The sequence below is a fragment of the Papio anubis genome, chromosome 9 (assembly GCF_008728515.1).
Source record: "Papio anubis isolate 15944 chromosome 9, Panubis1.0, whole genome shotgun sequence".
In the NCBI taxonomy this organism is placed as follows: Eukaryota; Metazoa; Chordata; class Mammalia; order Primates; family Cercopithecidae; genus Papio; species Papio anubis.
In genome coordinates, this window is record NC_044984.1 from 72,733,826 (window position 1) to 72,858,045 (window position 124,220).

The 124,220-nt window shown below is 36.4% G+C and overlaps 2 long non-coding RNA genes and 1 pseudogene across 4 annotated transcripts; 2 read left to right on the plus strand and 1 right to left on the minus strand.

Annotated features, from left to right (window-relative positions):
- Positions 1 to 21,611: 21,611 nt before the first annotated feature.
- Positions 21,612 to 36,470, plus strand: LOC103875872. The gene is made up of 4 exons (XR_634861.4): positions 21,612 to 21,698; positions 22,407 to 22,589; positions 31,349 to 31,436; positions 35,172 to 36,470. It is a non-coding gene; the product is annotated as an uncharacterized LOC103875872 (long non-coding RNA).
- A 13,220-nt stretch (positions 36,471 to 49,690) lies between these two features.
- Positions 49,691 to 117,760, plus strand: LOC103875873. Of its 2 annotated transcripts, XR_634862.4 has the most exons (4): positions 92,743 to 98,111; positions 98,741 to 98,947; positions 107,448 to 107,628; positions 116,244 to 117,760. It is a non-coding gene; the product is annotated as an uncharacterized LOC103875873 (long non-coding RNA). The 2 variants fall into 2 exon arrangements; XR_002515720.2 differs by lacking the exons at positions 92,743 to 98,111; positions 98,741 to 98,947 and adding an exon at positions 49,691 to 51,200.
- LOC101018497 lies at positions 85,198 to 85,740 on the minus strand (annotated as a pseudogene). Its single transcript, XR_634863.3, has one exon. The product of XR_634863.3 is annotated as a 60S ribosomal protein L31 pseudogene (transcript).
- Positions 117,761 to 124,220: the final 6,460 nt, after the last annotated feature.

Here is a 124,220-nt window from a genome sequence, read left to right on the forward strand (position 1 = left end):
ACTTTTGGTCTGAGTTTCCTCCTCCATAATATGATGTGGATGATGCCTGCAGTCATTTCCAACCTGTGCCTTCTAATATATTTTTGCCTATGTTAATATCATCCGTGAAGACTCAGTCTAATTTTGCCACTTTTATTCTTATATTTTACAGTGAGTATTAAAATTGAGTAAGCAATCTGTGATAGTAACACTGCATCCATGAAAGAAATAATCACGTTGTTAACCATAATCTCTTTTTCTCTGGACAACAACAGATGGACTCTCAGGTAGGAGCACTATTCCACACCCATCCTGGATGTAAAAGATACCTTGCCAGCATCACTTCTCATCTGTGTTGAGAACTGAATGAAATTATGGATGTAAAACTGCTTAGTAAGGTCTAAAGCTCTAGTCACATCCAGAGGTTAGTTATTATTAGTTTTGTCACTGGATTGACAGTGTGATTATAAGGCCATGACATTTTTGTTTTAAACAAATTTACTAGCAATTAAACATCTGAATGCATTTTTGCTTCTTCAAATAATATTTGGGAAGTTATCCACTAAGTCCAGTGATGCTGCTTTTGCTCTAACATGGTTTCAAATCCATTCAAAAAATAGAGAAAGAAAACAATAGAACGAATAAGATCTATTTGATAGCACAACAGATGATAGTCAATGATAACTTAATTATATATTTTAAAATAGTATAATTGTATTGTTTGTAACTCAATGGGTAAATGCATGAGGAGATGGATACCTCCTTCTCCACAATGTGCTTATTTTACATTACATTGCCTATATAAAAACAGCTTATGTACTACATAAATATATCCACCTATTCTGTACCCACACAAATTAAAAATACAAATAAAAGTATGTTTTTTCAAAAAAGAGAAACATTGATAAAGGGTTCACTAAATATACTGTGATTTTAATGAAAACTAGTTGTCAATATGGTACACTCACACACGTAAAACCTAAACAGTGCTAAATACATAATTTGGGACAATTGGATAGTTAATAAATAATAGAGTAGATGGGGACACTTAGTTTAACTTCACAAAAAAGGGAATGTCTGGCATTTTTTAAACCTTCTGATGTGATGCAATAAGAACTATACAGTGCAACAGATGACATATTCTTGCCAAAAACTTGAACATGTATTAGCATCGAGATCTAAATCCCAAAGTAAAAGATACACGAAGGAGAGAGGAACATCAAATGGTAAGATAATACAGTCAGTCAAATCTATAATTTAGAAATATTTAGAGAATAACCTTATTTTAACAAACAAAGGGACTAGAAAAAAATGAGATAATTTTAATAGATTAAAACAGATTTAAGTGACACATCAACAAAACATTAAGTGTTGAACTTGTTTGTACTCTAAAACTATTAAAAGAAACTTATGAGACAGTCAAGGATAGTTGAACACTGATGGGGTAGTTGATAATCTTAATACATTATTTTTGTTTTGAATTTACATTTAATGATGGTTTTGTGATTATGTTACAAAAGGGCATGTATCTTTTAGCAGTACATACAGAAATATTTACTAATAAAATGTTATAGGCTGGGCGTGGTAGCTCATGCCTATAATCCCAGCATTTTGGGAGGCTGAGGCAGGTGGATCACGTGAGGTCAGGAGTTCGAGACCAGCCTGACCGACACAAAAAAATTAGCTGGGCATGGTGGCGTGGACCTGTAGTCCCAGCTCCTTGGGAGGTTGAGCAGGAGAATCCCTTGAACCCAGGAGGCAGAGGTTGCAGTGAGCTGAGATGGCACCACTGCACTCCAGCCTGGGCAACAAGAGCAAAACTCTGTTATTTAAAAAAAAAAAAAGTTACAATCTGGATTTTGCTTTTACTGCCTCCACAACATGAAGTAGAGTATAATATGGAAAGAAGTAAGAGGTGAAGCAAGAATGGCAGAATATTGTAATTGATGAGACTAAGTTATCTGTAAATTAGTGCTAATTATACTATTGCTTTCAATTTTGTGTATAATTGAAATTTTTCATAATAAAAAGTTTAAAATAAGAAAATAAGGCAAACATGTAAACAGAAATAAGAGACTATTTCTGGTCCTCACAATATCCTAGCTCATCAACATAGCCCAGCTGCAATCTTGCCCTTAGGTTACATGAGATATCCTCAAACTGCTTTTTCTTTAAATTAAACTTGCATGAAGATTGTCTTTGCAACCTAAATCTCTAATTAATACATATAATCAGCCAAAAAGAATACCAATAGCTTTTTAAGAAGAAATATTAAAGAACTGAAAATGTTTTAATCTACTTTAAAAATACCTTGTAAAAGACATGCTTTATATAGGCATCACTGCTTCCATTCAAGTGTCAATGATTATCTTAGACTAAGTTTTCTGTGCTATATGCTGGACATATGTATAATGTAAAATAAATAAAACAGACTATTGGAGAAGTGTCACTAAGAAAAAAAAATTAGCAAGAAACACTAAAATTATGTCAGTGATTCTCAACCAAGGGTGATTTTGCCCCAGAAGGGACATTTGGCAATGTCTATAGATATTTCTGATTATCACAATTTGAAGGATGTGGGGTTGGAAGAGGAGGTGTTTTTGGCATCTAGTAGATTATATTACTTCGTTTTCATGCTGCTGATAAAGACATACCCAAGACTGGGTAATTTGTAAAGAAAAAGAGGTTTAATAGATTCACAGTTCCACATGGCTGGGGAGGCCTCACAGTCATGGTGGAAGGTGAAAGTCACATTTTATATGGTGGCAAGGAAGAGAAAATGAGAGCCAAGTGAAAGAGGTTTCCCCTTATAAAACCATCAGACTCATGAGACTTATTCATTATCAGGAGAACAGTATGGAGGAATCGCCCCCATGATTCAATTGTCTCCCACCTGGTCCCTCCTGCAACATGTGGGAATTATGGAAGCTACAATTCAAGATGGTATTTGGGTTGGGACAGAGCCAAACCATATCACTGTGCTCTGGGACCTCCCAAATCTCATGTTCTCACGTTTCAAAACCAATCATGCCTTCTCAGCAGTCCCCTAAAGTCTTAACTCATTTCAGCATTATCTCAAAAGTCCACAGTCCGAAGTCTCCTTTAAGGCAAGGCAAGCCCTTTCCCACTAGGAGCCTGTAAAATCAAAAGCAAGTTAGTTACTTCCTCGATACAATGGGGGTACAGGCATTGGATAAATACCCCCATTCCAAATGGAAAAATTGGCCAAAACAAAGGGGCTAAAGGCACCATGCAAGTCCAAAATCCAGTGGGGCAGCCAAATCTTAAAACTCCAAAATGATCTCCTTTGACTCCATGTCTCACCTCCAGGTCACATTGATGCAAGAGGCGGGTTTCCATGATGACAGCTCTTCCCCTGTCACTTTGCAAGGTATAGCCCCTTTCCTGGCTGCTTTCGTGGGCTGTCATTGAATGTCTGTGGCTTTTTCAGGTGCATGGTGCAAGCTATCAGTGGATCTACCATTCTGGGATCTCAAGGACAGTGACCTTCTCACAGCTCCACTAGGCAGTGCCCCAATGGGGACTTTGTGTGGGAACTTCAACCCCACATTTCCCTTTAGCACTGCCCTAACAGAGGTTCTGTTAAGGCAGGTTCTAACTGAGGTTCTAACAGGGCACAACCCCTGCAGCGATCTTCTGCCTTTCAGACATTTCCATACATCTTCTGAAATCTAGGTGGAGGTTCCCAAACCTCAATTCTTCTATGCACTCACAGGCTCAACACCATGTGGAAACTGCCAAGGCTTAAGGCTTGCACCCTCTGACTTAGCTATACCTTGGCCACAGACTTGGCTATACCTTGGCCACTGTTAGCCATGGCTAGAGCATCTGGGATGCAGGGCACCAAATCCCTAGGCTGCGCATAGCAAGGAGGCCCAGGGTCCAGCCCACAAAACCATTTTTTCCTCCTAGGCCTCCAGGCCTGTGATGGGAGGGGCTGCCATAAAGGTCTCTGACATGCCCTGGAGACATTTGTCCAATTGTCTTGTTGATTAACATTTGGCTGCTTGTTACTTATGCAAATTTCTACAGCCAGCTTGAATTTCTCCTCAGAAAAATTAAGAAGTGGGTTTTTCTTTTCTATCACGTAGTCTGCCTGCAAATTTTCCAAACTTTTATGACTCTGTTTCCCTATTAAAACTGAATGCTTTTAACAGCACCCAAGTCACCTTTTGAAAGCTTTGCTGCTTAGAGATTTATTCTACCAGAAACCCTAAATCAGTTCCCTCAAGTTCAAAGTTCTACAAATCTCTAGGGCAGGGCCAAAATGCTGCCAGTCTCTTTGCTAAAACATAGCAAGAGTCACATTTACTCCTCTTCCCAGTAAGTTCCTCATCTCCATCTGAGACTACTTCAGCCTGGATTTCATTGTTCATATCAATATCAGCATTTTGGTCAAAGCCATTCAACAAGTCTCTAGGAAGTTCCAAACTTTCCCACATTTTCCTGTCTTTTTCTGACCCCTCCAAACCGTTCCAACCTCAGTGCCTGTTACCCAGTTCCAAAGTTGATTCCACATTTTTGGGTATCTTCACAGCATCACCCCACTCTACCGGTAAGAATTTACTGTATTTGTCCATTTTCATGCTGCTGATAAAGACATACCTGAGGCTGGGTAATTTATAAAGAAAAAGAGGTTTAGTGAACTCACAGTTCCATGTGACTAGGGAGGCCTCACAATCATGGCAGAAGGTGAAAGATTCATCTTACATGGGGGCATGGAAGAGAGAATGAGAGCCAAGTGAAAGGTGTTTCCTTTTATAAAACCATCAGATTTCATGAGGTTTATTCACTAACACAAGAACAGTATCAGGGAAACTGCCCCCATGATTCAGTTATCTCCCACTGGATCCCTGCCACAATATGGGGGAGTTATGAAAGCTCTAATTCAAGCTGAGGTTTGGGTGGGGGCACAGCCAAACCTCATCATAGATAAAGGTCAGAGATACTGCTAAACATCTTAAAATGAACAGAATAGCCTCACTTCCTCCTTTCCCAAACACAACCTAAAATTATGAGGTTTAAAGTGTCTATCTTGCAAAATCCTGAATTAAATCACACAAGTAAGAAAAATTGATGTTCTGTTGAGATATTGTTAATCTTTACCTTAATATTTTATTTTTAGTATAACATAATAGTGAAGTCTAATTTGAAAAAATATGAGACAGACATTCCCACAATTTCTTCATTTATTGTAGCACTTCTATTTACATTGTATACATTATATATAAAAATATAGAAAAAATATGTTTTTCTAGTTTTAATTAAATTTTTGGGATACACTATATCCCTAAAAATATCAGTCAATAGTGAATGCTTTTCTAGCAAATCTAAAAATGTTTTTTTCTGTTTTAAAAATTATCTTTTCACTCATTTGAAGTGACTGATTCTTTGCTAGTGAAACGAGTTATAAATAGTAATTTTTCTATCTGTCAAAGTTATAGGTATTTACTATATTAATTTTCAGCTGAACTAGAACATGGGTTATCAAAAATCTGAAAATATGTATATTAGATATTCCTAGTGGATTTTTTTATTATTTTTAAGTCTCTAGGCAAGTACCATAATAATAATTTGATTAATATCCAAGTCGCCTGAAAAGTGATCTCCTATTGTAACAACAGTATAGATTTTTGTCTCTATGAACCATCAGTTTTTATTAAGAAAAGTAAATGTCTTACTTAAAAATCCAATAGGTTTTCAGATATTAAAAGAAAAAAATAGGCCGGGCGCGGTGGCTCAAGCCTGTAATCCCAGCACTTTGGGAGGCTGAGGCGGGTGGATCACGAGGTCAGGAGATCGAGACCATCCTGGCTAACATGGTGAAACCCCGTCTCTACTAAAAATAAAAAAAAAAAAAAACTAGCCGGGCGTGGTGGCGGGCGCCTGTAGTCCCAGCTACTCGGAGGCTGAGGCGGGAGAATGGCGTGAGCCCGGGAGGTGGAGCTTGCAGTGAGCCGAGATCGCGCCACTGCACTCCAGCCTGGGCGACAGAGCGAGACTCTGTCTCAAAAAAAAATAAAAAAATAAAAAAAATAAAAGAAAAAAATAATATTTTTTTTCCTAATTATAAGTATCAGAATAAATATATTCTCCCTGTTATAAAAATACCATTTACTGGCACAGGGAGTGTGGAATCTTTTAAAATCTTAGAAGAGTTACAAAATAATTTATAAAAATATGCAATGCATTTGAAAGACATACCCAAAAGATATTTTACTCATACCTTCTCTTATAATTTTTTAAAGAGACTCTGTTGCCCAGGCTGCAGTGCAGTGACAGGACATGGCTTATTGTTACCTTGAACCCCTGGGCTCATGTGATCCTCCTGCCTCAGCCTCTGGAGTAGGAGGCACTACACATAGGGGCAGCCATGCTTGGCTAACTTATTAATTTTTTTGTGTGGGAACAGGGTTGTCACGATGTTGCCCAGGCTGGTCTTGAAGCTTCGGCCTCAAGCAATCCTCCCATCTTGGCCTCCCAAAGTGCTGGGATTACACAGATGAGCCAGCACACTTGGCCCTACTTCTTTAATTTTCTCAAAATTCTTTTTCCAAACTGCTTATCAGGCATTGTAGATCTCTGTTTTCTTGTGAATATGCCGTTAAATTTTAGATGTATCTTTTCTTTTCTTTTTTGTAAATGGTACTGCCAGATTGTATTTTATTATTCAATGTATCTTTTCCTTTCAACAGTTGAATTTAGTTCATTTACTTTTTTAAATAAATAGTATGTTATTATTTGCATTTATTTTTACCACTTCACTGTGTACTTTTTCTGTTTTTCTTTGGTGTTTCCTCCTCATTTTCTTTTTGCATTTTTTAAATTTATGTTTTAGTTAAAATATGATATTAATCAATTTATGTATTCTGGAACAACAAAAGGACCTTAGAAAATTTTATAACCTCCCAGTCCTACATGTCATTAATTTCAAAATTGTCATTCTAATGTTTTTTTTTTTTTTTAAACCTCATCTAGGTGGCCTAAATAACAGAAATGTATTGTCTTTTTAGAGTTTTGGAGTCCAGAATCAAGGTGTCAGCAGAATTGGTTTCTTCCAAGGAGACCCTCTGTTTCAGTCCTCTCTCCTTGGCTCGTAGATGGCTCTGTGTCTTTGCATCCTCTTCCCTTTGTGTGTATCTCTAGGTCTAAATTTTCCTTTTTTATAAAGATTCCAGTCATATTGGATCGGGGCCCACCCTGTTGACCTCATTTTAACTTGATTATTTCTGTAATGATCCTATCTCCAAATAAGGTACACAGAAGGATTGGGACTTCCACATACAAATCAGGGGAGACACAGTTCAACTAATAATACTCCCAAAGTTAGACATTATTATTGTAACAATTACATATTTTTATTCTCGATGTTTTACTTTACCCATATTTATCATAAAATAAAATGTTAGATTCTGAAATATTTCTTTTTGGATTTGATTACTTCTCAAAACAAGTTCTTTTAGTGAGGTTCTATTTGTGATAAACTATCCACCTTTATCTTAAAATGTCATTACTTTGCCCTAGTTCTTGAATGATAGTTTATCTATGTACCCAATTCTAGGTTGACAGTTACTTATTTTCAGAAGTTTGAAGATACTGTTCTACTGTCTTTTGGCTTCCTTTGTTGCTGTGGAAAGTCTCATCGGTCCCATCTTTATTTCTATGTGCATATTACAGCTTTTCCCATAATTGCTTTGAAAATCTTCCCCCCCATTCTTGTTTCTGAATTTTTATTGTTAAGAGTTTAGGTTGGGGTTAGTTTTCATTTATCCAGCTTTGCATTTGTTGAGCATCCCGGAACCTGAAGAATCAGATCTCTTATTAATTCTAGAAGTTCTCAGATATTATTTCTTTAAAAATTTTGCTTCTCTCCTTTAAAATTCTCCTCTTTGTACTGGAAGGCATATCTCACTGTATCCCTCATGACTCTTAATCTTTTTCATATTTTCCATCTGTTTTTCTGTGACTTTGGAATTATTCTTTACCTTCTTGGGAAATCAGCTCTGTATTTGTATTTATTGAATTTCATCTAATGTAAGAATTTTTGGTAAAGTTTTTCTTTTTTTTTTTATTATTATACTTTAAGTTCTAGGGTACATGTGCACAACGTGCAGGTTTGTTACATATGTATACATGTGCCATGTTGGTGTGCTGCACCCATCAACTCGTCAGCACCCATCAACTCGTCATTTACATCAGGTATAACTCCCAATGCAACCCCTCCCCCTTCCCCCCTCCCCATAATAGGCCCTGGTGTGTGATATTCCCCTTCCCGAGTCCAAGTGATCTCATTGTTCAGTTCCCACTTATGAGTGAGAAGATGCAGTGTTTGGTTTTCTAAGTTTTTCAAGAAAATTATTCTCCATAAATTTTCATTAATCTTTGCAGGGCTTTGCAGGGCTCAGGACAAGTCTATAAATAAAGGCCTAATTATCTTATGTCTACATATTTAAACATCATAAATTGAGTCATTAAATATCTTCTCTATTCCAGTCTTGACTATTAAACCTTCATAATGACATGGAAGGTAAGGTTCGAATTTAGAATTGTACTTTTCACATATTTGTGCTGGAATGTAGTAGCACAAAGAAAACCAGTCCCTATCCCCAAAGCCCTTGGATTATAGCCTGCAATCCACTTCCCCTTCTCTACCACCATTGTGTCCATCCCATACTATAGGGGATTTCCCCATTTGCATATAGCTACCACATTCATTTTCATTAATGTAGGCCCCATTCCTGCCCCGATAAACAGCTATTCCTTAGCTATCCTTCCAGCCAAGAGATGTGAACAGCAGTGGCTCAGGCTGCCCTTAGGATGACCAATGCAGGGAGGAGACCTAAATATGCTGTGGAACAGGCTGAGGTCACATGGGGCAGGGAATTTTGGTTCCTGTGTCCCAGGAACTTGCTCTAGAAGAGAGACAGAGACTCTGACAATCAGGTCTCCATGAACATGTGTTTTTTACCTTGTGAAGATGAATGAGAGAAGGGAAGGACCATTTCAGGCCCTCCAGTATGCAGGGATCATGTATGGGGACCCTCACGCTTAGGCCTAGTGCCATTATTGCTGTTACATTACTGGAAATAGAAGGATCCTCATTCATTCCTTAAACAATCAAGGGTTTTTCCTGAGCCCACTACTTTATTCAGAGTAATCTGTTTGTACACAATGAATTAAACAACAAATATAGCCAAAACATATCTAGCAATTTCTATTTGCCAGACAGAGATAGAGCTTATATGTGTTTTCTCGTTAACGTCTGTTGGTTTTACCATTTTCTATCCATTCTTACCGTCCCTGATTCATTCAGGTCTTTATCTTTCTCCTAGTCTGCTGGATTAGCTCCCTGACTAGTCTACCTGTCTTATCTGTTAGCATTATATGTTTAGGTTGTTTCTGCATTTCTCTATGTGTTGCATGTTATGGAGCCTTTACTGGCCAGATTGGTAGAATTTTGTGTCCTCCACTGTATGCTGAAATACTGCTATCTGAGTGCTTGAAAAACTGATTATATATGCAGTTGTCCCTCAATGTCCATGTAGGATTGGTCCCAGGACTTCTTTTGGATACCAAAATTCACAGATGCTCAAGCCTCTTATATAAAATGATGTAGCATTTGCATATAATCTATGCACATCCTCTTGTATACTTTAAATCACCTCTAGATTACTTACAATACTGAATATAATGTAAATGCTGTACAAATAGTGGTTATATTATTTAGGAAATAACTACCAATAAAGAGTCTTTACATATTTGGCACACACACAACCATCTTTTTTTTTTCCCAAATGTTTCTGATCTGCCATTGGTTGAATTCACAAAAGAAGAACTCATGGATACAGAGGGCCAATTGTACTGTATTACTTTACATGTTTGTCTCCTGTTACTGAACGTACTGAATGATGAGCAACTTGTCTTGACTGACTGTAGCCTCAGGGGCCCTTGTATATGAGCTATATACCAAGCACTCAGTGAGTTCAGTTTCTAAACAAGTGAATAAGCAATCATTCTATTTTGGTTTTGTCGCCTGTGGTTTTGAGGTTATATCCAAAAAACCATTGTGTGGACCAATGTCATGGAGTTTTTCCCTAATATTTTCTTCTAGCACTTTCATAGTTTCAGATCTTACATTTAAGTCTAAAACATTTTGAGTTTATTTTTCCATATGGTGAGAGAGGAGGGTCTAATTTTATTCTTCTGCATTTGGATAGCTAGTTTTCCCAAAGCCATTTATTCAAGTGATTGTCCTTTCCCCATTGTGTGTTCTTAGCACTTTTGTCAACAATGAGTTGGCTGTACACATGGATTTATTTCTGGGCTCTCTGTTTTCTTCCATTGGTCTGTGTGTCTGTTTTTATGCCAGGACCAAGCTGTTTTGGTTACTATGGCTTTGTAGTAAAATAGAACTAATACATAACCCAGCAATTCCACTACTGGTATATATTCAAAGGAAATGAAATAAACATGTCAAAGAGATATTTGCACTTCTATGTTTATTGCAACACTTGTCATAATAGTCTGTGAAATCAACCTAAGCGTCCATCAACGATAAATGAATAAAGAAAATGTATGTGTATACTCTATTTTAGTACACTTTTTAGGATGGTGTAGGTGTCCTGCAAGGTGTAAGACAAAGCAACGCGTTAGGAGGAGGGTTGAATTCCTTAGGAATTTTCATGCCATACAGAATTGGTAGTGGGTTTGTAGCGGGGACGGTTTCTGCAGGCACCCTTTGTGATGTTCAAGATCCATGTTCTTTATCTAGTAATTTTTTGTTTGCCGTTTTTTTCCCCCAAATAATCCCTCTCTGACATTAAGGGAAAGAAAAAAAAAATACTCCAGCATTTTAGAAAGAGCATAAAAGAGGAATGACACTTCTTAGCAGTCTGACTCAGAGAATGCCTCAGGCAGACCTTCCCAAGATGAAAACAGATTCTCTTGCCTTCATATCTTCTCTAGAGAAAGTGAGACCAAAGTGTAGCCTTTCCATTTTAGTTCCTTTTCACTTTTTTTTTTTTTTTGCAAATAATATAAGACCATGTAAGTGAATGCCGTTTAAGGTAGCCCATATTATTTCAATTCATGTCTTGGTTCTTGTGAATTAAAGTCTGCCTAAGAGAAAACTGTATAAATGATAGCTGTAACTTAAGATGCTACAGAAAGATATTAAAACAAAAACACACATGAAAGAGGTTTGGTTGCAAAAATTCATTTATCTATTGCTTTCCTTCATTATTATTTATTCTTAGTAAATTCAATATTCAGCCAAATATTCTATTGTTACATTTTTATCAGAATGCAAAGTCCATTCTACTAACTTCTCCACAGTGCTTAGACCAATTCTAGGCTCTTCTGAAGGTTCTTTGATGGCTTGAGAGATAAATACCAGTCACCAGAAAGTCTCCAGTGTGAGCTGTTTCTTAAGATGCCTATTACTTGGCTTGGACAAAATCTCAGTTTGCTAATTGAGAGAATAAATATGTTTACCCAATCCAGTACTTCTATATTGTATAAATATAGTTGTAATTGCATCCAAATAAACTTAAAGTTTGGAAAATGTCCATGAGTCAGAATACAAGATGTGAATGTTTAATTGAGACTTTCCTGTAATACAGTTGGTGAAGCATTCTCCCTCTGTAAAACCCTAGACTCTAACCATCCCTTCCACTCCCACTCATGGCACTGTGCGTTCTAGCTATCATGAGTGCTTTCATATTCTTGCCTTTATGACTTCATTTAAGAAGGCTTCATTAAGATGCTATTATGTATGGCACTGTCCTAGATGCTGGGATAAACAAGATTAAGTAGGTATAAAGAGATTCTTAATGTGTTCGTGATCTAAAGAAAAGGATGGTTACAAAACCCAGCAATTACAGTGCATGTGTTAAATATAAATTCCAGGTTAACATGACATTGTAAGGGAGGACACAGGAAAAAAGTGGATGTGATTACCGAAAGAAAACTAATTCCAGATAAAGCAGGTGCCATAAACATAAGTTTGAGCCATAGCCACATAATATTTAGGTTGATTGAGCATTGCTCAGCCTTCTAGTACACAATAAAGAGGGATGAGATTTGAAGCTAATATTCACATGTATTAATTGAACTAATGTAGGTCACTGTGCAGACTGTGTGAGCCAAACAACACAGCTTGGTCAGCTTGACATCACTCTATGGTGGCGAAAGGAAGGCATGGTAGGGATAAAGGAGGGGGTGAACATAAAAGAGAAACATGACTCTACAATATAATTATCTAAATGCCATCTGTTAGGAATTGCCCTTTGTCTTTAGTATGTTCTAATAGAAAATCTGTACTTTATGAAACAGCATCTTCTAATTGTCAATGGCAAATTTGTTTCTGGATATTATACTATTTTATGTGAAAATAATGGAGATATTAGACTGGTAGTCATCAATTACCAAGTTCAGTTGAACTAAAGAAGAATGAAAAGTGATAAATGTGAGATAGCTTCCTCATTGCAGAAGAGGCTGCTGGAGAAGGAGCAGAGATTCTTTGTTAGCTTGTCACAACAGACAACACATTATTCTGAAATGGAGTTGCCGTTTTATATTTGCTTTGGAAATACTTATGATATGCTTCATTTGTTCTCCTTTTTCTACAACCCAAAATCTTAGTGGCATATGCCATTTTACAAGCAATTTTATTTAAACAATAATTTTCTTTAAAACCCAGAAGCATCACAGTTCAGCACCAACATCTCCCCTGAAAATTCAATATATTGCCTTAAGCTAGATTTTTTAAATTAAATGTTGTCTAAGATTCATTTTTGTTTGGACAATTACAAAACCATATTCACTCTTGAAATTTTTATCCACTGAGAATTGGTGTTTATTTTCCTCAAGATTTCATACAATTCCAAATCTTAAATTTGAAAAAAATCAAAAAAGGCAAAATAATTAGTTCTTCAAAGATGGAAATTTGTGTTTTTTCTCTTGTGAAACCATATGGAGTACACCCTCAGACCTGTGCTAAGAAAAGACAGCCAATTTTCTAGGTCCTATTCATATGCTGGCAATAAATTCAGTCTGAAAAGGATGTGACTGTGAGCTCAGAGGGATGCTAAGAATTTGAGGTGTGATAATAGGTGCATTATTTATTTTGAATAGCAAAATTGGTAAATTATTGTTACCCTGTAGGATATAAAACCTAGTGAAACTAATTTGGAGTCATGGTTAACACCTTCAGGTCCTTGTATCTTCTTTAAGCTTTTTATCTCTAATTGTGAAGGACTTAGTCTTTAGTTAAAGGCTGATAAGAGAGATTTATTTTTCCATTCTTCTCTTTTTGTTTTAGTTATTTTGCCTTGTATCTGGGAGAAGGTTTTTTTTTTTTTTGGTCCCTGAGGGCTTCTACAAACTGAGATTATCCCTAAATGTTAATAAGAGTCCTTTTAATAATCAAAGATGCAGAATTAGAATGAAGGGTATGGTGCTTAAGCTTGCTGTCTAGACCCACATATTGATGGTGTTATGCATTAATAAGTAGAGAAATTATTTTTATGGGTTTGATCAGCATTTTTACTAGTAGATAGACTTGAGTAGAAATATCAGGTATTGTAAGTAGTTAGGGCAGATTTTGTGTTAAATTTTTGTTTCAGTGACATACACAAATAAAAAACACTGCTGGATTTTCCTCAAATACCTGTTCTTTTCTTCTTAAATGATAGACAGCTACATTTTGACTGCATTTCCCAGCCTCCCTGTAGTTAGGAAAGACCATATGACTTCCGGCTGAAAGAATATAAATAGAAGTGAAGTAAGCTGCTTTGGGGTTGTGCCTTTCAGAGAAGGAAATTTGGACTCTTTCTTCTCCTGATTTCTATTTAAGTTGAAATGCAGACATAGTGGTGACAGTTGAAGTAGCAACTTGTATCACTAACTAGAAATCATGTGTTGAAAATGGCAAGACAAGAAGATTGAATGACCCTGAAACCCTGGTGATTATGGCGCCTCCATATCACCTTTGGTCCACCTAGCTGACTTCTAATTAAGACATAAACAAGCATCTGTCTTGTTTAAGCTTTATTTCGGATTGTCTCTGACCATGGTTAAATTGAGTGGGCCATAGGAACAACACTTAAAAATATGATACTGACTTACTGACTAGGTGGCAGGAAGTGAGGACACAGATATTGGACTGTATAGCTTTTGACAATAAGTCTATTATGGCAACACATTTTAGAAGGTTGACTTGGAGAGATCTTGGACATAAGATCATTTGCCAACCAAGCTTTTAACTCTTATATTCTTGCTGCCTGCATTGGCTGTTTGTTTTTAATTTTTAAAATTTTTCCACATAGCAAAGTCTTACTAGAGAGACAACTCAAGTTAGAACTAGTCACTTGCAAGGTGCAAAGGAAAAAAATGTAGCTGTGGTAAGCTAGGCATTCTGGGTTTTTTAAAATTGTTCTTTGTTTTTGGCCTGTGATGTAAATTGACTGAGAGTCTTATAATTCAGGGCTTTAAAAATCAGTTCTGACAGAAAAACAAAGGCTTCTGTGCCCAAACTGAGGCAGTGATAAAATGAGTCTCTAAATCAAGAAACAGTCTTAGCAGAAGATAAGTAAGGCTGGACAAAACCATTAAGACTACCAGACAATAGGAGCCAGCCCAGTGGAAAACATTAGATTAAGAATGTTGCCTTCCTACTAAAGCCAATTGTTTATTTCTCCTTAAGTTGGTCACTATTAAATTGAGCAAGAAGGAAATTGACAGGACATGGAAGCAAGTAACTAAAGGCCAAAGTTTTCAGGCTGAAAAACAACATACAGATGAGAACTTTGGCTTTATTTACTTGCACCCAGAACTGGTGGAAATAGAGTCTGTGGACCTACCAAAGGTTTTTGCAGTATTGCATTTTCCAAGAAACCTCGGGCCAGGCTTATGAAAGTCTGCCCTAGCCTACCTGTTTAGGCAAACTGTATCGCCCTAAACCTGTACCAACTATCAGGAAGAAGCCTGCTGGCATTCTGAATCTTACCAAGTTGGTAAGACTCTCCAATGTCTACTTCATATGTGGCCTTGGAGATAATGGACATGCAAGAACCTCCCTGAAGGCAAAGCCATAAACTCATAGGATAATGACCAAGAAAATTGAGCAGCAGAGAGTGGTTCAAAGTGTTGCCAGATAGCTTAACACAGGAAATTACTCCACTGCCATGATATTGAGTCCAGTTACTGCTGTATTGTTTCTATTCTTCCTATTCCTTTTTAAAAATTGAGCTTTTTAAAAATTATGTCTATCCTGTTCCTATTCACTATGATTTAGGTTGGGGAGTGGGGGACAGATAACTTTAGCAAGATGCAGGACCTGAATAGAATTTTTCAGTTGTCTCTCTTGCAGGGTGGGAGGGGAAGAACATGTTTTAATTATGGTTGAAAAGCGTGACCTAAATGGGCAGTGATGGCAGAGACTGAAGTAGACTTTGATATTCGTTCTTCTTTACTGTTCCAGAGAAAACTACCTTTCCACCCAAATTTGTGCTCTCATTCATACTACAGAGTTGATATTGGGAAGTGGATGCTCATACAGGGACATTTTTTAGCTCCTTTTGCATCTAAATAGGATCACATAACTGCTTGCCAATGGATATATAAAAGCGACACATTAAATCTGTCATTTCTTGGTGAAGATGTTTAATAAACATGAATACTTTCTCCATCCTCTTTTCTTACTTCCTCAACCATGTAAAGAGAACACCTCTCTGACCTCCCCAGCAATGGAACCCATGTATTAAAGATGGCAGAGCCAACGTAAGCCTATTCCTGTAAACAAATGCCAGACACAGATGAGAAATAAACTTCGATTGTGTTTGACCTATTTTTCATTTGAGGATATCTCTCTTTTTTGTTATTAGATAGAAGCTAGCATTACCCTAGCTTACACATCTTTTTCCATGTAATAGAATATTAACTCAGTACATGGCCACCCAGCTAAAACTGGTATTTTCTACTCCCTTGTACCTCTAGATGTGACTGCTTAATAAAGCCCTGCCAGTAGGATATGAACTGAATTGAAATGTATAACTTCTATTGCATGAACTTTAAGGCAAGAGTATGACCTTGCTATGGTTTGAATGCCCCATCCAAAACTCATGTTGAAATTTAATTGCTATTGCAACAGTATTAAAGGGTGGGACATTTAAGAGGTAGTTAGGGCTTGAGGGCTCTGGCCTCATGAATAGATAAGTGCTGTTATTGCAGGAGTGGGTTAGTTATTGTGGAAGTTTGGCCCCTTTTTTCTCTGACTCACTCTCACTTGCCCTTCTACCCTTTTGCCACCTCAGGCCTTTGCCAGGTTGGTACAATGCTCTTGGACCTCTCAGTCTCCAGAATCATAAGCTAAATAAACTTCTTTTCTTTATAAATTACCCAGTCTGTGGTATTAATGTACCACATTAAAATGTATCACACAAAAATATTAAATGGCCCCTCCTTTTTTTTTTTTCCTTTTTGTCATTGAGTGTGGCGTGAGTGATGGGCAGTGAAGCACCTAGCTTCACTGCTAGGTGAGGACAAAAATGTGCTGTAATGAAGGCCAGACACCAAAAGAGAAGAAACCTAGCTCAATATCCCAGGCCTGATCCTTCTATCTGGAACTTAACATGAGATAAATGAACTTCTTTATATCTCTCTGTTATAGCATAGGAATACCCGTTCATATGCTTAACTTATGCATATATGTGTGTGTAGTTGCAGTAAAATGACTTTTGCTCTGGGTTACAATTTTTAAAAGTATATATTAACTGTTCTATATTATCTTAATATTATTTTAATCTGATGTTCATTCATTTATCCTAAGTGTTTTCTTCTTCATGCTATCTCAGTGGATGAAGAGCTCACAAACTCAATGTCTCTCCATGGTAATTATGCTGTCATTCTCCCCTAAAAATAAGATCTGTATTTAATCACTTCAAGTTTAAAGCACTTTGAACCCTCTGGTTTGCAGCCTACTAAAGGCATGACTAGAGACTAAGGTATTTTACCTATTATTCTTAAGGGTTGGACAGATGCTAGGAAGCCATGGAGGGAATCCCAGGAAGCTGCAGCTATTCCCTGTGCGTAAGAATAAGACCCTTGGAAATCCCATTTATTAGAAAGTATGATTTAGGAATTTTGAATTTTAGTGCAGGTAAAGATGACTTAATTTTAGTTATATCAATGGATTGCCCAATACTTTAAAAATAGGAATAATACAACATTAATAAATAAATTAGTAGAGCAATGATGTTATTACATATAACAAATATGCTAAAAATTAATGGAAAAATACTAAAACTACTTGACCACGTGAAGCTACCTTTTTTTTAGTTACTTATGGTTTATTTTTTACTTTCCATATAACCCAATGATTAGTTATCTTATTGAGCAAAAAACAAATTAATGTATTTTAGATTTTATTTATTATAATGGTAATTATGTACTAAAGTTTTTTATTTCCTTTTTAAAATCAGTGACATCTCTGGACTCTGGGAGATAAATATCAAAAGATTAATAATGAACAAACACATTAGTCTCTAAAATAAGCACAGAAATCATCATTGCCACTTCTTACTCTTCCACCTTAATATCTTTATTTGCCTTCCACTAGAGGAATGTATGTAATAGAATCTGAAAATCAACACAGTTGTTGACTTACTTGTACACGCGTTTTACTCTTGGGAGGCTGGGTAAGTGGCTGTTTACCAGGTGGGAAAGCATCTAAGTTCTGATATTGTTGGGAACAGGATCTTGCAGAAGAGAGGACATTCAATTGGGAAATCGGAGACGTTAGTTCTCTTGGATCATACTACCAAGTTATGTGACAAGGCAAAGTGTAGAAATACTTGCATCTCCATTTCATCATCTCTGCAATAAGGGAAATATGCTAAATAATTTCTAAAACTCCTTAGGTTCAAATTATGATTTAAAGAAAATAAATGTAATCAATAAAAGTAAGTAATACATCATCATGACAGAACACTACTTTAAAGGATAGGGATGGATTTAGATACATATTTTTTGCTTTGGGGAAATAACCGAAAATTTAATAGTGGACTTCACACTGTATTTTAGAAAAATTCTCATTGCTCCCGATTTCTTGTGATTGTTGTGGAATCTCGCCCCTCCATCTCAGCTCAACAGTAAATGTACTATGAAGATTTTTATCCCCCAGATGGCAGTGCAGCATTCCAAGTTTAGAATGTTCTAGTCTGGTGCTCTGGAAAAAGGCAATATGAGCTTTTCTTATATTGTCTCCATCGCGATTTTCTGTGCCATGTTTCTTCCTTTTGGAGGAAATATGCTACGAATCTAATGTAACAAGACTTGAATAATCAGAGACAGATAGCTCATTCTGAAGTGAACATAGCAGAGATCCACTTCTGCCTGCTTGTGCAGCACTGTATCCAGTAAATAGTAAGTAAAACCATCACACAAAGTACTCTAATGAAATAATGAAAGTTTAAAAAACTATCAGGTAAAAAAAATCATCTATACTTTTTATTAGTATTTTACATGTTATTTTATCAGAATTTGAAAACATTTACTAAATGTAATAGGATTAAGAAACTTCTCAGCAATTATTTTTTAAAGATACAAATGAAATGGACAGCATCCACCATAACCATCTTTGAAAGAACTATAAGCTGCTTATGCTGTTCTGAGTGCTGAGACTTGCTTATGAGGCATATAAAAATCAACAGACAAATACAAATAGCTTCAGATGGTGAGCATGAAAAGAAGCCAGGAAAAGGGTCATTCCAGTTTTATGATAAAAATTCAGTGGAACCATTTAGATCAAAACAATATCTGGTCATCTGCATGGTCAAAGGAACTAGGGTGAATTATTTACATTTCCACCATATTTTAGATGAATGATGTTTTGTAGATTAATTATATTAAAAGAATATTTATTGCTAATGACAAAGTAGAAGAAGTAAGGACAGGAACACAAAATTTTGGAATGCAGTCACAGTTTTATGTTCTGAAGATTCCTTCACATTTAGGTCTAATGAAGTCTTTCCTGTTTACATTTTCTAGTAAGAAAAAGTATTCAGGACACAAAGATTTTGAATAACAAAAATGAAAAGTCCCCCTTTTAAACCACAGAATGTAGATTATTTTACTTTATGTGTTGCTTATGAGTTATCTACCTTTACTAGAGGCACCTCAGATGAATACTTCACTGCAGTGTAAAATTCTATAGCTGTCTATAACAAATACAGACTTCCAAACATAATGCCATCCTTCTCTATCCATTCAATTAAGGAAAAATCTATATATGCATATATGCACTGTAATCTATAATCACTGCTTGGAAAACAAAGAAAAACAAGATATATCTGCCTTCAATGAGCTTATATTCTAGTGGGAGAGATAAATTGCAAATAACCATGGACAGAGCACGAGCTGTGAAAGAGGCAGCATGGTAAGGATAGTGGGCTGTGGAGCCAGCACACTAGGATTCAAATCTTGGTTCTGACTACTAACATTCCTGTGTCTTTGGATAGATTATATTCTGGTTTCTTTATAAAGCAAATGATAATGAGAATACCCATCTCATAGAGTTGTTTTGAAGAAAATGAGTTAATATAGTAAACTGCTTGTCATATAGCAATGTCAGTAACACATGACAAAGGAGAAAAAAGTCACGGGGTTAAGAGGAAGCAAAGACCAATGAAGGAACTAATAGTTGCTATTCAAGGATACCCTTTAAAGACCGTCAATGATTTATTAAGAGAGGAGGATAGAAAGGGCAGCTTCAGGCTAAGGTAGCAACTTGTTAAATGTTAGGGAAGGAGGTAGTAGCTCAGTTTGATTGCAAATGGGATAAAAAGAAAAATGTAGGTCCAAACATATGCTAAGGACAACTTGTATTGGGCTAATAAGGAGATTTTTCTTTCTCAAAATACATAGAAAGTCACTGAAGATTTTTATGCCAGGGATGAATAGTCAAATTGTTGCTGTCAACATATCATTCTGGTTGCTTTATGAAAGAAACATTGAGCATAGAAGAAACTAGAGACAAGGAGCTTACAGAGGGCAGCAAAATCCAGAACAAAATGGGAGTAACTGTGATCATCACTTAAAAATCATTTATTGGCTTGCCAACTAGTTCAAAAATTGTCTTATCTAACTAAAGGTCCTATTTAGTAGTGTGCAAAATTTTACTTGCCCTTTCTATATGTATACTTCCACTCTATCCTATATATACACACATATATATGTATGTATATGTATATATGTGTATATATCTATATATAGCATTTCAGACACAGTTTTAAAATTATACACAAAATAGTTACATTAACAGACTGTCTTTCCTATTTCTCAAACATCCCAAACAGAGAAGGAACCTCTTATTTTTCTCATAACTGTTTTGTTTTGAAGATTAGTCTTGCAGAGGCTTACAGAGGCAACTTCTTTTTTCATTCAGTGTCTGTTGGCCTGTCCACCAGCAGTGATAAACCTGACCAACAATCCTTTCTTTCTCCTCATTTTCCTCTTTTCTTCCTCATTTTTCTTTTTCCAGATGCCTCTGATCTATTTTTTATCTTCCACAGCTTACTTCTGTCTGTCTTTCTTTCCTTCCTTCTTCCTAAAGGAATCAGAATATCTTAACACTTTTTTTCTCTCTTCCCACCATTGAAGCCAGCAGGGTCTTTGTTTAGCTAATGGACGCTGTTGTTCTGAAAGCAACAGGCAGTCCAGATCGAATTGGGGTTCTTGGTTCCAGTCGCAGAAGGGAAGAATGGCTAGCATTACTTAACAGAAATAGTATGATTCGAGTTCCTGAATCTTCTTTAGAATAAGTTCAATTCTGAGTCTTTGGAAAGAAGAGCAGTAAGTGGCCTGGTTTTGAGAACTGTCCCAAAACCCAGCTTTGATCATCAGTCACATGAATTTAGATAAGTAAAAGGTATCTTGTTGACCAGTTCATAAAAGCTAGATGGAACATGCTAAAAATTAAAAGTAAATAACCTGTTAATTTAAAAGAAGATTTACGTATAAGAAAATCAGGAAGAAGCAACCTTTCAGGAAACTAAGCTTTTTTGACGCATTTCACAGCATGCCTCATGGTCTTTCTCATGGGTACTCTGGCTTGTTAATCACTTCAGCAGTCTGGTTTTATCTATTTCACCCTTATGACCAAATGTGGCTGCTGCAAGCTTCTAAATTGACATGTCCTTAGTTTCAGGGGCCAAGAGCACTGAACTCTTCTATCCAGGACATGAGAACCTAGTCCAATAAAAGTGAACTTGTTGTCCTCAGTGCAATTAACTTGGGTCCTGGGGTCACATGGCAAACATATGGCTATATGGACTTCATTAGTTAGCTGTACCTGATTGCTGTAACAACAACACCACAGTCAGTGGCTTTGATAGCTTTGGCTTCCTCTATGATGTCAGAATTCTCTATCGTTTCTTCAACTGGGCAGCCAATGGGCGAAGTGACAGAACAGGTGGAGGAGTTCTTGGAAGGGTTCTTAGAAACCAGGACTAGAGGTGGTATTCATCATTTTCACTCACATTCTATTGCTAGAGTTTAATCACAGGACGATCTAAACAGAAGGAAGGCTGAGAAATTCGGTCTCTTCATGAATCCAGGAAGAAAGAATCATCTTCTCCACAGGGACCCATCCTGTTGGTCAGCAGGGAAGTTGACAGAGAGCAGTGTTGGGTGCTGGGCAGGTATCATAATGATGTCTTCTGTGATAAGACAACTGTCTTTTCCTGGGACTTTGGCAATGCCTCTGTTGACTTTCTCAGTTCCTGTAGCCTAGTTTAAATTGCTTGTTTCAGTTGAGTGATGTTATTTTTTTGACAGCATTCAAGAGAATTAAAGAAATGACTTTTCTTCCTTTCATTGCTACTCATCTGTGTTCTCAGATTGTTTATTAGTAATCTCTATTTCTTTTTAATGTTATCTCCATGGGAGAAAATCCTATTTCAGCCTAGAGATTTTATTCTGTAATTACATCACAAAGGATCACTTTATAAGGAAGGCATTGACTTTGAATTTCTGTCAGCTTCAATTTAAGCAGATGGAAAACTATGGATTATATACCACAAGCAACCATCTTTTTAAAGCTTAGCAACCAAGAATATTTTAACTCTCCAAGTCAGCTTACAAGTCTAGGACCTGCTCATCATCTCTGTGCCTGAATAGCTCAACAAATAAACATTTTGTTCATAAAACAAAATGGTATTATATTTCAGACAGGAGAAAGAACAGATGTGTCTCTCACAATGAGATTTTGTTGTTTCAATGCATCAGACTTTTCTTTACCTCTCTCTTCTCTCAACTATTCTAGAGAGGCTGGGTGCAATTGTTATGTGGGCTAAACTTTAAGAAATCTATAATAATCAAACCTTTAAATTGCCTCTTCTCTTTAACAGAAATCTGCCAGAGAAGTGCTGTGGGAGTGGAGAAAGAATGCTAGTTGTTAAAAAACCACGTCGGCTCATCACAGAAATGTGATTTCCATTCTTCCTGCCACACCAGTACTAAAAACTTAGGAAATGAGCCTTTTCATCTCTAGTTACCCGCTTCTGCTACTAAAGCCAAAAGAGACCCCATTGGTATGCCAGCCATTGAAGTCCACAGTGCACTGTAGAAGTATAGATCTGCACTCCTGCAAGGATATAGCTACTGAATGTGCAAGTCGCTATGTATACAGAAAGCTAATCCCCAGATTGTTTGTCTTTTAAAAAAAAAACACAAATCCCATATCAAGGCAGTACATTTATACTTATGCATTTTCCAAGCCACTTAACACAACTTAGAATAAATACATGAGAGTTCATGGACCAACACAGCTGACTGGAGGAAACTTGTTATATTTATGAAAGGCTGAAAATAATTGAGATTTTGCCATGTTTTCAATCATAAAATGGTCAAAGACATTATGACCCTAACTCCCCATTTGCTAAGCCAGAAAGCTGGGGAGCATCCTTTCCCTCTTATCCCACATCAAATCATATGTGAAGACCTACTGAATCTGTTTTCTAAAACTCACCTGAATCCATCCACTTCTCTTCATCTATACTGCCATCACTTTATCTAGTTTCCATCATCTCTCAGCTCACAATCTTCTTCATGTACTTGGGAGTTTGTTAGAAATGTGAAATCTCAGGGCTCACCCAACCCTACTTATCTACATTTTGACAAGATCCTCATGTGATTTATATGCATGCCACATTTTAAGAAACACTGGCATATCTCCCTGTCTCTACTTATTCACTTCCATTCCATTCTGAACACTGAAGCCAGGGCAATCTTTATAGAATTCAAATTTGATTGTGTCTATCTTGCTTAAAACTCCTCACCTTCATGTCTTTTGGCTCAAGTAAGTAAAAAGCCTTCAAATTAAGTTACAAAGCCCTTCAAGACCTGGTTCCTCCAGCTTTATTTCATAACACTTTTCCTTCCCACCCTATGCTATAGCCATCTTTGTTCCAAATATGACGTTCTGTTTCTCAAATGGGGTCTTTGCTCTCTCTGTTCCCTGGTTTAGGATATTCTTTCTCCCACTCTGTTCAACCTCACTCTATTAGGCTTCAATGTAAAGGTTGCGTTGTTAGAGATCCTACTCTCTTACTATCTAGATCTCACGGCATCATTTCTTGCCTTATAAAATCCAATATTGTATTAACTTGTTCAATGCATGCACTATTCAATAAACTATAACTTCTATGAGGAGAGATGCCATGTTTGTCGTGTGCAGAGCAATATCCCAAGCACTTGAGACAGCAACTGGCATGTGGCACTTATGACAGAGTGACCAAATGAAATAACTTCTCATAAAGATAAATGGACAGTTTCCCACATCTTTAAGAATAACAGTCTTCTAAAACTGTGAAGCACTGTCACAGGGAAGATGAATCAGATTTATTCTGATCGGTTCCAGAGGACAGGAAAATATACGGAAGGCCCATGAATGACTGCACTTATCTCAACATGATGTTGGCACTAAAATATCGGTTGAATAAATGAATCAGAACAAGTAAATAAAAGATTTAGGAGTAGATAAATTATTAATGATACAACTTAATACTGTTTACCAGGTACTAACAATGGAATGAAATGTTTCGTGAGCTCAGATTGCATAACCACTTAAAGGTTGAATAGGAAATAAAAAATACCTTAAGAAAGTGATTGAAATAGATGATCCTTCAGGTTCTTTACATCTCTAGGAGTCCACTATTCTATCAGTTCCTCTGTTAGGGAAAATAGTGCTAGTCATAACTGCCAGCCTTAGTTTACAGAAAAAAAAAAATATTGCTCATTCTTGTTAATGGTTGTATCACTACATTTGTGTACAGAGTTGTAGTAGTTTTATTTGGCATGATCAAAAGGACACTGACACCAAATGTGTCCCCACTTGATTGTCACTAGTCCTTAAACTCCATTAATAGAGAGTCTTTCCTTTGAAAGTGTTCCTTCTCCAGACACTGTTGACACTGATATTACAAACGCAGATGCCACAGAAGCGGCAACATATTTCACTCTTATCCATAATCTCCATCTTTATTTGGGTTTTTTTATGAGAACATATTCTTAGAGTTGAGAATAAACAGTGGAGGAAAGAGGGATGCAGTGGTAGCATTTGGAAGGTAAGATGGCTCTGGATCCAGGCTCAGTTCAAATATTTCTCCATCAGAGACATTTTTTGGATACCTCCATCTAAATGATATATGCATGTTATTTTCTTCTTTATCAACTTTCATTCATTCAAAATGTATTTGAGTGATTACTATGTGCTAAGTGCTGTTCTAGGTAATTAGGATGCATCAATGAACCAAAAATGACAAAAGTACTTCTCACTGTCAACCTTGCATTTTAGAAAAAGTGGTCTAAGAATCAAAATGTCAGCATCATCCGGACGCCTGAGAGAAATGCAGAATGAAAGGCATCACCTAGACCTACTTAATCATGTACAGCCTTTTAACAAAATTCTCAGGTTATATGCACGTTTAAGTTTGGGAAACACAATTCTATTGTGCCTGCTCTTTTATTTCATACATTTTCAGTTTTGTTTGTTTGTTTTTTGAGATGGAGTTTCACTCTTGTTGCTCAGGTTGGAGTGCAGTGGTGCAACTCGGCTCACCACAACCTCCGTCTCCCAGCTTCAAGCAATTCTCCTGCCTCAGCCTCCCTAGTAGCTGGGACTACAGGCATGTGCCACCATGCCCAGCTAATTTTGTATTTTTAGTAGAGATGGGGTTTCTCCATGTTGGTCAGACTGGTATCGAACTCCCGACCTCAGGTGATCCGCCCACCTTGGTCTCCCAAAGTTCTGGGATTACAGGCATGAGCCACCGTGCCCAGCCACATTTTCACATTGTTAAATGATACATGTTTATCTACTTAAAGTCTACTTGCCCTACTAAAAACTATGTGAGGTCAGAGGTTAGTAGGTAAAGATGGAAGAGATGGGTAAATGTAAATAACAAACTTCATCTGCTCTTCAACTCTGCCAAGGTACCACCTTCTGCTGACTTCTTTTTTCAGTCCCACCAGCTGATCTACCGTACAACAGGTAGGGCAACTGAAATGTAGGAATGAGAATTAACTAACATCCGTGAATTCTTTTTTACCCTCTGTCTCAGCATCTTCATCTCCTCCATTTTTTAAAACTTGCATAAAAAAATACTAGCATAAGAATATCTGGAATAAAATGTGATAGCATTAATTCCTGAAGGTAAAAATGTTTGTGATTTATGGAACACAAGAAATTAAACCAGTATCCTTACCTCTACTTTCATCCTAGCCATCCTCATTTAAGATTTCTTTTTCCAGTTTTATTACAGGACTTGGTTCTCTTTGACAGGAATAATGGGCTTTGGTGGATGACAGGATTGCTCCCACATCAAACTTTTTGTAACATATACTCCGTAACAAGGGTTGGCAAACCACATCCCGTGGGCCAAATCTGACCATTCTGAATCCTTTTTTCGACCCATGAAAGGAGATTTAAAAAAAAACAACTTTTAAACAGTTAAAAAATAAAATAATCTTTCATAATGTATGAAAATAATATGAAATTCTAATTTGTGTCCATAAAGTTTTGTTGGAACACAACCATGCTCATCAGTTTATTGTTTATGCTTAATTTCATGCTATAGTGGCAGAGCTGAATAATTAAAATACGGACCATATAGCCACATCAAAATCTAAAGTATTAGTACCTGGGCCTTCACAGGAAAAGCTTCCACCCCCTGCTCTATAGTAGCATTATCCCATCAAACTAAAATGTGAGTCATATATGTAGTTTTAGATTTTTGATAGCGACTTTAAAAAGTTAAGTTTAAAAAGGCAAAGTTAATTTTTAAAATGTTTTATTGAGTCTAATATATTCCAAATATTATTTTAATGTGTAATATTACAATTGAGATGTTTTAATTTTATTTGTATTAAATGTTTTTCAAATTCAATGTGCATTTTACACTTCAGTGTACCTCTGTTAGAATTAGCCACTTTTCATGTGCTAATATCCACATATGGCTAGTGGTTACCATGTTAGCGTAGTTTTAGAGTATATAGTTAAAAGTTAAATAATTTGTCTTAATTGTAGACATGGAATTAAAAGTTATTATAAGATTAAAATGAAATATCAGTGATAGGAATATGGCAGAAGGAAATTATGCCTCATAGCTTAAAGTATCCCTTCTTTGATATATCAAGAAAACAAGGCTGGGTACCGTGGGCTCATGCTTGTGATCCCAGCACTTTGGGAGGTTGAGGCGGGTGGATCACGAGATCAGGAGTTCGAGACCAGCCTGGCCAATATGGTGAAACCCTGTCTCTACTAAAAATACAAAAATTAGCCTGGCGTGGTGGTGCATGCCTGTAGTCCCAGTTACTTGGGAGGCTGAGGCAGAAGAACCACTCGAACCTGGGAGGCAGAGGTTGCAGTGAACCGAGATCACACCACTGCACTGCAGCCTGGGTGACAGAGCGAGACTCCATCTCACAAAAAGAAAAAACAAAAAAGTCATGGGTACATGAAAAGCAGTCTCATAAAAGAAGAGTATCCAGATTTCTTGGTTCTCAGGTTTGCATTACAGTAAAAAGTTTGTTTCCAGGGTTTCTGTAGACAGAAGCAAAACCTTAATAGGTTAGAATTTATTTGGGAACAAGAGATGGACTTTATTTGTGGATTAGATTTTTCTGAATGCACTAGATAACTAAATGGCAAAACAAACAAACAACAACAACAACAAAAAACCCTAGAGAAACCCATCTAAAAATGTAATTGTAGCCTACTGCTTGGGGTGAATAGTGGGTGGTCTTTGCAGAACAGATCACTGAAAAGACCACCTGCTATTCAAAACAAAAAAACCAAAAAACTTTCTTTGAATTGGATCCCCTGAAAATAGGACACCAAAAGATAATATAAATATAGGCCACCCTTTTGAAAGGGATATATTTTTTATAACCTGATATAAGGCACTATGGCTTGCTTTCAATATATGGAGTGTCTATCCTACTTAGCATGCATAATAGCATTCCACAGCTTTCTGAGTTACTAAAGGAAGGTCTCATCTTCAGCTCTTGCCTTCACTTACCATCTGTTCTTTTTCAAAACCACAGTGCCTCAGCTGTGCTGTAGAAATTGAGAAAGTTAATGACTTCTAGCTCTGTCTTCTATTTTGTGGCACTAGGTAGCTCCAAATATCTTTCACTATCTCAATTTCTCCACCTGTTAAGTGGGGATAACGATGATCAAATAATGTGCACAACGTCAGCAGGGGTTGGAAGCGTTCTGTTTTGTCTTTTTATTTAGATGGAAAGAACATGGTGTTGTTTTAGTGCTGTAGAAAAAACACAGAAAATGTCCTTTGCTATTTAGCCACTCATATGCTTTTCTTGTTCTAAAAGATCCAACTTTCCTTAATTCAGTTTGGCAACAAATGGGCATCTCCTTCAGGTAAAACCTGCTTCATAACAAAAATAAAAGGATTTGACAAGGCGCTGGGACAGTTTCCAGTACAGTCCAGGACATTAGAAGATAATTCAATGAAAGAGATATAAGGTCTGAGAACACAAAGGATGACTCTTAATTTTATGCAGCAACAAAGCATGTTTACAACAGACAAAATGGGGCATCGAACAGAAGATTTTTATAAAGCAAACGTACTCACACCTGAAGAAAATTCTCTTTTTGTTTGCTTGCTTGATGTAGCCCTATCTTGTGCTGACAAAACACATTCTTTGGTGTATTATTCTTTGTGATTCTTCTCTCTTTTGTCCCTGAGCCCTGTAATGATGTATTATCTCTATAGAGAGCAGGGTGTGCTTTATGATGGATGAGAGATCCCATAGTGAAGGATATCCATCATCTGTTACAGCTGAGTTAACTGAATGACTCTGCCTGTGGCCAGTTGTCTGGAAGGACACTTTCAAAAAGGATCTGGATATGGCACGACGTGCACTTGATTTCTGGAATGTGGCTGACACTGACACAAGAACCTTAATAAAACCACAACCCTAATGGCCAACTAAAATGAGAAAAACGTGGGGAGGAGGGCTGTGATAATTTGGACATTTGGCCGATTTCAGTGAAAGAATAAAATATGAGCCCTAAGAGTGTCCATTTCTCCTAATCAGCCTGCAGAGCTGCTGAATATGTCTTAAAGAGGCTCATTTGGAAACCTCTGAGTTTCCAAATAATCAATGAATTAGTCTTCATTGATCTGCACTGTTAAGAACTACAGAAGTTTTGGGGTTTGTTTGATTTTTTGGTGTGTAAAATTAAAATTTAATGCGTTAGAATGCAGCACGACGTTACTTAAATATCTTGAGCTTAGAAAAACGATCTTGGTTGAGGTGGCTTTACTCTTTCCAGCTGGGTAGCCTTAAAAAGTTCATTTGCCCAATCTCAGCCTCCCTTTCCTCAACTTTTATGTGCATATTTTCACCTTGATATGTTCCTATATTGTGCTGTCCAGTATGAGAGCCACTAGGCACGTGTGGGTATTGTGTTCTTGAAATGCAGCTATTGCAACTGAGGGACTTTTTATTCTTCATTTTAAGTCATTAAAGCCAAACTTAGCCAAGGCAGTATAAATTTGTTTTAATACTAATTATTTATTATAAAATTAGCTAAACAACATAGCAAAATGTATTTATGTTCCTTTTACCTTTTTAACCTACCTACTAGAAAATTTAAAATTGCAGCCAGGCTCAGTGGCTCCCAACACTGTGGGAGGCTGAGGCAAGCAAATCCCTTGAGCCCAGGAGTTTGAGACTAGCCTGGCCAACATGGCAAAACTCCATTTCTATTTAAAAAAATACAAAAAATTTAGCCAAGTGTGGTGGCACATGCTTGTAGTCTCAGCTATTTGGGAAGCTTAGGTGGGAGAATAGCTTGAACCCAGGAAGCAGAGGTTGCTGTGAACCAAGATCACACCACTGCACTCCAGCCTGGGCAACACAGTGAGACCCTGTCTGAAAAAAACAAAACAAAACAGAAAATTGTATTGTATAGTAACTCTTGTTATATTTTGGCAGGGGCTATACTATGTGCTATGCTATGTTCTAGCTAGTGCTATGCTAGGAAAATGATTTCAATTAACTATCATTCTACTTCCATGGCTATGTATTATTGAAAATAATATTGTCATATTAAAATACTTCCATGGCTATGAATGTTCAACCAAACTATTAATGAGCTATATTTGTCCCTTTTTCTATAGATATAATTATTTTTTCTTTTTCTATTTTAAACATTAAAGCAGTTTTAATAAGGGAGAGCCTATATCCTTGATGAACGGGGATAAAAATATTTCTTTTTTTAGGAATATAAGCTCTTCACATTTACGTTAATCAGTGTCTGCTTTGCAACTTCAAGTAATACCTCTTATCTAAGATTTAACATTTTTTCTTTTTTTTTTTTTTTGAGATGGAGTCTCATTCTGTTGCTGAGACTGGAGTGCAGTGACGTGATTTCAGCTCACTGCAACTTCCACTCCCTGGGTTCAAGCAATTCTCCTGCCTCAGCCTCCAAAGTAGCTGAGATTACAGGTGCCTGCCACCATGCCCTGCTAATTTTTGTATTTTTAGTAGAGACGAGGTTTCACCATGCTGGCCAGGCTGGTCTCAAACTCCTGGTCTCAGGTGATTAACCCATCCCAGCCTCACAGCTGGGATTACATGTGTGAGGATCCACGTCTGGCCTTTTTCTTATTTTAATAATATGCCTCAGACATGTCTTCTGGAGATTAAAGGCTAGCTTTAAGAAAGTTGCTAAGTTTAATAGCTCTCTCTGAGTTGAAGGACGATAGGGATACGTTTTTGCTTATTCTGTTTAATTTGAGGAGAGTAAATTTTCTAGATTTCAAAAGAAATAAAATATTTGCTTTTTCTTCATCAACAAGGAAGATCTTGGAGCTGCTAGATCTTTAAGAGCAAAGTCTCGACCTTTCCTGCACAGCCTCTGACATTTAAAGGCCAGGGCAATCAAACCTATCTCAGAGGTGAAAACTGCCAGTTCAAGATGTCATCAGTCAGCCCTTCCCAAGATGCCATATTCATGGCTAGGGATTGAGATCAGCATGTCATAAAGCCCTAAACACAGAACAGAAGAAACACATTTAGACATATGGTTCCACATGGATTATATATTCCCTGAATAAGAATGATTCTTAGGCTAAGGGTCAGGCTTATTTATCAAATGATAATGCCTGTCAATTCAAATATTATTGAAAATAATATTGTCCTATTAAAATATTGACTACATATTAGTTTGTCTTAGGAAAACATCTTTACTCTAAATATCTTAAAATCATCCAAATAGGATGTTTTGTCTCCTTTAGTTCAGAGTAGTATACTATATTTTTTAGGGTTGAGACAATTTTCTTATTTTCTTTAGTATCTTCTCCATGCTTACCAAAGTGGGGAGTTTTCAGTTTCTGAGGCTGCCCCGAATGGCATCTAATCAGCATCATTAAAGTTTTGTGCTTTGTCTTTTATCTGGATTTTCAGTGAAAGGAGCCTAGCTTCTTTGTCATGCGCATTTCTCTTTTCTTATTGAATTTTTTATCATTGTAATTGCAACTAATTTTCTCAAGAACCAAGAAATATTCCTTCACCCTAGCTGCCTTTGAAGAACTTCCAAAGACAAATCACTGAATAGTGAAACAGCATTGATATACCTAACCTCTTTTATATCATTCATTCATGTGTATTTTATTTTTCTGGAAAGAGGAAAGGTAGGATATGGTTCATTGAACTGAGAGTGTTTCTGAAAGTCTTTTCTTTTTCTCCCTTTCTTAGAGCGATAATCACTGATAGTATCTTTTTCTAGAATAAGATGTTTGTATATTCTTGGCATTAGGAACTCTCCTCCATTTGCTGCCCTTGTTGATGACTCGAATCTAAGATGACTACTGACAATCTCTAGGAGAGGAAATCATTTCTCACAAGTAAGTTGAAATGACAGACCTTGCAAATAAAGATTTTGTGTTGATACAGATGTGAAAACAAAGCATATCCTCAAACATTAGAACATTCGATTCCTAGTGTAGCAGGGCATTTATCACAGTGTTCTTGGAGACGAATCATCTGCCATCTACAGAGAGAATATGAATATTGTCGGTGGCACGGATCGTCTTTTTAAACATAGCATACAATTAAGGCCTCCATAGTGTAGCTCAATTAGAGAAAATATCTTCATATTTTTATTGTCTCAAGCTGGTCCAATTGGCTGTTTCATTGCCTGAGATTTTGCGGAAACTATTGAGCTGGAAAATCTATCTGTATTTTAATGTAAAATAAGAATTCTCTAATTCCAAATCATACACAAAAAGTGTATTTTACAGGGAATGTGATAAACAGAACATGTTAATTCCCTTCTGAGGGAACCAGGCTGCCTTCTGGGTGCTCTCCTTCTCACTTTCTCTTTCAGTATTACTGATACCAAAATCATTTCTTATTGACACTGCATATTTGTGCATATGTAAGGGTGTAAGAATTTAGCACCATTGACAACATGAACCGTGACACCTCCTTTTAACTTAAATACGTTATGTGGCAGGAACAGAATTCTCTTAACTCACCATAAAAGGCCATTGGTAACTACCAGAAATGAGTGGAAATACTGAGCTGTTTACACAGTAAAATCACTCCTCTGTACCAGCACTTCAAGAACAAAATGAAAAGTGAAGTGGGAAAATGTGGGCTTTGAACCAAACATTTTTCCTGTGTTTTATTTTTTCAATGGAGTAAGGAGAGGTGCTTTTTGTTGTTAGAAAAAAATAAATGTATGTGCTTCTTACAGAAAGGCAAATAATTAAACATGGTTTACTCATTGTGTTCTTTACTCTTGGCTATCCGCATGAAAACATTCTAAAAAGAGAAATCTCATGTTATTACAAAGACATGGGTTAAACTGGAGTGTGATTATTTTATTTAACAGATTTAAGAGAATTTTTCAGGCAAAACTCTTTCTATGTCCTGTTACCTGACCACAGTAACAATGATTTGTTCATCTGTTTACAGTTACTTCCTCACGATAAATGACCCTATTGAACAAATTCTTTTAGAGGTTCTGATGGTAAATAACAGCCAAACATTCTCTCTAAACAAAGCATCAACCATTTTTGAGTTACATTGAACAGGTATGTTAGACAGGATAGGCCAAGTAATTCTGTAGTAACAACCACAAAATTTTAGTAGCTTACAAAAATAAAAGGATTGATTTCTTCTTCATGCTACATGTCTGCTGTGGGACAGCTGTGGCTCTATTCTACATTGTCTTTATTCTAGAATCTGTCACCCATTAGCTGCTCACTGTTTGATAAGTGAGTTAACGAAAGCAGGAGAGAGCATGCAAACCATGCTGTCACTCCTATAGTTGGGCCGCCAAAGTGATAACATTTGCTCCTTTTTCACTGACCCAAACAGGTCACATGGCCAAATTTGTGAAACAGCACGGTGATGCATCAACCTTTCACAAGGAAGGGGAGGGACCAAATGTATGTGAAGAGTAACACAATCAACCTCATTGATTATATATCCCCTTTAGAATGGAGGTTAGAACTCTAAAAATAGCTGATGACTTTATCAATTTACAATTAAAAAAAAATTTTTTTTTTTTTACAACTTTTCATCTTGAAAACCTAATTGCATCAGCCCCGCGTGCCAAAAAAAGTGCATGTTCATGTTTCTAAAACTTAAAAAACAACTATGTAATATATATATGCTTGGAGTTGGAAAACAATCAGCTGAAGTTTGAAGGGAGGGGCAGAAACGGCCCTTCCATTAGGATTCAAATTAGAACCAATTGTTATTTACCAATTTACCAAATAAAATCTTGGCTTATACCTGTGCCAGGTCAGCTAAAAGATAGGCATAACTATTCATTATAACAGATTTTACTAGAGTCCAATGTATTTTTAAATTTAAAATGGATTATATCGTAAAATTTATTTTGAAGAGTAATAAGGAGACATTATCACAGAAGTCTCTGATTCTTTGTTACAAATATTTGGTTTAATAACTGAAAGGGCAACAAAAAATTTGGTAGACATTTTTCAATCACCAATTTTTTTTTAAATAGCTATATCCAACTTTGGGGAATCTTGAAGGAACATATTCACCTTTGAAGAAATATATTCATGTATTTCTCTGTTTCTGCATATGAAAATCACTTAATGTAATTTGGCATTAATATTCTAGTTCCAAGTAATCTGTGTAAGTACTCTCCTGGAAACCTCCCTCTCTTGTTCTGGATTCATAATTCTTCATTTATTCACTTATTTTCATGGAATTGGGGCAGTTGTTAAAAGTTGATCAATTTAACCCTAGTAATATTTTTTACTACTTAATGGATCTTTGTTGAATTTCATAAATTTAGAACCAGTAATAGCTGCTACTTTATAATGACTTGGTAGAAAATAGTTTGTAAGCAGGAAATTTGAAGGTAAAGATTAGTCCTTAGGTGTATGGAAAGAGCTGATGATTGGAGAGAAGCTCAGAGATCCTGACAATTTGAATCAGAGCCAGAGGAAGTGGAAGGGCACACATGAATTGTGAAGTTGAGTCACCGTGGACTTCATTTTCTTGTTGTAATGTTTGTATTGCTGTTCATCTTATTATATATTTATGGAGCATGGTTTGTGTGCTTGGTGATTTCTAACAACATAAACACAAATCACTATCCTCAGGAGCTCACAAACCAGAGGAGAAAACAATGACAGACCTGCAAATATACAATGTAGTGGGAGAAAGAAGGTGCCCCTTTTTATTTACTTTTAATTTTTCAAATCTCTATTAAATCATTTCTGTGCAAAATATGCACAGCCATACTTTCTTTCTGGCTTATCTTCATTGTGGAGTTATGGAAAGGACAGATAACTATTTCTTTTCTCCAAAATGTCCAAGGTTATCAAAGTAGGGCCCTGTCTTGTTATCCTCAATTTTGACTTAGAAGTGGACTCATCAAAATAGCTATTGCTTATCGTACTTTACATTATATAAAAATCTGATTTTTAAACTGTCGAACCAGTACACAAACATCTAATCTGCATTGGCTAATGCATCTTCAGTGTAATGGTGAGCATTTTGCTATCTTGAATGTTTTGTATTATATTATTTATAAACATAGGATCAAATGGTATTTTGTTGTAGTTGAGGTTTAAGTTTAAATATTAATATTTAAAATAGGCCAAGTAAAAAGGGAGATTTCACAGATGAGGATGAAGTGTGTATTTCAGGTTGTGAAGTTCAAGAAATACTGTGAATAATGCTCTAAGTCTTTGTCTGAGAGGTACTTGTGAATTTTATGTCTTATGGATTTCGCTATTTTGTTTTAGCTATTTGAATCCAAATATTTAATATCAAATTCAGGAAATTAAAACTCACTGAATAAGCATATGAAAAATAATGTAGTATGGATGCTGGAATTTTACTCTGGGGGTTCAAATTCTTCCTAGCTCATGAGAAGCTAATATATATAAAGTATTTGATACATAGTAAGTAGTCATATTCTGTTGTCTGACCTTGAACACATTTTTCTATACTTCTGAGCTCTCTTTTTCTGTTAAGTTGAAATAATACTTCTAAAGATTTTTATGAGGATTAAATGAATATTAACAATGTCTCATGATATGTCTCATAGTTTGTAGGTACTGCATATACTTTCAATTCTTTATCATTAGGTACACATTTTTGAATCATCAAATTCACTGGTGTTACCTCCAAAACAAGATGTAGGGTGAGAAGATGTGGTTTTGAATTTCAACGCAGTCTGTAACTGGCTGGATTTTCTTGGAAAAAAATTAATCACCTCATTAAAAATATTGAAATATTAATAGCATGTCTCAAAGCCTTATGAAATTTAAATTCAGTGATAGTATACAAATAACAGGCCAAATAATCCTCCCACAAATGTTTACTGAATATTCACTATGCGATGTCACTTTTGTTAGGTTTTGGGAATATAAGATTATATAAGATGTAATCATTGACCTTAAAGTATGTGGTAGTAGGTGATCATCAATATATGCTAAATTTGACCTCACTCTTTCATCCTTTCTTTAATTAAGAAAATAACATTTTAGTGTTTTTGATTGCTACCTTGAATCCTAGGTTCTAGCTAGAAGACACTTTGGTAGGTCATGGCTATTAGAAAGCATCTAGGCTAGAAAGCCCTCATGCCATGTAGAAAAATCCTATGTTATTTGGAAACTCCAGGATAAAAACTGCCTGTTACTTTGATAGAAATTGTGCATTGAAATGAGTCATTCAGTTGTATTCAGGTAGCTGGCAGTACACATTAATTTGTTAGCATGGTGATGATGTCACTTTACAAGTGAGTTAAAGGATGAAAGTTCCAGGTGGAAGAGACTTGATGCTCCTCTGAACTGCCTGGATCCCTGGCCCTGCACTCACAGTTGAAGATCAACAACCTACAGATAGGAAACCCGCAGCTTACCATCTGATAATCCTTGGCTCTGACTGCTAGAGGTGTGTTGGCTTTCTCTGCTGAATAGACAATTATCTGTCCACTTAATGTGGCATTGAATGTCTTGCTGCTGATTTATTTATTAATCCTGGACCTTGGGCCACCACAGAAACATGTAGAGCTTGTTTTGGATCTTTCGTGTAATATATGCCTCACTCTTACCTGTAGGCATCTCAGGATTTATTTCATGGACACAGAGTGAATATATTGTTCAAATTTCAGTTACATCCTTTAACAGAATTTGCTCTTGACTTGGAGTAAATTGCTTTAATCTCTTTCAATCTGACTTTTCATCTGTAAAATCGGAGGAAACTAAAGTAAAACATTACAGAATGCTTAGCATTGTAACTGGTACAGATTAAGGACTCAGTAAATGTTAGATGACTAGACTGATTCCTGGCAGAGCAAGAAAAGCAACTCTACTTTCCACAGTGGCTGAATTAACTTACACTCCCACCAGCGGTTTGTAAGTGTTCCCTTTTCTCTGCAACCTTGCAGCATCGGTTATTTTTTGACTTTTTAGTAATGGCTGTTCTGATGCAATTTCTCAAAGAACTTAAAACAGAATTACTATTCCACCCAGCAATCCCACTGCTGAGTATATACGCAAAGGAATATGATTCATTCTACCATAAAGACACATGCATGTATGTTAATCATGCATCATTCACAGTAGGAAAGATATGGAATCAATCTAAATGATCATCTCTGGTACACTGAATAAAGAAAATATGGTACATATACATCATGAAATACTATGCAGCCATAAAAAAGAATGAGATCTATTGGAGCCTGGAGTGTGGGAAGAGGGAGAAAATCAGGAAAAATAACTAATGGGTACTAGGCTTAATACTTGGGTGATGAAACAGTCTATCCAACAAACCCTCCTGACACAGGTTTACCTATGAAACAAACCTCATATATCTCTGAACTTAATAAAAGTTAAAAAATAAAATAAATAATTTTACCTGGAAAAAAAAGAATGAGATCATGTCCTTTGCAGCAACATGGATGGAGCTGGAAGCCATTGTCCTAAGCAAACTGATACAGAAACAGAAAACCAAATACTGCATCTTCTTACTTATAAGTGGGATCTAAACAACAAGAACACATGGACATAAAGAGGGAAACTACAGACACTGGGGTGCCTGCATTGAGGGTGGATAGTGGGAGGAGGGAAAGGATAAAAAAAGTACCTATTGGGTATTATCCTTATTACCTGGGTGACTAAATAATGTGTACAGCTAACTCCAACAACATGCAGTTTACCTATATAACAATCCTGCACATACATGTACCCCTAAACCTAAAATATTTTTTTTAAAGAAGCTCTAATGAACAGAAGTGCAATATCAAGGAGAGAATTGACATGGAGAGACATCCATCCTTGGTGACGTATTTAGAAACAACGCCATTTGTGTGGTTTAGAGTTGGTAATTATTACTCATAAGAATTTTCAAACTGATTGATAATACAAAATGTATTTGACCCCTCAAATAATGCATTTGTTTCATTGTTTTTTAAATGTCATTTACATGATCTGACTTTAATACCTGAATTTCAAACAAATGCAATGTATGCACTTCTCAATGTAACTGAAAAGATATTGCATGTTTTCAACCACATAAATGGTCCAGTAAGTAGCATTTAAATCAAAATACAGCATATCTCTCTTGCTTATGTAATGTTCATATTCTAAAGCATGTTCCATGGGCTAATATGTTATACAAGAACAGGAAGCTACTGTTTTACATGGAGAATTACTTTAATAGTCAGCTAGGTCAACCTAGAAAACCGCTTCTGGAAGGTTCCACTCAAATGTTACCTCTTTATCGCACTACTCCAGGACTCAGTCATTACTTCTTCTGTGTTTTCCCAGCATTTTATATTAAGCTTTTATTACATCACTTATGTTATTTATTATTTATATATTTATCTTTTAAACTATGCTTTTTCTTATTTTTAAATATTTGCCTTTTAAACTTGTTTCTTGTCTGGGCATAGTGGCTCACACCTGTAACCTTAGCAGTTTGAGAGGGCGAGGCAGGTGGATCACCTAAGGTCAGGAGTTTGAGATCAGCTTGGCCAACAAACTGGGCTCGTGACACCCTGTCTTTACTAAAAGTACAAAAATTAGCCGGGCATGGTGGCATGTACCTGCAATCCGTGCTACTCGGGAGGCTGAAGCAGAAGAGTCGCTTGAACCTGGGAGGTGGAGGTTGCCGTGAGCCGAGATTATGCCACTTCACTCCAGCCTGAGTGACAGAGTAAGATTCTGTCTCAAAAGAAACAAAAATTCCCAAACTTAATGCTGTTATGCCAACTAGGTTTTAAAGAATGGTCACGAATTGAATAGTAATGGATATCATGGATATTAAACTACTTCTATCATTTAGAAATTTTCTACATATAATAGCCATTTAAGGAAGGGCATAATTACTATTACTCCCAATTTTCCGGAAAAGGACCTGACAGAGTTTTATGGTTTTAAATAAAATGCAGTATGTGTAGTGTGTCCAGATTCACATTGCTAGCAACACAGATTCAGGACTCAGATTTTGCCATTTTGTCCCTAATACCTTAAGGACAAAATGACTAAGCAACTGAAATACAAGAATTTCCAACCAACAAAAATGTTTATATTTAAATTGAAAGATATGGGTAAAAATAGGATATTCAGATTTTTAAAAAGGGAAAACATTAGACAAAAATATTAAGACAAGTAAAAGGCTTATAAAACATTGAAGAGATTCAAATTAATGTGAGGTGGTTCAGATTTAGACCAATCTGTTTTGTTTTATAAGATGAACATTTCCAAATTTGGGGTGAAATTATTGTTTTAATCATTTAATTTATATATTCCTTTTTAATTGACATAATAGGAAACATAATGGCCTTATTGAAAACTTAGTTCTATAGCATTCTTTGATATATGCCCATGTTGAAATATTACTGGATCATGGAATCAGAAGGAAATGCATTGCCTTATGAGACATAGCTTTAGGTGGAGCAAGAGTGTTTTAACAGGGAATGAAAATGGAAATTAATAAATACCATGAAAGTGTAAGAGAAATTTTGTGTATATGTGTACATATGCATTTCTTTGGAAAGAAGTTCCATAGCATTCATGACATTCTCAAAGTCATTTATGACCACAAAGAAGTCATGTAGAAAAAGGAGCTTTGGAACAAGAGCCACTTAAATCCCATTTATAGACTCCTGTGTGTAAATTGCTTTCATTATGAGGTTGATGAGGAAATTAAATTACATAGCCTATGTAAATAACTGGTTTTAGAAGGTGCATAATAATGCAGTATCTACTAATTCTCATTCTCTTTCATTACTTGAGGAATAAAGTCCAAATTATTTAGCTCAACATTCAAGAAATGTACAAGATTTTTATCAAACTTCTTTTTCTGTCTTCATTTTTCCCATACTCTTATTTTCTAGTCAGATGGGATTATTCACTGCCAAGGACCATACTTACCTTCTCATTCTAGTCTCTTGTTACTGTTACTCCTCCAAACTCATTCAATTGATTTCATCTAATTTTTGCCCAAATATTAAGGACTTAATATTAAGGCTCATCCCAATGAACCTTTGATAACTGTTCCATGTATATATTTTTTACTCCTCTCAATTCAAAAGCACTTTTTAACCTCTGATGATTTTGAGTATGTTTTATTTAACAATAAGAATATGCATGTGTCCTGTAACTTCTCTCTTAGGCTATAAACTCCTTGGGTCAAGGACCACATTTCCCTCAAATTTGTACATACCTAAAGCCCAGAAAAAACTGAATATATATTTGTGAAATTACTGAATGATTCTAGTTAATCCCCTATTTGCAGACCAGAAATAAATCTCTAACAACCTAAAGATGTGCACACTGTTATTCTATACTTTAAACTTATGATAAGCTGTCTAGCATGAATGATACAGAAATCTAAATTATGTAAATAAAATGTCTCTTTTCTTCACAAAAATATATAATGAACTGCATGTAACACCTAAGTCAGTGTCTGAGCCTACACATGCATGAAATGTCCTAAAATGGTCCATATTTTTTACAGAAAAGGCATCAGAGCATGTTTTATAAAGTTAGTTCACCTCACCTTTAATAAAATACCCATTAATATCAACTACATAACATATTTTGTTTTTCTCTCTTTTTTTTTTCCTCTTTTGGTTATTAAAGTGCTTCCTTTGTGAAATAACTTTTGTTTAAGAACTGACTACACTGATTTCATAATCAAACATTTAGCCAAAAACTAAACTTTACGTATGTCCCTACTTTCCAGAGGTCAACATTTGATAAATAATTATCTTTCACAGTTCCTAGTTCTCAATGACCTTCATTCTAGCTTTTTACCCTTCCTCCTAAAATAATTTGTGAAATGAGAGAGACAGAAAGAGAGAAAGAGACAGAGAAATCGAGAAGGAGGGAGGGATGATAAGACAGCAAAAATCATGTTGGGGATAGCACTCAATGAAGTTAGGTAGAATACATTTCTTGCCTGTGATGAAGCCAATCAATCTCAAGAACACTGAGAAACTTTATTCATTATAATGAACATCACAAGAGAAAAAATATTAGGAGAGATTCAGGTTATCATAAAATGGTTTTAGAAACTGGTTTCCTTCTCCCCGTGAGTTGTTATACACTGTCTTTATCAGTCTATCAAAACACTGCACTTCCATTAGTGGAATGAGATTGCAAAAATCAGAAGACAAAAAGCAGAACAAGAAAACCCAAACCTTTTAACAGTAAATAAAACATTTTGATAAGAATTCTCACAACTCTTTATATTAACATTTGCTTGTTTAAAAGAAGATGAGATTTTGAGAAACACTGATTTTACCTGTAGTCAACTAGTCTCTGCCTAAAAAAGTGAAGGCTGAATATTTATAGAACCATTTTGTCATATATTTTATGTCTTTACAGCATGTAGTTGATAATTTTCCTAATAAGGTCACCTTTCAGCAAATGCATTTGCAAATTCACGTGGCATACTTGCCTAAAAATAAGGCCAATTTGTGTGAGCTGAGGATTCTCAGTTTATCCCATGTGTCTTTTTCACTGCAGTATACCCAATGCAGCAGCAGAAAATATTTTTGGCAGCATTTATTCACGTTGATCTTTGTGTCTTTCTTTGTACATTCCAATAAAATAATAAGGTGATATAGGAATTAACATCTTTCCTGGATTTATCATATTTGGAGTTCTTCAAAGGCAGATATAATTTTTCCCTTTGTGTGTGTGTGTGTGCTAATATACTGCATGGCCACCCAGCATCTCCGTAGAAAAGGGGCTCAATAAACCTTGTTGACTGGTGGCTGGAGCCATTTAGTCAAATGGGGGAAGATTAAAGATTTGTTCTTACTTTCTCAACTAAAGGGTAGGCAGAGTGAGAAAGGAGGTCTTGTAACCCCAGCTGATGAGGTAGATGATTTGGAAAGCAAAGGCTGTCTCATTTAGAGAGCTGGAAAAGTGTGTTCCTAGCATTTTAACCTTAGCTATGCCCTAATTATGGACTTGGTTATTTTGCTAAGCAGCAGGAGGGACTTGGTGATCCGTTTCTCTGAATGTCTTGGCCAAAGTCTTCCTCTACTTGTAATTTTCATCCCCGTGTGAGTCCCTTAATAAAAACCCTAAGCCTTTTAACTCTGAACAATCAAATAACATACTTCTAGCTGAAGGATGTTATGGTTTCAAAGATAGTTTCTACTGAAGATAATGAGTGTTCTAGAGCGTTAATTGAAACAGCAGGAAAGAATTGTGACTTTACAAGTATCCCAGGGGAGTCCAATGCACCAAGATGATGGCATAAATAAGCTAGACTACTGGACTTTAGTTTCTTAAGTCACATATTAAATGCAGAAATTTTAAGGAAGAAAACTTTTCTTATGCTATAGAAATTTGACGAACACCATTCATAAGTTAATGTGAAAAAATCTATTTAACACAGATGAAAGAACACTACCATCTGTTGTTAGCACTTTGTTTAAAATCTGACTATGGTATAAATACTCTTATTTTGATGCCCCAGTTTTTTTGATACCAAAAATAGTGGATTATTCTTATTTAATTCATATGATTATTCTTATTCATATTTTTAATAACTGTGATACAAGGAAAACTATCTTGATGTTGTTCATTCATTAAATATTTATTGAGCACTTACTACAAGCAAAATCGAAGTTGCAAAGACCAAGCAGATATGAATCTTGATTTCAGAGATTTAGCAAATCAGTAAAATATAAAACACATACAAAACTTTAGTGAAAGTAGAAAGTAATAAATGAGATATAAAAACACCACATGTTATTTATTTCAATGCTTTTGGCATAAAATTTAATGTAAACATATCTCTATTTTCTTGACTTATAAATAAACTTGATATAACTGACTACTTGATGTTAGAAATTTACAATTCCCTCATCCTAAACATTATTTCTCGTTATAAACAACACAGAAAATTACAAAAATTTAAATGAATCATTTGTGGCCTCATAACAATAAATGTAGCAATAATTATGCTGAGAGTAATTGTGTTCTTAAATAATTGAGATATTCTTGTATTACATCTTGGGTAATACATAATGATATAACATCTTTCACACATACATAGTGAATAACATTTTACCATTCAGTGTTAAGACACAGATTACAAGTTCATGAAGCTAAATGATTTCATTGTTTTGAAAAGCTGAATGAATTGTCATTATAAGAAAAAAACAATTCATAATCTTAAATTATTGGCAATAAGAAAACCTGAATACACCACCAGTTGCCAGTATTTCTATTGTTTATGAGTGACATGGTCTTCAGGTTAAAAAGAAAAGAGAAAGAGGAAACTTCTTCCATTAAAGGCAATTAACACAAAAGAAATTAAACCCAGTTGAAATCAGGGCAGAGAGGTTTCACTGTGATAGAATGGGATTTAAAGGTAGGAGATCTGAGTTCAAATTCCAGCTGTGTGAATTGGACAAGTCAACTTGCAGATTGAAATCTCCATACTCACTTCACAGGGTTGTCAGAATTGAACAAAAGAGTCTTGGCAAAATTATGTTGCAAACATAAATTTTTGGTAATTCCTTTGAAATTCATGTAATCTTAATGTTTTGTTTTTTTAAATCACAATGGAGGTGTTTTTCTACAAAGGTACTGCTCTTTGGTTCTTGCCATTTCTATAGAAGCAGAAATCACCTGCCCTCCATCAGTTTGCTGGTTATCCTAATTAATCCCAGAAGAGACAGTTTTGGGATTTTTGTGTTTTGTTTCAGTTTGCTAGGACTGTGGCATACAAGCCAGAGGCCAAATTTATTTTCTCATGGTTCTGGAGGCTTAAATTCCAAAGTCAATGTGTCAGCAGGGTTCCTTCGCAAGGCCGTGAAGGAAAAATCTGTACCTGGCCTCTCTGTAAATGGCTGTCATCTCCCTATGTCTTCGTACTCTTCATCTTTATTTACATGTCTGGGCTTAAATTTCCTCTTCATATAAGGTTATCAGTCATACTGAATTAAGTCCATCACAATGACCTTATTTTAATTTAACTACCTCTTTAAAGACCTTATCTTCAAATACAGTTCCATTCTGAAGTACTGAGGATTAGGTCTTCAACACATCAATTTTGGGTTAAGGAGATTGGGACACAATTCAGATCATAACATGTATTATGATGGATTGAGAGAAACTAATTTCTTTGTTAAAGGCATATAACGGTCAGCAAATAGCACTGAATAATACATAGAAGTTTTAATAAAATATGAACATAGATATAAAAATACTGGGAAGTATTTCTTGGTGACATTCTCTTCCATTCTATTTTTTTGGTGGAATTATTTGTCCCAAATCACAATTTTCTTTATTGAGCCAAGGAAAGGAAGGCATCTATTCAAATAGCAAACAAATCAGCAGGCATCTTATGCCAGTCTAGGCCCTCTGGAGATGCTATATATTGGCTAGCAGTCTATTTTCTTCCAACCATATGGTTTGGTGCAGATGATTTAGCACAAAAATAACCTTCTTCAGTGAATAGTGGTGCCGTGTGCAGGAAACTCGTCCTTCTCTTTTTAACCACTCACAGAGGTGTAACCCCCACAGGAAAGGCATCTGTCCTCCAGCAGCCGTTCAAAAACAGGGAGGTTATAGGTTTGACAACTCACTGAAATGTCACAGAGAATCATTTTTGAAACAGAAATCTGTCATTCCTCTCTATTGAAATTTAGAACACTAATAATGATATACAGTCTTTCTAGAGCTGTGGGGATTCTTCTCTATAAATTTTTCCAGCATTTTCATATTTGATTCTGCTGGCCTATTAAACCAATGCAAAATGGTATAATCTCATTTTTTTCATTTTTCTTATGTTCTTTATTTTAATTCGTTGAATTGTGAGTGATCAATCCTGGACATATTTATTTATGATGTTGCAACAAGAAAGTTTACCTAGAATGTTCTACAGTCCTAAGTCTGTTTCTGGCTTTATTGCTTAATACCCTTGAAACTGGGAGAAAGGACATTATTTTTTAAACCATAGAATTTACATTTGTAAAATGAAGGCACAAAAAGTAAATTATGGCAAATAGCGAATACAGAGAGAAAATGTCATAGCCCATACTAACAACTACTTCAGTCCCCAGTGAGTTGATTTCTGTATGGCAGGAAAAAAGATCCTGGTTAATGTGTGTCATGTTACTCTTCGTTCATTTATCCCTTCATTCTCCAAATATATTGTGTTAAGCATTATTCTACACTCATGGAATATATCAGTAAGTAAAACCAAGGCCTTTGACCTCATAGATTTTGTATTTTAGTAGAAAGAGTTCTGTGATAAACAAAAAGAAGACAAAAATAAGTACATTTTATAGTTATGTTAGAAGGTACAAAAGGAAAAAAGTAGAGTTAAGGGGAATCAATGCTGTGTTGGAGCAAGATACTGGATTTTAAATGAGTGGTCAGGGTAGGGCTTCAAAGGCTATTATAGGCTGTAACAATTTATAATAGAATAAATATTGCCGGAAATGAATCTTTCATTCTTTTTCCTTAAAAATAAACTCAGTTTTCAGGGTAAGATATCAGAAAGTTTAGCAAAGCACCCCTGGTATTTAAGATATTTTATTAAATAACGTATTTCTTTGTCCATCTGTTTAATGAATTGCTTTCCCCCTGTAGTTTTTCTTTGTTCCTAAGAAACCTGATTTTGAACTATCTAGCTGAATAGTTTTCTATCTCCTTCTCCTAACTTGAAAAACCTATGCCTCACATTTCACTTCCATATCTTTAGACATGAGAATGTCACTGACACTGCAAAATCACAAAGCATTTGTCTCTTGCAGGCTACTCTCTGCAGCCTTTGTACATATTTTACTTAGGTGCCATGTGACATAAAAGGAAAATAAGGCAAAATTTCAAAATAAAAATTATCAATGGTAATGTGCTATTGAATAAACCCAAGGCCCATATTCTTCCAGGTTAATTTGCTGTTAGCAACGCCTGTGCCACCAATTGAAGGCTTTGTGGCCAGGTCTTAAAAGTAAGTCCCTAAGCCCATGAAATGTTAGCAAAAGGGCAAAATTGTATTTTTAACGAGAGAGGCAAATAAAGATAAAGGAGCACAAAGGCATAGAGGCTAGCTTGAAAATATACAAGGCTCTATGAAGCTGGCAAAACATTATGAGACATCTAATTTCAGCTGTCAAAGGGGCTCACATTGATTTTTCTGTTCATTGTATGCACTCTTAGGGTCTTTAAATAGAGCCTTATTTGACTCTCATATAACCTATCTTTCTCAGGGGAAAATTAATAGTACTTTCCAGTAGAAAAATAGGAGCTTAGTTTAGATTTGAATAGTTGAAAGCCCATTTTGTTTCTGTTTAGATTCAAGGAAATGAAAAGGTTTAGGCTTTTTCATGGTAAAGAAGTCAACAAAAATCCAGGAACCCCAAATCACTGCTCTTAATGCTAGTCATCTTTGTCCTCCTGCTGCATGCTTTTGTTAGTCAGCATCTGATCCATCTATTTTCAGCCTCTTCAACCCCAATCCCACAAAACTGCTTCTGAGAATGAAAAGAAAATCATGATTCACTTAAAAATAATTCTTTTGTAAGAAAGCATTTAAAAGCTGGCCAAAAATTAAACCCAGACCCTAACCAAAAGAATCTGTTTAGAAAATATAATCTCTACTTATGGATGACTCAGTTCTGTTGTAGCAAAATATTTTTTTCCTGAAATTCCTTGGCAGTAGCTTATTAAAACATTTTATTACCCTGCTTTCACAATATAACATCATTCTATTGATACTTACGAATAGAAAATATAATTGTTTTCCTTTGGGAATATTTTCTTTTGTCATTTTTTATTGTCCATTTATTGGAGACTGAGTAGTTTTGTCTTTAGAGCTTTTGTAATGAATCATTTCAACTTCTATTTTGGTGTAATAGTATAATTCCAAATATTAGACTGTACAATCTAATAAAACTTATGCTACACAAACACCAGATCTAAAGAGGACAACAGATCAACTAAAAGTTTACAGTTTAATTAATTATATCAGGAAGATAATAATTTTGTAAAGTTCCAAAAATTGTTGATTTGCTGCAAACTTTAAGATTGATGACAATATGGGTGAACATTTTGTTTACTAAGTCAAAGTCGAAATGCTGAGTTTATGAGTTCTGATGTGTGCGTTTGTATGTATGTGTGTATGATTTGGCTGAACCAGGGCAATTCTGGAGTTTGCATTATATCTTTCAATCCCCACAAGTCTGTTTCACATGTTCTAACGCATTGAGTAGATTCTGAATAAATATCAGGTTAAAAGAAAGGACAGATAATACAGAGATATGTCTCAGAATTCCTTTATTGCATATCCCAGAAAGTAATGAGGCTGCTAATTTGCTGAAGACTTTCCCAACCTTTCAGATGCACTAGAACTCTTCTAAGTGTGTAACAATTCTAGAATGTCAGAAGAGACATCTTGAGGATGACATCTTGTCCACTGAAATCAGTAACTCCTGTAACAAGGGTGTACTATCTTGGAAAAGAGAATAAAATATGTAGTATAGAAGAAGGAATAAGCAAAGTCTGATCATTGAAGACTGAAAGAGAAGCCTACTTTTTCCTCAATGGTGAAACCTCTACAAACTTTTTTTCTAAAATTCAGTGTACCACTGGGCAACCCTGCAAGAAGTCAAAGAACTATCAGTAGCATCCATATGGCTGAATCAAGGAAAGGTGTTTTTTCCCTTCCTAAAATTTAAAGCTCCACCTGAAACTTTATATTATGGTAAGGATGATTACACTTGTGTTTTGCAGAGACGTTTCAGGAAGAAAAAATGAGAACAAATGCACCTGCAATATATGAAATATGTGTTTACATGTTATCTAATTTTATCCTTACACCAGCTCCATGAGTTAAGTACTACAAGAAAAACTGAGGCTCCAAGGTCCTATGAGAAATGAGGAAACTGAGTCTCTAAAATCCTATGACTTAACTGTGACAGACCTAGGAAGTACTGCAGCTAGACCAGGAACTCATTTGCAAAATGCATACTCGTTCTTCTTCTATATGTTGATACAGTGCTGAGAACCTGATTTAGCTTAAGTTATTTATATGTCTTACATCAAATTGTGACAGAGATATCCTTATGGTATTATTATCCTCACTTTATAGAATAAGAAGAAATTTCAGAAAGGTTTAGAGCAGTGGTTCTCAAAACTCATTGACCATCAGAATCACATGACAAAGTTGAAAAAATACTAACTCAAGGAATTCAAGCCCAGATATTTTTATTTAATCAATCTAGATAGAAGCTCAGGGATCTGCGATTTTCTAAAAACTCCTCAGTTTGTTCTAATGTAACACTAGCTTTCAGAAACATTAATCAGTGATAATATGATTTGGATGTGTGTCTCTGCCCAAACCTTATGTGGAGTTGTAATCGCCAATGTTGAAGGACGGGGCTAGTGGGAGGTGATAGAATCATGAGGGTAGATGTCCCTGCTGTTCTTATGATAGTTCTCATGAGATCTGGTTATTTAAAAGTGTGTATCACCTTCCCCTGCTCTCTTCCTCCTCCTCCAGCCACGTAAGATGTGCCTGCTTTCCCTTCGCCTTCTGCCTTGATTGTAAGTTTCCTGAGGCCTCCACAACCATGCTTCCTACACAGTCTGTGGAACAGTGAGTCAATTAAATCTCTTTTCCTTATAAATTACCCAGTCTCAGATAGTTCTTTATAGCAATGTAAGAACAGACTAATAGAAGTGGATACTTTTTATAGTTGGAGAAGTAGGGGTTTGAATCTTCATTTATCCTCTGCCACTATGCAAATAGGCATAATTTGCATAGTATTGTCAATTTATTAGATAATTTATTAAACACTACCTAATTTAATGCTTATGATGATACCCTGGGATAAATACTTACCTCCTGGTGCTTACTGGACACATACTATTATTTATATGTTGTATTATTTATTGTTACATAATATTACCACAAAGTTTAAAATAACATATATTGGAGACTTCTGTTTTTATAGGAAGATGGTATCAATGTATGTTTGGCTATTTCTCCTGCTAAGTAAAATTAGAATCACTGAATATTATAAATAAAACAAATATGAGTTGACTGAAAAGTAGAGAGAAATAAAACTTTTGATGGAGGGAAAAGACATAAATCAGTGGAAGTGAATAGAGAACCAAGAAAAAATGGATACAAATATGTCCAACTTATTTTTGAAAAAGGTGCAAAAGCAATTTAATAGAGATAAAACAGCCTCTTTAACAAATGGCACTAGAGAAATTGTATACCCACAAGCAAAATACTAACCTCAACCTAAGTCTCATGTCATTTGCAGGACTAATGCAAAATGAATCATGGACTTACATGTAAAACATAAAACTATATAATCTAGATAAATAAACTTATGAGATTATCTCCAGGATATAAGGTTAGGAAAATAATTCCTAAAGTTAACACTAAAAGCACAATCCAGAAAATTTAAAAAAATAAGTTCGATTTTATCAAAATTAAAAATTATTGCTCTGAGAAAGATCCTGTTAAAAGGATCAAAAGCCAAACTACAGAGTAAGAGAAAACATTGGTAAACCAAATATCTGACAAATAAATAGTATGTAGAACGTAAGAAACTATCAACATTAGAAAAAATAAGCAAACTGATTAGAAAATGTGCAATGGGAAGTTTGAAAATGGAAAGAGAGACATTTCGTCGAAGTAAAAATATAGATGGCAAGTGATCACATGAGAAGATGTTCAATGTAACAGAAAATGAAACTGAAATGAGATCACTACACACCTATCAGAATTTCCAGGTCAGATGAGGTGGCTGTTGCCTGTCATCCCAGCACATTGGGAGGCCACAGCAGGTGGATTGCTTGAGCCCAGGAGTTTGAGAACAGCCTGGGCAAGTTCCATCTCTCCAAACACTTTAGAAACATAACCAGGTTTACTGGCATATGCCTATGGTCCTAGCTACTCTGGGGCGGGAGTTGAGGCTGAGGTAGGAGGATCACTTGAGTCCAAGGGTGCCAGGTTACAGTGTGCTATAATAGGGTCACTGCACTCAAGCCTAGCTGTCAGAGTGAGACCTTTTGTGTATGTGTGTGTATGTATAATATATATCACATTTTATATATGTGTTCATGTATCATACACATATATAGACACATACATTATATGTAAAATATATGTGTGTGTGTGTATGTATATATACATATATACACGCAACACCAATGCTGGAGGAGGTGCAGAGAAGCAGAATGATTCATTCATTGCTGGTGGGGAAGTAAAATGGTACAGCCACATTGGAAAACAGTTTGGCAGTTTATTTCAAAAGCTAAACATGCCATTACGATACAACCCAGTGATTGCACTCCTGGGCGTTTATCCTAGAAAAATGAAAACTTACATCCACTAAAATCTGTACTAAATGTTTATGGTCCCTTTATTGGTAATGATCAAAAACTGGAAACAATCTACATGCCCTTCAAAGATGAAAGGTTAAACAATCTGTGGTTTTTCTCGTATCACGAAATAAACCACTGTGACATGAAACTACCTGGATGAATCCCTAGAGAATTATGCTGAGTGAAAAAAAAATCAAAAGAGTTAAATACTGTATGATTTTATTTATAAAACATTCTTGAAATGACAAAGTTACAGAAGTGGAGAACATATCAGTGGCTGCCAAAGATTAAGAAGGGGATGAGGGAGGCAGGGAAGTGAGTGGGCCTATAAAAGGGCAACATGAGCATCCCTGTGATGATGGAATTTTTTTGTATCTTGATTGTGTCAATGTCAATATCTTGGTTGATAGTTTATGCTCCAATCTCATAAAGTGTTTCCATTAGAGAAACCTGGGTAAAGCACACAGGATATCTCTTTGTAGTAATTCTTACAACTGCATGAAAATTAATAATTGTCTCAAAATAATAGTTGATTTTTAAAAATTTATATTTATTATCTTACTTTTTGTATTGGGTTGGAGATCCAGACATAGCTTGGGTGAGTTCTCTACAAGGCTACAATCAAACTGTTCAGCCAGGGATGGGGTCTCATGTAAAAGCTGGACTTGGGAAGGATCTGCTTTCAAATTCATGAAGGCATTGGCAGCATTCACTTTTCGTGGGTTGTTAAGCTGAGGGCTTCAGTTTCTTGCTGGCTTTTAGCTGAAGGTCACTCTCAATTTCTTGCTGTGTGGACTTCCTCAACATGGCCATTTGCTTTATGAAAGCTAGCAAGGGAAAAAGTCCCTTAGCTGAACAGATGTTACAATCTTGTGTAACATAATTATGGAAGTGACAGTTCATCACCTTTGCTATTGTTTGTTGGATTGAAGCAAGTCACAACCCTGTTACACTTAAGGGGAGGAGATTATACAAAAGCATGAATACCAGTAGACAAAGATGACTGAGGGTATCTTAAAGTTGCTCAAGTAAATGTGTTTATATACATTTACTTCAAAGATTTTTTTCTTTAATTAGAATTTAATTTGGTCTTGATTTAATTGAGTTTTGATTTAATCAGAAATATGCTTTCTACTCTCCTAAATACTTGGCAGTTGTACAATATGATTTAAAGTATTATCAGCTAAGTTCTACATTTATAGGAGATCTTAGAACTAAAGAATGTTCCAACATTTTTATCATAGGAAACAAGATGTATTCAAGCAGATTGGGAAATAATGCATCTTAGCCACAGTAAGTATTTTTATACCACATATTAAACCTTTCAGACCTCTAGAAAACTTATTATATTACTATGTGTGTAACTTAATGATCTGAAGAGACTCATGTAACATCCCAAACCACAAATTTACTATGTGGGAAAAGTTTACACTTTGGAAGAAACTTTTTCTACTGTATCTTACCTGTATAAAAACATTGTCTTTTTAGAAAACTTCTTAGTTGACTTGAAAATCTTAGAAAACCTTTCAGAATAGAAAAATGTATTTCACATGAAATCTTTTGCAGAGTAAACCCATTGAAATTCTCTGTGACCTGGTAAACACAAAGTATAATCAATCAACTTAGTAATAAAGTTTAGATTTGTGTGAAGGTTAATCTGCCTTTATATACTGAAAACTAAAATATTCTCTTTTTTGGAAAATTAAGACATGACATTTTCATTCCTCTTGTACTTCTTGCGGGCTCCAAGATTTTTAAATATCCCTTATGGCATTTCTGAGAATAATCTTCAAGTGTTTCTTAATTCCAAAATAAGGTAGATCATCTGGAAATGATGAACATGAAAGCAGTCATCATCATCATCATCATCATCATCATAAGATGAATCATTTAAAATAATAACACGTACTCTCTAGATAGGTCTAATCTCTGTAACAGAATACATGTGAGGTCAGGAATCAACAAGTCCCTCTGCCTTGCCCCTCTTCAAAAACAAACACATGAACAAACAAAACATTCCCCTTCTTTTAGTATATTTGGAGAGAAAGAAATTTGTCATGTATTTCTGCTAAATCATTCCCCATCTGGCTTCTGCTTCTCTGTGTTGCCTGATCTGAACATGCGCTATTGCAAGTTGAGGTGTTTGTCCTGAGCTGAATACTGGCTTCTTTTACATCATTCCCCATAACACCACTAAAATAAGATTGTTGAAGGAAGCCTCCTTCTACTAACATTTTAGAATTTAAAATAATTAGGATTAAAAATTTGATAACAGAGGGGTTCATAGCACAGTACTGACCAAATAACAACTTATTGTTTTCATTATCAGGATTTGTTTTCTCATTTTCTGTATCTTGGAGGATATATCACTGACCCATATTCTTATCTGGCCTCTGCTCTTTGCATGATAGGTGAGCCTTCTCTAATCCCAGGGTCTTGTCCATCTTCACAAAAACCTCCTCCTATTCCAGCTGCCTGAAGAAAACTCTTAGATGTATTTCTGTATTATTCAGAGCATTCTGTCCTCCTGGATTACACTCAGGACACTTTGGCTTTCATAATACTAAAAGCACCTATCTAGATGTTTTTCTAAATAAGGGTAGTTTCTTACCTAAAAATAATTATATTTTCCTATTGTATCTAACTCAAATTTCTGGTATGTTTAAAGGGAATGCCTTTTCTTTCCACTTGGTAATAACCACTATCATTCACTGACACATCAAGTACCCACAATTATCAAGCTCTTCGAACATGCTAAAGGCCATTCTATATGTTTTAAACTTAACACTTTGAGTCACATAATCTTTAAAACAACTCCATTATTATTCCATCATACGGCACAGTCGTTATGAGAAGAGATTATATGCTTGAAAAACTTGTATCCCAATAACCCTGAAAGATTAAAGCCCTAGTTTTCTCAGGTTTCAATGTTAGGAGACTTCTGTATAAGATTTTTTAAGTTTTATTTTAATTTTATTTTATTTTTGTTGAGGAGAGTTAGGATTTAAACCCAGGTTTTTCTGGCTACAAGACGCACATATGTAATCACAAGACTTCACTCCATACAACCCTGGCTTCCTTTGAAGATTTTATGATATTATCTATTGTGGTAGCTAGAATAATGCCCCCACCTCCAAGCTGTCTACATCCTAATCCCAGGAACTTGTGTATTCGGTTACACAGCAAAGAGGAATTAAGATTCTAGATCGAACTAAGGTTTCTAATCAACTGACTTTAAAAAGATTTTCCTGAATATTTCCATGGGCCAAATGTAAGTACAAGTGGCTTTGAAATGTGAAAGATGAAGAGAGAAGAGTGAATGTCAGAGTGATTCTATGGGAGAAAGACTAGTCATTACTGGTTTTGAAGATATAGTAGGAGCACATGAGCCAAGGAATGTAAGCAGTCTCAAGAAGGTGAAAAGGACAATAAAATGCAATATCCCTTAGAGCCTTCAGAAGGAAAGATGGCCTGGTTGACATCTTGATTTAGCCCAACGAGATCCATTATTAGACTTCCAACCTCCAGAATTTAAGATAATAAATTTGTATTGCTTTAACACAATTTGCTGTAATTTGTTATAGCAATAAGAGAAACTCAGTACACCTATTTTGACTTTTTATTCTTTCTTAGTCTACAGTTTCCAGTTTGAATATTATTATGCTTGATTGAAAAGAGTGAAGCACTATTTAACACATGGCACTGACACTACCTTTGTTTCATAAATTTCCCTCCCTTTGACACTTCCAAGGAGCAGAACTTACATTTTTGTTTCCTCTTGACCCTAACACAATTCAGTGCTCATTTTATTTACTGTTTTCCTAATCTTTCTTTGAAATTTAGGATTCCAAACTTTATTGTAGACAAAAGAAGATATGGCAACAGAGTGTCCTTTAGATAGCATAAAGCCTGGAGAAAGTAAAACATAAAAAATGAATGGGAACTTTTTAAGTAGAAGTCCAGATAAAGAAGATGGGGGGGGGATGAAGGGTGGTTAAGGCAGCCAGGAGCCACAGTGTCACCCAACACACAAAGTACAAGTAGAAGATCATTGGAACAGACAACGTAAGCAAGGCAAGGATGAGAGATGAGATTGGAAAGGTCCATAAATTAGATTGTAAATGAATGAATATCCTTCTAGGAATTTTTAATCTGGAAGCTATGGGGAACCTGTGAATGACATTTAGCCCAAGAGGAATGTGATCATGAATTTAGAAAGTAAACGGTAGAGGCAATGTGGGAATGCAAACAAGCCTAGAGGCAGGAAAATGAGTTAAGAGTCTTTTTAGTATACCAGAAAAATGATAATAATAGACAGAATATGTATGGTGGCCCTAGGGATGGAAAGAGTTAGAATAATTTAAAAGATATCAAGAAAATAGAATCCACAGTATGTGTTAACTGTAGGCTGTGAGAAAGTAGTCAAAATCATATTGATGGCTTGGACAACAAGATGTATGATAAGGACGTTCACCAATCTGGGGAAGATGGCAGATTTTGAGACAGAACATGTGCCAGGTTTGGTTCCAGTTTTAGATTCTGGATCATTCTGTTGGGAATGTGAGCCCACTATCACTGTGTTTCTACTTTATGTTCCTATTGAACATCTACCAGTGGTTTTGAGGGCCTACTTCTTACAAACAGATAAATGATCTCTGTCTTCCTTTGGCTTGTGTTGTGCCAGCCTCTGCCATGTAATCTGTGATCATGTGCAGACCACTTTCATTAATTTAAGTCCACTTATATGGCTTCTTAGCAAATTAACAAAATAAATATTGGAACATCATGAAGATATACTGGGAAACTGCATACAGACCCAATATTTACTGAAGAAGTAGGCACAAATGAAAGTTTAGGATGTAACAGAATGATACCCCTGAAACTATTATAACAGAATGACATTAAAACACCTGTAAGAGGTGTATATGACAATATGACAGGACAGTTGACAAAAAGTTTGACTGCCTCAATATCGTAGTTGTACCAACCACAACAAAAATCTGTGAATGACTGGAAAATGTCAAATCAATGACAACAGAACTCGTCAATTTCAACCTACCATTCCATGTATTGAATTGAATAGGGGTATTATTTGCAAATAAAAAATTTTTAAACAATTTCAACTGGACTTCTTCTGTTAAAGGTTTATTGTTAGTGTTTATTATTACCTACTAATTGCTAGAACTCTGCTAAATGTAGTATGGAAATTAAGCAAAGTAGTAGATGGGATCCCTGTCCCCAAGAAACTTATGTATCTTTTAGGAGAATCAAGGTTAACAAGCACAGGAAACCATTAGCACTACAAAAAAAAAGAATTCAATTATCTGTGTGGACGAAAGACATTATGTATGTGAAGAACTCATTAAATGCTAGCTAAATCCACTTTTATTATGACAATTCTGGAAAGCAAAATATTATTTACTTTATGGAAGTTCCACAATGACTTGAAAAAGATAAATCTGTGTATTATTACTTGGACGTTTCTAAAAGTAAAAACTGTGCCGTTTAGCTAACCAAAGTACAAAAAAAGGGCAAATCTACTAATTGATGATTGTTACACTTACAGCATGCAACTTTTGTGTACTTAAAGAAAATCCTGTAATAAATGAGAGGGTGTTCTTAAGCCAAAATGATCTTAATTGGGGTTTGGAGGCCTTTGAAAATCTGCCTCTGTAAACAGTCCCTGGAATAATGACTTCCTGCAGAAGGAAAAGAGAGATATTTTAGAAGTCTAGGAGAGGCTGGCTAGCATGCTAGTCTCTGCTTTGCAGAGCAAATCCCTTGAATGCCTTTAAGAAGATTGATTTTTGATGTAAAGGTACATTTAATCATAGCTTTGAATGTTTCAAAAGTGTCTATGAGGGTTTTGCCTCTCAGTGGATTGGAAATCTATTAGTGTATAGCCAAGAGGTCACTGAATAGTAGAAATAAGACTTTTCAAGTGTTCTGATGCAAAATTTGATGGGACACACTAAAGCACTATATTTCTAAAAGCATAGCACTGAAACTTCTCCAACAGAAATAAGACTAAATACATTCTCATGAGCACATTGCTGCTGTCAAGGTTTCTCCATGTTGTATTAAAATGTTAACCAACCTTGCAGACCTTTTAAGAAACCTGAGAATTTATAAAAATATCCCCATAATGTCATTGTCTATAATATGCAAAAATTCTGGATTCTTCTGAACCAGCTATAAAATATAAAGTGTGTGCTTTATTACCTATTATTTAGTTGTATCTTTTTTTACATTTATGGTATATTGATAAGCAGTATTCATAGTGATGTCCTACCAGCCTACATGGCAAAGCAATTCCTATTGTATCTTCTCGTATTTAGTTTGCTACTGATAATTTTTAAGTGTTTCCCCTCTTTTTAGTTTGATCCTATTTCCATCAGTTGTTCATTCTGCTACCACAGTGAACTCTTCTAAATGAAAATCAAATCATGTCACCTCCTGCTTGAAATCTTTCAATCATCACTGTCACCATCAGCAACAAATCCAATACCAGAATCTGTAAACTTACCAGGGAAAATTCCCTGGACAAGCAGGCAATGTTTGTATCCCATTCTGCCTCATTGTCCTCCATCCTTGTCCCCCAAAACAGAAGGTCCAGCCATCAAATAGGGATAGCAATTGGCAATGACAGTTTCTAAGTACCTTTGGTTTTACTGAGTCCAGTTCAAGACGATTGGTATTATAAACTCATTCAATAATTAAAATTTTGCCCTATTTGTTACTTTCAGATATCATATAACTAGAATATATTTATCATTTTTTGTTTATTTTTAATTTTATAGGTACATACCATGCATAAATATTTATGAGGTAGATATTTTGATACAGGCATATAATGTACAATGATCACATCAAAGTAAATGGGGTTGCCATCACCTCAAGCATTCATCATTTCCTTGTGTTACAAACATTCCAATAGTACTTCCTCAGTTATTCCAAAATATACAACAAATTCTTGCTGACTGTAGTCACCCTGTTGTGCTATCAAGTACTAGGTCTTACTCTTTTTAACTACATTTCTCTACTCATAAACCACCTCCATTTTCTAACCATCCCCTTACCTGTACTACCCTTCACAGCCTCTAGTAACCACTAATCTACTCCCTCTCCATGAGCTCAGTTGTTTTAATTTTAGCTCCCACAAATGAATGAAAGCATGCAAAGTTTATCTTTCTGTGCCTGGCTTATTTCACTTAAGATAATGTCCTCTAGTTCTATTCAAAACTTGCAAATGATCTCATTCTTTTTTATGACTGAGTAGTACTCCATTGTGTATGTATACCTGTATTAGTCCATTTTCACACTGCTGATAAAGACATACCCAAGACTGGACAATCTGCAAAAGAAAGAAGGTTAATGGACTCACAGTTTCATGTGGCTGGGGAGGCCTCACAATCATGGTGGCAGACAAGAGAAGAGATCTTGTGCAGGGAAACTCCCCTTTATAAAACCATCAGATCTCTTGAGACTTATTCACTATCACGAGAACAGCAGGGGAAAGACCTGCCACCGTGATTCAATTATCTCCCACTGGATCCCTCCTACAATACATGGGAATTGGGGGAGCTACAATTCAAGATGAGATTTGGGTGGGGACACAGCCAAACCATATCACATCACATTTTCTTTTTATTTTAACATTGCTAATTTTTATTATTATTTATGAACAAATGACAATTCTGAATATAAAAATAAATGAGCCAATTCTCATCCTTTAATCTTTTCTAGTGTCCTCAGGTCTCCACTCAAATTTTTCTTGTAAGTCAGGCACAGAATTTGAGAGTCTTTAAGAAGCACTAAAAGTCACAGTGCCTTAGGATTCTTACATGTTAACTTGCTAGCCCTTTTAATTTTTTTTTCCTTTTTTTTTCCTTTTTTTTTCCTTTTTTTTTATACTTTAAGTTCTAAGGTGCATGTGCACAATGTGCAGGTTTGTTACATAGGTGTACATGTGCCACATTGATTTGCTGCACACATTAATTCATCAATTACATTAGGTATTTCTCCTAATGCTATCTCTCTCCCTGCCCCCCACCCCATGACAGGTCCCGGGGTGTGATGTTCCCTGCCCTGTGTCCAAGTGTTCTCATTGTTCAGTTCCCACCTATGAGTGAGAACATGCGTCACACCACATTTTCTTTATTCATTCATATGTTGATGGATACTTAGGTTGCTTTCAAATTTTGGCTATTGTGAATAGTGCTCCAATAAACATTGGAGTGCAGATATCTCTTCAGTATACTGATTTCCATTCTTTTGAGTATATACCAGCAGCGGGATTAATGGATATGTTTTATCTTTAGACTTTTTAGGAACCTTCATACTGTTCTCCATGGTAGCTGTACTATTTTATCATCCCACCAATAGTGTACAAGTGTTCTTTTTTTTCTACATCATTGCTGGCATTCAATATTGCTTGTCTTTTGATAAAAATCATTTTAAAAATCATTTTAACTGGAATGAGATGATATCTCATTATAATTTTCATTTGCATTTCTCTGATGATGAATGATGTTGAACACATTTTCATATGCCTATTTTCCATTTGTATGTCTTCTTTTGAGAAATGTCTATTCGGATCTTTTGTCCCCTTTTAAATCAGATTAGTTTTCTTTTCCTATAGAGTTGTTAGAGCTCCTTATGTATTGTAGTTATTAATCCCCTGTCAAATGCATAGCTTGCAAATATTTTCTCCCATTCTGTGAGTTGTCTTTTCACTTTATTGTTTCTTTTGCTGTACAGAAGCTTTATAACTTGATGCGATCCCATTTGTCCATTTGTCCATTTTTGCTTTAGTTGTCGGTTCTTTTGGGATATTGGTCAAGAAATATTTGCCCACACCAATGTCCTGGAGAGTTTCCCCCATGTCTTTTTGTAGTAATTACGTAGTTTGAGGTCTTAGATTTAAGTATTTAATCTATTTTTATTTGATTTTTGCATACAGCAAGAGATGTTTTATTCCTTGTTTTATTCCTCTGCACATGGATATCCAGTTTTCCCAGTACCATTTATTGGACTGTTTTTCCCTATTGTATGTTCTTGGTACTCTCTTTGAAAGTGAGTTCACTGTAGATATGCTGATTTATTTCTGGCCTCTCTATTCTGTTCCATTGGTCTGTCTGTTTTTATGCCAGTACCATCAGTACCATGCTGTTTTGGTTACTATAATTCTGTATTGTAATTTGAAGTCAGGTAATGTGATTCCTCTAGTTTTGTTCTTTTTTTCTCAGGATAACTTTGGCTAGTATGGATCTTTGGTGGTTCCATATAAAAATTAGGAGTATTGGTTTTCTATTTCTCTGAAGAATGTCATTGGTATTTTGATAGAGACTGTCTTGAATCTGTAGATTGCTTTGATTAGTAGGGGTATTTTAACAATATTGATTCTTCCAATCTATGAACATGGAATATCTTTCCATTTTTTGTGTCTTCAATTTCCTCCATCAATATTTTATACTTTCATTGTAGAGATCTTTCACTTATTTGGTTAAATTTACTCATAATTATTTAATTTTATTGTAGCTATTGTAAATGGAATTGCTTTCTTGATTTCTTTTTCAGAATGTTCTCTGTTGGCATATACAAATGCTACTGAATTTTGTACATTGATTTTGTATCCTGCAACTATACTGAACTTGCTTGTCAGTTAAAATAGGTTTTTGTTTGTTTTGTGGAGTCTTTAGGTTAAAAAAAAAATCTGCAAACAAGAATAATTTGACTTCTTCACTTATAATTTGGATGCCTTTTCTTTCTTATGTCTGATTGCTCTATCTAGGACTTCCAGTATTATGTTGGATAACAGTAGTGAACAACAAACTTGTCATGACTTAGATGTTTCAAGAAAGGTTTTCAATTTTTCCCCAGTGTGATACTAGCTGTGAGTCTGTTGTATATGGTTTTTATTGTGTTGAGGTATGTTTAGCATATACCAGGTTTTGAGGGTTTTTTGTTTGTTTTTGTTTTGTTTTGTTTTTATTAAACTATAAGTTGTAGGGTACATATGCACAACATGCAGGTATGTTACATATGTATATATGTGCCATGTTGGTGTACTGTACCCATTAACTCGTCATTTACATTAGGTGTATCTCCTGACGCTATCCCGCTCCCATCCCCCTACCCCATGACAGGCCCCAGTGTGTGATGTTCCCTCTTCCTGTGTCCAGGTGTTCTCATTGTTCAATTCCCACCTATAAGCGAGAACATGTGGTGTTTGGTTTTCTGTTCTTGCGATAGTTTGCTCAAAATGATGGTTTCCAGCTGCATCCATGTCCTCACAAAGGACATGAACTCATCCTTTTTATGGTGGCATAGTATTCCATAGTGTATGTGTACCACATTTTCTTAATCCAGTTTATCATTGATGGACATTTGGGTTGCTACCAAGTCTTTGCTATTGTGAATAGTGCCGCAGTAAACATACGTGTGCATGTATCTTTATAGCAGCGTGATTTATAATCCTTTGGGTATATACCCAGTAATGGGATGGATAGGTCAAATAGTATTTCTAGTTCTAGATCCTTGAGGAATCGCCACACTGTCTTCCACAATGGTTGGACTAGTTTACAGTCCCACCAACAGTGTAAAAGTGTTCCTATTTCTCCACATCCTCTCCAGCACCTGTTGTTTCCTGACTTTTTAATGATTGCCATTCTAACTGGTGTGAGATAGTATCTCATTGTGGTTTTGATTTGCATTTCTCTAATGGCCAGTGATGATGAGCATTTTTTCATGTGTCTGTTGGCTGCATAAACGTCGCCTTTTGACAAGTGTCTGTTCATGTCCTTTGCCCACTTTTTGGAGTTTTTTCTTGCAAATTTGTTTGAGTTCTTTGTAGGTTCTGAATATTAGCCCTTTGTCAGATGAGTAGATTGCAAAACTTTTCTCCCATTCTGTAAGTTGCCTGTTCACTCTGATGGTAGTTTCTTTTGCTGTACAGAAGCTCTTTAGTTTAATTAGATCCCATTTGTCAGTTTTGGCTTTTGTTGCTATTGCTTTTGGTGTTTTAGACATGAAGTCCTTGCCCATGCCTATGTCCTGAACGGTATTGCCTAGGTTTTCTTCTAGGGTTTTATGGTTTTAGGTCTAACATTTAAGTATAATCCATCTTGAATTAATTTTTGTATAAGGTGTATGGAAGGGATCCAGTTTCAGCTTTCTAAATATGGCTAGCCAGTTTTCCCAGCACCATTTATTAAATAGGGAGTCCTTTTCCCATTTCTTGTTTTTGTCAAGTTTGTCAAAGATCAGATGGTTGTAGATGTGTGGTATTATTTCTGAGGGCTCTGTTCTGTACCATTGGTCTATATCTCTTTTTTGGTACCAGTACCATGCTGTTTTGGTTACTGTAGCCTTGTAGTATAGTTTCAAGTCAGGTAGCATGATGCCTCCAGCTTTGTTCTTTTGACTTATGATTGTCTTGGCAATGTACGGTCTTTTTTGGTTCCATATGAACTTTAAAGTAGTTTTTTCCAATTCTGTGAAGAAAGTCATTAGTAGCTTAATGGGGATGGCATTGAATCTATAAATTACCTTGGGCAGTATGGCCATTTTCACCATATTGATTCTTCCTATCCATGAGCATGGTATGTTCTTCCATTTGTTTGTGTCCTCTTTTATTTCACTGAGCAATGGTTTGTAGTTCTCCTTGAAGAGGTCCTTCACATCCCTTGTAAGTTGGATTCCTAGGTATTTTATTCTCTTTGAAGCAATTGTGAATGGGAGTTCATTCATGATTTGGCTCTCTGTTGGTCTGTTACCAGTGTATAGGAATGCTTGTGAGTTTTGCACATTGATTTTGTATCCTGAGACTTTGTTGAAGTTGCTTATCAGCTTAAGGAGATTTTGGGCTGAGACAATGGGGTTTTCTAAATATACAATCATGTCATTTGCAAACAGGGACAGTTGACTTCCTCTTTTCCTAACTAAATACCCTTTATATCTTTTCCTGCCTGATTTCCCTGACCAGAAGTTCCAACACTATGTTTAATAGGAGTGATGAGAGAGGGCATCCCTGTCTTGTGCCAGTTTTCAAAGGGAATGCTTCCAGTTTTTGCCCATTCAGTATAGTATTGACTGTGGGTTTGTCATAAATAGCTCTTATTATTTTGAGATATGTCCCATCAATACTGAATTTATCGAGAGTTTTTAGCATGAAGGGCTGTTGAATTTTGTCAAAGGCCTTTTCTGCATCTATCGAGATAATCATGTGGTTTTTGTCTTTGATTCTGTTTATATGCTGGATTACATTTATTGATCTGCATATGTTGAACCAGCCTTGCATCCCAGGGATGAAGCCCACTTGCTAATGGTGGATAAGCTTTTTGATGTGCTCCTGTATTTGGTTTGCCAGTATTTTATTGAGAATTTTTCCATCAGTGTTCATCAGTGATATTGGTCTAAAATTCTCTTTTTTTGTTGTGCCTCTGCCGGGCTTTGGTATCAGGATGATGTTGGCCTCAGAAAATGAGTTAGAGAGGATTCCCTCTTTTTCTATTGATCGGAATAGTTTCAGAAGGAATGGTACCAGCTCCTCCTTGTACCTCTGGTAGAATTCGGCTGTGAATCTGTCTGGTCCTGGACTTTTTTTTAGTTGGTAGGCTATTAATTATTGCCTCAATTTCAGAGCCTGTTATTGGTCTATTCGGGGATTCAACTTCTTCCTGGTTTAGTCTTGGGAGAGTGTATGTGTCCAGGAATTTGTCCATATCTTCTAGGTTTTCTAGTTTATTTGTGTAGAGGTGTTTATAGTATTCTCTGATGGTAGTTTGTATTTCTGTGGGATTGGTGGTGTCATCCCTTTTATCACTTTTTATTGCATCTGTTTGATTCTTCTCTCTTTTCTTCTTTATTAGTCTTGCAAGCAGACTATCAATTTTTTTTTTATCTTTTCAAAAAACCAGCTCCTGGATTCATTGATATTTTGAAGGGTTTTTTGTGTCTCTATCTCCTTCAGTTCTGCTCTGATCTTAGTTATTTCTTGCCTTCTGCTAGCTTTTGAATGTGTTTGCTCTTGCTTCTCTAGTTCTTTTAATTGTGATGTTAGGGTGTCAATTTTAGATCTTTCCTGCTTTCTCTCGTTGGCATTTAGTGCTATCAATTTCCCTTTACACACTGCTTTAAATGTGTCCCAGAGATTCTGGTATGTTGTGTGTTTGTTCTCATTGGTTTCAAAGAACATCTTTATTTCTGCCATCATTTTGTTATGTACCCAGTAGTCTTTCAGGAGCAGGTTGTTCAGTTTCCATGTAGTTGAGTGGTTTTGAGTGAGTTTCTTAATCCTGAGTTCTAGTTTGACTACACTGTGGTCTGAGAGACAGTTTGTTATAATTTCTGTTCTTGTACATTTGCTGAGGAGTGCTTTACTTCCAACTATGTGGTCAATTTTGGAATAAGTGTGATGTGGTGCTAAGAAGAATGTATATTCTGTTGATTTGGGGTGGAGAGTTCTGTAGATGTCTATTAGGTCTGCTTGGTGCAGAGCTGAGTTCAGTTCCTGGATATCATTTTTAACTTTCTGTCTTGTTGATCTGTCTAATGTTGACAGTGGGGTGTTAAAGTCTCCCATTATTATTGTGTAGGAGTCTAAGTCTCTTTGTAGGTCTCTAAGGACATGCTTTATGAATCTGGGTGCTGCTGTATTGGGTGCATATATATTTAGCATAGGTAGCTCTTCCTGATGAATTGATCCCTTTACCATTATGTAATGGCTGCCTTTGTCTCTTTTGATCTATGTTGGTTTAAAGTCTATTTTATCAGAGACGAGGATTGCAACCCCTGCCTTTTTTTGTTTTCCATTTACTTGGTAGATGTTCCTCCATCCCTTTATTTTGAGCCTATGTGTGTCTCTGCATGTGAGATGGGTCTCCTGAATACAGCACACTAATGGATCCTGACTCTTTATCCAATTTGCTAGTCTGTGTCTTTTAATTGGACCATTTAGTCCATTTACATTTAAGGTTAATATTGTTATGTGTGAACTTGATCCTGTCATTATGATATTAGCTGGTTATTTTGCTCATTAGTTGATGCAGTTTCTTCCTAGCCTCGATGGTCTTTACATTTTGGCATGTAGACTCCCCAGAGGTGGAGTCTACAGAGGCAGGCAGGCCTCGTTGAGCTGCATGGGCTCCACCCAGTTTGAGCTTCCTGGCCACTTTGTTTACCTACTCAAGCCTCAGGAATGGTGGGTGCCCCTCACCCAGCCTCACTGCTGCCTTGCAGTTAGATCTCAGACTGCTGTGCTAGCAATGAGGGAGGCTTTGTGGGCGTGGGACCCTCTGAGACAGGCGTGGGATATAATCTCCTAGTGTGCTGTTTGCTAACACCCTTGGAAAAGTGCAGTATTAAGGTGGGAGTGACCCAATTTTCCAGGTGCTGTGTGTCACTGTTTCCCTTGGCTAGGAAAGAGAATTCTCTTACCCCTTGCGCGTCCCAGGTGAGGCGATGCCTCACCCTGCTTCAGCTCTTGCTCGGTGGGCTGCACCCACTGTCCTGCACCCACTGTCCAACATGCCCCAGTGAGATGAACCCAGTACCTCAGTTAGAAATGCAGAAATCACGTCTTCTGCATCGCTCATGCTGGGAGCTGTAGCCTGGAATTGTTCCTATTCAGCCATCTTGGAACCGCCCCCAAGGTTATTTTTTTGTCATGAAAAGATGTTGAATTTTATCAAATGCTTTATCAGTATCAATTGAAATGATCATATAATTTTACTCCTTCAGTTGATGTGATATATTTATTGATTTGCGTATGTTGAACCATCTTTGCATTCCTGGGATGAATCCTACTTGGTCATGACGAATGATCTTTTTATGTGTTGTTATATTTAGTTTGCACATATTTTCTTGAGAATATTTGTATGAATATTTATCAGAGATGTTGGCCTGCAAGTTCTTTTTTGGGTGGCTCTCTTTGGTTTTGGCATTAGGGTAATAGTGGCCTCAGAGAATTAGTTTGGAAGTATTCCCTCCTCCGTTTTGGGGAATAGTTTGAGTAGAATTGTTAATAGTTTTTCTTTAAATGTTTGGTAAAATTCAGCAGTGAAGCCATCAGGTTACAGTCTTTTCTTTGCTGGGACACTTTGTATTATAGCTCTGATGTCATTACTTGTTATTGGTCTGTTCAGGTTTTGCATTGCTTCATGGTTCAATTTTGGTTGTATTCTAGGAATTTATTTCTTCTAGGTTTTCCAATTTATTGGCATATAGTTGCTCATACTAGTTTCCATTTTTGTTTGTTTCATATGATTCTTTGATTTTCTGTGGCATCAATTATAGTGTTTCCGTTTTCATCTCTGATTTCGAGTCACCTTTTTTTCTTAGCTTTGCAAAAGGTTTGTGAACTTTGCTTATCTTTTCAAAAGCGTGGCAAGCGTGGTGGCTTATGCTTGTAATCTCAGCACTTTGGGAGGTCAAAGTGGGTATATCGCTTGAGTCCAGGAGTTCAAGACCAGCCTTGGCAACATGGCAAAACCCTGTCTCTACTAAAAATATAAAAAATTAGCTGGGCATGTTGGTGCACACCCATAGTCCCAGCTACTCAGAGGCTGAGGTGTAAGAATCATCTGAGCTGGGAATACTGAGGCTGCAGTGAGCTAAGATTGTGCCACTGCATGGCAGCCTGGGCAACTGACCTGAGACCCTGTCTTGAAAACAAAAAACAAAACCCCCAAAACACCTTTTTTTTATTTCCTTGATCTTTTATGTATATATTTTATGTATATATTTTTGTTGTTTCAATTTTATTTCTCTTCTGCTGATTTTGGGTTTGGTCTGCTCTTGCTTTTCTAGTTCTTTAACATGCATATTGTTTATTTTAAATTTTTCTGTGTTTTGATGTAGGGACTTATTGCTATGAACTTTCCTCTTAGTACTGAGTTTGCCATATCCCAGAGGTTTTGTTATGTTACATTTCCATTTTCATTTGTTTGAAGAATTTTTTTTTAAATTTCCTCCTTAATTTCTTCATTGACCCATTGGTCATTCATAAGCATATTGTTTAATTCTTATGTGTTTGTATCATTTCCAAAGTTCCTGTTATTAATTTCCAGGTTTTTTTTTTTTATTATTTAAGTTCTAGGGTACATGTGCACAACGTGTAGGTTTGTTACATATGTATACATGTGCCATGTTGGTGTGCTGCACCCATTAACTCGTCATTTACATTAGGTATATCTCCTAATGCTATCCCTCCCCCATCCCCCCACCCTGTGACAGGTCCTGGTGTGTGATGTTCCCCACCCTGTGTCCAAGTGTTCTCATTGTTCAGTTCCCACCTATGAGTGAGAACATGTGGTGTTTGGTTTTTTTTCCTTGTGATAGTTTGCTCAAATGATGGTTTCCAGCTTCATCCATGTTCTCACAAAGGACATGAACTCATCCTTGTTTATGGCTGCATAGTATTCCGTGGTGTATATGTGCCACATTTTCTTAATCCAGTCTATCATTGATGGACATTCAGGTTGGTTCCAAGTCTTTGCTATTGTGAATAGTGCCACAATAGACATACATGTGCATGTGTCTTTATAGCAGCATGATTTATAATCCTTTGGGTACATACCCAGTAATGGGATGACTGGGTCAAATGGTATTTCTAGTTCTAGATCCTTGAGGAATCACCACACTGTCTTCCACAATGTTTGAACTAGTTTACGGTCCCACCAACAGTGTAAAAGTGTTCCCATTTCTCCACATCCTCTCCAGCACCTGTTGTTTTCTGACTTTTTAATGATTGCCATTGTAATTGGTGTGAGATGGTATCTCATTGTGGTTCTGATTTGCATTTCTCTGATGGCCAGTGATGATGAGCATTTTTTTTCATGTGTCTGTTGGCTGCATAAATGTCTTCTTTTGAGAAGTGTCTGTTCATATCCTTTGCCCACTTTTTGATGGGGTTGTCTACAAAGAACTCAAATTAATTTCCAGTTTTATTCCATCATGCTCAAAGAAGATACTTGATGTCAATTTATTAGTTTTAAAGACTTATTTTGTGGTCTAACATATGGTCTGTCCTTCAGAATGATCCCTGTGCTGAGGAGAGTCATATGTATTCTACAGCCATTGGATTAAATATTCTGTAAATATTTATGAGGTCCATTTGGTCTGCAGTGCATATTAGGTATAACATTTCTCTGTTGATTTTCTGTCTGGATGGTTTATCCAGTGCTGAAAGTGAGGTGTTAAAGTCTCCAACTATTATTTTATGAGGACCTAGCTCTCCCTTTAGCTCTAATAATATGTTTCATATACCTGAGTGCTACAGTATTGGGTGGATATACATATATTTACAATCATTACATCCTTTTGCTAAATTGAACCCTTGTCATTACATAATGACTGTCATTGTCTCTTTTTATAGTTTTTATCTTGAAATCTATTGTATCTGATATAAGTTTAACTACTCATGCTCTTTTATAGTTTCCATTTTCACAAAATATCTATTTTCATCCCTTTATTTTCAGTCTATGTATATCTTTATAGGTAAAGTATGTTTTGTGTAGGTAACAGATCATTAGGTCTTGTTTTTTAATCCATTCAGCTAATCAATGTCTTTTGACTGGAGAGTTTAGTTTATTTCCAGTCAATGTTATTATTGATAGGTAAGGACTTAGTACTGCCATTTTTAAATTTGTTTTGTTGTTGTTTTGTGGATTTCTCTTTTTTTACTGCCTTTCTTCCTGTTTTCTTTTTGTGAAATTATTTCCTTTGTATAGTTTAATTTCTTGCTCTGTAATTTTTGTATGTCTCTTGTAGGCTTGCAAATAACATAATTCATTATTTTAAACTGATGACAACTTAACTCTGCAAAAACAATCTAACAAACAAGAAAAGCAAAAACTAATAAAAATTCTACACTTGAACTTTATATCCCCACTTTTACACATTTTGCTGTTTCTATTTGTATCTTATACTGTCTATGTCTTAAAAAGTTGATATAGCTATCATTTTTGATGAATTCACCTTTCAGTCCTCCTACTCAAGATGTGAGTAGTTTATACACCACAATTACTCTATTATAATATTCCTTGCTGTGTACTTACTCTTACTAGTGAATTTTGTACCTACAGATTATTTTTTTACAACGGATTAACATCCTTTTCAGACTGAATAATTCCCTTTAGCATTTCTCGTAGGACAGGTCTGGTGTTGACAAAATCCTTCAGCTCTCGTTTGTCTGGGAATGTCTATGTTTCTCCTTCACTTTTGAAGGATATTTCCACTGGATATAATATTCAAGGGTAAAAGTATTGCATTTTTTTTCTTCATCACTTTAAATATATCATACCACTCTCCCCTGGCCTGTAACGTTTCCACTGAGAAATCTGCTGCCAGAAACATTGGAGGTTCTTATATGTTATTTTTTTAAAACATATATTTTTCTTATATGTTATTTGCTTTTAGGATCCATTCTTTATCCTTGATCTTTAGCAGTTTGATTTTTAAATGTCTTGAGGTGGTCTTATTTGGATTAAATTTGCTTAGTGTTCTATAATCTTATTGTACTTGAATATTGACATCTTCCTCTACATTTGAGAAGTTCTCTGTTATTATATCTTTGAGTAAACTTTCTACCCCTATCTTTTTCTTTACTTCCTCTTTAAGGCCCATAACTCTTAGATTTGGCCTCCTGAGACTATTTTCTAGATTCTGATGGCATGCTTTATTATTTTTCCTTTTGACTCCTCTGTGTATTTTCAGATAGGCTGTCTTTGAGCTCACTAATTCTTTCTTCTGCTTGATCAATTCTGCTATTGAGATAGTCTTATGCATTCTTCAGATTGTCAGTTGAATTTTTCAGCTCTAGAATTTCTGCTTGATTCTTTTTACTCATTTTAATCTTTGTTAAATTCGTTTGATAGGATTCTGAATTCCTTCTCTGTGTTATGTTGGATTCTATTGGGCCATTTCCCCAAAACAGCAATTTTGAAATATCTGTCTGAAAGCTCACATATATCTATTATTACAGAATTGATCACTGTTGCCTTTTTTATTTCACTGATGAGGTCATGTTTTCCTGGATAGTCTTGATGCTTCTGGATGTTCACCAATGTCTAGGCATTGAGAAGTTAGGTATTTCTTCTAGTCTTTTCAGTCTGGGCTTGTTTATACCTGTCCTTCTTAAGAAAACTTCCCATATTGCATTGTGACCTAAGTCTTTGGTCACTACAGCCATATGTGCATTAGGAGGCACCTCAATTGCAGTAATGCTGTGACTCTTGCAGACTCATAAAGGTACCACCTTAATGGCTTTGGGTAAGATCTGGGAGAACTCCCTGGATTATGATGCAGAGTCCCTTGTTCTCTTTCCTTACTTCTTCCCAAGCAAATGGAGTCACACCCTCCATGCTGAGCTGCCTGGAATTGTGGGGAGGGGGATGCAATTGCTTCCATGGCTGCCACTGCTAGGACTGCACTGGGTCACACCTAAGGCCTCTGGAGACTATTTCCTGGCTACTGCTGATGTTTATTCAAGGTCCAATCACTCTTTAATAAACAGGTGATGAATCCTGGCAGCACTGAGTCTTTCTCTTCAGTTCCACAGGTTCCTTTCTGCCCCTGGATGGTAGAAGTGCTGTCCAGGGGCTAGAACCTTGATTAGAGGCTCTAGGAATCTGTTTGGTGCTTTATTATACTGGGGCTGAGCTGGAACCCAGGTTGCAAGACAAAGTCCTCTTTCCCTCCTTTCCATAAGTAAAAAGAGACTCTCCCCATGGCCACCACCCCAGGCTGGTGGTGGCTACTGCCTGGTTATCTCTGATGCTTATTCAGGGCCCAAGGGCTCTTTAGTTAATAGGTGGTGAATTCTGCCAGGACTGAGTTCTTCCCTTCAGGGCAGTGGGTTCCCTTTTGGCCCAGGGTGGGTCTAGCAGTGTCATCCAGGAGCTAGGGCCTAGTATAGGGGCTTCAGGACTCTAATGCTTTATTTTACTCCGGCTGAGCTGATACACAAGATGCAACACAAAGTCCTCTTTACTCTCCTTTCTCCTCCTGGAGCTGTGAGCTGCACTGCTTCCTGTTGCAGGGATGGAGGGTGATGTGAGCACTCCCTTGGCTGCCCCAGCTGGTGTCTTACTGTGTCACACGCACTCCAAATCCACTGGCTGCAAGCGCAGCATAGCACCCAAACTTGTCCAGGGATTGCAGTCACTGTGGCGTGGAATGCCTTTAGTTTATTTAGGACCCTAGGGTACTTTAGCCTACAGTAGTGGAGCTAGCTGGAACTCAGGCTCCAATTGCTGGGATCAATAATTCCCTTATGGCTAGTCTAAATGCCCCCTCCATGGATACTTGCCAAATCCTGCTGTGTTGCTTTCCACTGTGATAGGGCAGCACTGCGTTCTAATGCAAAGTCCCACAATCACTTTGCTCTCCCTCCCCGAAGCACACAGATTCTATCTTCATTCCATGCTGCCCCTGCTGGGGGATGGAAGAGTGGTGGTGTCAGCAGTTCACAACTATCTTAACTGTAGTCTTCAGTGTCTCTTTCCTTGATGTGATTTTAAAATCAGGTCCTATGATCATTCATCTGATTTTTGGTTCTTATGACATTTCTTTCTTGTGTGATGGTTGCTCAATTTGGTGTTCCTGCAGGGCGGATGATCACAGGAGAGTTACATTTGTCCGTTCATCTTGCTCTGATTCCTCTCCATTTATCATTCCTATTCAAATTCAAAAAGAGTTAAGTTTGCTAATAGTAATATTTTTACAAAGGGCTGTTAAGATTTAAAAAATGATTTTAAAAAAAGCCCTATATGAGAAGAGATCATTTCACTTACCTTTATGTCAATGTATTCAGTCTCCATCCTATTTCTCTTATCCTGGATGTTAATATGAATGCTACAAGTGGATATCTTTACCTTATTTTCCCTAATTTTTTTTATCTCAAGAACTGGCATCCCATTGTACTTTATTCCTGTTCATGTCTATTTTCCTCTCTACTTACTCCCTTTCAAAAACTTCAGGTCTCCATTCTTCCATGAATGTGTGGATTATATGTCATTACTCTCCGAAGATACTGCATCTCTTAAATTTTCTACCACTCAAAGTAACTGAAAATCATGAAGTCAGAAAGAGTTTAATATTCTTAAGGTGGAACCTAAGGTCTTACCTTTACAGAACTTCATGCACTCTACTTATGGCAACTTCCTTTGTTCTGAAATCACTAACCTACCTGCCAGAGAATGATTCAATTCTTCTTCCTCACTGATTTCAATATCTACTTCACAGTTGTTTTTTTTTTTTTTTCTCGCCTGTAGTTTGGCTTTGTATTTCAGATTGCCAATTTTATTCCAATTATTTAGAATCCCAATCTACAGTCTTCATTTCTTCTTTTTAATAAAGAATTCCATTCGTTTTATTAGCAAGAGACTATGTATCTCAACCTTCCTTGCAACTATTCCTTTTTTTCATTTTATTCACATGTGCCATGTGACTAAGTTCTAGCCAGTGCGCTATGAACATAAGAGCTGCACTACTGTTTGCTTCCTGATCAGCTACTTGCTGTAAACTTCCTCTTTGCTGCTTCTTGCAGACACATTCGTGGACATGGTGATGAAATGAGAGTTTGGACCATTTGGAGGGGAAGATCACCCGAGGGATAGTGGAGAGACAAGATACAGACAACCTGAGTTTCTGGGTTACTTTGTGGAGCTCAGTTGCTACCAACACCTGTATGCATTTTGACTATAAAATTAGAGAGCAGTATACTTGTTTTAATGAGTGTAAATCATGGTCTGCTTGTAAAAGCAGCTTTACCTGTCAGTTTTGCCAGTCTTACAAATAATCTTGATGACACTTCTCAAATCTCTGAGAACATACTTCCTTCATCCAAAGATAACCTTTTTTTTTGTTTGTTTGTTTTTTAATCTTAGCCCCCTATATACTATAGTAATCTCTGCAATTCAGTAACTCAAATATCAAAATCCCTCCCTGGTTATAATCTTCTGTGCATGTTAATCACTACATACATCTTAAACTGTCTCCTAAGCACTGTAATTCTAGACTGACTTGCCTCTCTAACTGACTGACTTCCAATTTAGAAGGGATATTAAGAGATAGTCATGGAGGAAAAAGTAAGCAAATCCCCTAAAATAAGGAAGGAGTATTTACCAGTGACACATGCTACTGAAAAGTTAAAAAGATGAGAGTGTATATGTTAAGAAGACTGTAGATGGATGTAGAAATTCAGTGGTGTGGTATGTATAGTACTTGGACAACTATAAGTAAATATAAATCGTGACTAATTCTAGAGAGTTATGAATGTAGGGGAAGAAAAAAGATAATAAATCTTATTCTATTTCACATTTCAGTCAAAGAATTATTTCACTCCTTTAACTCCCTAACTTCACTTTCATTTCCTCTCTGCCTCTCTCCGACACATATTTTTATCTTATGCTCTTACCTGACTCAGAAAATTTGAATGTCCTGATTGATCAGATCACTGCTCATTTTTTTTTCCTTCTTCACATCCACATTTTTTTAATATATGTGTAAGCACACTCTTTATTTCCTTTTGTTTTGAAGAAGCATCTCTCTCTGGTTAACATTACAATCCACATCTGAAACCATGATTTGTCATTGTCTACATTCTTAGACTTTGAGCAACTATCCTCTGTTCATCCACACACTAGCTGTCCTTCTGTACTGACCATTTTCCTTTGTCTATAATAGTAAAATTCATGTCTCTTCAATTTAAATAAAATTTCTTACCCGAATCTTGATTACTTTCAAGCTACTTTCCTCTATCACCTTTCTTCAGTCATCTAATAAGTTTTGTAGGAAGAGCTGTGAGTTTCTTCTTCTTTTTCTCTATTTTATAGTACCATGTGATCTGGCACCTTTCTCAACATTCTCAGTAACTCACAAGTGATTTCCTAATCACCAAACATTACAATCTGTATAGTTTCCATCTGCCTTACTCTTCTTTTTGCATTTTTGTTCAATTTTTAAATGTCTAAGCTTAATTTATAAGTAGAAGTAATATTAACTGTAAAATTTTGGGGTGTACATAAAGAGATTAGAGTGACTCGTAACCTCAAATGTAACCACTGATGAGGTTAGGGTTAGTTGGGAAGGTTTTCTTTCCAATGTCTCAAATGAGCCATTAAAAAATGTTTCCATGGTTATACAAAAATTACTGTGGTTTTAGTGTCAAAATACATAAATTTAATCCTGTCAAGTATGTATTAAAATACTCTATTTAATATAAAATAAATAATAACATACATTAAGTTGCCCAATGTTATGGAGCATTTGTCAGTTGCCCTCGAATTACTACACATATCACTGTAAGCATTCTGATGCTGTTTTAATGAGGGAATAATATTTTTTTCTATTTCCTTCAATGAAGATGCCTTTCTTTTATAAAATGCTGCTTTGTACATTTATACACTGCCTATTCCTAATGTTGCTACTCTTGATGCTTTAAAATCCTATTTGCCTGTGTAAATTTGTCCATTATTTTAATTCTAACATTTTTGACAGTCACTTACTATTTCCTATTATTTATTCATTCATTCCCACAAGCAATATGAATGTCTCCTGATTCCTACTTTATTTACTATCCTTAGTCTAAGAATATGTCAACCTTGATGTTATTGCACAAATTATAGGCTATGATGCATATAGCATTCTTGTCTGTTCTGGAGGATTGCCTTTAATTGTCTTGTACAGGGCACTTACACATTTTCCCTATGGTATATAAGCCCTAGTTTTGGGTTAGCAGGTAAAAGATCTACCTGTCTCACAACCACCCAAGAACATGCTTCTGCGTGTAAGTTCCACCAATAAAACACCTTTTACCAACAAACTAGATTTGTCTGTCTCTTTATTGGGCATTTATGGCTACTTTGCATATATGGCCTTTTCACAGAATTGTATGTTATAGATGTTATAATTTTTAATTTTTGCCCTTTCTGTATTTAATATTTTGATGTTTTCTTTTATTTTTTATTCCTTTAAATATTTTTGCTTGCTTTGTGATGACTGATTTGTTTTTATATTATGAGCATATTTTGTAATTACCATCATCCTTCAAATTTCAAAAATCTTAATTCTATCTTATTTTTCACTTTGAAAGAATGAAGATTCGGTAGTGCTTTGGAGTAGAAAAAATTTAAAGTTTCTATTTAGGTCTACACCAACCCCTGCCTGGTTTCAAATGATATAGCTATCTATCAAAAATGTTAAAAATCTCTTTCAATAAAAAGTATGCACATATAATATTTTGCAAACACATTTGCCACACATTTTAAAATATATTCTCTGTATAACTCTTTTTCAGTGTCCATTACTAGTCTTTCCATCCACAATTTACCATCCTTGATTGTGTTTGTTTCGTCTGACAATCATTTATGAATCCTTTCAGAAAGAACTTTTTCAAAATAATGGTCAGTTTTACTAGATTGGTCCAGCTATTGCCTTCACATTTGAACAACAGCTTTGCTGAATATATAAATCATGAGTCATCATCTTTCCTCTCAACCCCTATGGATATGGTTCCCTCGTGTTCTGGCATTTGGTGTTTGAAGAGAGTTTGGGGGCATTCTACATCTTGCTTTTTCTGTGTTTGAAGTATTCTTTGTTTAAACTTTCCCACTGTCACCGAGCAATTTTTTATTCTGTGGCTTTTGTTATTAATTTGCTTGGAACATGACTGGTCTCTCAATCTCAAAATATAATATTTTAAAACTGGATAATTTTCTAGAATTATTTATTTGGTTATTATTTACATTCCATTTGCTCTACTTCCTTTTGGAGGTATCTCTTATAAGCCTGCTTTTCATTTTGCTTGACATTTTTTTTTCATTTACTCTGTTAGTGTACTCTCTGCCCTTTGTCTTTGGATTTTTCTATTTCTTCCCAGTTTTGTCCTGTAACTCATTAATTAAATTTTCTGCAATGTCAAGTCTGCTAATTATTGATTCAGACTTAACTGTTTGTTTTTTTAATTCAATATGTGTTCTCTTTATCAAGAGTTTTTCCTCATCTTTGTCATCTGTTCCTATTTCATGCTGGCAATGTTTCACTGATTTTTTCTTAATTCCTTAGAATGGAGAATCTACTGAGTTAGACCCTGTTTTTCTTTTCTTGAATTAAAATTCTTCCTCATATGCTTTTTATTGTTCTTTTGGTAATTTTTTTTTAAACAATCAATGTACATTTTATGTCGTTTTATAAAAACTTCTGGGTTTTGTCATAAATTGTTGCAATTCTTTATCCACATCCTTCATAAAGAAATCCATCAAGTTACCAGCGCTTCAGTGTGCCTCCTGAATATCTTAAGAGTGTTTCACTTTTCCCATAGAATTAACATGTCCAAACTAGACTAAGAATCATCTTCCCCTTCTGAACTCCCACAACAGTTGTACTATCACTCTGCCAATCATCCAGCATCAGAGTATCTTTTACTCTTCCTTTCTTTAATCATTTTATAAAGTTACAGTTCTCAGCTCCACAATTCATGTGATGTTTCATTTACATTTGTGCTTTTCCTTCTCATGTTACCCTTTTATTACTTTAATAACCATTCTCTTGGCATTTTCCTATTTCAAAGCAACCTATGTATTATTGTCAGGTTATTCTTAAATCTAAGCTTCAACAATGGATTTCTTCAGAAACTTTTAAGTATGTCTCTTTTATGTGTTGAATTAACTATATACTCTTCACAGCATTCATGGCTTGTCACAATAATGCAATATTTAGCCAATTCACATTTACAGTCTTATCTTCCACTACCCAGAGCATGGTATAGATTGGCCCACTTCTCTGCAAGCATGTCTGTGGGTGCCAACTTATAGACATGCCCTAGAAGGCACTTCCTTTCCAGTTCATTATAATACTACAAATATATATTGAGCTTATGAGCCAAAAATACCTGGTTATTTGAAATTTTAAAAAATATATATGTATCTCATTAACTTGCAGGCAACTCAGGTATATAGCCCATAATACATATATAGCATTTGTGATGGTTAATTTTGAGTGTCAACTTGGTGGGATTGAAAGATTCAAAGTATTGTTTCTGGGTGTGTCTGTGAGGGTGTTGCCAAAGGAGATTAACATTTGAGTCAGTGGACTGGGAGAGGCAGACCCTCCCTCAACCTGTATGGGCACAATCTAATCAGCTGCAAGCATGACCAGAATAAAAGCAGGCAGAAGAAAGTGAAAAAAGAATAGACTGTTTTAGTCTTCGGACCTACATCTTTCTCCTGTGCTGGATGCTTCCTGCCATCAAACATTGGACTCCAAGTTCTTCAGCTTTGGGACTTGCACTGGCTTCCTTGCTCCTCAGCTTGCAGATGGTCTATTTTATGACCTCACCTTGTGGTCGTGTGAGTCAATACTCCTTAATGAACTCTGCTTTATATATATATATATACATCTGTCCCTCTAGATAACCCCAATACAGCAATCTTACCTGTTTAGTTAAAACCCATAGTATGCAGCACACCAACATGGCACAGGTACACATATGTAACAAACCTGCACATTGTGCACATGTACTCTAGAACTTAAAGTATAATAATACAAAGAAAAAACCCATAGTAATAATATTCTGGCCAAAATCAATAAAAGCACAGATTAAAAAGTTGGGAATTCTGTCCAAAGAACTTAACATAGGCTCCTTGGAGAAGATGGCATCAGAACAGTAATGTAAAAGATGAATTTGAGTTTCCCATCCAGAGAAGAGTAAAATGGTATTCCATAGAGTAGAGACAACATACTTTAAAAGCATAACAATTTTGTATATATTTGGGAAAACAAATACTCTGTCATATTCATCTATGCTGTACACATAGCAAATTCTAGAACATGGCCTGGAACAGAGATATTTCTACTATGATATTAGTAGATATTTCTTGGATAAATGAATTAAAGACTATCAGACTTGGGAGTATTAAAGTTGCATGATGGAAAACAAAGTTGGAAAGCAAAAAGGCTATATTGTAAATGTATGATTGTTAGTTCAGGAGATTGGACTTTAATTTATGTGCCATGGAGAAGCAGAGAAAATTTTTACAAAGGGAATTGGATGTTAAAATGAAACTTTTGGTCAGAATTTAAGAAAATAGATATCAAAGCAGATAAGATACTGAAGTAAACAGTGAGACAGGTCATCTTATAGAACCTTACAAATAGGAATTGCCCACGGATTAGGTTTGCAGCTCTTAAACTGGTTAAAAAAATCATCAATCTGTCTTTCTTTTCCTCTTGTGCTCAGCTGCTTTGTTCTTGAGGTCTCTTTTCTCTATACCATGGTTCTCAACCTATTTTTTTGGGAAAAATACCTTGAGCAGAATACTATGGGAAAACAGTCTTTACTCCTTTCTGTTCCAAATTCATGTTTTATCTCTTCCTGTCTGAACAAAAACGGTATGGAATCAACACCACTGAGCTCTGTGGGGAAAAAAGAAAAACCTGCTCCCTTCAATCTGCTGGAAGCTGGAGGGTGCTAGGCCTCTATGTGGTAGCACAGAGAGTTACAGCTTTTTTCCTCCTTTCTCTGCATTTTGGGCTCACAGTGCACCGTGTCTCTATGAGAATATGGACTTCAGCATTTACCAACATGTATCTGTCTACCTTGTCTTGTTTATTTTAAAAAAGAAAAAGACTTAGAGAAGGTCAGCAGAGGGTGGGTTGGAGACGTTTAGGTGAATTAAGTGGACACTTTGATAAGCTGGCTTCTCCCTTGGAATGTTTAATTGTGATGTTTAATGGACATCCTTGTAGTTTAAGATGACACTTTAAAAATAAATTCTCTCCTAATGATGAAAATAAAAAATTATCACGAGTAGATAAAGTTCATTTGGTGGATATTGAGAGAGTGCTGAAAAGCTACGTAATCTCAGCTCCGCCTATGATAGAGATGGAGTGCTTTTCCTTCATTTCAAGAAGGAAGGACTTAAGATCACTTAAATATTTTAATAGACACTTTCTGCAACGGGGGAGGGTTAAACAGAGAGCAGATAGTTGGCTTCCACTTTAAAAATTCTGAAAGCAGAAAAATGGCTAGATAGCTAGTCCAATAGCTAGAGCTACAAAAGAAGCTGCTTTTGTTGTGTCAAAGAATGCTTGAATGCTTGAGTGTTTTCTTTGGCCCACATGTAGATCAGGAATTAGAATAAATCTAGGAGTATTATCTTAGGACTTAGGTAAAGGGCTACCTGCAGGAGCAAACAGACCTTACTTTCTCGTATCTAGTATATGTGGGTTGAGGAAGGAGTAATTGACTGTTCATAATAGAAATTATTTTGCTTGGGATTAGGGACTAGAGGCTGAAGGATCACCAGTGATTGAGCAATCTCTTGGGAGCCCATAGAAGCATTAATGAAGGAAAGAGTATACTTTAGACAGCTGTCAGACCCACTGAATACCAACTTGGGACACCATGAGTTAAATAAGGTCTGCCCTGACCTCCATTCTCCCGGGCTCCAACTCAAGAGTGGTAAGATATTTGTGATGATGGAAAGAGAACGAAGCCCAATCATTCCTTCCCCAGCTGATTTTTTTATACTGTGAGCTCTCTCCTCCTCCTCCTCCTCTCTGTCCCTAATCTTCCACCTTCTGGTGGATTTGACGGGTGGGTGGAAATGATAAATCTTAGTATTAAATTAAGTTGAACTTAAATTTTTCTTACAAAATTTAGGTGGTAACTTTGATTTAAAGTGACCATTTTCTGAGAATGACCAATAGAACCATGATATTGTCTGAGTTGTCAGCCCATGAAAATAAAACAACTAAATACATTTAAAGGACAAAGGGAGACTAAAATAAATTTGCTTTATGATCACATCCCATGAGTCACACTTATCCAATGTACCGGTTACATAAAGAAATTTTTCGAACTTATCTGTGTTTGAGAAATGTCCTTCACATGCTGAAAAAGTAATAATCTGAAATGAGCTAGATGAGTTAGGAAGCTCATCCCTTCTTGTCAAAATTCTTATTTATCTTCCACACTGCCTCATACATTAAGCCATTCCTGATTTTCTTCCACTTCCTTTATCGCCAATTGATTATTTCATAAGTAAATATTTATTGAGCACTTACTTTGTATCAGAATTTTTATGATGTTTGCAATACACCAGGAAATGAAATAGGTAAAATGCATTATCTGCATGGGGTTTAATATTCTAGTTGGCGGAGATTAACAATAAACCACACACGTGACACCTGAGTAGCATTTACAGTACACTCAAGAGATAACAATAAAATAAATAAATAAATATAGCAGGCTAAGGGGGTCATAATAAGCCTTCTTTAAAGGGAGATTTGAGAAGAATCTGGAAGACAGTCATATGGTTACCCATGTGAATATCTGGAGGAAAAGCCAATTCCAAAGTTTGAATGTGGAATGGTGTTCGGTGCTTTGTGAAAGTGCAAGCAATTCAATCTGGCTGAACAGAGGGAGCTAGGGGGAATGGTCGTGGGAGACAGGGTCAAAGATGTAATAGCAGCCAAATTGTGTAGAGCCCTGAAGGTCATTGCAAAGATTTTGACATTTATATTGAGTGAGGCAGGAAGCCATTAGAAGGTTTGAGCAGAGGAATGACATAATATATTTTTGTTGAAAAACAATTTCTGTGATCTACTGTGGCTTTTCTTACTGTTCGTATATTTACCACAGCCTATTTTTTGTAATTATTTGTGTATAAGTATCGTTTTATAAATTATAGTTTCACAAAGAGTCTATGTCTTACTCAGTTTTGTATCACCTATATTGAATAACCAGCACTTTATATAAATGATAGTCAACCTACATTTGTAAGAATATAGTTTCATATTCCTTTAGGAAAATAACATTGATACTGTTTGATATTCAAAGAATTATTTTATTAATTTGAAAATCTGCTTATCTCAGGCACATTATTATTTTATGCCAAATAGTATTAAATTAATTGGACAATTACTTTTCCTATATGTTTGAGTATAGCATAGAAATTGGCTCATCCTTCTATACTCTATTCCTCTCCATAATAGAAAATTGCTTCTTTTAGACCTCTAATCAAAACTGGATCTGATTTTTTTAAATGTGTTTGCTTCCTCCTTTATAGATCCTGAACTCCCTATCTTGTTCACCTTTGAGTCCCTGGTATCCAATGTACTGTTTGACACATAGTAGTAATCCTAGACATTTGTTGAATGCATGCATACAAGAGTGAAATGTCCCCCATTATTGTAACACTTTTTACAACTATGAACTATTTGATCATCCTACTAAATGAGAATCATCCAGGCTTATCTTTGTGTCTCATGGTTAGAGTCAGGTTTCTAGTAACCATAGCCATTTCCATTACTGTGAAAGTAAGCGAGAAAGAAAAGGGAAGGAAGGAAGGAAGGAAGAGGAAAGGGTAGAAGAGAGAAAGGAGAGAAAGAAGAAAGGATAGAGGAAAGGAATTAAGAAGAAAGGAAGGAGACAGAAAGGAAAAAGAAGAGGAAGGAGAAAGGAGAGAAAAAGGAAAATTCATCATGGCTACAAAAACTACTCTTCTCTCATATCCTTCTAGAATCTCTACCTTATCCTCTCCACACAATTTGTTCCATATTCCTTTGCACCTCACCATTTTCAATGTTTAAGAAAGTGAAAGGCATATTATAAAATAATACTTCCTGACATGCTTGACATTGAGTGATCAAAAAATTCATATCTCAGATTTTTATTCTGTAATAAAGAACAAAAACTTACTTGCTTGTCAAGGAACTGGTGAGATTTACCTAGCCTCTTTTACATATTGGGCAGCAAGCATGTAGAACATAACAGCCGAGAACCGAGTGATTAATGCAGCAGACTGTGGACATCAACTCCAGTGAACCCACTTTATTGTAGAATGCTTCTAGACTAAAACTTAATAGGCACTTTCCGTGTTTTCTTTCAGTCAGCCTGCTGAGTACAAGAAGCGTACAGGTTTAGATAGATTCATTGTATCATTTGGAGTGTTCTAATCCAGAGTTTCAAATTTAAGATTTGAACAGTTCAGATCCATGCGACTTTATAGACAAAGATGGGAAGGCAATATTTCTGGGGAGATTATAGGCATACTTCACAAAATCTGGTATTCAAAGATCTGACTATTAAAACTTCTTATATAAAAGCAACATATTATGGCCATTATTTCCATGCAATGGAAAATGCAGGATTTCCAAAAATTAAAGAACTGAAATCTTATCCCGCTGACATCTCACACAATGTAAGGTGCCAAAAAACGTTATCTGTGGTTCTTTTCAGAATCTCGCATGATAAATATAGCATCAGCTTTGTCCAGGAGGTAAGAAAAGAATCCTGCCACAAGGCAAAAGAGAGTAGTAATATAAAAGTCAACAGACCTGATTTTCCCCAATAAAGGTGCAATCAGCCACCATCAACTAAATAATCCAGACATGGATCACTTGCGCCGTTATGTGTACACTGAAAGTAAAAAAATGAAAATAACAAAATGAACCTCTTACTGAGGCTTTCTCAACAATTCTGTTGGTGTGAATCAAGAATTACTTTACATGATATTATTCAGTTATTTTCAGAAATTGGCTTAATTATTTTGTTGGTATGTTGCACAAACTCTATTACTGGCAACAATTTACCTGACTATATTGGCTTTATTGTGACATTAGCTTCTTTTTATTGCTTGTCATTGTATCAGGCATGGAGTAGAAAAGTTCTCATCATTTAGAGCACTTTTCCTGGAATCAAGCATCCCGAGTTCCAGGACTGAGTTCAAATCCTGTCATTTACTATCATGTTCTGTTGGTTTGACTTTGATGAATCACTAATTTTCTTAACATCCACTAATTGTTCTTAGCATCCACTTTGTCATCTGTAAAATGAGAATAAGAGTAAAACTATCTTTAAGGCGTGTGGTAAATATTGAAGACAGTGAATCTGAAAGCCCTCTGTAAACTCTTAAAAAAATAAAAACCTACATATGTACAGCATGATATTACTATTACCACATGGTCAAACCTTAAGCCCAGAGGTTACCATTTTTTTTTCCTGTTTACTCCTAAGATAAAATTCTATTTGCAGTGGGTTGAATCATCGCTTATTTAATCAACAATGGTTGAATTATGTTGAATCAAAAAGATATGTACAAGTTATATTCCCTAGGACTTGCCAATGTGACTTTATTTGAAATAACACGTTATAGATGTAATTAAGGATCTTGAGATGAATGATTCCAGATTTAAGTTGAACACCAAATCCAAGGATTGGTGTCCTTATGAGCGTAAGGCAGGCAGAGAAAGAAGACACAGAGAAACAAAAAGCAGAGACTGGAGTTATGCATCCCTAAACCAAAGAACAGCAAGCACTGAGGCAGCCACCAGAGCTCAAAGAAAAACATTGGGTGGATTTTCCCTCGGAGTCTCACAAGGAACTAACTTTAAAAACACCTTGATTTTAAACTTCTAGTCTCCAGAACAGAGGAAGAATCAGTTTCTGTTGTTTTAAGCTACCTAGTGTGTGGTAATTTGTTATGGCAGCCCCAGGAAACTAACAGAATGGCAACTGGGATGTTGTGTGAAAAACTAGTTTACTGAATGTACTCTGCATTCAAAGTTAATAATTAAGAAAAAAATGGCTCCAAAATGCTTTCGAAGTACTTTCACATTTAAATAGAAGGATGTGAACCTGTTTGGCATGATTTCACTGAGGAGAAATAATACAATTTGAATATTAAAATTTGTTCCCCTTTCAAAATATCAAGTAGGATGAGCTTCAGTTCTAAAAGTTACATTTCATGTTTGAAATACTAAGTTATATTCCATTGTTGAAGTTTAGGCAAAAATGATTTAGAGAAATTTAAGTTTCTTTTCAACTCCTTCTGGGGTAAACAATATGTATGTTCATAGGTACATTTTGGTATGTACATATATCCCAAACGTTACATTTGTTTTACTTATTTGGCACTGTATTATTTACAAAAATAATTTTGAAAGCTATATCTTTAGATTATACTATTTTAACAATATATTCATTAATATGTTAAATATTTAAAATACTTTATACATATTTATGAGCATAAAATATGACCTACTAATGTTTCTTAATGTAAAACTTAATTTTTCTGATAAAATGAATCAGAAAAATACTTCTTACATCTTCCATAGTAAGTCGTGGTCCTGATTCTGTCTTCAATCTTGAAAGAACTGACACATCAATTAGATGGCAAAAGTAAAGAGAGATCAGCTCTTTCATAGTTTACTTTTTCTTATCTTTTCTTTTTAACTTGGATTGGCAGTTCTTGCCAACCTCATCTCATTTAGTTTTACCTGCTTACTAAATTAGGGAGAGTGGGGGTAAGAGTGGTCCAGAAAGATAGTCTGCAATCATTCAGCTAAAAGCACTACAAAAGTTTTCTATTCTTCTGGATAGAGGAGGAATTGTGACCTGAACCATTATACACGTAAGGAAACAAAGATACTCAAAAATTCCTGGAAATGGATTTGTTTGAAAATCTTGTCAACTCAAAGTAGTTTTCTGGAAGATATCCAGGCCTGTGATTGAGCCTCACCTCTGCTTTTGATTACCAAGAGGAATTAGGCCAGGGGTTCTTAATCTTTTTTGTTCCATGTACTTCTTTGGCAGTTTAAGGAGGTCTTTGGATCCTGTTAATGAAATATGATGGGGGTTTTTTTTTCTCTCTTTGCTTCTTTGTTTTTAATGTTTTATTTTGAAATAATTATAGACGTACAGAAAATTGCAAAAACAATTCATAGGGTATACCTGTTTGTCACCCAGCTTCCCTCTGTGTTGTCATTTTATGTAACTGTGGCAATTAGTGTTGATACAATACTGTTAACTATAGAACTTATTCAGTTGTCATCTTTTACATGTAATTATTTGCTTGTATGTGCATCTTTCAGTATTGGTGATATTGACTTGGAATTTTCTGTCTCCTTCTACATTTCTCATATGAGATCTATATTTATCATGTAGCTATGTCTTATGACTTATATTATCATAATATCTTCCTAACATCATCTCTGTAGTTACTTCAGGTCTGTAAACACTGATAAAAATTTATTAACAAAGTGATGGCAGAAAGTAAAAAAATGAAAGCACAGATAAAATATTCAGTGTATCTGTATTTTTGGAATACTTGGTAGGTACAAAGAGCTTTTTGCTAGGAAAAGGAGATTCTCTGCCAAAGAAGGAAAATGCAGTTCTCATGGCAAAATGCATTAGAAATAACTTACCCCCAAAAGAGGATAATATCATAAGTTTATTGCAAGAATCTATCATTCTTTTCATGATACTTAGAAGTTTTGAAGTAAAAGAATATTGTGATTGAAGACTTGAATTTCAGTTCAAATTTTGGCTCTATGGCCTTAGGTAAATCACTTAACCTTTTGAAGTCTCAGTGCACACGACTCTAAAAGAGGAAATCAGGCATTCTTCAGGGTATTTTCAAGTATAAAATGCTATGAACACAAAATAATTTTTTCATAGTCTATGACAAGAGTCTTTCAAAACTATTAAAGAAGTAACTTTTTCTTTGGACTCTCCAGTCCTTTTGTATTGTGTCACCTTAAATTAGGTCTCACTGGATTTCTAGTTGGTTCTGCATCCATTGTTTAAATGGCCCACCATTTTATCCTATTATCTCATTTGCCTTTTTTTTTTTTTTTTTCATTTTGAGACGTAGTCTCACTTTGTCACGCAGGCTGGAGTGCAGTGGCGTGATCTCTGCTCACTGCAAGCTCCGCCTCCCGGGTTTACACCATTCTCCTGCCTCAGCCTCCCGAGTAGCTAGGATTACAGGTGCCCGCCATGACGCCTAATTTTTTGTATTTTCAGTAGAGACAGAGTTTCCCCGTGTTCGCCAGGATGGTCTCGATCTCCTGACCTCATGATCCACCCGCCTCGGCCTCCCAAACTACTGGGATTACAGGTGTGAGCCACCACGCCCAGCCTCATTTGCCTATTTTTGAACCATGATGTGCTTTTAACAAGTATTTCCCAAATATATTTGATTACAGAACCTCCCACCTACTTCTAACCAAAACCTCTAAGCAAGCCACTTTGGGGAACACTGCCCTCCCTCTTTATCCTCCAGCATCAAAACATTTTTATTTTATATCTCTATCCCACTCAGTCTCCTTTTACAGAAGATATTTGATATAGGTTTCTTTCTTTTAGTCTGATATGGGAAAGAGGTGCCAATACTTCTACTTACAGTTAACTTGATTTAAAAAATTATATGCTCCCTAAAGAAAGTATAATAGAGCAACTTGTTTTTCATTGTTGGTATTCTATGTAATGTGATCTGCAGGATTTTTTTTTTTCAATTTTATAACTTTATTTGATGTATTTGATGATCAGCGATTAGTTCTCATCCACATTGACTGTCTGTAGATTTTTGAAAGTGGTAACAGGTACATAGGTAACCAAAGTATAGAGCTTATTTGGTGAATCTTCATCCTCATTACGTTTTCTGGACAGCTGCACACGGATTCGGTATGGGACATTCCTTATTCCTTTGGCCCAGAGGGCTCTGTTGAGCCTGGTATCAATGCGCACATCTGGAGTTCCCATCTCCTTCATGGCAAATTTCCGAATCTCTTTGAGTGCCCGAGGGGCACGCTTCTTGAAGCCCACTCCATGGATGCGCTTGTGAATGTTGATGGTGTATTCTCGGGTCACCACCTCGTTGATGGCAGAACGGCCCTTTTTCTTCTCGCCACCCTTCTTTGCGGGAGCCATTCTGCAGGGTCCAAGTTGGAAAGGAATGATCTGCAGGATTTTGACTAGGTAAGTTCCAGCTTCCTTCACATCACATAAAAGGGTCTGTTGGTAGATCATCTACGTTATCCTACCATTTTTATTTATCATATTGATATTTTTGTTATGTAGCTATCATCTTAGGAAACATTTTACTTTCACTTTTGACATTTTAAAAATCTGATTCCATTACATTTTATTAAGTAACAAAATCTGTTCTTTTGTCTTTGTAGAACAAATTAGACATTTTTATAAAGACAATTCTCATTTGCTTTCTTTGCTTTTCCAATAACTATGTTTGTCACTTAACACTGGTGACATGCCTGACTTGGGCTTGAGTTTCTCCTTCCACATTTTGCATAATACTTTTGAGTTTTCCATCTGGTAGATTTATCTGACATCTATCATAGTGGCCTCCTGACAGCACCTTTACAATACTATTACTGTAAAACTCGATTATATATACTTTATATCCTATCATTCTCACAACTACAACAATCTTCTAAAAATTTGACTTTCTAGCCTCAGCATAGATACTCTGGCTCCTGATGGAAAACACTATAATTGTTGTGTCAACTAGAACATACATATGATTGTCATCAACTCTGTAGCTATAAGACAACTCATATTGATTGGACATTTTCTTTCCTCTACCATCTCCCTAGTTTCTCAAATCTTTCTGAGACCTACACACGGTGACTGGCATTATTGTTTACAACCTCTTGGAGGCATAGAAAGAGTAAGTGGCTCACGAATCACTCAGCAAACCTGGAAATCATCAATTCTCCTGTGTTCTAAACAAAAAGTCTTAACTGTACTATCTTTATACTACCACACCTCATATGAGACAAGTCATGCTTCATGTATGAGAATAAATTTCAGGTCCTAAGACACTCATACCTTCTCAAAGCTATATGCCCTACAATTACAACTCCAGCAAAGCAATATCTTTAAGTCTCTGCTCAAAGTCTGCCAACGGGGCCACGTTTATTTTTCAGATTATTACTTTAACTCTTTACATCATCTTCCTACCTCTACCTTAACTTGTTTGTTGACTACTTTTACCCTCACACAATCTGTCACTCCACTGGCTTCCTTGATGTTCCTTAAACATGCCAGGCATAGTCCAACCTCAAGGCCATTGTACGGGCTGTTTTCTCTGGATCATTTGTTTTCAAGATTTTTTGTCTTAAGATATTCAAATGTCACCTTCTCAATGAAGCCAACCTTGACTATTTCCTTTAAAATCATAACTCTTCTCCCACTTCAATTCTCCATACGTTCCTTTTGTTCATAGAACATGTCATATTTAATATGCTGTTATTTGCTTATTTCTTATGCTTGTTATGCATCATCTGTTTCTTTCAACTAGAAGGTAAGCTTCTCAATTGTAGGAATTGTCTGTTTTGTTTGTTGCTATATCCACAGCACAATAAATACCAGTTGAATTAATGAATATACATTCTGCCAGTCTCTCTATAGGTTTGCAGACACCAACTATCCCTTCAAATTAGGCATTAGGATGTTGTCTGTCTTTCCTAACGGAGAAGGTTAATAATCCTGGGGCTCCCTCAAAGAAAAGGTGGCAGAACAATAGGCTCACTTTTGCAACTGGAGGGAAATCCAATTTAAAAACCCACCATATTCTAGAATAGAATATAGTTTGATTAAAAAAAAATTGAAAATAATTTAAAAGCCTCCTGGTCAGCATTACTTTGATCAGCTGATATGTCTATATAATGTTGCTCTTCTTTTCAGCTTTGAAATTGTAAAATATTCTTCCCTGGCTACAAGTCTGAGAAAAATAGTATCTAATTGCTATTTCTCTTTAGAGTGATCAAGCTACAGGGAAATTCACTTGTAGCATTCTACTTTTACATTTCTCTATAACTAGAAATGTTTTTAACTTAAAGGGCTATTTTACAAATGTCTAACATTCTATCATTAGATATATTTATATATATGTCTATTCATTTGGTATATGTGCATGCGTGTCTGTGTGTTTTTGGTGAATTTGTGATTTAAACAGTGTTTGTTTCAGTGCCTGGGAGAATGTTTTAATTGTTTTCCTCCTAAAAGGATGCAAACTGTGTTCAGAGAGGTGGTGCCTCACTTCTTGTACAAGATGCAGTGTTCAGGGTCTACCAACCATCATAGAATAAGATTTCTAATCAACCTGGAGAGTGATTACTTCACAGCAGGTGGGATATATTTTAAGGCCTCTTTGCTTCTTTTTTTTTTTTGGAGTTGAATAAGAGTGGGTAAAAAAAGATGGCCCCTTAGGTGTTATCTGAACAAGCTCAATCTAATAGAGTTCTCCCTTTTATCATTTTATTTCCTTAAAATGTTGGCTGGACACAAAGGGAACTTCATTTGGTGTAGATTGCCTAGAGAAGATGCTAATTGAAGACAGTGGTATTGTGTAACAATTCACTGGCTCTGTCAGCGGTTCAATTGTTGCTTTACTTGGAAAATTAGAAATGGGAAGGTTGGTTTTTGGATAAGCACTTGAACTTTTCAGGATTTGTGTTGAGCACTGAAAATGGAAGCAAGGAAGTCAAAGAATAAGAAGAGGACGAAAGACACAGACATATCTCAGGAAAACAATCTGGTTACAAGAAGTGACTTGCTAATTTTCTGAGTACTACCTTTGTGTTCTTCCTGAAGTCTATTATCAAGTAAACAAAATGGGAACTGACTCATTCTGGTGTTTCATAAAGCTTAAAAACAAATCTCTCTCTTCCCTTCTCTCTCTCTTCCTCCTGTTACAGACCACAGGCTCTTGGTCACACTCCTTCTCTTTTTCTTTTGTAAGCTAACAAGAAAATTGACTTTATTTCAAGATGTAGAGTCAAGTGGAGTAACAGCACTCTCTGAGATAAGCATTAGGTGTTCTTTCAAGCTCTTTCACAGTACATCTCATTTTCTTGAAAAGTCAGGTTAAATTAGCTAAATAACAATAAGAGGAATGCCCTCAGTTTGAAAGTCAATTGTAGTGATTCTGAAGCATTTTTACAATGGTAGTGAATTAGGAGAGATGTTGGATTTACTCCCTAAAACGTGACACTGTTTTTACAAAGTAAACTTTGTAAAAGTCTGGTGTGCTGGGCTAACAAATACGCCTTCTTGTGAGTTTCTACATGAGCAATATGAGATGACCATACTCAGGGGTTAGGTGGAGGGAGGGCATTAGAAAGGCTTGAGAGAGGGCAATCTTTTCCCTATGGTGCCTGAAAACAAACACAATTCTTTGTTTTTGAATAAGGACTGACAGAGCTGTTCTGTAGAGGTTGAGATAGTAGACATTTTAGGCTTTACTGGTCTTATTACTAGAGGTGGTGAATATCTGAGTTACTAGCAGCGAATCTGTAAGGGTCTGCAGCAACCTCAATTCTTGCCTCCTCAGAAGAAAGAATTTGACTGTGGGGTATAAGGCAGAAAAAGAGATGGAGCCAAGTTTTAGAGTAGAAGTGAAAGTTTATTAAAAAGCTTTAGAGCAGGAATGAAAAGAAAGTAGAGTACACTTGGAAGAGGGCCAAGCAGGCATCTCAGAGTACAAGCGTGGGGTTTGACCTTTGACTTGGGTTTGATATGCTGGCATACTTCCAGAGTCTTGCATCCTATTTCCCTTGATTATTCCCTTAGCGTGAACTGCTCGCATGTGTGGTGGTGGGCTAGCCCTTGGGAGGTGAGCATGCACAGTGTGTTTAATGGAGTTGTATGCATGCTCACCTGAGCCATTCTCTTCTTTTCCAGTGGAATGCCCCTAGAAGCTCATATACCAGTTAAACTTTGCCATTTTGCTGCTTAATGGCATGCTCGAGCCCACTTGCCCAATTCCTGAGATCTTACTGGTGAGAGAAAGGACTAGCTGGATTTCCTAGGCCAACTAAAGTATCCCCAAGTCTAGCTGGGAAGGTGACTGCATCCACCTTTAAATAAGGGGCTTGCAACTTAGCTCACACCTGACCAATCAGGTAGGAAGGATAGCTCGCTAAAATGCCAATTTGGCAAAAACAGGAAGTAAAGAAATAGCCAATCATCTATTGCCTGAGAACACAGCAGGAGGGACAATGATCAGGATATAAACCCAGGCATTCGAGCCAACAGCGGCAACCCCCTTTGGGTCCCCTCCCTTTGTATGCGGGCTGTGTTTTCACTCTATTAAATCTTGCCAACTGTACTCTTCTGGTCGGTGTTTGTTAGGGCTCTAGCTGAGCTTTTGCTCCCCGTCCACCACTGCTGTTTGCCTCTGTGGCTGACCGTCACTGACTTCCATCCCTCTGTATCTGGCAGGGTGTCCACTGTGCTCCTGACCCAGTAAGGCACCTGTTGCTGCTTCTGATTGGGCTAAAGGCTCGCCATTGTTCCTGCATGCCTAAGTGCCCGGGTTTGTCCTAATGAAGCTGAACACTAGTCACTGGGTTCCACAGTTCTCTTCCGTGACCCATGGCTTCTAATAGAGCTATAACACTCACTGGCATGGCCCAAGATTCCATTCCTTGGAATCCGTGAGGCCAAGAACCTTGGGTCAGAGAACACGAAGCTTGGAAGTGGCCTGCCGCCATCTTGGGAGCTGTGTGAGCAAAGACCCCCGGTAATACTGGGAAGTTGTTGATCACCAGTTTCAGGTGTTTTGATCCATTGGGGAGACTGCCATTCCTTGATGGTGGCTGTGACCAAATTTATTTGAAATATCAATCTGAAAAAAGAAACAAAATTAATATAGTACTACGTTAATGTAAGTAGAGAGTTTATTTGGGCCAAGTTTGAGGACTGCAACTCATGAGACATAGATTCAAGTTGCCCTGAATATATATGCTCGATAGTGTAGTTACAAGTGACTTTTTAGGGAAAAACATTTTAAAGTTGATGTAAGCTTTTGACTGTTGTATTGGCTTGTGAACCCAAAAGTATCTGAGACAGGTCTCAATCAATTTTGAAAGTTTATTTTGCCAATGTTAAGAATGTGCCCATAACACAGTCTCAGAAGGACCTAATGTCATATGCCCAAGGTGGTCAGGGTACAGCTTGCCTTTTTTTTGTTTTTTGAGACAGAGTCTCACTCTGTCACCCAGGCTGGAGTGCAGTGGTGCAATCTCAGCTCACTGCAACCTCTGTCTCCCAGGTTCAAGCGATTCTCCTGCCTCAGCTTCCCAAGTAGCTGGGACTACAGGCACGCACCACCACACCCAACTAATTTTTGTATTTTTAGTAGAGACGAGGTTTCACCATGTTGACCGGGATGGTCTCGATTTCTTGACCTTGTGATCCACCCACGTCGGCCTCCTAAAGTGCTGGGATTAAAGGTGTGAGCTACCACACCCAGCCAGCTTGGTTTTATACATTTTAGGGAGCCAGAATACATCAATACATGTAAGATGTACATTGGTTACATATGGAAAGGCAAGACAACTTGAAATGAAGGGGCTTCCTGTTCATAGGTAGATTTCAAAATTTTCTCATTGGCAATTGGTTGAAGTCAATAGAAAGGAACATCTGGGTTATGATGATAATGGGTTGCGGTAGTTTTATCATGCAGATGAAGCCTCTGGGTAGCAGGCTTCAGAGAGAATTGATTGTACATATTTCTTATCAGACTTAAGATCTGTGTTGATGTTAATGCTGGTCGGCTTTTCCTGGATTCCAAAAAGAAAGACGGTATAATGAGGCAATACAGCAATAGGTTTGGATAAAAGGGATATGATTTAATGGTAATGAACGGGGATTCTTAGGAAGCCCCGTTTGTTTCGATTATTCTGTTTCCCTACATCTTCAGAGATGAGGATGCTCCTTTCCTACAGATGTAGAACAGGTACCTCTAAGGGTCTTACTATCTGTTTCAAGTGAAGGTCAGAAAATCCTTCCTAGATTTTGTGACCTGCTTCAGAGGTCCCCTTCTTCCCTTGAAGGTGAGAGTAATCTTTCTGCTTCTGCTATTTTCTCAAATGTCACAGTGCCATAGTTTGGGATAGTACATCCTGAAACTCATCACTTTCAATAGAACATTTGATGTTCACTTGATTTTTTGTTTCATGTAATTCTCATATATCATGAAATACTCATTTTAAAAAAATTATTCAAAAATGCACAAACCATTCTTAGCTTGTGGACTCTATAAAACCCAAAATTTAGACAACACACCATGGTTTGCTAACCCTTGTTTTAAAGCTACAAACTGATATATGCCAAGGCTAGTGAATTTTATCAACACACTTTTACACTCTGTCTAAAGTGGATTTTAAGTTTTAGAAACATCAAATTTATTAAAATATTTGATTTATACTATGTGTAACAGGCATTATGGCTAGACTATAAGTAAATGTGATCCTAATCCCAAAGGATTTATCAGTCTCTAGTAGGAGACAGATACCTAAACAATTAAATATAATTCTAAACTGTAACAAAAGTAAGTATAAAGTATATGTAGAAACTTAGATTCAAGAGTGATTAATTTTAACTGAGAAGAATGGAGGACTCGGGAGACACTTCAGAGTTAATTGAGCAGGACCTTGTAGGACTGGAGTATGAATGAATGATTTCTGCCCACTAGACTGATTTGTTTACAGCTGTAGTTTCTAATATTCCATAGTTAAGGCAGTATTTGGAGCTTTAATATTAGTTTCAATTTATCTGCAATAATTGGATTGTTTTTCTTGGTGTAGATTTTATAGAATAAGCTATATTTTCCTGCCCAAATAGGATACAACACCAAAACCTTCCTGAAACCAGATCAAATGTTAACTCTCCTTGACAGAAATCAATCAGAACATCAGATGGGTAATTGTTTATATTCTGAAAAACAGCATAAACTATAATGGAAAGAATACAAAAGCTATAAACGAAATTGCAGAGGCAGTTTCTTCATTCAGTCATTTATTCATTCAAATACTTACTGTGATAAATGCCTAATAGGTGCCAGTGATGATTCTGGATGATGGAGATACAGTAGTGAATATAAAAATTTATTGAGTATGTTCTAGGATAAGACCAATAATATTATCAAAATACTAAGAAAGAATAAAAGGTGCTCTGAGAATTAATAAATAATAATAACCACCATGGAAACGGGATAGAGATGAGCTAGAAGCAGAACATCTTTGATAAGAGAGCCAGAGAAGCCTTTGTTGAGATGATATTTCATCTGAGACTTCAATGGATTTAACAACTCAGCTATGAGCAAACTTGGGGCCAGAGAATTCTGAGCCAAGATAATATTAGATTGAAGGGAAGGTGCTTGATAGTATTTTCCATAAACAAGAAGAGGACCTGATTAGAGAAATACATTTACTGAAAGATGGTTATAAACTGAAGTGGAAGATAATATTAATCTTTAATGGTATATTAAGTAGTTTTGATGTTATTCTCATTGCTTTGGGAATCTATTGAAGTGTTTCATGCAGTAAAGTGATATCTGATTTATAATTTTTAAAATCTGCCATTGTGTAGAAAATGAAATGTAGTGGAACAAAAGCAAAAGTCTCTTGCAGGTGACAGTTACTTCCCATTACAGTGAAAATGCCTTATACCAATTGTCTGCAGTAAGAATGGTAATAATTTTTATGCTTGTAAATCATTCTAAGTGTTTTCTTGAATTTTTGAATAGACAGAATTGGCCAACTTACAAAGAATAAATGTGCTCATTGGCAAATGGACCAATTTGTACATATGGGCCATTAACATTTATAAGAAGATGGGCTTACATCTATCATAACTAAAGCCTCACTGCAATGTTTATTGAAGTATATTACCAAGATTCTGGTCAGTGTCTGATTTTTAAGATATTTGTTGTATATCTTCTTTCAAAAGCAATTTTGCTAAAGAGCGATATATTCCTACCCTTAAGAGTGTGGTCTGCTTTTTAAAAAAACCCATCTTAAAGAATTAAATTTTCACAAATTTTGTGTAATCTATCTGAATGTTCTGCTTTTGTCCATGTTGCTGGCAAATGCCCTGATTCTCTTCTTGATGAATGAAACATTTAGCTGGCCAGCTGGTCCATTTCCAGTAGCATCTTTCGCTATGATGGGTGTCATTTCCATGCTCTCTCACCACAATTAAAGTTGTTTCGACAGTCCTCTTTAGCCATGTTCAGGTTTTTTCATAAGCCCTGCTCTTACAATCTCTACTAGCTTTTCAGTGCGTTGTGTGGTCAGTAAATGCTTGAATCAGTGATTCCAGAAATTATCTAATAATAGCTAATATGTGTGGTATGCTTATTAAAAGTCTAACAACAACCTCTTGAGGGAATTATTCTTATTTTCCATCCTTACAGATGAGGAAACTGAGGGTCAGAAATGTAAATAACTTTCCCAAAGTCTCACAACTAGTAAACTGATGGAACAGATACCTGCCCCTGTCTACCTCTTTGGCCACACCTTCAGTTATATTCCCTTTAGACTTGAGGCTTCCTCAGAACTAGGCCATGCAAAGTTCCCTGAACACACCTCTGGTTCACACTTCTGTGCCTTAGAACCAAGACACATTTTATGTGCATGCAACCTGTGCAGTTGCACAGATCTCACATATATGAGAGCCTTGTGCTTGATTGAATGCTGTGCTATAGTGATCTGGAAGTACTTAATAGTTTTATCTTTGAACATATGTTTTAATAATGAAGTTCAAAAGAACAAAGGGTCATGAGCAAGGAGGATAAATATGTATGTCCAACTTTGCTTTCAACTCTATTTGTCTACAGGGCAAATAGATACTTTCCTATATTAGCTAACCACATTGGCTAAAAATTATGATGCAGAAGAAAAGGGAAATATAGGGCCCCATAATTCCTTTTTCTTTCTATCTTTTCATTTAGCCTGAATACAGTGTTGGTAGAATGTGTGTGTATCAAGAAGTAAAATAAAAACAGATGAGTTAGGTTTTTGCAACCTTTCCATTCTTCTGATAAGAATACAGAATATATATGCACATATGATTTAAGAAATACAAAGTTTGTAATTCAGGGACCCCCTACATGAGTTAAATGCTCTTACATGTACATTTAAAACCGGTATTGCCATAAAGATGAGTGATATAACTCATAATTAAAAAAATTTTTTTTTGCTTAGAACAACATTAAATAAATAACCCCCCTGGCAAGTTGAGGGAAGGACCCTGAAAGAAAAGCTCTGTGCTTTATGTAATGTTCCTATATTGTGTTTGCCTTTCTATCTTTCCTACTAACTATAATGTGCTTATAGATAATGTGTTTCCCAGTCGTCAATTATTTATTCATTTAAAAATACAACTGAGTGTCTGCTCTGTGCCAGTCAGTAAGCTTTATTTATTTATTTTCATTCCCAGGAATAAGCAATGTGAAAAGAAACAGACGATAAATAAATATTTTGCAGGCAACCAAATGGATGAAGTAAATAGGAGTCATAAATGTAGCTGAGTGAAATCTAATCATTATCATGGCCTTGAGTGGAAAGAATACACTAAAAATACAGAAATATATTCATCTATAATGATTTTTATCAGTTTATCTGTACTTTTCAATTCACTGTCAGAGACTTCAAAGAGGTTTCTGGATGAGTTACCTCACAGTTACCCATGAGTCATCAAGTGGCAAACTTGGAAAAGTGATGGTAGAATCTTGGATGACAATGTCTGCTAGCAGAGAGGGAAGCACTTTCTGTCTTTCACCTCCACTGAGCTCAATATGGGCAAAGGGCTAATGAGAGCAAAACACCCAAAAAGTTATTAATGAGTAAGAAGGGGAGCAAAATTGTTATTAAAAAATGTCCTTAAAAAGTCCCAGAGCAAAACATCAGGCAGTGGAACATGGCTTGAAATGCTGTGATGGAGAACAGTAGATGTAGTAAGCCATATGCATGATCAGAACAGGGACATTTTGTTTTTGTTTTTCAGATCAAAGTGTCTAACAGTGGATGTAAAATAGATGTAATGTCTGTGTCCAACAGACATGATGTGGTTTTGAATTTAGGCACTGTAATTATAACCCAGAAGACTCTCTAAGAGTCTTCACGGGAAAATCATCACAGGAAGAAGAGAACAAGTTGCAGCAAAAGTTATAGTGGGGTAGCTGGTCAGTCTACAGTGATGCCGATGCCTGACTGGGGAATCTCTCGTGTGTATTGCTAAAATGTTTACCTGTATCCTGATGTCAAAGGAGTTAACAAAGAGCTTTGAATGGGATAATTAAAGGATTATCTGAGCAAAATGACAGAATTATGAGGTACAGTTTTAGAACTGAAGGAATTGAGATGAGCCAAGTAGATATTTTAGGAGGAACATTTTAATCAGAGGGAACAGTAAGTACAGTTCAGAAACTGCAAAGTGGACCAAGTGGTTGAAATGGGGTGAGTGAAGGTGAGATTTGTAGGCGATAAAAATCATGAAGGTAAATCCAGAGGAATCTGATCTGAGAGGGGCTCATAAATTGGGGGTGGAACTTTGATTTTTATTCTAATTGCAATGGGAAACCATTGAAGTGCTTTGAATGAATTAATGACATATCAGTTTTCTATTTAAGAAGGATAGATTTGGTTGCTTGGTATAGACTTAAAAGTAGAAGCAGAGAGTTTGGTGAGATGGTGGGACGTAACCCAGCAGAGATGTCATCTAGTCCATTGTACATGATTTGAATTGGAGATGAAACTATGGGCAAAAGGAGACCAATTAGAGAATTTTACAAGAAAAGAACGCACACAAACATCCAACAGAAAGATAATGTATTATGAATCTCTTAGATACAAGACTGGATTCAGTACTAAAATTATAATCTCCATCATAATCCTACAGGGGAAGTTAAGTAGTCCCCTATTACAGAATAGGAACATTGTGATGTAGGGAGGTTAAAGACTGTAACATGGTGGATTTGTTATTCTAAAACCTTCTATCATGACACCTAATTACTGCATCAACAATCAAAGAAAGTGGCAATTATGCTCCTCCAGCTGGGAATAAATTGACAACCAAAAAGTACGAACACCTCAAAAGTTTTGGAAATTCTCATCCATTCTCATGGGAATATCGTCGGGGGTGAGGGGTATAAATCTATGCATGGGTACATGGAACAAAGATACTCCTGGATTTCCCTATAAATTTCCCCCGACTGAAGTTGGCACTTTTCAACTTCTTAATAGCTCTATGCTTTCAAGAATAGATTAATTATGGGTTTAAGACAACAAACAAACAAATATAAAGGGCATAGCATGGATTATGTGGCTCCAAATTAGGTCTTTTATCTCTTTATAGAACTCTTCCCATTTTATAATTGGATATTTATTGTACTACTTGCTTAAGTTCTTTAAGGACAGGGACTTTGCTTTAACTACAGTTACAACCCTAATTTGTAGTACAGTATTTGATATATTTTCAGTACTAATGTGATATTCATTGAATGAAGTAACAGAAGACTATGACAAAATTCACTTGGGTTTCATGAGGTAGCCTGACTTTACCTTTCTTTGGTATTGTCCTTCCTTGTGAAAGAAATTCACATATGGATCCCTTCCCAATATTTTACTATTAAACTTAGACCAATGACAAGAAGAAAACTGAAAGTGCATTTTGAGGACTATGAAGGATAATCTTTCTAGAAACAAATGTAATAAGCTCTTTATGCATATTCCTTTTTATTCTTTAAGTAAATATTAAATTGGCACCATAAGCTTGAGTTCATTTCTATATTCCCCTTACATAAAAGAAGTGAAGCACCATGAGCTTGACCTCTTCATTTCTCTATCCTCTTACATGAACGAGGGCTTGGTTCATAGCCTCACTGGATATTCTTGGTAAATATTTTGTTAAATGAATGAGTAAATCCTGTTAGGATTATGTATTGATTCAAAGCTCTGAAAAATACAAAAGTTGTAAGGTGATAATAGGTTTAAAAAATGCAGCTGCTGTCAGGGGACAAATGTTAGTTTTTATATTGTTCCTTGCCTTCTAATGACAATCGTAGCACTTAAATATTTAGGTACTACTTTGGACCTGCGTGAACTTTGATATGTGAAATTCTCCTAGTTATAAGCAAAAGTTTGAATATAAGTTATTCAGAGAAAGAATAATAGCTGCAATAGAACAGTGTGGGCCTTGCAGAATTTTTTAGTAAAGTGAGAAAAAAAAAAAAAAAAAAAGCCTTTTCAAAGCCCAGCACTGGCTACTATGTATTTGACCCACTGTTTCAGCCCGCAATTTCAGATGTTGTGCAAACTCTAATAGAATATAACACCACCAAAAGAATAGTGTTCACTTGCTGAACCTTGCCTCTTGCTGATAGCAAAAAAAAATTTAGGCTGAGACTTCAGCTTCAAAAGACAAAACATGTGGGTTGCTTCTTAGCAGGAGTGAATCATACACATTTCAATGGAAAAATGGGAAGTCAGAGGTCATAATTGCTGTGGAATACATCTTAAGGAAGAATCAATATCAAAATGATCATTAAAGGTACCATGGAGTTCACAGGGGCCAGAGCAATAACACTTCAGGATGCTGAAAAAGAGGTGAGAGAGGAAAAGTTTTCCTGTGTGCTGGGTAAATGTGCTTTTATTTTTACCTTTGAATATAAAGCACAGTATTCTAAAATGGCAAAAAGTTATTAATAAAAATTAAAAGGGGTATAAAGATACAAATGTTCTCTTATTGAGTAAGATGGTCTTAATAAGTACTCATTACATAATATTCTGTTCTGAAGAACACACTTTCATGATTGAAGTGGATTTTATATGGAGTATTGGATAGTAAATGGGAGGAATTGGATATATCAGTTGAAACTCATGCTTGGTTGGTTGGTGCTACCATTCACTGAGTTAAGGAAAGGCAGGAAAATGAATTGATTCCTGTGAAAGATAAGAGGTTTTGGGGGCATGTTCTGGTTGGGGTATATTGTTTTGTTCATTACCCAATAACCAATGCCCAGCAATGACATGACATCTAGAAGTTTCTAAGTATCTATTTGTTAAATGAATGAATGATGTAAACAGAGCTGTTAAAGGCATAGTTTGAGAGGCTGGGGCTGAAAATATAGATTTGGGAATCGTTAGTACTTAGGTGATAATTCGTGGGAATTTAAAAAGAACACATAGAGATTATAAGAGCCAATGATAAACTTTTGAATTTATCTATGTTGCAGGCAACAATTTTTTTCTCTGTAGTCCCTAGAGTTGAACAGACACATTTCAAACCTCATTCAAGTTTAGGACTTTTTGAAAACGTTGGCATTGTGAGTAAGAGGATGTGCTTGGATAAAAATGTTGCCATTAAGAATGGAGAATGTGCTTGGAATCTTAGTCTTGTACATTGAAGAAGGATAAGAAAGAGAAAGAAGTAGAACCATAAGGTAAATATTTTGAGTCTCTATTGATAATGTGTGATTATAGCTTTCACAGCTATCTCATTTAATTGCTATATCAACAAAGGAAAGGAAGGCAGACAATAAGCTGGTACTTACCACCTAAGACTGTTCTAATTGGTCACACTTCTTTTCTGATTGGTATGTGCCCGTGCCTTGCTAATTGATAAATATTTTGAGTTTCACCCTGGGAGGCAGTGACCACATTTAATGAGGGAAATGAGGCACAGAGACTGAAAGTCCAAGGTTATAACATTTGTAATTATTTTAGCCTAGATATGAAATTACTGGGCATGTATGTCATCAAGCCAAAAGCAGCCCTTAACTTCTCTCTCTGAGCATTCAATTATTTCTCCCTTCACCAATGGCAGAGAAGAAACTTCTTAATAGAGGGCCAAGAACTCTGTATAAGTAGACGGTGGTCTCTGTCAAGTTCACCTCCTAGGCGAGTCTCTTCTTAGTGGGCCAGTGATTGTTTCTAGTTAGAGCTCCCCACAACATATCATAGGCATTGTTTAGTTCTGTGGAGCCATCTTGTATCCCATCTGGTGCACTCTCTTATGTCAGCCTTTAAGTTACTGAATCTAAAAAGCATGATTAAAACTGGCTTCCTTGTAGTTGCCCTCCAATAGGTATCAAATACATTTTAAACACAGAACTTTCTCACAAATTTATTTTATGTAACCAATATCTACAAAGCTGACTTTTGTTGTCTATCCCCTTTGAAGTCTAGAATTAATAAGTTTTAAATGAGTAGATAATCATGAAAGTAGTGTGTCAGCAAAATGCTGAATAGGATAGTTAAATGGGATCTGGAATTACTCCGATGGGGAATGTTCAGAGACAGAGATGACAGCTACTTAAAGGGACTCATTTAGGTAATTTAAATTGCTTGCATATTATCTTCTTTAATAATGAGCAACAAGTTGAAAGCCTAATGGAGCAGGCAAGACTAAAATCCCATTTCTGATGAATCCTTTGATAAATTGGCCCTATGTTTCGTATTCTTAAAAGTAGATAAGCAGACATTTTTTTGGAATTAGTTTTAACAAAACCATTTTGATTAAAATTTTCTTTGTTGAAACTTATCTCAATTTGTAATTAAAGATTTTTTAATAGTTAAAATCAAATAACAGAACACTAGATGTAGAGTCATTTTTCTTTGCAAGAGCTCATAGAGATATCCTTTTAAAATATTTCAGCTGAAATATCAGCTATAATGGCAATAACAGTATCACAAACACAATTTTAATTAACATTGTATTAATTAACAGCACATAGATTAGAATCTAAGAAAATGTATGTCCATGAGTTTATTTGCAGGTGTATTACTGAAAGTTTATCAATATTTTGGTAGTTTTAATTATTTCACAGAGATTTAGAATCTACTCATTAGAGTCTGATGAGCACAGGGACTATTTGGAGAAAGTGTGAGTTATATCCTGAAAATATCTCTAACATCAGTTCCAGTTGTGGCCTATAAATAGTATCAACCTATCTCCCTCCCCCCTTCCACATCTGATTATTCTGAGGACCAATATATTTTACTAAGTAAATGATTTTGTATTTTCTTTCTCCTCTTGAACTTCATCGGTTTAATCCAAGGTCTTATGTTCTCACTCTGTTATCAGAATTACTTCTTTTGCAAATATATTTTGTTTGTTTCTGACACTCAGCATTCCATTTCTCATTTTTTTGGCCTTTTTAACAAGGGCACCAAATTCCCCTAGCTACAATGATTTTTTTTCCAGTGGATATTTAGCCAGTCCTGGCCAATCAAAGTCTCCCTGCTCCCCACTCCCATCGCTCAGCGCAGCAGTTTGTTCAGGGATGGGACTGTCACTGAAATTGGTGCAATCAGACTGAACCTTGGGTTGTGTAGTCTAGTTACAGAGAAGAGGCACTCTCATCCTGCACAGAGTAGAACTTGGGAGGATGTGGCCCTGGAGCAGCTGGTAGCTGTCTATCCACTTGAAAGAGCTACGGAAAATGGACACTTTCCTTTTGGATTAGAACTTGAATATAGCTAGAGGTCTCTGGCAGCTTTCTTGCCACCAGGTGGAGCCTGAGCTAAAACCATCATGAAGGATAGCAGAGATGTCAGACAGAATGAGTCCTGGGAACCCAGTGTGAACTCAGTAACTGTTTCATGAAGTTACCCTCATGAAACAATTTTACTTGAGATTTCTGTAGCTTGTGACCAATGGATACTAACTGATCCATCTTTAGTCAAAAGTGCAGACTCCATATCACAATGTTCAAGTCGCTTCACAATGAGCATTTGATTACTCTCTTCAGTGTCATCAGTCACTCTGTTGCACAGCCATAAGGGTTCACTGCCAGACAGGCTGAACGTCTCACCATTTGCCCATCCTTTCATATTTTGCCTTTGTGTACGTGGTAAATTGCCACTCATTTTTTGACCAGCTCAAATATACCTTTTCCAATAATATTTCCTCTAACTCTCCAAGGAGGAATTATCTGTTCTCTTGATTCTCTAAGGATTTTGCTCATATTTTGGTTACTCTATATAGTAAGAAAAATTATTTATTACTCACTCTCACAACTTTTCCGATACCAAATATGGGTAGGGATTCCCACACCAACCAATTCTCAGCTGACACCTGTAGTGGCCTGCAATTTAACTCACTTCTTACACTAACTACCTGCAGTTATTAGCACAGACCCCACATAAAACTACACTCATTTCTCTCACTAGTCACAAGTCCGGAGCCTCCCGTACTGACAAGCTATTAAACAGGGGTTCTCACAATCCTCTCTTTGGGTTTGATAATTTGCTAGAATGGTTCACAGAACTCAGGAAAACAGTGACTTAATGAAACTGCCATAAAAAAAGCTTAAACAACAGGGTTAAGAGAGCTCCCAAGCTGTTGAACACATAGAGGTACTGTGAGGGTGGCATGCCCAAAGAGGGTATGGAAGCTCCATGCACTCTCCCTACCACATCTTACCCTACGCATCTCTGTCATTTGCCTGTGTCCTTTATAACACAATAGCATATGCATTGTATTGTATTTATGAACTGGAAACTGTGTGTGATTAAAGACACTGGAAGTTACAAGAATGCTATCAGAGTAGCAAGAAGAAAAGTCACTGAGTCTCTAATAATCTGTTGACAGTTTTAGACCTGAGAACATTTTGTGAATTAGGTTAAATGTGCTAACATTTTGAAGAAACTGGAGGATTAACTTTTAAGCTCATTAGATCTGCAAATGGCTAAGAAATAATGCCTAGCTACTAAAAATAGATCAATTTCTTTTTCCCAAAGACTTCAAATGGCATGTTTATTAAGTCTGCACTTAGATTTTTTTCCTTCAATTTTCATTTATGTTTATCTGGTTTTTGCCTTCTTTAAAACATTTCTGAAGTTGCCTGAACACAATGCAGAAATGTTGGCAAATGCACACTCACACCTGTAATTTCCTACCTTTGAAACAAATATTAAAATGGTGTTCATGTTTGATTGAGATACCTCTGGCTGGGGCTCAGAGTATGGCTATTCTCTCCAAATTGTTTCAATTTTTCATAACTAGGAATTTGGAGAAGTTAACAGACCTAAATTTAGGTAATAAGTTGTACTGTTAGTTAGGAATGGTAGTAGACTATGTGAATGATGACTTACAAAGGTCACAAGTGAAAATTAAGGGGCATGTGAAATGAACTTAAACTGAAAGAAGTTTCACAGGGAAATAGATACTGTACATACCACACATTTCTATTTATACTTACAGTTCTACTCATTTAAAATCAATGCCTTCTTTAAAAAAAAATTGAAAACAGTGTTTATCTAACAAGGTTGCTGGCACAGTACTTTCTAAAGCAAGAATTATTGATTTGTATTATGTATTTAAGTAGTAGGAAAACCTTTAAACTGCAGATTAAGACAGTTTTAACCCAGAATTCTTTTCTCCTGAATTGTACTATTTAGAATAAATTTTAGTTATATTCTCTACGTTATGTGAAACAATACTCCACTGGACTAATTCTTTCTTTGGGGGTAGGGGATAGCAAAGGATGTTTAGGCTTGTTTTTTTGGTATCAGCCATATGGGTGCAAATACATAAATTAAAGTCAGGTGTGGTTGGCTGTGGTGGCTGATGCCAGTAATCCCAGTGCTTTGGGAGGCTGAGGCGGAAGGATTCCTAGAGGCCAGAAGTTTGAGATATGCCTAGGCAACAAAACTAGACCCTCTGTCTTTACAAAAAAGAAAAAAAAAAATAGCTGGTGGCTATGGTATGTGTGTGTAGTCCCAGCTACACGGGAGCTAGAGGCTGCAGTGAGTTATTAATATGATTGTGCTACTGTGCTCCAGCTTGGGTGGCAGAGCAAGACTCTGTCTCTAAAATTTATAATAAATTTTGTAAAAGTCAGGAACATAATAAGCAGGTTGTTGTGACATCCCTTTTTCCCTTTGGCACAGCCTTCCCACGGACACCCTTCCCTGCTGCTTCCGTCAAAATCTTGGAGTGTGGGAGTCAGGAGTCACTTCTTGGCAGCTTCTCCCTGGGCTGCCAAATCTGCCTCTTTCTGATCAGCCGGAAATGGGGCTTGCTCCTTCTGGAAAGCTGCCAGTATTAATGAAATCGTGTTTGACTTTTATGGTTTTGTTCCTTTACTTGAGACTCAAGACAAATTTGAGATAGTGATCTCCTCTCTTTTTTCCCCTACACATTTCCCATGCTACACCCATGCCTGTATAATCCAGTTTAGTTTGAAGAGAGAGCATATACCTTTATAACAAAATAGCATATGCATTGTTTTTCCAACGAAAAGGAAAATAAAGGACACAGGCAAATGATGTATACATGTTTATTTTCTTGTTAAATGGATAGGATTTCTAGTTAAGTAGATAAATGATTGCATAAATGTATGAATGAAATAAAGGTTACACAACAATGAAAGTTATGTCAGTAAAAGAACTGCAGTACTGATAAATGGTTCTCCCAGATTGCTCTTTTGGTAAGGGAAAAATTTAACCCTAACTGACTGCAGATGTCTCCCTGCAACTCAGCCTTTGACATAGATCCTGAATGAACCACATGATGAGCTTTAAATAGTCTGCTTAAATTGATTAAGATGGTAAGTGTTTGCTGGCTTTTCCGAGAAGATTATAAATTATTTTTAGAAAAACACAGAAATTAGGTTGAGAAAGAGAGAGAGATGCTTCAGTTGGGCAAAGCTCTTTGCAGAAGTACATTAGAAAAATATATGTGATGAGGCCCATCTTCCCTGTGTGACTACAACAGTGGTTATATCTGGATAGCATAATTTCACATAGGTTTATTTTCTTCCTTTTTGTTTTCATATTTTATTAGATTTCTATGTTTTGCTTTTGCAATCAATGAAAAATAAAATTGAAATAAATATCTGCTGTTTGGTAAATAGTTATGAACAAAGATCTCATGGTTAAGAAATCCTGTTCTATATTTAGAATACTCTCTTAGTTTCAACTACAGAAATGACAATAGACAGGGTTAAGAAGAAAAAAATTTGGAGTATTTGACTTGAATAAGTAACATTTACTTTTGATATAAATTAAGTATAAATTACTAAAGTAAATCATTTCCCATTTAGTTATGACTCTAGGAGATAAAGGTTTAGGGCAGAGTTTCCCAAATTATGTTCAATAGATTATTAATATTCTGAAAGTTTGCTAGTAGGCATTCCTTAAAACTAGGATTCTATAATCACACGAGTTTTAGAAACTGGAACTTAATTGAACTTAAACAAAACCAAACAGGCTTATTTTACAGCTAGTTTCTCAGAGCCATTTCATGTAATAATATGCCTTATGATTCTCCAGGAGGAGATATGATGTGTACAGTTCCCTAAAGCTCTTTCACTAAGAACTTGTCTTACCCAGAATTTTCATTAACACATGGCATAATACAAGTTGTGGAAAAAAATATAATGGAAGGTTTCTGCTGCTGCATTCAAGTAGGACCTAATCCTGTGCAATGGTTGCTCGTTTCCAATTTTGCTTTCACATGGTTTTGGTTCACTTTTTACCATTACTTCACATACTCAAGCATAATATTATTTTTCCTGTTTTCCATTTATATCTGGGAGGGAGAAACAAGATACTTTTTAACTTTTTTACAGATAGGATATGTTGTTATGAATTGTACTTTCTCATAAGACGACACACCCAGATAATTTGTTTTTTTCTTTTTTTTCTGAGATGGAGTTTCGCTCTTGTTGCCCAGGCTGGAGTGCAATGGTGCAATCTCAGCTTACTCCAACCTCTGCCTCCCGGGTTCAAGCAATCCTCCTACCTTAGCTTCCTATGTAGCTGGGACTACAGGCATGCACCACCACACCCGGCTAATTTTTTTGTATTTTAAGTAGACACGGGGTTGCTCCATGTTGGTCAGTCTGGTCTCAAACTTCTGACCTCAGGTGATCTGCCCACCTTGGCCCCCACAAGTACTGGGATTAAGTACTGGGATTACAGGTGTAAGCCACTGCACCTGGCCCACTTATTATCATATGATAACCATAAAGAAGACTTTAATGGATACCTGTGTAAGCACCAGATCTTAGAAACAAAACATTACAGTCGAGGTGAATTCTCTAGTCCTCTCCTGATTCTCACCCATTAACTCCAAAAGTTGGCATTGTTGAATTTGAATACTTTAAATACATATCTTTATATTTCTAAGACATGAATGAATGGTATGGGTGGTATTTAAGGCTTACAATGAATTAAACCTTAATTATAATGACTTATGTCTTATAAATTATAATGACTTATAAATTATTTATCAATATTCCATTGGTTCCTGAGAAACATCTCTTTTCCAATGTTTGAATGTTCTTCTATACATGTTTATGATATATGAATATATGCTTTTATCCTCTTCATTGTTTCCACAGACCTATCAACTACTGAGAGGAATGTTTTAAAATCCATGTCCACGTGCAGAAACTTTCTTCATTTTGAATTAGTGTTGTCAGCTGCTTCTTGTAATTCTTTTTTGTCATTTAAAATCTATATTAAGTGTAATCTGTATGATTTAAAATTTTAAATGAGCTGTGTTTCCATTTATCCTCAGTAATTTTTTTCAAGTCTATTATGTTTGATAGTAGACTATATATAGCTATATCTGATTGTTACAGATCTTAATTTTTAATATTTCTGATTCTTTGTTTAAAACGTCTCTTACAGAGTGTAGTGAAAATATTTTTAATCCAATATGAAAATACCTATTTTTAACTGATAAATTTACTTAATATTTACTGTGTTTATCAATATACTTGCATTTAATACTACTAAACCTAGCTTTCAATATATATACTGCTTTTTCTTCTTCCTTTTTAATATTAGAGTACCTTATTTGAAATGCTTGAGATATTTATATATGTGTTGTTATACTGGTTTGTAAGTTATACCTTGATTTTTAATCAATAGCCATAAACATTTAACATGCATATTTAACTGTCTAAAGTAAATTAATATTCCTAAGCTGCTTCTGAGCAATTTAGTAATTTTTTTTTACCCCCAACAACTTTTTCAGTTTACATATTACTGTTTCTCAGTCTTTTCATTGTACCAGAACAATTTTGGTTTTAGCCCCCAAATTATTATTACCATTGCATTATACAGTTATCACTTGTTTGGATTCATCCACATATTTATGATTTTCTTAGGTCATCAATCTAGGTTGTCTTCTGTATTTTATTATTTCTGTTGACAGGCTACTTAAATTTATTTGTTTCTGTGATGGGTCTAGAGATTGACAGAGTAAAAACTAATTATTGGGTTTCTAAGTCATCTTACACTCAGGAAACTTCAGCTTAGTGCTCAAGCCTCCTCCTATCACAGACAAATCACTGCCATGCCATCCTCTAAAACTCTAAGAATTTAAAAGTGATTTAACCCCAAAAGTAGTGGATAATTTTGTTACTAGCTCTTCCCACCTTCACCTCCACCTCTTGCCTCCCATTCATGACTCCCCCATTCCTTCATTGACAATGTCAGATACAAAAGAAGTTCCTCTTCAAAGGTTTTGCTTGTTCAGCACCCTTGTTCTTTGTTCCCTACTTCTAAGGCCAAACAAACTTCCTTATCCTTTGTGCCTGTCTTAGTTTCAGTAAACAACCTTCCCTCTGGTTCTTATCTACAGAGATGACATCTGCTACCCACTGTATAAATTACTCCTACTGTTGCAACAGCTCTTCCCACCAAAAATGCCTTTCCCACCAGTGTAACCACCTTCCTGCACCTTTCAAGTTAGCCAATGGAGTTCAGCTTAGATTGTGCAGTTCAACTCCAGCCAGTGGAGGCAGGACAGAGGGACAAGCTGCATTAGGGATAAAAATCCCTTCCCTCCTTTGTTCGGTGTGCTCTCATCATGACCAGACTTGTGAGCAGCACTCTTCTGCAGTAGTAAATTTTGCCTTGCTAAGAAATCCTTTAACTGCTAGTTCTTTTTGTGACTCTAAGCTGTACTTCTAACAATTCTAGGGGTTTGTCTGGTCACCTCTTGGGAGAAGACACATCACACTGCCTCACTGCTTTGGCCTCAGGGGCTGGAGATCAAGACCTACCCATTGTGATGAATAAATCTGGGCTCTCAGCAATGCAGGGAGAAAAAGGTTTGCCTATCAACACTGTGGCAACCAGGTAATTCTGTGCACAGACCAAGGTAAGAAACTTTGCAGGGGCAAAAAAGTATCTCCTTGGTGGTTGGAGTATCTTGGAGGTTGAAAGTGCATGAATGGTAACAAGCACTACTGCTGTGCAAAGTGCGTGAGTCCAATCTGCAGTTCCATGGTCACCTTATACGGCTTAGTGTAGCCCTTCAGGGTTCCTGTCAGGGGTTTATACTGGCCTGCTAATGCTAAGAGGAACCTGAAATATTCCCTCTGGGGAAGTGACCAGAGAGGATGAAGCAAAAGAAGAATGCAAGGAACCTGCAGCAGGTGGGGTTAAACCTCTAGAGAAGGGAAGGCAAGAAATCTCTTGTATGAGGGATTGACCTTAACCAGTACCCAAGATTGGAAATACCCCAAGTAAGGCAGGGAGTAAGAAGGATAGAGCTAACAACAATCATATTCCCCTTGATAGTCCCCTAGGCCTCATGTTAAAATATCAGAAAGGGGGGTGTGCCCAAGATGGCCAAATAGGAAGAGCTCCAGCCTCCAGCTCCCAGCGTGAGCAACACAGAGGATGGGTGATTTCTGCATTTTCAACTGAGGTACTGGGTTCATTTCACTGGGGCATGTCGGACAGTTGGTGCTGGTCCGAGGGTGCAGCCCGACCAGCAAGAGCTGAAGCAGGGCGAGGCATTGCCTCACCTGGAAAGCACAAGGGGGAAAGGAATTCCTTTTCCTAGGCAAAGGAAAGTGAGACACACAACACCTAGAAAATCGGGTAACTCCCACCCTAATACTGCACTTTACCAAGGGTCTTAGCAAATGACATACCAGGAGATTATATCCCACACCTGGCCCAGAGGGTCCTACACCCAAGAAGCCTCCCTCATCACAGCAGTGTGAGATCTAACTGCAAGGCAGCAGTGAGGCTGCGGGAGGGGCACCCGCCATTGCTGAGGCTTAAGTAGGTAAACAAAGCCGCTGGGAAGCTCGAATTGGGTGGAGCCCACCACAGCTCAAGGAGGCCTGCCTGCCTCTATAGACTCGACCTCTGGGGACAGGGCATAGTTAAACAAAAAGCAGCAGAAACTTCGGCAGAGGTAAATGTCCCTGTCTGATAGCTCTGAAAAGAGCAGTGGATTCCCCAGCATGGAGGTTGAGATCTGAGAACGGACAGACTGCCTGCTCAAGTGGGTCCCTGACCCCTGAGTAGCCTAACTGGGAGATATCCGACATACCGACACCCCACCCCTCACACGGCTGGGTACACCCCTGAGACGAAGCTTCCAGAGCAAGAATCAGACAGCAACACTCACTGTTCAGCAATATTCTATCTTCTGCAGCCTCTGCTGCTGATACCCAGGCAAACAGGGTCTGGAGTGGACCTCAAGCAAATTCCAACAGACCTACAGCTGATGGTCCTGACTGTTAGAAGGAAAACTAACAAACAGAAAGGACACCCACAACAAAACCCCATCAATACATCACCATCATCAAAGACCAAAGGCAGATAAAACCACAAAGATGGGGGAAAAAGCAATGCAGAAAAGCTGGAAATTCAAAAAAATCAGAGCATCTCCCCCTCCAAAGGAACACAGCTCATCAGCAGCAACGGAACAAAGCTGGATGGAGAATGAGTTTGACGAGTTGAGAGAAGAAGGCCTCAGTCCATCAAACTTCTCAGAGCTAAAGGAGGAACTACATACCCAGCACAAAGAAACTAAAAACCTTGAAAAAAGAATGGATAACTAGAATAATCAATGCAGAGAAGACCTTAACAGAACTGATAGAGATGAAAACCATGACATGAGAACTATGTGACAAATGCACAAGCTTCAGTAACCGACTAGATCAACTGGAATAAAGATTATCAATGATTGAACATCAAATGAATGAAATGAAGTGAGAAGAGAAGTGTAGAGAAAAAACAGTAAAAAGACATGAACAAAGCCTCCAAGAAATATGGGATTATGTGAAAAGACCAAATCTACGTCTGATTGGGGTACCTGAAAGTGACGGGGAAAATGGAAACAAGTTGGAAAACACTCTTCAGGATATCATCCAGGATAACTTCCCCAACCTAGTAAGACAGGCCAACATTCAAATTCAGGAAACACAGAGTACGCCACAAAGATACTCCTCGAGAAGAGCAACTCCAAGTTACACAATTGTCAAATTCACCAAAGTTGAAATGAAGGAAAAACTGTTAAGGACAGCCAGAGAGAAAGGTTGGGTTACCCACAAAGGGAAGCCCATCAGACTAACAGCTGATCTCTCGGCACAAACTCTACAAGCCAGAAGAGAGTGGGGGCCAATAATCAACATTCTTAAAGAAAAGAATTTTCAACCCAGAATTTCATATCCAGCCAAACTAAGTTTCATAAGTGAAGGACAAATAAAATCCTTTACAGACAAGCAAATGCTTAGAGATTTTGTCACCACCAGGCCTGCCCTACAAGAGATCCTGAAGGAAGCACTAAACATGGAAAGGAACAACTGGTACCAGCCATTACAAAAGCATGCCAAAATGTAAAGACCAGGGAAGAAACTGCATCAACTAACGTGCAAAATAAACAGCTAATATCATAATGACAGGATCAAGTTCACACATAACAATATTAACCTTAAATGTAAATGGACTAAATGGTCCAATTAAAAGACACAGACTGGCAAATTGGATAGAGTCAAGACCCATCAGTTTGCTGTATGCAGGAGACCCATCTCACAGGCAGAGACACACATAGGCACAAAATAAAGGGATGGAGGAAGATCTACCAAGCAAATAGAAAACAAAAAAAAAAAAGGAGGGGTTGCATTCCTAGTCTCTGATAAAACAGACTTCAAACCATCAAAGATCAAAAGAGACAAAGAAGGCCATTACATAATGGTAAAGGAATCAATTCATCAGAAAGAGCTAACTATCCTAAATATATATGTACCCAATACAGGAGCACCCAGATTAATAAAGCATGTCCTTAGAGAGTTACAAAGAGACTTAGACTCCCATATGATAATAATGGGAGACTTCAACACCCCACTGTCAACATTAGACAGATCAATGAGACAGAAAGTTAACAAGGATATCCGGGACTTGAACTCAACTCTGCACCAAGCAGACCTAATAGACATCTACAGAACTCTCCACCCCAAAGCAACAGAATATATATTCTTCTCAGTACCACATATTTGAAGAATCAAATAGACGCAATAAAAAATGATAAAGGGGATATCACCACCAACCCCACAGAAATACAAACTACCATCAGAGAATAAACACCTCTACACAAACAAACTAGAAAACCTAGAAGAAATGGATAATTTCCTGGACACTTATACTCTCCCAAGACTAAACCAGGAAGAAGTTGAATCCCTGAATAGACCAATAGCAGGCTCTGAAATTGAGGCAATAATTAATAGCCGACCAACTAAAAAAAAAAGTCCAGGACCAGATGAATTCACAGCCGAATTCTACCAGAGGTAAAAGGAGGAGCTGGTACCATTCCTTCTGAAACTATTCTAGTCAATAGAAAAAGAGGGAATCCTCCCTAACTCATTTTATGAGGCCAACATCATCCTGATACCAAAGCCTGGCAGAGACACAACAAAAAAAAGAGAATTGTAGACCAATATCCCTGATGAACATCGATGCAAAAATCCTCAATAAAATACTGGCAAACTGAATCCAGCAGCACATCAAAAAGCTTATCCACCATGATCAAGTGGGCTTCATCCCTGGGAGGTAAGACTGGTTCAACATATGCAATTCAATAAACATAATACAGCATATAAACAGAACCAAAGACAAAAACCACATGATTATCTCAATAGATGCAGAAAAGGCCTTTGACAAAATTCAACAGCCCTTCATGCTAAAAACTCTCGATAAATTCAGTATTGATGGGACATATCTCAAAATAATAAGAGCTATTTATGACAAACCCACAGTCAATACTATACTGAATGGGCAAAAACTGGAAGCATTCCCTTTGAAAACTGGCACAAGACAGGGATGCCCTCTCTCACCACTCCTATTCAACATAGTGTTGGAACTTCTGGTCAGGGAAATCAGGCAGGAAAAGAAATAAAGGGTATTTAGTTAGGAAAAGAGGAAGTCAATTGTCCTTGTTTGCAGATGACATGATTGTATATTTAGAAAACCCCATTGTCTCAGCCCAAAATCTCCTTAAGCTGATAAGCAACTTCAGCAAAGTGTCAGGATACAAAATCAATGTGCAAAAATCCCAAGCATTCTTATACACCAGTCACAGACAAAGAGCCAAATCATGAATGAACTCCCATTCACAATAGCTTCAAGGAGAATAAAATACCTAGGAATCCAACTTACAAGGAATGTGAAGGACCTCTTCAAGGAGAACTACAAACCACTGCTCAGTGAAATAAAAGAGGACACAAACAAATGGAAGAGCATACCATGCTCATGGATAGGAAGAATTAATATCGTGAAAATGGCCATACTGCCCAAGGTAATTTATAGATTCAATGCCATCCCCATCAAGCTACCAATGACTTTCTTCACAGAATTGGAAAAAACTGCTTTAAAGTTCATATGGAACCAAAAAAGACCCAGCATTGCCAAGACAATCCTAAGCCAAAAGAACAAAGCTGGAGGCATCATGCTACCTGACTTCAAACTATACTGCAAGGCTACAGTAACCAAAACAGCATGGTACTGGTACCAAAACAGAGAGATAGACCAATGGAACAGAACAGAGTCCTCAGAAATAATACCATACATCTACAGCCATCTGATCTTTGACCAACCTGACAAAAACAAGAAATGGGGAAAGGATTCCCTATTTAATAATAGGGTGCTGGGAAAATTGGCTAGCCATAAGTAGAAAGCTGAAACTAGATCCTTTCCTTACTCCTTATATGAAAATTAATTCAAGATGGATTAGAGACTTAAATGTTAGACCTAAAACCATGAAATCCCTAGAAGAAAACCTAGGTAATACCATTCAGGACATGGGCATGGGCAAGGACTCCATGTCTAAAACACCAAAAGCAATGGCAACAAAAGCCAAAATAGACGAATGGGATCTAATAAAACTAAAGAGTTTCTGCACAGCAAAAGAAACTACCATCAGAGTGAACAGGCAACCTACAGAATGGGAGAAAATTTTTGCAATCTACTCATCTGACAAAGGGCTAACATCCAGAACCTATAAAGAACTCAGTCAAATTTACAAGAAAAAACCCCATCAAAAAGTGGTCAAAGGATATGAACAGACATTTCTCGAAAGACATTCATACAGCCAACAGACACATGAAAAAATGCTCATAATCACTCACCATCAGAGAAATGCAAATCAAAACCACAATGAGATGCCATCTCACATGAGTTAGAATGGCAATCATTACAAAGTCAGGAAACAACAGGTGCTGGAGAGGATGTGGAGAAATAGGAACACGTTTATACTGTTGGTGGGATTGTAAACTAGTTCAACCATTGTAGAAAACAGTGTGGCGATTCCTCAAGGATCTAGAACTAGAAATACCATTTGACCCAGGCATCCCATTACTGAGTATATACCCAAAGGATTATAAATCATGCTGCTATAAAGACACATGCGCACGTATGTTTATTGCGACACTATTCGCAATAGCAAAGACTTAGAATCAACCCAAATGTCCATCAGTGACAGACTGGATTAAGAAAATGTGGCACATATACACCATGGAATACTATGCAGCCAAAAAAAGGATGAGTTAGTGTCCTTTGTAGGGACATGGATGCAGCTGGAAACCATCATTCTCAATAAACTCAAACACTGCATGTTCTCACTCATAGGTGGGAATTGAACAATGAGAACACTTGGACACGGGAAGGGGAACATCACACACCAGGTCCTATTGTGTGGAGGGGGTCGGGGGGAGGGATAGCATTAGGAGATATACCTAATGTAAATGATGAGTTAATGGGTGCAGCACACCAACATGGCACATGTATACATATGTAACAAACCTGCATGTTGTGCACATGTACCCTAGAACTTAAAGTACTAAACATAAGAAAAAGCAAGAAATGATAAAGTATTGCTGTTTTATTGGGACTCAAGGACCCATCCTCAAACCCTCAATTTTCTGGCCAAAGTTTGGGTCAAATGAGGATGTAATGTGTCAGCTTTTAGTTCAATATTTACATAATAAAATTCGGTTTATCAAGAAGAACTGGACAATGTGCTTTGTTGGAAACAGGGACTTGTCCTCCTTTATCCCTTAAAAACAAGGGAAAATTTCAGTTTAACACCTCAAAAGGGAAAGTGAGACAAGCTAGTCCCCATACCTAAAGACCCTAATGCATGGGATCCCATAGACCATATTCCTCTGCTCAGTACCCCACAACCCTTCCCCCCAGGAAGATGCTGCTGCCATAAATCCCATTCCAGATCCTTCCACTGCTCACATTGTCCCTCCTCCTTACAACCCCGACTCTTGGGAATCATCTCATGAGGCTATCCTTTACCCCTCCCTAAGAGGACTGTAATGTGAGACAGAGCAATATAAAAAGGATATTCAAAACTTCCCTTGCCCCGGCCACCCAAGAATCAACTTCAACTTTCATTCCCCTTAAGAGAGGTGCCACAGGGAGGAGGAGCCACTGGCTTCATAAATGCTCCCCTCACCAGTTCAGAAGTTTGAAGTTTAAAAAATCTGAAACCACTGTTAGATGACCCTTATGGACCATCTAAGGGTCATCTAACAGTGACCTCAGCTATACACTTGGGTCGAATTAATGTCCATCCTTGGCATCCTCTTTTTGGGGGAGAAAGGAAGTATGATCGGTAGGGCTGCTATGGTAGTCTGGGAATGTGAACATCTTCCTGGTCAAAGTGTTCCTACCACGGACCAAAAGTTCCCTGCCCAAGACCCCCAGTGGGACAATAACAATGTGGCCCACTGGGAAAATATGCAAGATTTAAGGGAAATAACAAGAATTCGGGAATCAGAATGTCTTCTATTGTTTACAAAATGTGTGTTAGGGGACAAAGGTGACTTGAGTTCTATAACAACTTCCATCTTTCTGCCTGTCCTTTAGGATCTCCAGTTCTCAACTGGCTAAAGTGACGTTCCCTAGTCTTTCTCAACAACTCGTGTGTGAACCAGGGAATCCACATAGTATCTGAAACATATAGGTGCTATCATTATCACTACAACTACCCTTAGGCTCAAGGTGACGCTTCCTTGAGAAAAGAGAAGACACTGAAAAGGAGCCTCAACAGACTGGCAAACTTCACGCCATGACTGGGAACAGTCTGCTTCCTGCTGCTGCCATAAGCCTAGTACTCTCTCTCCCTTCATGGAAGTAGTAGCTCTGGTCCAGTTTACTGCATACGCGTCACACCATCCTAACAAGGCCTTTCCTGAGCATCACCCATCCCCAGTTAGCCACTGTCTCTTACAGTCTTGTCTTCTCCCCTCACTGGCACACACACAAAAATACCAACTTTATCTACCTGGCTGGGGCTTTCTCCTGTTAGGGGGTTTCCTGTATGTTGTTTCCCTTTTGCTTCAGTCTTTGTCTAAACTGAGCACGTGTTCTCTTTCCATTCCCTGGACTAGATTTTCTTCTCATTAATTGGTAGGTCTCTTCTCTTCCTCCAGGGCATCAGGCACTTTTACCTATTCGTTCACTTTTCCAATCTCCATCTGCTCACTTTGAAATAAATTGCTTGCTTTTTCTTATTTATTGAATTATTTGGGTGAGGGGTGAGAAAGAGAAAAATTCAATAATTTCTATAATCAAATTTTTTTTGTTTTCCATTATGTTTGCCAATGGATTATTGTTATCTGAGTCTTTTTTCTCCTGTAAATAAATAGCATCATCCTGTGAGTCAAAGACATCTTTAATACTAAGCTGCGTGAAATGATATTGACAAATGACCTGTCCCCTGAGTAGGGCAAATGCATGAGAGCTTTATTATGGACACCAAGAAAGAGGAACGGAATATAGGTCTAAAGTCAAATCAGTGTCAAAGTAAACCAAAGCAACCGATTAAATGGAGGCACTTTATAGGACCTATACCAATTAATGATTTAAGAAATCTGAAATAAAATGCTCTGAGAATTAAAAATACTTCTTAAAGCATTTCTTCTCTCTCTCTCACAGGCTAGGGAACACTCAAATGGAATTCTGTGGCACATGTGTAAAGTAAAAATGAAATGTCCATGAATTATGCACAAAGTTCTTAATTGCACACTGTCACTGGAGCCATTGTCACCCACCAAATCTTGTGTCTCCAAAAAAAAAAAAAAAAAGTTCACGTTGTTAGACATGCCATGTCGAATTAAGGTGAGAAATATGCAGAATACCCAGCCCCATAATGGGAAACTGAAGAACTAAAATTGCACATTGAATATGTTGTTCAGACAAAAAAAACCACTAAATTCCCTTTGAATTTTACAGTAATTTACACTGAAAAAATTACGGGCTGGCATTTCAAAGTAACATTTTAGAAGAAGAAAATGGGTACTTTAGAAAAATTTTCTTTCTGCATACACTGTCAGAATAGATTTTTTTTTTCAGATGGGGAAAATCCCTGTATGCTGGATTCTATCTTTGAAGGTAGAAGAGAAAGGATGGAAAATATCACGTGCCTTAAATACATCTTTCTGTATCTTACCTCCCAATTTTTTTTTCTAGCATGGCCTCAGAAAGATTGATCTTACCACTGCTGAAAACTGAAGATGAGAAGCAGTTTCAGTAAGAACAACAGAGTAAACAAAGCTAAGATAACAACAGTGAATGCCACGAATTCTGAATAGAACATGACATGGATAAACTGATTTGTTCTACTTCATTAAGTTACATTGAAGTTGGAGAAGTTTGCAGAACTTTGGCATACATAGAGGTCACAATAGTATATGTTTTTATCAAACTGAATTCTAACTGTTAGAAGGTAGGACAGTGAATAATGGCAATACTGCAGAGTGGTTAGGAGAATGTGAGCTTTGTGGTCAGACAGAAGACTGCTTCAAATCTCAACCGTGTCATTTAGGAGTTGGGTGCGGGCAAGTTATTTAACCTGGGTCTGGTCTTACTTCTCACATCTGTGTATATCATAGGGTAATTGTTTATTATCTAAATAGTGAGAATTAAATAAATTTTCAAAATTAAATAAAATGGAAGGATTCAATATGATGCCTGGCAGGCATGTATATATTAAGGTCTCAATAAATGCTATTTGTTTTTATTTATTATTATTACAATAAAAAAGTCATAGTGGAAAAAGCCAAATTCTCATTTTGATTTAAAACTTTTCCATATTATTATCATTTAATGTTTTAGAGACAAGATCTCCCTCTTTCACTCAGGCTTGGGTGCAGTGGTGAAATCATACATAGCCCACTGCAACCTCAAACTACTGAGCCCAAGGGATCCTACTGCTTAAGCTGGGACTACTGGTGTGTGTCACCGTGTTTGGCTAACGTTTTTTATTTTTTGTAGAGATGGGGGTCTTGCTGTTGCCTAGGATTTATTTCAGTATTTTTTACTATTAATTAATACTATTATTTACTATTAATACTATTATGAGCTTAACAGATGAAAGTTATTCACCATAAACTTTAAAGAACTGTGGAAAAATTATGTTGAAACTTTTTACGTTATCTCAACTCTGCTTCATCGACTTCCCTGGTTATTCATCAGCTTTGAACACTTCTTCTAAAAGTTAAATACTTGTTAGTCCTCCTAATGGCCTCCAAGGAGAGATATGTCAAGAATTTCATTTGAAGCCTATTTTGGTGTTTAATCCTGCTGAGCCTGTGTCTCTACAATTTAGCATTCAGTGAAAGCAATAAATGGTGATCATCTCATCAAGAAATTGGATCCATTCCTCAAAAACATTCCAGTGATCCATTCCGAAATGCCTATGTGAAATGATTTGTACTCAGAACAGTTGTGTGTGTGCACAAGCATATGCAGCACAGTAAGAATGCCAAGTCTGAATTTTTCAGTGGTCTGAAGTGGAAACTTCTCATCGAGCAGCCATATGTTTGCTAGGATTGCATTAATCTTACCTTTTAGGCAAACAATATAGTGCATTTTGTCTGTTTTACCACATACAACAAATACTGAATCCTTTCTTATTCCTGTATCTATGACTATGGAGAGACTTATCTGAAACGCATATCAAGGATTTTTTTTTTTTTTTTAATTAGCTTACTTGGCCAGGCGTGGTGGCTCACTTCTGTAATCCCAGCACTTTGGGAGGCTAAGGCAGGTGGATCACTTGAGGTCAGGAGTTCGAGACCAGCCTGGCCAACATGGCGAAACCCCGTCTCTACTAAAAAAAAAAAAAAAAAATACAAAAAAATTAGCCAGGTATGGTGGCAGGCACTTGTAATCCCACGTACTCAGGAGGCTGAGACATGAGAATCCCTAGAACCTTGGTGGGGGAGGTTGCAGTGAGCCGAAATCCTGACACTGTACTCCAGCCTGGGCTATAGAGTGAGATTCCATCTCAAAATAAATTAATTACAAATAAAATTAGCTTACCTTAAATGAGCATTTCTTATTTTTAAATTCCAGACTCTCAGAGGAGAAAAACCCAGGAGAGGGAAGCTTGGGTCAAGTGTACAATGAGGAGTTCAATAAAGTTGAACATAGGGCTAAAGTTATGTGGTATAAACATGAGTTTCTAGGAGCTTCTCGTTTGTGTTTGCATAGAGTTATTAATAAATTAAAGGCTACTAATGAGCTAGGCTGATACCTTAAAGGATGTCTACTATTCTCCCTTCACATCCAGAAGTTTAAAGAAAATCTCCATGTCTCAGAACATTACAGGAGGTCCAAAGTTTAATTTGCATCCACTTTCACCCCCTTCCCTAAGTCGTCCTCACCATATTTGTGCCTTGGTCTTTTGTCATAATCGTTCCTTCTGACAAGTGTGCTGATATTTCTTATGTGATCTCCTTTCAGAATTAACTGTGATTGTTATGCTGAATCATGTTTCTGCATTCTATTGATAGTATATCTATAAATGCTGTTATGCATAACTTTAGTAAGATAGTTATAGTACCTGTAACATTCATAAAGATTATCCCTGGGTCGGCTATTAGAATATTACTCAATATGTTGTGGAAAGTAGATATGCATATGTTAAGTTTTGAGTCACCAGGTGATAACTTTAAACTCATTAAATAAAAGCTAAAACATAATAAAAAGTCAGTGTATGTGTTCATTGGTGGGAGATTAATGTGCCATAGTGGGAGCTATCAAACATTGAAGAAATTTAGTCTCTATCTTGAAATACATACACTGCTTACAGAAATAGAGAAAAGTAGATATATATTTCCTAGAATCGTGAGGATCCTGCATAGGTGTTTCAAACCACAGAATCAGCCGAAACGAACGTAATCATTGTCTATTGCCATGTTTATTATAGTATGAGTTCAAAATTTTCACCCTTAGATTGTTAATTTGCTTAGCACGCTATTTTCCTGGACCATACAAAGGTTCCTGCTGTTTACTTCAATCAGGTCCTTATTTAAGAGGAGCTAGCAGTCAACATGCAGCTTGAACTAGTGACTCTCAAGAGGACCTTCAAAAGGACATCTGTTGCTTATCCCCATTCTACTCAGTTTCCCAAGGGTTCACTGCCCTCCCCTACCTCTCTCACTCTTAGAAAATGATTCTACTGACAGCCTTTCTAAGATGAAGCTCACCTGACATGGGTTCCATCAGTCTGTTCCTGCTCTCATCACTTCCAATATCTGCTGAGACACCACTCCACCAACTATTCTACCCTTCAACCTCTTTTTCCTTTGCCTAATTACAGGACTATACCCCTTTATTCTAAGAAGCACTTCCATTTGACTCCTTAAGTTATTAATCTTTTTCTCTTCTCAGCCAGACATAAATGTCTATACTTACTGCACTTCCTCACTAAACACAGTTTACTTGAGTCCTTACAATCTGACTTCTACACACACACTACTTTTCATAATTTATTTTTACCAGGTGACTATTAACTGTCATAATTTTCCAGTGCTTTGGGCATATATAAGGTGCATATCAATTTTACAAGAATATTGTTTTAGAACAAAACTTGTTTCTTTCAAGGTGATTTTAAAATGTGTTTGGGATAAAATTATTTATTTAATTACAGTATATTACAGAGCAAAACCCAGTAAGAGATTAGTTTCTACCTAAATTATAATAGTCTACTCACATACTAAGTGATTATAAACACAAATAGCTGAAAACAAGTATAATGGAAGCAATAAATATTGGTACTTGGTAGGAATATGACAATTAAATTGAAAGACACCTAGAAGGATTACCATTTTTCTACTGTGTCCATTGCATCCCCTTGGAACCTGCAGCTCTTTTCCTATCCACTCTTGAATTTGAACTTACCCACTAACTGTCCCTTCCACCCTGTCAATAAGCTCAAATTACCAAACCAGTGGCTATTAAACTACAAGAACCATCCCTCTCGTGTGAGAACCAATTTTACCAACTGTTCCTGAAACTTAGTTGAACTTCAGATGCCTTCTTTGCTAAAGATTATAAGAATTCTTCTCTTCCTCCCAAACACATCTTGGCCTTCTGAATAAAGGTTTATGCTTAATGGTGCTTCAGTTTTCTTCCAAAAAATCCAATGGATTTTATGTTATTACATACAGAGTGATGGCAGAGACAGATGAGAAGAAAGGCCCATGATTAGCCCTGAGAACCCCAATATTAAAAAGCAAGGTAGGGAGAAATATGGATAGGAGATTCAGAGAAGTGAAGTGGGAGGGAAACCAACTTAAAATGGTATTTTATAAGCCTGGAGAGGAAGTAATGTCAAAAAGGAGATAATGGTTTACTCTTACATGCTGCATAGAAGAGGGGAATAAAGAAATATTCTTTGTGATTTTATTATTCTTTTGAATGTGCACTTGTATTGATGCATCTTCAATCCACACTAACACTGTACATGGCCAAATTCATTCACTTAGTGTCTTGGAACCATAAAGTGCTAAGCAATAGTAGGAAATATCTTCTCCAACAACTATAGTTTCTCACTTGCAGCAGCAGAAGCAAAGCTTTCAAATTTGCAATCCACAACCTTTGGCCTCAGACTGACAACAGTGATTCTAGGGGTTCAGATGTCCACTGATTTAAATGTAATTTAAAATTTAAATATAATTGTATTCGTAATATTGTACGAAATATTTTTAAATGTTCGTATATGTCACTGTGATTAATGAAGTATACATTTCTAGTGGTTGTGTATTGTATATTTTCTCAATCAAAATAAACTATCATGTATGAGGGGATCCTTATAATGTTGTGACCTTAAATAAGGTTTATATATAATTTTAAAGATACCAAATTCTATTTCTTTTCATTTTACTCTAATACTTGGTTTGGATTCTCAAGAGCATGAAGTATCCACATTTCCCTATGGAAATGGAATGTAATTTATTCTTAAATAATTTTTATGTAATATTTAATACATACAAAAGATAATATATGCCATAGAGATATTTTACTTTTATAAATGGGAAGAATGAAATGTGTGAATCCATTTTGATTCCAACCCATATATGTTAGTTCGTGAAATTTTGGGGGAGGGGCACCTACAAATCTAGATTCCAAGAATTAGACACATTGAACAATAAATTTCATGAATGTTGACCACTTTTGACACTCTAAATTATAAAACAAGTAAATGATTGTAATTTTATGTATCATTGAATTCATTTACTTTTTTGAATGTGACAAAACTACCTATCAAACTATAACTCATGGTTTATTTTGTTTCATTTTGTTTTTGTTATTCAGCAGGCATTTTTTGAATTCCTTTTGCCAAAGTGTTCTGAAAAACAGTCAGTGACCTTGTGGGCCACTGTGTATTGGAACAGGTTTTTGCCTGGACTTGTTTTTAACAAAGTCTTCAAGAGAGTCCCTTACATCCCAGAACTCAGAGGGATATTTTGTCAGTGTTCATGATGATAAAAGTAAATGTTGTTCCCTGTACACTATAGGAAGCGATAAGTTGGCCAAAAAATGTGGTTTCTTTCTTTATAGACACATTTTTAATTTAACTTCTTTGCTCATTTTTATTATACTTATGTACAATTTGGGGAGGGGGAATTTATTTCTAAATCCTTTTTCATACAATTAAAGCTAAGAAAATAAGTTTTAATATAGTTAACATTAAATATATTTGCATACTCTGTAACATAAGTAAGTCTTGTATTGTAGAGTTACCCAAAGTCAATTCAGTAACACAAATATTTACCTAGATATCTGAAAAATCTCTATTTAATAAGATTGTCAATCTCACAAAATGGGGAAATATATGAATAGTGTCTTTATTCCACTGTTAACCTCCGTCATCAATTGGTTAGAGCAATGGGAACTTCTGGGGAAAACCTTACAGTCCCATAAGCTAGAGATGGCAGAAGAAAGGCAGGGGGACATGAAATTTCTGACTTCCATCGTTTCTCTAACACTGGAACACCTAGCCCTATTATCTCCTGGCGGAAAAGGCATCAATTTTTTCAACTGTAGGTTGAGGATAAAAGGGCACTGCCTACTGTTAAGCAGTTTATGGGTCTTACAACTAGTTGTTTTATTTTGCTTTGATTTCAGATAGTGCATGTACATAGTAGATATTAAATAGATAAATGTTGATGTGCTTTTGAGTGGGTTGAACTTGTTATTGTATCTTCCATGTAATCTTAAAATTTGGTGAAAAAGAAACTAGATATTTTCTTCTTTTGCTTCCCGAAGCATCTTCCTTTCCTGTAAACCTTGGAACAACCTCTAGAAGCTCACCACTTTTGCTTCCCTACCATTTGTTTCTAGTTGAAGTGCAAACTTGCATTTTATTATGACTTGCTGCCTGGTTTAAATTTTGGGACAATCTGTCTATTCATGCCTTATTAGTCATTTTAAAAGAAGCAGCTCTCAGCCAGGTGCGGTGGTTCATGCCTGTAGTCCTAACACTTTGGGAGCCCTAGGTGGGCAGATCACTTGAGATTAGGAGTTTGAAACCAGCCTGGTCAACACGGTGAAACTAAAAATACAAAAAATTAGCCCGGCATGGTGGCATGCACCTGTAGTCCCAGCTACTCAAGAGGTGGAGGCATGAGGCTCCCTTGAACCCAGGAGGCGGAGGTTGCAGTGAGCCAAGATTGCACCACTTCACTCCAGCCTAGGTGACAGAGCAAGGCTTTGAGTCCTAAATAGTAAAACAAAATAAAAGAGCTCTCTTTCCAGTCAACTAGGATAATCAGTCATTTTAAACCAATTGGATAAAATTAGGGTAAAATTTAAATATATGGCCAGGACCATGTATTTTAAAACTTGCCTCCAGGTTTGTAAACCATATACTTTACTTGTATCTGCTGGGAATAACTGTTTCATATAAATCTCTGCAATTCAGACAGGACATAGAAAAGCTTGTTCTCAGTATAGAACTTCAAGAAGTTTTTGTTTCTCCAACAGGAAGGAAAGAGTCATTGACTTTTCATAATAAATTGGTTCAACTAAATTGACTAATACTGTTTAAAATATAATGTCTACCCCAGTATAATCATAGAGCTGTAACCCCTACAAGAAAAAAATATAAATTTTTTATATGAAACATGAATTTTAACAAGTGACTTTTTTCTACATTCAAGTAATCATTTTCCTAATTCAGATAAATGACAAGTCCTCCTATAGATCTTAAATAGAAAAAGTCATGGAATCACGCTTGGTAGGAAATTTTCCAAATCGCTTTCTTATTTCATACAGAAACATCTTGTCTTTGAGATCCTAGTCTGAGTTCAAACAAATATTTTCCTTTTAAAAATGGTATCTTTGAAATTTGGGGAATCCATCCCCATCAGGAGAGATACCACTGATGTAGAGAAAATTATAAGCAAATTTATATAATATAAAACATGAATGTTCCATTAGACTTTAACATTATGCACAAACTGTGTTGGCTTTTAGAAATATATACAAATAACAGGAAGCAGTTGAGTGAAAACAGTCCAATTGAGCAAGTAGAGGCAGCTGTAACCCAAGGGAATATTAAATAGGGCACATGTACAAAGCTGTACATTTTTAGGTAAGAAGAGGATTCTTCCAGCACATAAACATGTTTGGCCCAGGGCAGAGCAAGAGAATGACACACTTGGTCTTTTTCTCATAAACAAAGGTCTTGCTATTTCACCTCCAAAGCAATTTTCTAGGCTATATTTTTACTATTTTTGAAATGAGAAAGATAGATTTCTGATGTAACCCTGAAAGCAGGAGAACCATTTTTTGCTGCAAGCATAGTGTATTATCAATTTGGTGTGAAGCCTGGAGAACACTGAAGTGATCACTTCTTAGTGCAGAGGGGAGAAAGTTCAGAGTTTGCACAAAGTAGTACTGTTTTCATTGTTTATAGAAGATGATCAAAAATGCATACATTTCAGGAAAAACGTGGAAACAGAAATCGATGTTTTATTTTATTCTATGTTACTTCAGCTGGATATTTTCAGCCATTTTCAGAATGGTTTATATTATTAATTTTATATTCATAAAATCATTGACCTTAAGAAGCTTTGCTCTAATAGAAACTTCATTCTGTTTTTCCATCCAATCAGATAAAGAATCAATCTAGTGAGTCAGCAAGCAACTGGCAGG